Source organism: Nelumbo nucifera, chromosome 1, assembly GCF_055504915.1.
Source record: "Nelumbo nucifera cultivar China Antique chromosome 1, China Antique-T2T, whole genome shotgun sequence".
In the NCBI taxonomy this organism is placed as follows: domain Eukaryota; kingdom Viridiplantae; phylum Streptophyta; class Magnoliopsida; order Proteales; family Nelumbonaceae; genus Nelumbo; species Nelumbo nucifera.
In genome coordinates this window covers 69,936,116-70,065,656 of record NC_142649.1, presented here as the reverse complement: position 1 = coordinate 70,065,656, position 129,541 = coordinate 69,936,116, and the positions used below count along the sequence as shown (strand labels likewise).

Here is a 129,541-nt window from a genome sequence, read left to right as displayed (position 1 = left end):
GTTAGTCCCAACGGGGTCTCTCTCGTGGTCGTCCGAGGTGTGATTCGGTATGCCTAGAGGATATTGCTCAGTTCATCTGCCCATAGGCCTTTGGCTCGGTCTAGTCTAGTCTTCAGTCCATCCAGGATGGTTCTGTTGGTGACCTCGGCTAGGCCATTTGTTTGAGGATAGCCTACTGCGGTGTATTGTTGTTTGATGCCAAGGGAAGTGCACCATTCCCGGAACCTGGCATCTCTAAATTTCTTTCCGTTGTCAGTTACCAACATGTGGGAGAGGCCGATGCGGCAGATTATGTTCTTCCTAAAGAAGATCTAAATTGCTCGAGCTGTGATGGTAGCCAAGGGCTCGGCCTCTACCCACATGGTGAAGTAGTGCACGACGACGACGAGATATTTCCTACCCCTCGTTGGTTGAGGGAAGGGGCCGAGGAGGTCCATTCCACGCTTGGTGAAGGGCCAGGGGCTGCTGAGAGCTGAGAGGGTTGTGGCCGGTTGGTGGCAGAGGTTGGCGTGTCTCTGGCATTTGTCGCATTTCCACATCAACTCGGCTGCGTCGTTGTAAAGGGTCAACCAAAAGTACCCTACCTTAGTGTTTTTCGAGCCAGGTTCTATTGCCGAGGCGGCTGCCTCAAATGCCTTCATAAACTTCTCTAAGCACATACTCACCCTCTTCCAGGTGGAGGCATCGGAGGTAGGGCACGGTAAATAATCTTCTGTACAACTATCCCTCAAGCAAGGTGTAATGGGCTACCTAACGTCAGAGTCACCTAGCTTCATTCCTGTCGTCGGGCAGCTGCTTAGCCAAAAGGAAGTTGATGATGGGGTCCATCCATGACGGTTTGGCCTCTATCGGGAGGACCTGGGCCTCTTCTACAGAGTGTCGAGGTAGCTTCTCTATGTGAATAGTGCGGCCGAGTGTTGCGCCCGAGGTGTTCGCCAGTTTGGAAAGGCATCGGCTCTCGTGTTCTCAACTCGTGGGACTTGCTGTAGGGAGAAGCGTTGGAGGTGGCGAGCTAGCTCTTGAATCTTGGCGAGGTACTAGGTCTTGTTTTGTTCTCTGGATTGGTACTCACCATTGACTTGGTTCATCATCAATTGTGAGTCGTTGAAGACTTCGATGTGCTAGGAGGTGAGGTCCTTGGCGAGCTGCAAACTAGCAAGAAGGGCCTCATACTCGGCTTTGTTGTTGGAATCAGGGAAGCCGAATCTCAATGCGTACTCTATTACTACGTCGTCTAGGGTGAGAAGGATGAGGCCTGCTCCACTTTCTTTGGCGTTGGACGACCCGTCAACAAAAGGTCTCCAAACGGGATAAGCCTCCTCGACTGGGCGACCCTCTTCCAATTCATCTTCGGGGGCTCGACGGAGTGTTCGATTCGAGGTACATTCTACTATAAAATCTGCCAAGGCTTGTGCTTTGATTGCGGGCCTCGACTGGTACTGGATGTTGAACTCAGACAATTCGATGGTCCACTTAATTAGAAGTCGCGAGGTCTCAGGCTTGGTGAGGACGGCCTTGAGGGGTTGGTTCATCAGAACTACAATGGTGTGAGCTTGAAAATACGGCCTAAGCTTCCTAGCCGAGAACCTTGCTGACATAGTATATTGACTTCTACGTCTCATCCTCATTTATCAAGACCGAGCTGATTGCCTCGTCCTCGGCTAAGAGATATAAGTACAAAATTTCTCCTGGTGTAGGCCAAGCAAGGAGGGGAGGAGAGGTGAGGTATCTCTTCAGTTCATGAAAGGTGTGTTAGCACTCCTTCATCCATTGGAAGTCTTTTAGTTTCTTAAGGGAGTGGAAGAAGGGCAAACAGCGGTCGGTCAACTTCGACATGAAGCAGTTGAGGGCAGCTATTCGGCTAGTGAGCCTTTGAGTCTCATTCACTGACCGAGGGGGTGCCATGTCCAGTATGGCTTGTATCTTCTCGGGGTTGGCGTTAGTGCCTCTTTGAGTAACGATTAAGCCTAAGAACTTGCCTAAGGTGACGCCAAAGGCACATTTGCTGAGATTGAGCTTCATGTTGAACTTCCACAAGGTGTCAAAGGTCTCGGCCAAGTCCGAGGTGTGCGCTTGGGCTTTTAGGCTCTTCACCACCATATCGTCGACATAGGCTTCGATGTTCCTCCCCATCTGATTATTGAACACCTTGTAAACGAGGCGCTGGTACGTGGCCCCTGCATTCTTGAGGCCGAAAGGCATTACTCTGTAGCAATAGGTACCATGCTCGGTGATGAACAAGGTCCTTTCCTCGTCTCGGGGTGCATCTTTATTTGATTGTATTTGGAGAAGGCATCCATGAAGCTAAGCAATTTGTACCCTGCAGTGGCTTCAACGAGGTGGTCTATTCTCGACAAAGGAAAACTATCCTTAGGGCAGGCTCGGTTAAGGTCTGTGAAATTAGTACAAGTCCACAACTTCCCATTATCTTTCTTGACCAAAACCACATTTGACAACCAGTTACGGTAGTATATCTCTTGGATGAAGCCGGACTACTCAGCTTAGAAGCCCTCATTTTTTCCCTACTATCACTACTACTAGGGGTGAAAATTCCATTTCCATCGACATCAATCGCATCAGTGCTAACACTATTGTGATGCAATTGAATGTCATCCATGGTGAACATGTTGGGGAATTGGTTTTGAGAAGAACCGACCATTTTTTTTTAATTCTAAAAAGATAAAAAGTAATCTAATTCGACTTACCCAGATTGCCGGTTTAAAATCTCAACTTGATTTCAACGATTGACTCCTTTCAACGTCCAAGCCTTCCGAATTGAGATACTTGAGTTGGTTGGACAAGCCTTCTTCTTGTTGAAAGTTGAGATTTGAGAATTGGAGAATGCAGAATCAGACAATCAATTAACCAGGATTTCTCAGATTGTAGATAATTGAGAATGTACGAGTATGAGAGAGAGAGAGAGAGAGAGAAGAGATTAAGAGAATTGTTGAATTGGTATGATGAGAATGATGGAGGATAGGGCTATTTATAGGAATTGAACATAATTCAATTGCCCAAAATCCCCAAAAACCTATATGTTATTTAGTTGTTGAGAGGGGTATTTTGGTCATTGTAAAGTTACTTATAACTTTACCCAAAATGCCCCCCTAAATTAGTTGTTATATAGCTGTTGGAGGCTCATTTATATCATTTTCTCAACCCCCCATAAGCAAAATATAGAAATACCCCCTTGATATGGCTGTTTATACCTATTGGTTTGGTATTTCTGTAACCCCCCCCCCCCTTGATATGGCTGTTTATACCTGTCGGGCCACGGGCGGCACGGCACGCGTGCTGTGTCGGCCCATGGACCTCAAACCCCCAACCTAGCATGACACGGACCTCTGTGCCGAGCCTAACATGGCCTGTGGGCCTTTTGGGTAAATGATGTAACTATATATGGTTGAGGTTGAACAATAGTGAACGAGAACTCCAATGCTTGGATGGATTGGTGACGAAACCTCAAAAATGTTTTCAACATATGATCGGTTGAGGGAATTTGATGGTAAGAAGTTTGTGCCTGAAATTCACATGGGGTTAGACTTTGATATATAAGAATGTAGAGAAGAAAAAGAAGAGGGTCGAAGGGATTTTACATGACTGGAATTACTTTAGTGTACAAAACGCAACCTATTGGCCTATTGGGTGAGGCAACCTAACTATCACTATCTAGCAAGATCTTACCAATAGTTGCGAACAACATTTGGCACTCAAACACTTTTCAGTTGAATGACAGCTCGAGTTTAAGACTATTTGGTTTGATTTTGATCCCAGGGCCGACACCAAAAGTTACACGAGAATTAAGTATTTGAATTGCATGTAACGTAGGCTTAGCGGTTCTAGAACCACCAATGATTGGTGAATCAGCATATCCATTTGTAAATCTTTTAGAAATATTATCCGAATGGTATTTCTTTTTCGTATTTCTAATACTCCGTACAATACCTGCGGGTATGTTAATTAATGGTTTTAATACCTGCGGGTATGTTAATTATGGGCATGTTTGGTATGCTAATTAATGGCCTGCGGGTATACTAATTGTATATGATAATGCATTAACAATGATAAGGGTATTTTGATAATTTCATTGAAGGTATTAGTACTTTCTTTTCAAAACCAGAGGGGAGATCATTGTTAGGGTCAAAACACAAATGTGGTTTAAAGAATTGTTATTTAGATGTTTTTTTTTTTTTTTATAATTTTACCTAAAATTAATACAAGAGTAATAATAAATAAGTAAAAATTAATAATTTATTTTCAAAATAATTAATAAAAATTAGTATTAATATACAAAAAATAGAAATTCATCTAGAGTCACTTTCACTAAAGAGCAGCTTAGATTGTGATTGGATAAACTAGATGTAACCCAAAAAATAATACTTGAATTGAAATTAGATAAGCACCACTTAATTGAAAATGTCATAGATCTTCATCCTGAATTTTGCTTATAAATAAAGGAAAATTTATCTATAGTTACTTTCACTAAAAAGCAACTTAGATTGTCATAGGATAAACTATATATAACCTAAAAAGTAATACTTGAATTGAAATTAGATAAGCACCACTTAATTGAAAATGTCGTAGATCTTCACCCTGAATTTTGCTTATAAATAAGTTTGTGCATTGCCCTATTTGCATTTTAAAACAAGCCCTCAACACATTCAAATCACTAAACTTAAATCAAAGTTTTAAAAATCGACCCAAAAATGAAGCCGGTTTGATTTTCAATTTTCCAGTCAGTGGTTCAACTATCAGATTTAAATAGGTCAAATAAGTAAAATTTAAAATAATACAAAGATTTGTCTTTAACTTTTTCAACAATTTTATACAAAATAATAGTTCAAGATCAAAACAGAACCAATGACCTGAGTTCCTCGGCCAAACGGTTATATATATATATATATATATATTTTCTGTTTTACTTTGTGGAAAAGGGCATCTTTGTATCTTCACCAACTCCTTAATTATAAGACGCAAGCGTCCTTTTTAAACCATTCAACTGACGGGCACGTAATAAGGTTGGATATCAGCCTGTGAAAAAAAAAATAACGACCAAAGCATTTTCCTAAGGCGGTTAAAAATTAAAAATCATCATTAATGGCTTAATGCTGATGTTTTTATGCAATAATTTCTTCCCTAGCTAAGTGGGACCCAACCAATGGTCCAAGCTGATCCATTGATTACACAACACACGTGGCTAGTTATGCAACCCAAGAACGGCCATTAGGGTCCTGTGGCGCTTACGTGCATGGCCATATATGCAGGCCTGTACTATTAAAACCGAAAAGGCTAAAAGCCTAAAACTGGGTCAATTACACAGGCTTGGCCCGTTCCAAAGTTTTACTTAGTTCTGCCGTTGAAAGTCAATGTATGAATGCCATGCTGACCAACCAGAAACAGTCCGATATGCCGAACCGGTTCAAGATGTTGAACGTAAGATGGAATTCCATTCAATTTTTTTCGTTCTGTTTCTCTTCCTATACTCCTCCATCTTACCTTATATAAATGAAGATGAGGCTGGCCTCTTCTCCACCATCTCATCTCGCTTCTGACAACCCAATTGCAGAACAACCATAACATCGGGAGCCAAATTAAAAAAATTGGCAAACTGTGAGCATCAGGCCATCAGCATAGCATGGCGACCCTTCGAACTTCCGGTCTCCTGTGCTCTTCCTCCTCGTCATCATATTCACGACGAAGAAGAGTATCAGCTACGCTTAATACCCCAAAACTCCAACCGAGTTCTCTTTCTTTTCCAAAGATCCGGACTACGGACTTGGTTGAGGAATTGAAGTTGAGAAGTGGATACACAACAGCCACAACCATTACCCAGACAGAAACGATGCCTTTTGACGCTAAAGTCGCTACCAGAACCATGAGAGATGATCTTGATGTTAACTCCAAGTCTACGGTCATTGCGGAGCTTTATTCAATCATGGAAGCTGCTGCAGACAGGGCGGAGATGCATGCCAACATCCAGGAGCAGCGGAATAACTGGAACCACCTCCTTCTCACCTCCATTAATACAATCACCATCACCGCTGCAACGATGGTCGGGCTGGCAGCAACAGTTGGAACGGGAGCACCACTTGCCGCACTAAAGCTCTCATCTACTCTATTATATACGGCAGCTACTGGGATGTTGCTGGTGATGAACAAGATTCAGCCATCGCAACTCGTAGAAGAACAACGCAATGCGACAAGGCTATTCAAGCAACTTCACGGGCAAATCCGAACAACTCTTACACTTGGTAGTCCTAGTCCCATGGATGTTAAGGACGCCATGGACAAGGTGTTCGCTCTTGACAGGGCTTACCCATTGCCCTTGCTTGGAGTGATGCTTGACAAGTTCCCTAAAGCCGTGGAGCCTGCCGTGTGGTGGCCACAACAAAGTAAATTACGAGAACAGGACTTCGGTGGAAGAAGAGAAGGAAATGGATGGAGCAGAAAGCTGGATGAGGAGATGAAGCAGATAGTTGCGGTTTTGAAGAGGAAGGACACTGAAGAGTACTTGAGGCTGGGAAAGATAGCTTTGAAAGTTAACCGAGTTTTAGCCATTTCTGGTCCTTTACTCACAGGTCTCGCAGCTGTTGGGTCAGCTTTCGTGGGATGCTCTTCTCATGAGACATGGGCTGTGCTGTTGGGTGTCAGTGCTGGAGCTTTGGCAAGTGTTATCAACAGCTTGGAGCATGGTGGGCAAGTTGGAATGGTGTTTGAGATGTACCGGAGCACTGCTGGCTTCTTTAGATGTATGGAGGAGTCCATAGAATCCACTTTGAAGGAAAAGGACGTAGAGAAGAGAGAAAATGGGGAATTGTTTGAACTGAAGGTGGCTTTACAATTGGGAAGAAGCCTATCAGAACTTAGAGGTCTAGCTGCTTCAGCATCTTCAATAGATGGAGAGGCCAAAGAAGAGTTTGCAAGCAAGCTCTTCTGATTTCTCCATGGATCGGATCCTCTCAGATGATCAAATTTTGCAGCTCATCAGACGTTTTTTAGTATTCTTTTCTGTATCTATAACATCGCCTAGAGATGGGTCCACAAATTTCATTGTTTTCTATATACTCAATTTGTTCATTCATTGTAATTGTAAACAAACAGTACATATATATTCAATTCCTTCATTCATCTATGCTATAAGTCTTTTTTTTTTTTTATATATATGATACATGTATACCAGATTGGTCATTTAAAAAACAACTCCCTAAATGGGGAAATACTTAGCTCCTACCGAGCCACGAAGGACATTTTCAGGGTAAATTTTAGAGTACGTTTAGGGTTAGGGGCCTGGGGTTTATGGGTTAGATGTAAAAACTAAAAATCAAGAAGTGGTAGGATGCTTTAATCCGCCGATGATGGTTCGGAGCCAAATAAAGTATTTTGTCATTTTGTGTTTTTTTTTTCTTATTTCTTTTTATCAAATGTGGGCTATTTGTTGTCACTCTCGTATAATCTTCTTTTCACTCTAACCCATACGTCGCACAGGTATCTTGGTAAATTACAAAGAACCCCTGTATTATGGGGTCTGTGACAAAGACCCCCAGTACTTTGTTTTGTGACAAAGACCTCTCTGTACTATGACCATGAGACAAAGACCCCATTCGTTTAGTCTTCCATCCAAAAATGTCATTATAATATTTTTTAATCCCCATACTACCCTTGTAATAATTAGACGAGAAAAATACTGTTCAGCTTTCCCCGACCTTCAGATACTACCCTTCCTTCCTTCACATTTCTCTCTTTCCCTCTCTCTCTCTCCTCTCTCTCCCCCGATCTCTCTTCTTGCCCTTCCCCTTAACAGCGTTGGGATTGAACCCATTTAATTCAATTCTGATCTCTCTCTCTCTCTCTCCATTGAGCTGGGACGACGTTCCGATGCCTTGTGGAGCCTTTGGAAACCAATGCACATAATACATCTCTGCATTGCTTCTCTTCTGTGAAACCATTTACAGAATTACAGTTATAGAGAGGAGAGGCACTCGCTGATACAAGATCATACGATGGGAATTCTAGTGCAACCACTTGCTATTCTACTCATCTCCCTCTTCCTTGTCTTCCCTCCCAGAACTTGTGCAAAATTTGTGATTGAACCATGTAAGTCATCTGACTCCCTTGGTACTCCAAGCTCTCAGAGATTGCATCTAGGTTCCAAGTAAATGTACTCGATACCTTAGGCTCAAACTCGCTTGACCCAACAATGTCATTCCCGGAGAACCGAATCCTCCCCAAAATTTCTCTAATCAGAATACCCATTTCATGCTCCTGCATGGATGACATTTGTAGTTTCGTATTGACATCTTATACGGTTCGAGTTGCAGACACAATCGAGTCTATATCGATTGGTTATGGTGAGCTAGCCAGTGCAGAGCAGATCATGAGCGTCAATGGGGTTGATGCCCAGGGACGACTGTGGAGTGATCAGAGCCTTATAATTCCGTTGCCGTGCAAATGCTTCAACAACACTAGTAATGGCATTACGACAATTTACTTGTCGTATTTAGTGCACGCAACGGAGAGCTTAAGCAGCATCGGAGCGACCTATGGTACAACTGTAGCAGAGTTGGTGGTCATTAATGGCCTGTCACAAGCGGCAGTTGATCGAGGAAACATTGTAGAAGTTCTGATTCGAAGTTAGTTTTAATTAACCACTTAAATTCTTCATCCTTCTTCTTCTCTACAACTCACAATTGGTAGTATTGTTTCATTGTTTGGGCTTTCGCAACTTGTACCTTGCACTGGCGTCAACGAGGTGGTCTATTCTCGACAAAGGAAAACTATCCTTAGGGCAGGCTCGGTTAAGGTCTGTGAAATTAGTACAACTCCACAACTTCCCATTATCTTTCTTGACCAAAACCACATTTGACAACCAGTTACGGTAGTATATCTCTTGGATGAAGCCGGCGTCGAGTAACTTGCCAACTTACTCTCCTATGACGTTCCAATGCTCTGGTGCAAAGTTCCTCTTTTTCTACCAAAGTAGCCCAGAGATTGGGTCCATGCTCAGCTTGTGAGTGATGACCGAGCGGTCAACTCCGGGCATGTCTGCGGCAGACCAAGCAAAGACGTCAGCATTAGTTTTGAGGAAAATTACCTGTTCAAATAGGCTATCAGGGGGAAGGTTGGACCCGACACGGACTGTTTTCTCGGGCTCGGCCTGGTCTAGGGGATCCGAGGTGAGGTCTTCAGTCGGTTGGCCCTGGCTCACTGGTTCCTCCCTGAGGTCAAGGCCCTCTAGTGGCAATGCTTCCTTGTTCTTGCCCTTTAATGCTGCCACATAGCACTGATGGGCAGCTTGTTGGTCCCATTGAACGACTCCGATGTCGCACTTGGTGGAGAACTTGAGGGTGAGCCGATCTTCACGATTGTAGGGTGAGCCGATCTTCACGATTAGAAACTCGTTCATACTCGTCACCTGCTGAGGCTCGGCCCCTACCGTGACAGGTAGGGTAATTCTTCCCTCTAGTCTGACCACGTTACCAGAGAAGCTGACCAGTGGTACATCGTTTGGCTGGAGATGGTCAGGCGCTATCTTCATCTTCTCGAGGGCTTCGTAGAAGAGGATGTCAGCCGAGGAGTCACTATTGACGAGAATCCTCTTAACTACGATCTTTACAATGACGACCGAGATTACCAAAGCATCATCATGGGGGAGTGTGACCCCCTTCATGTCCTCATCCATGAAGGAGAGGGTCTCTTACTGCTTCGGCTTCTTGGGGGTAGGTCCTTGGATGTTTAGCTGCCTGGCGTAGGCCTTGCGGGCCGAGGCCGAGGCCCCACCCAAGGCTGTGCCCCCAGCAATGACGTCGATGACTCCAGCTATCTGCTGGTGCTGTTGGGAGGACATGGCACCGGGCTCACCTTTGACGAACTGCTTAAGGTGACCTCATTGGATGAGGGACTCTATCTCATTCTTTAAATCGTAGCAGTCCTCGGTGTCGTGGCCAGTGCCGTGGTGATACTTGAAATATTTTTTCGGATTCCCCCTCTTGGGGTTCCTTTTCATTTTCTCTGGCCACTTCACGTACTTCTCTTCCCCCGACCTGCATCAAGATCTGGGTTCGGGTAGAGTTAAGTGGTGTATACTAGTTGTAAGCTAGGGCCGAGGCCAGTGACTTTTTGTTGTCCTTGCTGTTGTTGTTGCAGTGGTCTCCGCTCTTCATTTTCTTCTCTAGGGGCCCATTGTTGCGCTCAGCTTCCCGTTCTTGGTGATCTTCGGCCGCAATGTACTTTTGGGCTTTTTCGAGGAACTCCATCTTGGTCTTCGACGGGGTCTTGGCGACCGAACACTTTAGGGCCAAGCCGAGGCAGAGCCCATTGATAGCAGCGTGCATAGAGACCATGGGGTTGAGGTCATGGAGCTCGAGCTCTTCTTTTTTAAAACAGTCAATATATGACCGCATGCACTCTCCTAGCTTCTGCTTGATGGACATTAGCAAGACCATGCTCTTCTAGCATCGTCTTCTGCTGATGAAGTGGGCAAGGAACAGGTTGGATAACTGCTCCCATAAGCTGATTGACCGAGATGGGGGCCTGGAGAACCAACGATGGGTAGCCCCCCTGAAAGTTGCCTGGAAATTCGACACGTCAAGGCGTCAGAATACCCATAGAGTATCATGAGCGCTCTGAAGCTTTATAGGTGATCGTCAGGGTCTAAGTTCCCATCGTACATCTCCAATGTGGAAGCTTTGAAGTGTTGGGGGTGAGGCTCGGAGATGATGTCCGGGGTGAAGGCGTCCATCCTCCCTGTCGGATTGCTCTGGCCGGCCGAGGTGTCAGCTCGGCTCTCGCAAACTTGGTGGAACTCGTCCCTAATGGTCCCGAGCTCGGCTTGTAGTTCCGTAATCCGAGTGTCGGGTGGAGCCTGCTCCCCGTCTTTGTCTTCATAGGCTTGTCAAGGGTCGGCACCAACTCTGAAGTACTCCGAGGTAGGACCGTGCGCCTCCCGTCTGGCATGGCGGTCATTCAAGACGTCACAGAGATCTGAGACTGTTAGGGGAAAGGTGTGGCGTCGGTCCTTGCCCCTCAAGTGGGCACTACAACTGCCGAGGTTCCCGCCTTCGTCCGGGGGGTTCTCCCTCTTGCGACGATGGTGCTGTTCCAAGGGCAGGCGGTTGTCTTTGGACCGCACTAGTTCTTCCTCCCTTCAGCTGGGAGGTCTCACATTCCTCTGTGGGGGTTTAGCGGGCCAGCTGCTGCTGGACTCCATGGCTCGGTCCGTTGGGGTAAGCTAGTCTAAGGGCTGGAGGTTTGGCATGCTCGCCTCAGCCTTGGTTTCGTTCCGACACCCCGGTGGGGCACCAAAGTTAGGAGATCTTAACTTTGGAGTGTTTTAGGGGATCGTCTTATCAACGATTCCCACAGACGGAACCAATTGTTGGTACTCGGATTAGCCGATGGCAACAAGGTAATTTCGGTCCCGAGCTTCGAAGGATAGCTGAAGGCTTTAAGGGTTCGGAGGAGGTGGGCCGAGGCCGAGGCGGATCACTCCTTCAGGTACGGCAGGGTCCGAAGGCTAGTACTGAGAAGGATGTTCGGGCTAGTATTGAGAGGGACGTTCTGGAAGAGCTCTCAAAAGTTGCTCTGCAAGGAAGAGAGTGTCAGAGGCCTCGGGTTGGAACGAGGCAAGGACTCTGACGGTCAAGTTAGTATCCACTCAATGTGAATAGTATGTCTGGGCCAAGTGGTCCAGACGAGGTTACTGATAGCACTACGTCCTTAGTGGAGAGAATATGAGAGGTCTCAAAAGTTCAAGATCCTTTACCTTGTGGGAGACACCTTGCCTTTATAGTTGGATCTGCCTGGGAGTGGTTGGGCTCGGATGGCCCAGATGTGAGCCGTATGAGGGCTCGCGAGATGTTCCAACGGGGACACGCAGCTCCCGCAATTGGACTTGCATAGTTCGTACCGAAGGGATCCACGCATCCTTATGGCGACCCCATGCTGTTGCCCGCCGTCCAACACGTGTCAACCCCATATTGGTAGTGCGGAATGCACCTACATCAGTATGAATTAGGATTTCGGTGTAATGCCAAAAAGACATGATACTAGGAAAACTTAAAACCAATCAACTAGTATAAAGTGACTTGGATTAGTTGATGATACGCAACAGACATGATACTAAGTCTATATTCGTAAAGTTGCAAATGGTTATAATAGTCTGCTCACAATCATAGATAATCAATATAATCATCAACGAAGATTAAATGGAACGGTTTCTCCTATATAACCATCCATACGTTCAATATTTTCGCTTGTTTGGCATCTTAGTGATTATTAAAATTAAGAGATTGAAATTGATAAAGGCAATTTTTAGGCCCTTGCTAATATCAATAAAAATAGTCTTTTTAATATAATTTTTAAAATATATAAAAAAAAGGATATTGAAAGAAATTTTCAGAGTGATTGACACGTCAAAAGCAGTATACAAACAACTTTGTAATGAAGCATGAAAAGCCGTTTTCTTAAAAAGAAAAAGGCAAAATCCCGGTGTTTCCGCTGTTGCATCCATACACCCCACCTTTTATCTTCTTCCGAGGATTCCCTGAGTCTCTCTCCCTCCATTCGCAGTCAGCCAATCACCAATATATACAGTGTGTAAATTTTCAACTTTCTGCTTTCCCCTTTCTAATGTTCTCGAAATAAATGACTTCGACTTCAAACGATCTTTGAATCAACATCTTTCTTATTATTGTTTTCTTTCCCTGCTTTTGCTTGTTGAAGCTATTGTGACTATTTTTTGAAGCAGAAAGAATATCAAAGTTTATTTGCTTTGGTTTATGGTTATTGTATTTTCAAAAATGGATTCTCAAATGGATTTCAACTTTGAGACACAATTGTATAGTAGTAAACATGTACGTGCATTTGCATGTGACAGTATCTCCAAGACAAAACTATTTATAATTCATGGGCAGTTTTTGAACAGTTATAAGTGAATAGTTTCTTAACTGTTATAAGTGGATAGTTTTTGAACAGTTATAAGTGGACAGTTTCTTATCTGTTTTAAGTGAACAATATTTGGAGTGAGAGTAAAGGACATATATGTCCTTTTTTATGCCCGTTGTATATTGCTTAGCTAAGGAGTAAAAATGTCTAATGAAAAGTCCAGAAAATGGGGCAATTTGCTCTTTTATTAGCAGTATAGATTAATGTTTCTTCGAGCACAACAGCACAAGAATAGCAGAAAGGATATATCTTTATGCTTGTGTGAAGCATGAAGCATGACGTTCAGGTTGGCCAAGATTAGTGTGGGTGGCTATGACTAGCTGAGACGACCCCTTTTACTCGGGTCATTGTCTCATTGGTGGGAACCGTTAGTGCCCATAAAATGCGATATGGGATATTTCCATGTTGATGATAAAAGATGAATATGTTTTCTTGTGTACCTCCGGTGCCTCTAATGGCCGGAGCTTTGCCAAAAGCCTAGATGGGCTTTGCAACTGGCTCTCATCCATATTACTTTCCCACTCCATCACTGATGACCTGCACCCAGATGAAGCTGACAACAATCTCCTCGTCGTCTTCAGAAAGCCTATATTTATTCTCTTCCACTCAAGCGGCGTATTCATCCCAATCCCACCATTGGTTGGTGTAGTAGAGACATGTCATCAGATTGGTGTTGCCGGAGGTGAGCGGAGGCAGCGGCAGCGGCATTGGTGGGTCGTGGTCATTGAGGTTTGCACGATTGGGGCAGAAGCAAGATTGGAAAAATATTTATTAATTTTGAGAGAGATTTATTCGATGGTTTGGAGGAGGAAGAAGATGAATAGTGTTTTTGCCCTTATTTAATATGTTTTTTAAAAAGTTAACCTATTTTAGAAATTATATTAAAAGGATTATTTTTATTGACATTAGGGCCCAAAATTGCCCTTATCATATATAATCCCTTATTAAAACCCTCTTTAAGTGGTGCTCCGGCACTACAACTCAAGCGATTGTGACTTTCCTTTGTTTTAGGTGAAAGGCACATATCATTTGGTATCAAAGTTAATGGATCCTAGGGACTCAAGAAGGGCAGTGATTGAAGTTCATCTCAGTTGCATCGAGAAGAAGCAAGAGTAGATTTGGGTTAGCTAGGAAAAGGTCAAAGACAAGCTCAACTAGATTCCACCTCAAAAGGGTAAAGCATCAACAACGAAGATCCTATCCAAGGAGTAGCCAAAACGTTTTGAGACTTCAAACCTAGAATCGAACTATTTAGGCCATGTTTGGTTCAATTCTCATTCTTCTTCATTTTTACCTGAGATGAAATTCTAAAATGGACAAGAGTGGACAAAAATGGGCAAAATGGGAAAATATTGCTATCAACCAAACACTTTTTTCCTAAAAATGAATTCTTTTCAGATTGACAAGTGTCCTATGTTGCTCATTTGCATTTTTCAAAAAATAAAAAATGTCAATATTCACTAGCAGATTTCTGCCTTCTACTTATTAAATAAAAAAGCTTTTCTCTTTTACTATTGGGCTCAAGGTCAGAAGTAGAAGAAGAAAAAGATGAACAAGTTGTAGGAATATTTTCTATAACTTCAGATTCATACAAACTGTACATTTCAAATAATAAATTATTAATTTCTTATTTTTTATTTCATATATCAATATTCATATTTTCATAATATGTTTCAACTAAAATATCTAAACCATATTTCCTAATCCTAGGGTCTAATCACTACAGAAAAAACATTTTTTGGTGACGTTTGTTTAAGGAACATCATTAAAAGATAACGTTTTCATGACGTTTCTAACAAATGTCGTAGAAAAAGATCTTTTGGCAATGGTTAAAAATAATTTTTGCCAAATGTAAGATATTGCGACATTTAATTTTAAGTTTTGATGAACGTTTATATAAACGTCGTTAAATCTCCGCTCCTGCTAAAAATAAAATTTCGTGCCAATTGGCAAAACACATTTTGCAACATTTGTTAAATGTCGTTGAAATCAGTTTTAACAACATTTAATTTATTTTTTAATGACATTTATATGAAATGTTGTTATAAATTTCTCCCGCCAATATAATTTATGGCGGGTAGATCTGTTCATCGGCCGGGTAGCTCGACAACCCGACCCGTCCCGACCCAACTAATTTATATAATTTAAAATATAATATTTCTTACAATATATATTAATAATTTAATATCTACATTCTTTTATGTTTTTTTCTTTATAATTTCTCTCTCTCTCTCTCTCTGTTCAGTGGCTTCAACGATAGCAATGGCATGAGCTTTAGATTTCAGGCTTTTTATGAGGGTCGGGCTTGGGCCCAAGTTGTAGGCCTGATGGTCGGGCCGGGCTCAGGCTTGGGCCTTAAATGATTCTGTTAATAATGAAGAGTGAAAGCTCGGCCTAACCCGACCTATCAATAGGTCTAATGGGGGAATGTAGTTTTTAACAAAATTGGACATAAACGTCAGTATAAAGGAGAGTTAAACATCGTGAGATAAATTACTTTTGTATTAATTTTAAAATGTTAAAATTAGTTTTAAAATTGATTAATTATAAAATTAACTTACAAATTTGTATTACTTAATTATAGAAATATTTTTTATTTTTATTTCACAAATGTAATTAATATTTTTATTAATTTATTCATTAATCTTACAAATTTGTATTGAACTATTAATTGTACCCTATGTTTTATTTTGAATATTGAGATGGAGTTTAAGTTTATCCATGTTCTAATTTTTTATATGTAGAATCTGTTAATGAAGAGTGAAAGCTCGGCCCGACCCGACCTATCAATAGGTCTAATGGGGGAATGTAGTTTTTAACGACATTGGACATAAACGTCAGTATAAAGGAGAGTTAAACATCGCGAAATAAATTACTTTTGTATTAATTTTAAAATGTTAAAATTAGTTTTAAAATTGATTAATTATAAAATTAACTTACAAATTTGTATTACTTAATTATAGAAATATTTTTTATTTTTATTTCACAAATGTAATTAATATTTTTATTAATTTATTCATTAATCTTACAAATTTGTATTGAACTATTAATTGTACCGTATGTTTTATTTTGAATATTGAGATGGAGTTTATGTTTATCCATGTTCTAATTTTTTATATGTAGAATTGTTATGCATTATTTATTTGTATATATTTCTTAATAAAAAATTATAGTGATGATACATAAATAAATGGTGAAAATTTTTTCACATTCCATTGGTTTGTTGCAAAAGGGAAGATATATAGTATGTAAATTAGTGCCAATGACATTATTAAGTTATTAAATATTAAATTTTGTTTTAATTAATTCATTAATGTCTAATTAATCAACAATATTTTTATCTTTTTTATATTTTATTTTACTATTAATTATTAATTAGATGACTAGTTAATTTATTATTTTTAATTAATTAACTAATTAATAAACCTTTGATGACTACTTGTTTTTAGTAGGGGTGCTCACGGTTCGGTTAACCGAACTGTGGGGCTTTTTTTGTAATTGAACCAGTAGTATTGGTTTTTGGAAAACAGGTAAACGAAATCGAGCTGAAACCAATCGGTTAATTGGTTGACCGATTCATTTAACCGTCAGTTCGGTTCGTCGGTTTTTCAATTTTTTAATTTTTACAATATATATTATAAAAATATATATAATATTATATTTTAAATAATAAATAATATAACATATATTATAAATATATATATTTATATATAATGCATATTTATTAATTTATAATATATATAATTTATAAAAATATATGTATACCGGTCGGTTCAGTTAACCGCCAGTTTTCTATATTGGTTAATCAAAATTGAAATGGTACCTTCAGTTTTTTAAAAACACCGAACCGACTGGTTCGATTAACCAATTATTCGGTTTGGTTTCAGTCAATTCGGTTTTCCAGTTCTTTTGCTCACCCCTAGTATTTAGCAAGGTTTTTAAAACTGAATCGAACAATGAACCGATTAGGGGTTCGGTTATCGGGTCGAGCAATCCGATTGTTCGAATCGAATAGACGGCCCGTTCTGACAAAAAAAATAAAAAAAAATAAAAAACGACCAAATCATTGAATGGTTCGAACGATTCAACTTCCCAGGTCAATGGTTTGTTAACCAAATCAACGGTTTTTGTCAAAATAACGGTTCTGGGGTAAAACAGAACTGGTCACCTAACTAGTTCCCGTTTTCTTCGGTCCGATTGTTCAGTCACCTAACCCAGTTGGTCGAACTGTTTGGCCCGAGAACCATCAAAGCAACCGTTCCGTTTTACCCCAAACCCGATCCCTGACCAAAAACTATTGAATTAGTCAACGACCTGTCGACTTGAAAACCGGTGGTTAGAGCGATTCCGTTTCCAGGTCATGTTTTAAAACACTCATATATACATGTTTTTCATAAAAATTAAATTATATATCAAATTTATAAAAAAATAATAAAAAAATGTATTTATAAATATATATATATGTATGAATATTGATATGTATATAATATTTATATTTAGAAATAAAAAAATATATAGTATTTATATATTATGCCTTTTTAACAAATGTTAGTGGAGGAGACACATTTTAATGTTGGTCCCATCACATTCTATCATTTCAAATTAGAGAGATTAGAGAGTGAAGATTCTAAAGAGTAAAGAAGGAAAATCAAATCAAACGAATTAACAAATCAAAAACCCTTCGTCTAGCTTCCTCTTCCTTCTTCGCGCGATAGAGAAAATTTTACTCCCAGTCTCAGAGATTCAGACGTAACAAGCTCTCTCACAAACGACGTCCGACGACCGACGTCCGACGAAGCGACGACTGACGGTCTCAGACTTTCAACAATCAGCAATCAGCTCTCTGCAAGTCTGCAACTATTTCTTCTTCTTCTTCTTCTAATATTCCTGATTTGGGGTTCTTGTTTGTCCTTTCTACAGCTATTCCTATTTGGTGCTTGGCTCATCAATTCCTCTATAACCAACAACCACAACACAAGGACCATCGTCCAACTTTCAAAGGTAACACAACACCTATAAAACCCTGCAATGAGATGCTTCAACTCTCAAGTCCGCAACTATTTCTTTTTCTTCTTCTTCTAATATTCCTGATTCGGGGTTCTTGTTTGTCCATTCTATAGCTATTCGTATTTGGTGATTAGCTCATCAACTCCTCAGTAACCAGCAACCACAACACAAGGACCATTGTCCAACATTCAAAGGTAACACAACACCCAAAAAGCCCTTTAAAAAAATGCAGTGAGATGCTTTGTTTGATTTGGTGGTATATGCTCATGCTATGTTTATTTAACCAAGTCTCAAAACTTGTTTTTGCAAACCCCAGGCAATATTACTATCATGAATGCCATGGGCCCATTCTTCTAACCTAGCATTTGGCATATGGATTTGCAAATGTTTAGTTACATTTACTTTATCTAGCCACAGAACTAGAGTTAGAGTATTTAGTATTTACTATTGCCTTATAAGTTATTCTAGTGAATAATGAACAAACTGCATACTTTAATGAAGGGAGATAATGATAGAGAAGATGGGCTATGAGGCTAAAAGAAAAAATTTAGGAACAGCTACAAGGCTAGCAATGTTGTATGGAGAAGAGTGTTGTGGCAGTCAAAAAACAAAATGTTCAAAACATGAATATAGCAATGCAAATTTTGAGATCTAGAACCTTTATTAATGAAGGGCTTTTGAGCTTTTAGACCAGTAGAACAATCTCTGGAGCTCCCTTACGTAAAGCTTCTATAGTTTTGAAAATTCATTAAAGTTTCTTGGTCCCTTAAATTCTTTATTGTATTGATAAAGATCGCTCAAGCTTCTACTGGTTGTGAACTCTGGTGAAGATTTCTGAAGCTTTCTCTTTTTTCTCTTGCTTAAAACATTCCTACCTTGAAGTATTCTTTCAGTAGTCTCTTTTCTCAAGTAAGGACATCTTCTAATTTATGGGCATTGGGTGATAAAAATTTGAAAACCTAATGGATTGCATGCTATAATAATTTTATAGCATGAATATATCTTATCCATTCAAAGATAACCAAAATGTGATTCTCTTGGGTTTGCTTAAAATTTCCCAGGATCACAACCAAAATCCGATTCTCCATGATCTCTATTATCGTTTCCTCCCCCCAGTTAGTCACCATTGAGCCATCAACTTCACCGCCATTCAATCTTATGGACCTGATAATGTCATCTAACCATCTTGCCAACCCCCTTTGCTACCACAATCTCTCTCTCTCTCTCTCTAAATTCTGTTGGGTGTCCCATGAGATATATTTACTAATTTATAGGCTTGTTAGTGTCGTTTGGATGGATTACTTCAGGTTTAAGAAAATGAAGTTTTTAGAATCATATTGCTGAATATCCAAAGCGTGCTTTCAGAACCAATGGGTCCAAAAGCACCACTAATAGTACAGCCACCTCTTGCGATGCAGAAAGAAAACCAAATGCTTCGAGGACAGGTGGGTGATCTTCAAGCAAAAATAGCATGATTGGAGTCCATGGTGGAGCTGTTAGCGCACCGTCAAGGACTGGATGCCTTGTTTCCCACTCCTCTTCCGGTTCAGGTAAAATCTTGAAAATTGATCCCTCTTCAAACTAGTATAGAAATGCTAAAAAAGAACAAGAATAATGAATCACTGAAATGTGGCAAATTTTCTCTGTTGGCATCTAAAAGTCATTTGGTGATGGAATAACATAATCTATGAACCAGCCAACAGAGTGAAAAGAAATGCAAATTAAGAATTTTTGCTAGGGTAAAAGCTTTTGGCAGTTTTACAAGTCAATTTAAAGAACTTCATATAGTTGCCTCATTTGTGATTTTGACAACAATGTTCCACTTTGATCATGCTTAGTTGAAATCTAGCACCAAGGAATCAATGACTACTAACCAGAAATTGAGTTTTGAAACCTCTTTCTTACGAATAAGTTCCATGCTTGCACCTGCATCATTTTGTTTCAGACTTAACTCTTAGATCCTCTTGATCAATTCCACAGGGCTCATAGAAGAGGCTGAAAAGCAAGATCTTTTATCTAAAAGCAAACAGAAACAAAATCTCTTCATAGAAAGAAAAAGGAAAGGAAGGATCTGATCGTCTTAGACTTAGATACTTTGATAGTGCAGTTCTTCCTTCTCTAGGCAAGTGTTATAAAACTTTGATTTGCCTCAAGTCTTTATAGTTTGATGGGCTGATTCCTTCATGGGGGCTGTCCAAATTTTGTTTCTTGAATACGTTGTATGGAGAATATTATTCTTGAATACTTTAATGTTAGTTGAAATGGCTGAATTGAATGGCTTATTGTTTTGTCTTTTCTGAGTAAATATTCAAGGCACATTACTTTGTAATTCAACCCAACTCTAGCTTCGGCCATTAAGAAGAGTTTCTTGCAACCTCCTGAATATATAATTTATTCACTAAAAAGACCAAGTTGCTGTTGTCAAATGGCCCCTTAGGTATGTGATCAGGTATAGGCTGATAGTTCATAGTGAAGAGAGGAATTAATTTCTAATATTGCCTCAATGTGTGCCAATGTATGCCAACGTTTACGTACCGTCACCAAGAAATGTTTTTTCTGTAGTGAATATTGTAGCTAAACAATGAAGGGGAGAAATGTTCTCCCAATATTTTTTAAATTTATTTTCCATAATTTCAACAATACATTGAAATTGTGGATTATTTCTATATTTAACAAAACAATCACTAATTACCATTAGTTGATATGGTAAATTACAACTACTTGGATAATAAATTCTAGATAATTCATTTCTTGCATCATAAATTTTTTTTTTTTAAAAATCTCTTATACAGATTGCAATTTTCTAGTCTTCCTCAAATATCATTTCATTAGGCATTTTTGTATTATAAAAATCAGAAAGAATTTGTTTATGATATATACAACTTTTTAACATAGGATAGGTAGAATTTCACCTATGCTTTACATCATCTAATATAAAATGTTTATATTTTAAACCATAATTTTGGCATAAATATTTAAATTCTTGTTTTTTTGCCCCTGAACTTATATATATATATATATATATAATACAATTTCTAATTTTTGAAATATGAGTAGAAATAATATTTAAGGCATTTTGAATACATAAATTTAAGATATGACATGCACATCTAATGTGAAATAATTTACCATTTAAGCATGGTTTAATTGAGATTTTAAAATATTTGTTGCAGAATCATTATTGTTGGCATTATCAAAAGTAATAGAAAAGAATGCAAAGTATTTAAAATACTTGCAGCAATAGCTGGGCCACTATGTGGCCATTCAAGCATAATAGAACTTAAAATTCTTTTATTCAAAAGCCAATTTTCATCAATGAAATGGCCGATAACACAAATATAACTAATATTAAATTTGGATGTCCGAAAATCCGAAGTAATTGCAACTTTAGAATTAAGATTTGCTAACAAGGAAATTAAATGCTTGTTTATATGAATAAAAATATTTTAAAGCATCAGTTCTTATAGTATTCCTAGAATCTTTTTTATATTGTGGGTTTACAGAACTACACAACCATTTTTTCTAGCTTTGGGTCTTCAGCTAGTATAAATGGTTGTTCTGCATGTATAATATACTTAGCAAGTTCTTGTTTCATTTTTTTCTTGTGAATATCTAAAAGTACTAAAACTACTCCCCCTCCCAATCTTTGTTTGGGTTGTTTCTCTCCCTTCATCTTCCTCTCGCTTTTGTGTGAGCAGATGTCTACTCAAATGACCCATACCACCCTTGTTACAATAACTATTTGGTTTGATTTTGATCCCAGGGCCGACACCAAAAGTTACACGAGAATTAAGTATTTGAATTGCATGTAACGTAGGCTTAGCGGTTCTAGAACCACCAATGATTGGTGAATCAGCATATCCATTTGTAAATCTTTTAGAAATATTATCCGAATGGTATTTCTTTTTCGTATTTCTAATACTCCGTACAATACCTGCGGGTATGTTAATTAATGGTTTTAATACCTGCGGGTATGTTAATTATGGGCATGTTTGGTATGCTAATTAATGGCCTGCGGGTATACTAATTGTATATGATAATGCATTAACAATGATAAGGGTATTTTGATAATTTCATTGAAGGTATTAGTACTTTCTTTTCAAAACCAGAGGGGAGATCATTGTTAGGGTCAAAACACAAATGTGGTTTAAAGAATTGTTATTTAGATGTTTTTTTTTTTTTTATAATTTTACCTAAAATTAATACAAGAGTAATAATAAATAAGTAAAAATTAATAATTTATTTTCAAAATAATTAATAAAAATTAGTATTAATATACAAAAAATAGAAATTCATCTAGAGTCACTTTCACTAAAGAGCAGCTTAGATTGTGATTGGATAAACTAGATGTAACCCAAAAAATAATACTTGAATTGAAATTAGATAAGCACCACTTAATTGAAAATGTCATAGATCTTCATCCTGAATTTTGCTTATAAATAAAGGAAAATTTATCTATAGTTACTTTCACTAAAAAGCAACTTAGATTGTCATAGGATAAACTATATATAACCTAAAAAGTAATACTTGAATTGAAATTAGATAAGCACCACTTAATTGAAAATGTCGTAGATCTTCACCCTGAATTTTGCTTATAAATAAGTTTGTGCATTGCCCTATTTGCATTTTAAAACAAGCCCTCAACACATTCAAATCACTAAACTTAAATCAAAGTTTTAAAAATCGACCCAAAAATGAAGCCGGTTTGATTTTCAATTTTCCAGTCAGTGGTTCAACTATCAGATTTAAATAGGTCAAATAAGTAAAATTTAAAATAATACAAAGATTTGTCTTTAACTTTTTCAACAATTTTATACAAAATAATAGTTCAAGATCAAAACAGAACCAATGACCTGAGTTCCTCGGCCAAACGGTTATATATATATATATATATATTTTCTGTTTTACTTTGTGGAAAAGGGCATCTTTGTATCTTCACCAACTCCTTAATTATAAGACGCAAGCGTCCTTTTTAAACCATTCAACTGACGGGCACGTAATAAGGTTGGATATCAGCCTGTGAAAAAAAAAATAACGACCAAAGCATTTTCCTAAGGCGGTTAAAAATTAAAAATCATCATTAATGGCTTAATGCTGATGTTTTTATGCAATAATTTCTTCCCTAGCTAAGTGGGACCCAACCAATGGTCCAAGCTGATCCATTGATTACACAACACACGTGGCTAGTTATGCAACCCAAGAACGGCCATTAGGGTCCTGTGGCGCTTACGTGCATGGCCATATATGCAGGCCTGTACTATTAAAACCGAAAAGGCTAAAAGCCTAAAACTGGGTCAATTACACAGGCTTGGCCCGTTCCAAAGTTTTACTTAGTTCTGCCGTTGAAAGTCAATGTATGAATGCCATGCTGACCAACCAGAAACAGTCCGATATGCCGAACCGGTTCAAGATGTTGAACGTAAGATGGAATTCCATTCAATTTTTTTCGTTCTGTTTCTCTTCCTATACTCCTCCATCTTACCTTATATAAATGAAGATGAGGCTGGCCTCTTCTCCACCATCTCATCTCGCTTCTGACAACCCAATTGCAGAACAACCATAACATCGGGAGCCAAATTAAAAAAATTGGCAAACTGTGAGCATCAGGCCATCAGCATAGCATGGCGACCCTTCGAACTTCCGGTCTCCTGTGCTCTTCCTCCTCGTCATCATATTCACGACGAAGAAGAGTATCAGCTACGCTTAATACCCCAAAACTCCAACCGAGTTCTCTTTCTTTTCCAAAGATCCGGACTACGGACTTGGTTGAGGAATTGAAGTTGAGAAGTGGATACACAACAGCCACAACCATTACCCAGACAGAAACGATGCCTTTTGACGCTAAAGTCGCTACCAGAACCATGAGAGATGATCTTGATGTTAACTCCAAGTCTACGGTCATTGCGGAGCTTTATTCAATCATGGAAGCTGCTGCAGACAGGGCGGAGATGCATGCCAACATCCAGGAGCAGCGGAATAACTGGAACCACCTCCTTCTCACCTCCATTAATACAATCACCATCACCGCTGCAACGATGGTCGGGCTGGCAGCAACAGTTGGAACGGGAGCACCACTTGCCGCACTAAAGCTCTCATCTACTCTATTATATACGGCAGCTACTGGGATGTTGCTGGTGATGAACAAGATTCAGCCATCGCAACTCGTAGAAGAACAACGCAATGCGACAAGGCTATTCAAGCAACTTCACGGGCAAATCCGAACAACTCTTACACTTGGTAGTCCTAGTCCCATGGATGTTAAGGACGCCATGGACAAGGTGTTCGCTCTTGACAGGGCTTACCCATTGCCCTTGCTTGGAGTGATGCTTGACAAGTTCCCTAAAGCCGTGGAGCCTGCCGTGTGGTGGCCACAACAAAGTAAATTACGAGAACAGGACTTCGGTGGAAGAAGAGAAGGAAATGGATGGAGCAGAAAGCTGGATGAGGAGATGAAGCAGATAGTTGCGGTTTTGAAGAGGAAGGACACTGAAGAGTACTTGAGGCTGGGAAAGATAGCTTTGAAAGTTAACCGAGTTTTAGCCATTTCTGGTCCTTTACTCACAGGTCTCGCAGCTGTTGGGTCAGCTTTCGTGGGATGCTCTTCTCATGAGACATGGGCTGTGCTGTTGGGTGTCAGTGCTGGAGCTTTGGCAAGTGTTATCAACAGCTTGGAGCATGGTGGGCAAGTTGGAATGGTGTTTGAGATGTACCGGAGCACTGCTGGCTTCTTTAGATGTATGGAGGAGTCCATAGAATCCACTTTGAAGGAAAAGGACGTAGAGAAGAGAGAAAATGGGGAATTGTTTGAACTGAAGGTGGCTTTACAATTGGGAAGAAGCCTATCAGAACTTAGAGATCTAGCTGCTTCAGCATCTTCAATAGATGGAGAGGCCAAAGAAGAGTTTGCAAGCAAGCTCTTCTGATTTCTCCATGGATCGGATCCTCTCAGATGATCAAATTTTGCAGCTCATCAGACGTTTTTTAGTATTCTTTTCTGTATCTATAACATCGCCTAGAGATGGGTCCACAAATTTCATTGTTTTCTATATACTCAATTTGTTCATTCATTGTAATTGTAAACAAACAGTACATATATATTCAATTCCTTCATTCATCTATGCTATAAGTCTTTTTTTTTTTTTATATATATGATACATGTATACCAGATTGGTCATTTAAAAAACAACTCCCTAAATGGGGAAATACTTAGCTCCTACCGAGCCACGAAGGACATTTTCAGGGTAAATTTTAGAGTACGTTTAGGGTTAGGGGCCTGGGGTTTATGGGTTAGATGTAAAAACTAAAAATCAAGAAGTGGTAGGATGCTTTAATCCGCCGATGATGGTTCGGAGCCAAATAAAGTATTTTGTCATTTTGTGTTTTTTTTTTCTTATTTCTTTTTATCAAATGTGGGCTATTTGTTGTCACTCTCGTATAATCTTCTTTTCACTCTAACCCATACGTCGCACAGGTATCTTGGTAAATTACAAAGAACCCCTGTATTATGGGGTCTGTGACAAAGACCCCCAGTACTTTGTTTTGTGACAAAGACCTCTCTGTACTATGACCATGAGACAAAGACCCCATTCGTTTAGTCTTCCATCCAAAAATGTCATTATAATATTTTTTAATCCCCATACTACCCTTGTAATAATTAGACGAGAAAAATACTGTTCAGCTTTCCCCGACCTTCAGATACTACCCTTCCTTCCTTCACATTTCTCTCTTTCCCTCTCTCTCTCTCCTCTCTCTCCCCCGATCTCTCTTCTTGCCCTTCCCCTTAACAGCGTTGGGATTGAACCCATTTAATTCAATTCTGATCTCTCTCTCTCTCTCTCCATTGAGCTGGGACGACGTTCCGATGCCTTGTGGAGCCTTTGGAAACCAATGCACATAATACATCTCTGCATTGCTTCTCTTCTGTGAAACCATTTACAGAATTACAGTTATAGAGAGGAGAGGCACTCGCTGATACAAGATCATACGATGGGAATTCTAGTGCAACCACTTGCTATTCTACTCATCTCCCTCTTCCTTGTCTTCCCTCCCAGAACTTGTGCAAAATTTGTGATTGAACCATGTAAGTCATCTGACTCCCTTGGTACTCCAAGCTCTCAGAGATTGCATCTAGGTTCCAAGTAAATGTACTCGATACCTTAGGCTCAAACTCGCTTGACCCAACAATGTCATTCCCGGAGAACCGAATCCTCCCCAAAATTTCTCTAATCAGAATACCCATTTCATGCTCCTGCATGGATGACATTTGTAGTTTCGTATTGACATCTTATACGGTTCGAGTTGCAGACACAATCGAGTCTATATCGATTGGTTATGGTGAGCTAGCCAGTGCAGAGCAGATCATGAGCGTCAATGGGGTTGATGCCCAGGGACGACTGTGGAGTGATCAGAGCCTTATAATTCCGTTGCCGTGCAAATGCTTCAACAACACTAGTAATGGCATTACGACAATTTACTTGTCGTATTTAGTGCACGCAACGGAGAGCTTAAGCAGCATCGGAGCGACCTATGGTACAACTGTAGCAGAGTTGGTGGTCATTAATGGCCTGTCACAAGCGGCAGTTGATCGAGGAGACATTGTAGAAGTTCTGATTCGAAGTTAGTTTTAATTAACCACTTAAATTCTTCATCCTTCTTCTTCTCTACAACTCACAATTGGTAGTATTGTTTCATTGTTTGGGCTTTCGCATCATTAAGCCTTGTAATTTGTCTGAGGAATTTGTTTTTCCATCTAACCCAAAACAATGAGTTGAGTTATTGAGTTGTAGCTCTTCGGAACTTCAGATGGTCATTCCACCTGGATTTCCAATTAGAAACCTAACTGATATTTGGCTAGATGCCTAGAAATTCTAGATTTCCAACTAGAATGTCGGTCGCTACCATTATTGCAGGACTTGTGGATGCAAAGGAAGGATTAGTAGTGGCGATAGGGTCTTCGGGACATCACGCTGGCTCCGGCTCCGTCTCTGCAAGTGCTGCAGGAGGAGAGTATCCAGTTCTGCCAACTACAAGTCCTTCCATCCTTTTTTTCTCCCTTTGTTGGTTGCCATGGAAGCAGAAGAAGTCGGCAATGACGATGAGGAAAAGATGGAAGATGGAGATTTGGGCAGACATCTGTTGTTGGGCTATCAAGCATTGCAGTTTCCCATGATCGTGGAATCGTCGGCGACGACTATAGAGATGAGATTGAAAACGGAAAAGAGAAGAAAGAGAAGATGAAAAACAGGTTTCCTCCGTCCTTTCATTTCGGATAGTTGGGAGAGAGAGAATGAGAGAGAGAAAAAGAAGAGAAGAAAGGGAAAACAATAGGTTAAATAGGTTTTAAGAGAAAAAGGGCAAAAAAAGAAAATAGAAAAATACCACAAAGATGCTCATAACATAGAAGTATATGCAAATTCGAAAGAACAGATGAAGACATCTTATCTACGGAGAGTCTTGACTTCGAGTCCGTATTTGCTGTTTCCATGGTTGCATCAAAATCTTCCAACCTCCCAATAAAACATGAAGATGCCGGGGTCCAACCAAAAAGTAGATCAGTTGATGTTTTGAATTTAAAACAAACAGATTGTGTCAGAATTAATTTGCTATCACCATGGTTGTAGCATGCCTTTCCTCCTTGACTTTACGGATGTGTTGTATGTATATATGACTTTTTTAATATATTTACGGTTTCTTTTTTCAAATTTAAAATATAAAATTAAATTAGTAACGAAGTATCTAATGGGATGGGACGTTGCTTGACTTTTAAGGGAAGGCAACCGATGTGTTGACCTAATGACCTTTACCCCGGGTATTAACGATATGAGCTTCCAAATGTTCTCCTTCACTCTTAGTATTCCGAGAGAGTTTATTAAACAACTGCTTCGTGAAGGCTATTTAACGGCTTCTATTTAGTTTGTTTTGTTCTTTTTTAAAGTATTATTAGTTGGGTTTTCTCCTATTCTTCTGTTTCTTCTTTTGGATAATGGTTTATAAAATTTCAGTTAGTCGTCTCTCCACTTGAAGTAAATTTAGGCTGTGTTTATTTTTAGGGTAAATTACAAAGACCCCATTGTATTATGCGGTCAGTGACAAAGTCCCCCTCTACTTTTTTCTACGACAAAGACATCCCTGAATTTTAGCCTTTAGACAAAGACCACATTTCGTTAATGTCCTGCCAGTTAACTTTGAAAAAATTTTCATGTAACTGTTTAAAGTTTTTAAAATGTCCAAACTACCCTTTTATACTGTTCATTGTCATCTCCATTGAAGTTAGGTGAAATGGCTACAATAAAAACAATGGTTTTGAAACATTCAATGGAAAACATTAACGGAATAAAGGGGACTCCTTTTATGATGAAGATGGGAAAAAGGATGAATTAGAAGACTTAACCAGAGACGAGAAAGAAGCTAAATAACCTCCGGGGTGAACCAACAAGGGCATCGGAACTCACCCTTGTAAATCTTCTTGTACATGGCCATGATGTTTTGATCATGGAAGGGAAGATAACCAGCAATCAAAACAAACAAAATCACTCTGCAGGACCAGATATCCATTTCCTAGTTTTAATAGGTTTTAAGAGAAAAAGGGTAAGAAAAAGAAAATAGAAAATGCTTAGTGGGGTATTTTGGTAATTTAACGCTTTCCATCATCTAACTTAACGGCCATGGGGGTCTTTTTCTAATGACTAAAGTTCAAGTGGGTCTTTGTTGCAAAAAAAAAGTACAAGGGGGACTTTGTCACTAACCCCATAATACAAGGGGGGTCTTTGTAATTTACCCTTATTTTTTTTATAAATGTGAAGCAACGTAAGCATTGTTGTCAGTTTGCATTTGCTCGTGTTTATTTCCAGTGTAAATACGGATTATTATAAAACTCTATTTTCGGTTTATATTTTCATGCGTTTGTTTCAGTGTAAGGTTTACATAGAAAATCAATGTAAATCTCCCCATCCTTTGTATTTTACATTGATAATTGATATACTTTTACATTGAAAATCAGTGCTTCACTATTCTTGGCTTCATTGTACACTTCGGTCCGGAGCGTCAGCTGGCTAATTTCTTCTGGGATAACTGCTTCTATGTCGTAAGTTAGTCCCAACGGGGTCTCTCTCGTGGTCGTCCGAGGTGTGATTCGGTATGCCTAGAGGATATTGCTCAGTTCATCTGCCCATAGGCCTTTGGCTCGGTCTAGTCTAGTCTTCAGTCCATCCAGGATGGTTCTGTTGGTGACCTCGGCTAGGCCATTTGTTTGAGGATAGCCTACTGCGGTGTATTGTTGTTTGATGCCAAGGGAAGTGCACCATTCCCGGAACCTGGCATCTCTAAATTTCTTTCCGTTGTCAGTTACCAACATGTGGGAGAGGCCGATGCGGCAGATTATGTTCTTCCTAAAGAAGATCTAAATTGCTCGAGCTGTGATGGTAGCCAAGGGCTCGGCCTCTACCCACTTGGTGAAGTAGTGCACGACGACGACGAGATATTTCCTACCCCTCGTTGGTTGAGGGAAGGGGCCGAGGAGGTCCATTCCACGCTTGGTGAAGGGCCAGGGGCTGCTGAGAGCTGAGAGGGTTGTGGCCGGTTGGTGGCAGAGGTTGGCGTGTCTCTGGCATTTGTCGCATTTCCACATCAACTCGGCTGCGTCGTTGTAAAGGGTCAACCAAAAGTACCCTACCTTAGTGTTTTTCGAGCCAGGTTCTATTGCCGAGGCGGCTGCCTCAAATGCCTTCATAAACTTCTCTAAGCACATACTCACCCTCTTCCAGGTGGAGGCATCGGAGGTAGGGCACGGTAAATAATCTTCTGTACAACTATCCCTCAAGCAAGGTGTAATGGGCTACCTAACGTCAGAGTCACCTAGCTTCATTCCTGTCGTCGGGCAGCTGCTTAGCCAAAAGGAAGTTGATGATGGGGTCCATCCATGACGGTTTGGCCTCTATCGGGAGGACCTGGGCCTCTTCTACAGAGTGTCGAGGTAGCTTCTCTATGTGAATAGTGCGGCCGAGTGTTGCGCCCGAGGTGTTCGCCAGTTTGGAAAGGCATCGGCTCTCGTGTTCTCAACTCGTGGGACTTGCTGTAGGGAGAAGCGTTGGAGGTGGCGAGCTAGCTCTTGAATCTTGGCGAGGTACTAGGTCTTGTTTTGTTCTCTGGATTGGTACTCACCATTGACTTGGTTCATCATCAATTGTGAGTCGTTGAAGACTTCGATGTGCTAGGAGGTGAGGTCCTTGGCGAGCTGCAAACTAGCAAGAAGGGCCTCATACTCGGCTTTGTTGTTGGATGCAGGGAAGCCGAATCTCAATGCGTACTCTATTACTACGTCGTCTAGGGTGAGAAGGATGAGGCCTGCTCCACTTTCTTTGGCGTTGGACGACCCGTCAACAAAAGGTCTCCAAACGGGATAAGCCTCCTCGACTGGGCGACCCTCTTCCAATTCATCTTCGGGGGCTCGACGGAGTGTTCGATTCGAGGTACATTCTACTATAAAATCTGCCAAGGCTTGTGCTTTGATTGCGGGCCTCGACTGGTACTGGATGTTGAACTCAGACAATTCGATGGTCCACTTAATTAGAAGTCGCGAGGTCTCAGGCTTGGTGAGGACGGCCTTGAGGGGTTGGTTCATCAGAACTACAATGGTGTGAGCTTGAAAATACGGCCTAAGCTTCCTAGCCGAGAACCTTGCTGACATAGTATATTGACTTCTACGTCTCATCCTCATTTATCAAGACCGAGCTGATTGCCTCGTCCTCGGCTAAGAGATATAAGTACAAAATTTCTCCTGGTGTAGGCCAAGCAAGGAGGGGAGGAGAGGTGAGGTATCTCTTCAGTTCATGAAAGGTGTGTTAGCACTCCTTCATCCATTGGAAGTCTTTTAGTTTCTTAAGGGAGTGGAAGAAGGGCAAACAGCGGTCGGTCAACTTCGACATGAAGCAGTTGAGGGCAGCTATTCGGCTAGTGAGCCTTTGAGTCTCATTCACTGACCGAGGGGGTGCCATGTCCAGTATGGCTTGTATCTTCTCGGGGTTGGCGTTAGTGCCTCTTTGAGTAACGATTAAGCCTAAGAACTTGCCTAAGGTGACGCCAAAGGCACATTTGCTGAGATTGAGCTTCATGTTGAACTTCCACAAGGTGTCAAAGGTCTCGGCCAAGTCCGAGGTGTGCGCTTGGGCTTTTAGGCTCTTCACCACCATATCGTCGACATAGGCTTCGATGTTCCTCCCCATCTGATTATTGAACACCTTGTAAACGAGGCGCTGGTACGTGGCCCCTGCATTCTTGAGGCCGAAAGGCATTACTCTGTAGCAATAGGTACCATGCTCGGTGATGAACAAGGTCCTTTCCTCGTCTCGGGGTGCATCTTTATTTGATTGTATTTGGAGAAGGCATCCATGAAGCTAAGCAATTTGTACCCTGCAGTGGCTTCAACGAGGTGGTCTATTCTCGACAAAGGAAAACTATCCTTAGGGCAGGCTCGGTTAAGGTCTGTGAAATTAGTACAAGTCCACAACTTCCCATTATCTTTCTTGACCAAAACCACATTTGACAACCAGTTACGGTAGTATATCTCTTGGATGAAGCCGGACTACTCAGCTTAGAAGCCCTCATTTTTTCCCTACTATCACTACTACTAGGGGTGAAAATTCCATTTCCATCGACATCAATCGCATCAGTGCTAACACTATTGTGATGCAATTGAATGTCATCCATGGTGAACATGTTGGGGAATTGGTTTTGAGAAGAACCGACCATTTTTTTTTAATTCTAAAAAGATAAAAAGTAATCTAATTCGACTTACCCAGATTGCCGGTTTAAAATCTCAACTTGATTTCAACGATTGACTCCTTTCAACGTCCAAGCCTTCCGAATTGAGATACTTGAGTTGGTTGGACAAGCCTTCTTCTTGTTGAAAGTTGAGATTTGAGAATTGGAGAATGCAGAATCAGACAATCAATTAACCAGGATTTCTCAGATTGTAGATAATTGAGAATGTACGAGTATGAGAGAGAGAGAGAGAGAGAGAAGAGATTAAGAGAATTGTTGAATTGGTATGATGAGAATGATGGAGGATAGGGCTATTTATAGGAATTGAACATAATTCAATTGCCCAAAATCCCCAAAAACCTATATGTTATTTAGTTGTTGAGAGGGGTATTTTGGTCATTGTAAAGTTACTTATAACTTTACCCAAAATGCCCCCCTAAATTAGTTGTTATATAGCTGTTGGAGGCTCATTTATATCATTTTCTCAACCCCCCATAAGCAAAATATAGAAATACCCCCTTGATATGGCTGTTTATACCTATTGGTTTGGTATTTCTGTAACCCCCCCCCCCCTTGATATGGCTGTTTATACCTGTCGGGCCACGGGCGGCACGGCACGCGTGCTGTGTCGGCCCATGGACCTCAAACCCCCAACCTAGCATGACACGGACCTCTGTGCCGAGCCTAACATGGCCTGTGGGCCTTTTGGGTAAATGATGTAACTATATATGGTTGAGGTTGAACAATAGTGAACGAGAACTCCAATGCTTGGATGGATTGGTGACGAAACCTCAAAAATGTTTTCAACATATGATCGGTTGAGGGAATTTGATGGTAAGAAGTTTGTGCCTGAAATTCACATGGGGTTAGACTTTGATATATAAGAATGTAGAGAAGAAAAAGAAGAGGGTCGAAGGGATTTTACATGACTGGAATTACTTTAGTGTACAAAACGCAACCTATTGGCCTATTGGGTGAGGCAACCTAACTATCACTATCTAGCAAGATCTTACCAATAGTTGCGAACAACATTTGGCACTCAAACACTTTTCAGTTGAATGACAGCTCGAGTTTAAGACTATTTGGTTTGATTTTGATCCCAGGGCCGACACCAAAAGTTACACGAGAATTAAGTATTTGAATTGCATGTAACGTAGGCTTAGCGGTTCTAGAACCACCAATGATTGGTGAATCAGCATATCCATTTGTAAATCTTTTAGAAATATTATCCGAATGGTATTTCTTTTTCGTATTTCTAATACTCCGTACAATACCTGCGGGTATGTTAATTAATGGTTTTAATACCTGCGGGTATGTTAATTATGGGCATGTTTGGTATGCTAATTAATGGCCTGCGGGTATACTAATTGTATATGATAATGCATTAACAATGATAAGGGTATTTTGATAATTTCATTGAAGGTATTAGTACTTTCTTTTCAAAACCAGAGGGGAGATCATTGTTAGGGTCAAAACACAAATGTGGTTTAAAGAATTGTTATTTAGATGTTTTTTTTTTTTTTATAATTTTACCTAAAATTAATACAAGAGTAATAATAAATAAGTAAAAATTAATAATTTATTTTCAAAATAATTAATAAAAATTAGTATTAATATACAAAAAATAGAAATTCATCTAGAGTCACTTTCACTAAAGAGCAGCTTAGATTGTGATTGGATAAACTAGATGTAACCCAAAAAATAATACTTGAATTGAAATTAGATAAGCACCACTTAATTGAAAATGTCATAGATCTTCATCCTGAATTTTGCTTATAAATAAAGGAAAATTTATCTATAGTTACTTTCACTAAAAAGCAACTTAGATTGTCATAGGATAAACTATATATAACCTAAAAAGTAATACTTGAATTGAAATTAGATAAGCACCACTTAATTGAAAATGTCGTAGATCTTCACCCTGAATTTTGCTTATAAATAAGTTTGTGCATTGCCCTATTTGCATTTTAAAACAAGCCCTCAACACATTCAAATCACTAAACTTAAATCAAAGTTTTAAAAATCGACCCAAAAATGAAGCCGGTTTGATTTTCAATTTTCCAGTCAGTGGTTCAACTATCAGATTTAAATAGGTCAAATAAGTAAAATTTAAAATAATACAAAGATTTGTCTTTAACTTTTTCAACAATTTTATACAAAATAATAGTTCAAGATCAAAACAGAACCAATGACCTGAGTTCCTCGGCCAAACGGTTATATATATATATATATATATATTTTCTGTTTTACTTTGTGGAAAAGGGCATCTTTGTATCTTCACCAACTCCTTAATTATAAGACGCAAGCGTCCTTTTTAAACCATTCAACTGACGGGCACGTAATAAGGTTGGATATCAGCCTGTGAAAAAAAAAATAACGACCAAAGCATTTTCCTAAGGCGGTTAAAAATTAAAAATCATCATTAATGGCTTAATGCTGATGTTTTTATGCAATAATTTCTTCCCTAGCTAAGTGGGACCCAACCAATGGTCCAAGCTGATCCATTGATTACACAACACACGTGGCTAGTTATGCAACCCAAGAACGGCCATTAGGGTCCTGTGGCGCTTACGTGCATGGCCATATATGCAGGCCTGTACTATTAAAACCGAAAAGGCTAAAAGCCTAAAACTGGGTCAATTACACAGGCTTGGCCCGTTCCAAAGTTTTACTTAGTTCTGCCGTTGAAAGTCAATGTATGAATGCCATGCTGACCAACCAGAAACAGTCCGATATGCCGAACCGGTTCAAGATGTTGAACGTAAGATGGAATTCCATTCAATTTTTTTCGTTCTGTTTCTCTTCCTATACTCCTCCATCTTACCTTATATAAATGAAGATGAGGCTGGCCTCTTCTCCACCATCTCATCTCGCTTCTGACAACCCAATTGCAGAACAACCATAACATCGGGAGCCAAATTAAAAAAATTGGCAAACTGTGAGCATCAGGCCATCAGCATAGCATGGCGACCCTTCGAACTTCCGGTCTCCTGTGCTCTTCCTCCTCGTCATCATATTCACGACGAAGAAGAGTATCAGCTACGCTTAATACCCCAAAACTCCAACCGAGTTCTCTTTCTTTTCCAAAGATCCGGACTACGGACTTGGTTGAGGAATTGAAGTTGAGAAGTGGATACACAACAGCCACAACCATTACCCAGACAGAAACGATGCCTTTTGACGCTAAAGTCGCTACCAGAACCATGAGAGATGATCTTGATGTTAACTCCAAGTCTACGGTCATTGCGGAGCTTTATTCAATCATGGAAGCTGCTGCAGACAGGGCGGAGATGCATGCCAACATCCAGGAGCAGCGGAATAACTGGAACCACCTCCTTCTCACCTCCATTAATACAATCACCATCACCGCTGCAACGATGGTCGGGCTGGCAGCAACAGTTGGAACGGGAGCACCACTTGCCGCACTAAAGCTCTCATCTACTCTATTATATACGGCAGCTACTGGGATGTTGCTGGTGATGAACAAGATTCAGCCATCGCAACTCGTAGAAGAACAACGCAATGCGACAAGGCTATTCAAGCAACTTCACGGGCAAATCCGAACAACTCTTACACTTGGTAGTCCTAGTCCCATGGATGTTAAGGACGCCATGGACAAGGTGTTCGCTCTTGACAGGGCTTACCCATTGCCCTTGCTTGGAGTGATGCTTGACAAGTTCCCTAAAGCCGTGGAGCCTGCCGTGTGGTGGCCACAACAAAGTAAATTACGAGAACAGGACTTCGGTGGAAGAAGAGAAGGAAATGGATGGAGCAGAAAGCTGGATGAGGAGATGAAGCAGATAGTTGCGGTTTTGAAGAGGAAGGACACTGAAGAGTACTTGAGGCTGGGAAAGATAGCTTTGAAAGTTAACCGAGTTTTAGCCATTTCTGGTCCTTTACTCACAGGTCTCGCAGCTGTTGGGTCAGCTTTCGTGGGATGCTCTTCTCATGAGACATGGGCTGTGCTGTTGGGTGTCAGTGCTGGAGCTTTGGCAAGTGTTATCAACAGCTTGGAGCATGGTGGGCAAGTTGGAATGGTGTTTGAGATGTACCGGAGCACTGCTGGCTTCTTTAGATGTATGGAGGAGTCCATAGAATCCACTTTGAAGGAAAAGGACGTAGAGAAGAGAGAAAATGGGGAATTGTTTGAACTGAAGGTGGCTTTACAATTGGGAAGAAGCCTATCAGAACTTAGAGATCTAGCTGCTTCAGCATCTTCAATAGATGGAGAGGCCAAAGAAGAGTTTGCAAGCAAGCTCTTCTGATTTCTCCATGGATCGGATCCTCTCAGATGATCAAATTTTGCAGCTCATCAGACGTTTTTTAGTATTCTTTTCTGTATCTATAACATCGCCTAGAGATGGGTCCACAAATTTCATTGTTTTCTATATACTCAATTTGTTCATTCATTGTAATTGTAAACAAACAGTACATATATATTCAATTCCTTCATTCATCTATGCTATAAGTCTTTTTTTTTTTTTATATATATGATACATGTATACCAGATTGGTCATTTAAAAAACAACTCCCTAAATGGGGAAATACTTAGCTCCTACCGAGCCACGAAGGACATTTTCAGGGTAAATTTTAGAGTACGTTTAGGGTTAGGGGCCTGGGGTTTATGGGTTAGATGTAAAAACTAAAAATCAAGAAGTGGTAGGATGCTTTAATCCGCCGATGATGGTTCGGAGCCAAATAAAGTATTTTGTCATTTTGTGTTTTTTTTTTCTTATTTCTTTTTATCAAATGTGGGCTATTTGTTGTCACTCTCGTATAATCTTCTTTTCACTCTAACCCATACGTCGCACAGGTATCTTGGTAAATTACAAAGAACCCCTGTATTATGGGGTCTGTGACAAAGACCCCCAGTACTTTGTTTTGTGACAAAGACCTCTCTGTACTATGACCATGAGACAAAGACCCCATTCGTTTAGTCTTCCATCCAAAAATGTCATTATAATATTTTTTAATCCCCATACTACCCTTGTAATAATTAGACGAGAAAAATACTGTTCAGCTTTCCCCGACCTTCAGATACTACCCTTCCTTCCTTCACATTTCTCTCTTTCCCTCTCTCTCTCTCCTCTCTCTCCCCCGATCTCTCTTCTTGCCCTTCCCCTTAACAGCGTTGGGATTGAACCCATTTAATTCAATTCTGATCTCTCTCTCTCTCTCTCCATTGAGCTGGGACGACGTTCCGATGCCTTGTGGAGCCTTTGGAAACCAATGCACATAATACATCTCTGCATTGCTTCTCTTCTGTGAAACCATTTACAGAATTACAGTTATAGAGAGGAGAGGCACTCGCTGATACAAGATCATACGATGGGAATTCTAGTGCAACCACTTGCTATTCTACTCATCTCCCTCTTCCTTGTCTTCCCTCCCAGAACTTGTGCAAAATTTGTGATTGAACCATGTAAGTCATCTGACTCCCTTGGTACTCCAAGCTCTCAGAGATTGCATCTAGGTTCCAAGTAAATGTACTCGATACCTTAGGCTCAAACTCGCTTGACCCAACAATGTCATTCCCGGAGAACCGAATCCTCCCCAAAATTTCTCTAATCAGAATACCCATTTCATGCTCCTGCATGGATGACATTTGTAGTTTCGTATTGACATCTTATACGGTTCGAGTTGCAGACACAATCGAGTCTATATCGATTGGTTATGGTGAGCTAGCCAGTGCAGAGCAGATCATGAGCGTCAATGGGGTTGATGCCCAGGGACGACTGTGGAGTGATCGGAGCCTTATAATTCCGTTGCCGTGCAAATGCTTCAACAACACTAGTAATGGCATTACGACAATTTACTTGTCGTATTTAGTGCACGCAACGGAGAGCTTAAGCAGCATCGGAGCGACCTATGGTACAACTGTAGCAGAGTTGGTGGTCATTAATGGCCTGTCACAAGCGGCAGTTGATCGAGGAGACATTGTAGAAGTTCTGATTCGAAGTTAGTTTTAATTAACCACTTAAATTCTTCATCCTTCTTCTTCTCTACAACTCACAATTGGTAGTATTGTTTCATTGTTTGGGCTTTCGCATCATTAAGCCTTGTAATTTGTCCGAGGAATTTGTTTTTCCATCTAACCCAAAACAATGAGTTGAGTTATTGAGTTGTAGCTCTTCGGAACTTCGGATGGTCATTCCACCTGGATTTCCAATTAGAAACCTAACTGATATTTGGCTAGATGCCTAGAAATTCTAGATTTCCAACTAGAATGTCGGTCGCTACCATTATTGCAGGACTTGTGGATGCAAAGGAAGGATTAGTAGTGGCGATAGGGTCTTCGGGACATCACGCCGGCTCCGGCTCCGTCTCTGCAAGTGCTGCAGGAGGAGAGTATCCAGTTCTGCCAACTACAAGTCCTTCCATCCTTTTTTTCTCCCTTTGTTGGTTGCCATGGAAGCAGAAGAAGTCGGCAATGACGATGAGGAAAAGATGGAAGATGGAGATTTGGGCAGACATCTGTTGTTGGGCTATCAAGCATTGCAGTTTCCCATGATCGTGGAATCGTCGGCGACGACTATAGAGATGAGATTGAAAACGGAAAAGAGAAGAAAGAGAAGATGAAAAACAGGTTTCCTCCGTCCTTTCATTTCGGATAGTTGGGAGAGAGAGAATGAGAGAGAGAAAAAGAAGAGAAGAAAGGGAAAACAATAGGTTAAATAGGTTTTAAGAGAAAAAGGGCAAAAAAAGAAAATAGAAAAATACCACAAAGATGCTCATAACATAGAAGTATATGCAAATTCGAAAGAACAGATGAAGACATCTTATCTACGGAGAGTCTTGACTTCGAGTCCGTATTTGCTGTTTCCATGGTTGCATCAAAATCTTCCAACCTCCCAATAAAACATGAAGATGCCGGGGTCCAACCAAAAAGTAGATCAGTTGATGTTTTGAATTTAAAACAAACAGATTGTGTCAGAATTAATTTGCTATCACCATGGTTGTAGCATGCCTTTCCTCCTTGACTTTACGGATGTGTTGTATGTATATATGACTTTTTTAATATATTTACGGTTTCTTTTTTCAAATTTAAAATATAAAATTAAATTAGTAACGAAGTATCTAATGGGATGGGACGTTGCTTGACTTTTAAGGGAAGGCAACCGATGTGTTGACCTAATGACCTTTACCCCGGGTATTAACGATATGAGCTTCCAAATGTTCTCCTTCACTCTTAGTATTCCGAGAGAGTTTATTAAACAACCGCTTCGTGAAGGCTATTTAACGGCTTCTATTTAGTTTGTTTTGTTCTTTTTTAAAGTATTATTAGTTGGGTTTTCTCCTATTCTTCTGTTTCTTCTTTTGGATAATGGTTTATAAAATTTCAGTTAGTCGTCTCTCCACTTGAAGTAAATTTAGGCTGTGTTTATTTTTAGGGTAAATTACAAAGACCCCATTGTATTATGCGGTCGGTGACAAAGTCCCCCTCTACTTTTTTCTACGACAAAGACATCCCTGAATTTTAGCCTTTAGACAAAGACCACATTTCGTTAATGTCCTGCCAGTTAACTTTGAAAAAATTTTCATGTAACTGTTTAAAGTTTTTAAAATGTCCAAACTACCCTTTTATACTGTTCATTGTCATCTCCATTGAAGTTAGGTGAAATGGCTACAATAAAAACAATGGTTTTGAAACATTCAATGGAAAACATTAACGGAATAAAGGGGACTCCTTTTATGATGAAGATGGGAAAAAGGATGAATTAGAAGACTTAACCAGAGACGAGAAAGAAGCTAAATAACCTCCGGGGTGAACCAACAAGGGCATCGGAACTCACCCTTGTAAATCTTCTTGTACATGGCCATGATGTTTTGATCATGGAAGGGAAGATAACCAGCAATCAAAACAAACAAAATCACTCTGCAGGACCAGATATCCATTTCCTAGTTTTAATAGGTTTTAAGAGAAAAAGGGTAAGAAAAAGAAAATAGAAAATGCTTAGTGGGGTATTTTGGTAATTTAACGCTTTCCATCATCTAACTTAACGGCCATGGGGGTCTTTTTCTAATGACTAAAGTTCAAGTGGGTCTTTGTTGCAAAAAAAAAAGTACAAGGGGGACTTTGTCACTAACCCCATAATACAAGGGGGGTCTTTGTAATTTACCCTTATTTTTTTTATAAATGTGAAGCAACGTAAGCATTGTTGTCAGTTTGCATTTGCTCGTGTTTATTTCCAGTGTAAATACGGATTATTATAAAACTCTATTTTCGGTTTATATTTTCATGCGTTTGTTTCAGTGTAAGGTTTACATAGAAAATCAATGTAAATCTCCCCATCCTTTGTATTTTACATTGATAATTGATATACTTTTACATTGAAAATCGGTGCTTCACTATTCTTGGCTTCATTGTACACTTCGGTCCGGAGCGTCAGCTGGCTAATTTCTTCCGGGATAACTGCTTCTATGTCGTAAGTTAGTCCCAACGGGGTCTCTCTCGTGGTCGTCCGAGGTGTGATTCGGTATGCCTAGAGGATATTGCTCAGTTCATCTGCCCATAGGCCTTTGGCTCGGTCTAGTCTAGTCTTCAGTCCATCCAGGATGGTTCTGTTGGTGACCTCGGCTAGGCCATTTGTTTGAGGATAGCCTACTGCGGTGTATTGTTGTTTGATGCCAAGGGAAGTGCACCATTCCCGGAACCCGGCATCTCTAAATTTCTTTCCGTTGTCGGTTACCAACATGTGGGAGAGGCCGATGCGGCAGATTATGTTCTTCCTAAAGAAGATCTAAATTGCTCGAGCTGTGATGGTAGCCAAGGGCTCGGCCTCTACCCACTTGGTGAAGTAGTGCACGACGACGACGAGATATTTCCTACCCCTCGTTGGTTGAGGGAAGGGGCCGAGGAGGTCCATTCCACGCTTGGTGAAGGGCCAGGGGCTGCTGAGAGCTGAGAGGGTTGTGGCCGGTTGGTGGCAGAGGTTGGCGTGTCTCCGGCATTTGTCGCATTTCCACATCAACTCGGCTGCGTCGTTGTAAAGGGTCAACCAAAAGTACCCTACCTTAGTGTTTTTCGAGCCAGGTTCTATTGCCGAGGCGGCTGCCTCAAATGCCTTCATAAACTTCTCTAAGCACATACTCACCCTCTTCCAGGTGGAGGCATCGGAGGTAGGGCACGGTAAATAATCTTCTGTACAACTATCCCTCAAGCAAGGTGTAATGGGCTACCTAACGTCGGAGTCACCTAGCTTCATTCCCTGTCGTCGGGCAGCTGCTTAGCCAAAAGGAAGTTGATGATGGGGTCCATCCATGACGGTTTGGCCTCTATCGGGAGGACCTGGGCCTCTTCTACGGAGTGTCGAGGTAGCTTCTCTATGTGAATAGTGCGGCCGAGTGTTGCGCCCGAGGTGTTCGCCGGTTTGGAAAGGCATCGGCTCTCGTGTTCTCAACTCGTGGGACTTGCTGTAGGGAGAAGCGTTGGAGGTGGCGAGCTAGCTCTTGAATCTTGGCGAGGTACTAGGTCTTGTTTTGTTCTCTGGATTGGTACTCACCATTGACTTGGTTCATCATCAATTGTGAGTCGTTGAAGACTTCGATGTGCTAGGAGGTGAGGTCCTTGGCGAGCTGCAAACTAGCAAGAAGGGCCTCATACTCGGCTTTGTTGTTGGATGCAGGGAAGCCGAATCTCAATGCGTACTCTATTACTACGTCGTCTAGGGTGAGAAGGATGAGGCCTGCTCCACTTTCTTTGGCGTTGGACGACCCGTCAACAAAAGGTCTCCAAACGGGATAAGCCTCCTCGACTGGGCGACCCTCTTCCAATTCATCTTCGGGGGCTCGACGGAGTGTTCGATTCGAGGTACATTCTACTATAAAATCTGCCAAGGCTTGTGCTTTGATTGCGGGCCTCGACCGGTACTGGATGTTGAACTCGGACAATTCGATGGTCCACTTAATTAGAAGTCGCGAGGTCTCGGGCTTGGTGAGGACGGCCTTGAGGGGTTGGTTCATCAGAACTACAATGGTGTGAGCTTGAAAATACGGCCTAAGCTTCCTAGCCGAGAACCTTGCTGACATAGTATATTGACTTCTACGTCTCATCCTCATTTATCAAGACCGAGCTGATTGCCTCGTCCTCGGCTAAGAGATATAAGTACAAAATTTCTCCTGGTGTAGGCCAAGCAAGGAGGGGAGGAGAGGTGAGGTATCTCTTCAGTTCATGAAAGGTGTGTTAGCACTCCTTCATCCATTGGAAGTCTTTTAGTTTCTTAAGGGAGTGGAAGAAGGGCAAACAGCGGTCGGTCAACTTCGACATGAAGCGGTTGAGGGCAGCTATTCGGCTAGTGAGCCTTTGAGTCTCATTCACCGACCGAGGGGGTGCCATGTCCAGTATGGCTTGTATCTTCTCGGGGTTGGCGTTAGTGCCTCTTTGAGTAACGATTAAGCCTAAGAACTTGCCTAAGGTGACGCCAAAGGCACATTTGCTGAGATTGAGCTTCATGTTGAACTTCCACAAGGTGTCAAAGGTCTCGGCCAAGTCCGAGGTGTGCGCTTGGGCTTTTAGGCTCTTCACCACCATATCGTCGACATAGGCTTCGATGTTCCTCCCCATCTGATTATTGAACACCTTGTAAACGAGGCGCTGGTACGTGGCCCCTGCATTCTTGAGGCCGAAAGGCATTACTCTGTAGCAATAGGTACCATGCTCGGTGATGAACAAGGTCCTTTCCTCGTCTCGGGGTGCATCTTTATTTGATTGTATTTGGAGAAGGCATCCATGAAGCTAAGCAATTTGTACCCTGCAGTGGCTTCAACGAGGTGGTCTATTCTCGACAAAGGAAAACTATCCTTAGGGCAGGCTCGGTTAAGGTCTGTGAAATTAGTACAAGTCCACAACTTCCCATTATCTTTCTTGACCAAAACCACATTTGACAACCAGTTACGGTAGTATATCTCTTGGATGAAGCCGGACTACTCAGCTTAGAAGCCCTCATTTTTTCCCTACTATCACTACTACTAGGGGTGAAAATTCCATTTCCATCGACATCAATCGCATCGGTGCTAACACTATTGTGATGCAATTGAATGTCATCCATGGTGAACATGTTGGGGAATTGGTTTTGAGAAGAACCGACCATTTTTTTTTAATTCTAAAAAGATAAAAAGTAATCTAATTCGACTTACCCAGATTGCCGGTTTAAAATCTCAACTTGATTTCAACGATTGACTCCTTTCAACGTCCAAGCCTTCCGAATTGAGATACTTGAGTTGGTTGGACAAGCCTTCTTCTTGTTGAAAGTTGAGATTTGAGAATTGGAGAATGCAGAATCGGACAATCAATTAACCAGGATTTCTCAGATTGTAGATAATTGAGAATGTACGAGTATGAGAGAGAGAGAGAGAGAGAGAAGAGATTAAGAGAATTGTTGAATTGGTATGATGAGAATGATGGAGGATAGGGCTATTTATAGGAATTGAACATAATTCAATTGCCCAAAATCCCCAAAAACCTATATGTTATTTAGTTGTTGAGAGGGGTATTTTGGTCATTGTAAAGTTACTTATAACTTTACCCAAAATGCCCCCCTAAATTAGTTGTTATATAGCTGTTGGAGGCTCATTTATATCATTTTCTCAACCCCCCATAAGCAAAATATAGAAATACCCCCTTGATATGGCTGTTTATACCTATTGGTTTGGTATTTCCGTAACCCCCCCCTTGATATGGCTGTTTATACCTGTCGGGCCACGGGCGGCACGGCACGCGTGCTGTGTCGGCCCATGGACCTCAAACCCCCAACCTAGCATGACACGGACCTCTGTGCCGAGCCTAACATGGCCTGTGGGCCTTTTGGGTAAATGATGTAACTATATATGGTTGAGGTTGAACAATAGTGAACGAGAACTCCAATGCTTGGATGGATTGGTGACGAAACCTCAAAAATGTTTTCAACATATGATCGGTTGAGGGAATTTGATGGTAAGAAGTTTGTGCCTGAAATTCACATGGGGTTAGACTTTGATATATAAGAATGTAGAGAAGAAAAAGAAGAGGGTCGAAGGGATTTTACATGACTGGAATTACTTTAGTGTACAAAACGCAACCTATTGGCCTATTGGGTGAGGCAACCTAACTATCACTATCTAGCAAGATCTTACCAATAGTTGCGAACAACATTTGGCACTCAAACACTTTTCAGTTGAAATGACAGCTCGAGTTTAAGACTATTTGGTTTGATTTTGATCCCAGGGCCGACACCAAAAGTTACACGAGAATTAAGTATTTGAATTGCATGTAACGTAGGCTTAGCGGTTCTAGAACCACCAATGATTGGTGAATCAGCATATCCATTTGTAAATCTTTTAGAAATATTATCCGAATGGTATTTCTTTTTCGTATTTCTAATACTCCGTACAATACCTGCGGGTATGTTAATTAATGGTTTTAATACCTGCGGGTATGTTAATTATGGGCATGTTTGGTATGCTAATTAATGGCCTGCGGGTATACTAATTGTATATGATAATGCATTAACAATGATAAGGGTATTTTGATAATTTCATTGAAGGTATTAGTACTTTCTTTTCAAAACCAGAGGGGAGATCATTGTTAGGGTCTAAACACAAATGTGGTTTAAAGAATTGTTATTTAGATGTTTTTTTTTTTTTTATAATTTTACCTAAAATTAATACAAGAGTAATAATAAATAAGTAAAAATTAATAATTATTAATATACAAAAAATAGAAATTCATCTAGAGTCACTTTCACTAAAGAGCAGCTTAGATTGTGATTGGATAAACTAGATGTAACCCAAAAAATAATACTTGAATTGAAATTAGATAAGCACCACTTAATTGAAAATGTCATAGATCTTCATCCTGAATTTTGCTTATAAATAAAGGAAAATTTATCTATAGTTACTTTCACTAAAAAGCAACTTAGATTGTCATAGGATAAACTATATATAACCTAAAAAGTAATACTTGAATTGAAATTAGATAAGCACCACTTAATTGAAAATGTCGTAGATCTTCACCCTGAATTTTGCTTATAAATAAGTTTGTGCATTGCCCTATTTGCATTTTAAAACAAGCCCTCAACACATTCAAATCACTAAACTTAAATCAAAGTTTTAAAAATCGACCCAAAAATGAAGCCGGTTTGATTTTCAATTTTCCAGTCAGTGGTTCAACTATCAGATTTAAATAGGTCAAATAAGTAAAATTTAAAATAATACAAAGATTTGTCTTTAACTTTTTCAACAATTTTATACAAAATAATAGTTCAAGATCAAAACAGAACCAATGACCTGAGTTCCTCGGCCAAACGGTTATATATATATATATATATATTTTCTGTTTTACTTTGTGGAAAAGGGCATCTTTGTATCTTCACCAACTCCTTAATTATAAGACGCAAGCGTCCTTTTTAAACCATTCAACTGACGGGCACGTAATAAGGTTGGATATCAGCCTGTGAAAAAAAAAATAACGACCAAAGCATTTTCCTAAGGCGGTTAAAAATTAAAAATCATCATTAATGGCTTAATGCTGATGTTTTTATGCAATAATTTCTTCCCTAGCTAAGTGGGACCCAACCAATGGTCCAAGCTGATCCATTGATTACACAACACACGTGGCTAGTTATGCAACCCAAGAACGGCCATTAGGGTCCTGTGGCGCTTACGTGCATGGCCATATATGCAGGCCTGTACTATTAAAACCGAAAAGGCTAAAAGCCTAAAACTGGGTCAATTACACAGGCTTGGCCCGTTCCAAAGTTTTACTTAGTTCTGCCGTTGAAAGTCAATGTATGAATGCCATGCTGACCAACCAGAAACAGTCCGATATGCCGAACCGGTTCAAGATGTTGAACGTAAGATGGAATTCCATTCAATTTTTTTCGTTCTGTTTCTCTTCCTATACTCCTCCATCTTACCTTATATAAATGAAGATGAGGCTGGCCTCTTCTCCACCATCTCATCTCGCTTCTGACAACCCAATTGCAGAACAACCATAACATCGGGAGCCAAATTAAAAAAATTGGCAAACTGTGAGCATCAGGCCATCAGCATAGCATGGCGACCCTTCGAACTTCCGGTCTCCTGTGCTCTTCCTCCTCGTCATCATATTCACGACGAAGAAGAGTATCAGCTACGCTTAATACCCCAAAACTCCAACCGAGTTCTCTTTCTTTTCCAAAGATCCGGACTACGGACTTGGTTGAGGAATTGAAGTTGAGAAGTGGATACACAACAGCCACAACCATTACCCAGACAGAAACGATGCCTTTTGACGCTAAAGTCGCTACCAGAACCATGAGAGATGATCTTGATGTTAACTCCAAGTCTACGGTCATTGCGGAGCTTTATTCAATCATGGAAGCTGCTGCAGACAGGGCGGAGATGCATGCCAACATCCAGGAGCAGCGGAATAACTGGAACCACCTCCTTCTCACCTCCATTAATACAATCACCATCACCGCTGCAACGATGGTCGGGCTGGCAGCAACAGTTGGAACGGGAGCACCACTTGCCGCACTAAAGCTCTCATCTACTCTATTATATACGGCAGCTACTGGGATGTTGCTGGTGATGAACAAGATTCAGCCATCGCAACTCGTAGAAGAACAACGCAATGCGACAAGGCTATTCAAGCAACTTCACGGGCAAATCCGAACAACTCTTACACTTGGTAGTCCTAGTCCCATGGATGTTAAGGACGCCATGGACAAGGTGTTCGCTCTTGACAGGGCTTACCCATTGCCCTTGCTTGGAGTGATGCTTGACAAGTTCCCTAAAGCCGTGGAGCCTGCCGTGTGGTGGCCACAACAAAGTAAATTACGAGAACAGGACTTCGGTGGAAGAAGAGAAGGAAATGGATGGAGCAGAAAGCTGGATGAGGAGATGAAGCAGATAGTTGCGGTTTTGAAGAGGAAGGACACTGAAGAGTACTTGAGGCTGGGAAAGATAGCTTTGAAAGTTAACCGAGTTTTAGCCATTTCTGGTCCTTTACTCACAGGTCTCGCAGCTGTTGGGTCAGCTTTCGTGGGATGCTCTTCTCATGAGACATGGGCTGTGCTGTTGGGTGTCAGTGCTGGAGCTTTGGCAAGTGTTATCAACAGCTTGGAGCATGGTGGGCAAGTTGGAATGGTGTTTGAGATGTACCGGAGCACTGCTGGCTTCTTTAGATGTATGGAGGAGTCCATAGAATCCACTTTGAAGGAAAAGGACGTAGAGAAGAGAGAAAATGGGGAATTGTTTGAACTGAAGGTGGCTTTACAATTGGGAAGAAGCCTATCAGAACTTAGAGATCTAGCTGCTTCAGCATCTTCAATAGATGGAGAGGCCAAAGAAGAGTTTGCAAGCAAGCTCTTCTGATTTCTCCATGGATCGGATCCTCTCAGATGATCAAATTTTGCAGCTCATCAGACGTTTTTTAGTATTCTTTTCTGTATCTATAACATCGCCTAGAGATGGGTCCACAAATTTCATTGTTTTCTATATACTCAATTTGTTCATTCATTGTAATTGTAAACAAACAGTACATATATATTCAATTCCTTCATTCATCTATGCTATAAGTCTTTTTTTTTTTTTATATATATGATACATGTATACCAGATTGGTCATTTAAAAAACAACTCCCTAAATGGGGAAATACTTAGCTCCTACCGAGCCACGAAGGACATTTTCAGGGTAAATTTTAGAGTACGTTTAGGGTTAGGGGCCTGGGGTTTATGGGTTAGATGTAAAAACTAAAAATCAAGAAGTGGTAGGATGCTTTAATCCGCCGATGATGGTTCGGAGCCAAATAAAGTATTTTGTCATTTTGTGTTTTTTTTTTCTTATTTCTTTTTATCAAATGTGGGCTATTTGTTGTCACTCTCGTATAATCTTCTTTTCACTCTAACCCATACGTCGCACAGGTATCTTGGTAAATTACAAAGAACCCCTGTATTATGGGGTCTGTGACAAAGACCCCCAGTACTTTGTTTTGTGACAAAGACCTCTCTGTACTATGACCATGAGACAAAGACCCCATTCGTTTAGTCTTCCATCCAAAAATGTCATTATAATATTTTTTAATCCCCATACTACCCTTGTAATAATTAGACGAGAAAAATACTGTTCAGCTTTCCCCGACCTTCAGATACTACCCTTCCTTCCTTCACATTTCTCTCTTTCCCTCTCTCTCTCTCCTCTCTCTCCCCCGATCTCTCTTCTTGCCCTTCCCCTTAACAGCGTTGGGATTGAACCCATTTAATTCAATTCTGATCTCTCTCTCTCTCTCTCCATTGAGCTGGGACGACGTTCCGATGCCTTGTGGAGCCTTTGGAAACCAATGCACATAATACATCTCTGCATTGCTTCTCTTCTGTGAAACCATTTACAGAATTACAGTTATAGAGAGGAGAGGCACTCGCTGATACAAGATCATACGATGGGAATTCTAGTGCAACCACTTGCTATTCTACTCATCTCCCTCTTCCTTGTCTTCCCTCCCAGAACTTGTGCAAAATTTGTGATTGAACCATGTAAGTCATCTGACTCCCTTGGTACTCCAAGCTCTCAGAGATTGCATCTAGGTTCCAAGTAAATGTACTCGATACCTTAGGCTCAAACTCGCTTGACCCAACAATGTCATTCCCGGAGAACCGAATCCTCCCCAAAATTTCTCTAATCAGAATACCCATTTCATGCTCCTGCATGGATGACATTTGTAGTTTCGTATTGACATCTTATACGGTTCGAGTTGCAGACACAATCGAGTCTATATCGATTGGTTATGGTGAGCTAGCCAGTGCAGAGCAGATCATGAGCGTCAATGGGGTTGATGCCCAGGGACGACTGTGGAGTGATCAGAGCCTTATAATTCCGTTGCCGTGCAAATGCTTCAACAACACTAGTAATGGCATTACGACAATTTACTTGTCGTATTTAGTGCACGCAACGGAGAGCTTAAGCAGCATCGGAGCGACCTATGGTACAACTGTAGCAGAGTTGGTGGTCATTAATGGCCTGTCACAAGCGGCAGTTGATCGAGGAGACATTGTAGAAGTTCTGATTCGAAGTTAGTTTTAATTAACCACTTAAATTCTTCATCCTTCTTCTTCTCTACAACTCACAATTGGTAGTATTGTTTCATTGTTTGGGCTTTCGCATCATTAAGCCTTGTAATTTGTCTGAGGAATTTGTTTTTCCATCTAACCCAAAACAATGAGTTGAGTTATTGAGTTGTAGCTCTTCGGAACTTCAGATGGTCATTCCACCTGGATTTCCAATTAGAAACCTAACTGATATTTGGCTAGATGCCTAGAAATTCTAGATTTCCAACTAGAATGTCGGTCGCTACCATTATTGCAGGACTTGTGGATGCAAAGGAAGGATTAGTAGTGGCGATAGGGTCTTCGGGACATCACGCTGGCTCCGGCTCCGTCTCTGCAAGTGCTGCAGGAGGAGAGTATCCAGTTCTGCCAACTACAAGTCCTTCCATCCTTTTTTTCTCCCTTTGTTGGTTGCCATGGAAGCAGAAGAAGTCGGCAATGACGATGAGGAAAAGATGGAAGATGGAGATTTGGGCAGACATCTGTTGTTGGGCTATCAAGCATTGCAGTTTCCCATGATCGTGGAATCGTCGGCGACGACTATAGAGATGAGATTGAAAACGGAAAAGAGAAGAAAGAGAAGATGAAAAACAGGTTTCCTCCGTCCTTTCATTTCGGATAGTTGGGAGAGAGAGAATGAGAGAGAGAAAAAGAAGAGAAGAAAGGGAAAACAATAGGTTAAATAGGTTTTAAGAGAAAAAGGGCAAAAAAAGAAAATAGAAAAATACCACAAAGATGCTCATAACATAGAAGTATATGCAAATTCGAAAGAACAGATGAAGACATCTTATCTACGGAGAGTCTTGACTTCGAGTCCGTATTTGCTGTTTCCATGGTTGCATCAAAATCTTCCAACCTCCCAATAAAACATGAAGATGCCGGGGTCCAACCAAAAAGTAGATCAGTTGATGTTTTGAATTTAAAACAAACAGATTGTGTCAGAATTAATTTGCTATCACCATGGTTGTAGCATGCCTTTCCTCCTTGACTTTACGGATGTGTTGTATGTATATATGACTTTTTTAATATATTTACGGTTTCTTTTTTCAAATTTAAAATATAAAATTAAATTAGTAACGAAGTATCTAATGGGATGGGACGTTGCTTGACTTTTAAGGGAAGGCAACCGATGTGTTGACCTAATGACCTTTACCCCGGGTATTAACGATATGAGCTTCCAAATGTTCTCCTTCACTCTTAGTATTCCGAGAGAGTTTATTAAACAACTGCTTCGTGAAGGCTATTTAACGGCTTCTATTTAGTTTGTTTTGTTCTTTTTTAAAGTATTATTAGTTGGGTTTTCTCCTATTCTTCTGTTTCTTCTTTTGGATAATGGTTTATAAAATTTCAGTTAGTCGTCTCTCCACTTGAAGTAAATTTAGGCTGTGTTTATTTTTAGGGTAAATTACAAAGACCCCATTGTATTATGCGGTCAGTGACAAAGTCCCCCTCTACTTTTTTCTACGACAAAGACATCCCTGAATTTTAGCCTTTAGACAAAGACCACATTTCGTTAATGTCCTGCCAGTTAACTTTGAAAAAATTTTCATGTAACTGTTTAAAGTTTTTAAAATGTCCAAACTACCCTTTTATACTGTTCATTGTCATCTCCATTGAAGTTAGGTGAAATGGCTACAATAAAAACAATGGTTTTGAAACATTCAATGGAAAACATTAACGGAATAAAGGGGACTCCTTTTATGATGAAGATGGGAAAAAGGATGAATTAGAAGACTTAACCAGAGACGAGAAAGAAGCTAAATAACCTCCGGGGTGAACCAACAAGGGCATCGGAACTCACCCTTGTAAATCTTCTTGTACATGGCCATGATGTTTTGATCATGGAAGGGAAGATAACCAGCAATCAAAACAAACAAAATCACTCTGCAGGACCAGATATCCATTTCCTAGTTTTAATAGGTTTTAAGAGAAAAAGGGTAAGAAAAAGAAAATAGAAAATGCTTAGTGGGGTATTTTGGTAATTTAACGCTTTCCATCATCTAACTTAACGGCCATGGGGGTCTTTTTCTAATGACTAAAGTTCAAGTGGGTCTTTGTTGCAAAAAAAAAGTACAAGGGGGACTTTGTCACTAACCCCATAATACAAGGGGGGTCTTTGTAATTTACCCTTATTTTTTTTATAAATGTGAAGCAACGTAAGCATTGTTGTCAGTTTGCATTTGCTCGTGTTTATTTCCAGTGTAAATACGGATTATTATAAAACTCTATTTTCGGTTTATATTTTCATGCGTTTGTTTCAGTGTAAGGTTTACATAGAAAATCAATGTAAATCTCCCCATCCTTTGTATTTTACATTGATAATTGATATACTTTTACATTGAAAATCAGTGCTTCACTATTCTTGGCTTCATTGTACACTTCGGTCCGGAGCGTCAGCTGGCTAATTTCTTCTGGGATAACTGCTTCTATGTCGTAAGTTAGTCCCAACGGGGTCTCTCTCGTGGTCGTCCGAGGTGTGATTCGGTATGCCTAGAGGATATTGCTCAGTTCATCTGCCCATAGGCCTTTGGCTCGGTCTAGTCTAGTCTTCAGTCCATCCAGGATGGTTCTGTTGGTGACCTCGGCTAGGCCATTTGTTTGAGGATAGCCTACTGCGGTGTATTGTTGTTTGATGCCAAGGGAAGTGCACCATTCCCGGAACCTGGCATCTCTAAATTTCTTTCCGTTGTCAGTTACCAACATGTGGGAGAGGCCGATGCGGCAGATTATGTTCTTCCTAAAGAAGATCTAAATTGCTCGAGCTGTGATGGTAGCCAAGGGCTCGGCCTCTACCCACTTGGTGAAGTAGTGCACGACGACGACGAGATATTTCCTACCCCTCGTTGGTTGAGGGAAGGGGCCGAGGAGGTCCATTCCACGCTTGGTGAAGGGCCAGGGGCTGCTGAGAGCTGAGAGGGTTGTGGCCGGTTGGTGGCAGAGGTTGGCGTGTCTCTGGCATTTGTCGCATTTCCACATCAACTCGGCTGCGTCGTTGTAAAGGGTCAACCAAAAGTACCCTACCTTAGTGTTTTTCGAGCCAGGTTCTATTGCCGAGGCGGCTGCCTCAAATGCCTTCATAAACTTCTCTAAGCACATACTCACCCTCTTCCAGGTGGAGGCATCGGAGGTAGGGCACGGTAAATAATCTTCTGTACAACTATCCCTCAAGCAAGGTGTAATGGGCTACCTAACGTCAGAGTCACCTAGCTTCATTCCTGTCGTCGGGCAGCTGCTTAGCCAAAAGGAAGTTGATGATGGGGTCCATCCATGACGGTTTGGCCTCTATCGGGAGGACCTGGGCCTCTTCTACAGAGTGTCGAGGTAGCTTCTCTATGTGAATAGTGCGGCCGAGTGTTGCGCCCGAGGTGTTCGCCAGTTTGGAAAGGCATCGGCTCTCGTGTTCTCAACTCGTGGGACTTGCTGTAGGGAGAAGCGTTGGAGGTGGCGAGCTAGCTCTTGAATCTTGGCGAGGTACTAGGTCTTGTTTTGTTCTCTGGATTGGTACTCACCATTGACTTGGTTCATCATCAATTGTGAGTCGTTGAAGACTTCGATGTGCTAGGAGGTGAGGTCCTTGGCGAGCTGCAAACTAGCAAGAAGGGCCTCATACTCGGCTTTGTTGTTGGATGCAGGGAAGCCGAATCTCAATGCGTACTCTATTACTACGTCGTCTAGGGTGAGAAGGATGAGGCCTGCTCCACTTTCTTTGGCGTTGGACGACCCGTCAACAAAAGGTCTCCAAACGGGATAAGCCTCCTCGACTGGGCGACCCTCTTCCAATTCATCTTCGGGGGCTCGACGGAGTGTTCGATTCGAGGTACATTCTACTATAAAATCTGCCAAGGCTTGTGCTTTGATTGCGGGCCTCGACTGGTACTGGATGTTGAACTCAGACAATTCGATGGTCCACTTAATTAGAAGTCGCGAGGTCTCAGGCTTGGTGAGGACGGCCTTGAGGGGTTGGTTCATCAGAACTACAATGGTGTGAGCTTGAAAATACGGCCTAAGCTTCCTAGCCGAGAACCTTGCTGACATAGTATATTGACTTCTACGTCTCATCCTCATTTATCAAGACCGAGCTGATTGCCTCGTCCTCGGCTAAGAGATATAAGTACAAAATTTCTCCTGGTGTAGGCCAAGCAAGGAGGGGAGGAGAGGTGAGGTATCTCTTCAGTTCATGAAAGGTGTGTTAGCACTCCTTCATCCATTGGAAGTCTTTTAGTTTCTTAAGGGAGTGGAAGAAGGGCAAACAGCGGTCGGTCAACTTCGACATGAAGCAGTTGAGGGCAGCTATTCGGCTAGTGAGCCTTTGAGTCTCATTCACTGACCGAGGGGGTGCCATGTCCAGTATGGCTTGTATCTTCTCGGGGTTGGCGTTAGTGCCTCTTTGAGTAACGATTAAGCCTAAGAACTTGCCTAAGGTGACGCCAAAGGCACATTTGCTGAGATTGAGCTTCATGTTGAACTTCCACAAGGTGTCAAAGGTCTCGGCCAAGTCCGAGGTGTGCGCTTGGGCTTTTAGGCTCTTCACCACCATATCGTCGACATAGGCTTCGATGTTCCTCCCCATCTGATTATTGAACACCTTGTAAACGAGGCGCTGGTACGTGGCCCCTGCATTCTTGAGGCCGAAAGGCATTACTCTGTAGCAATAGGTACCATGCTCGGTGATGAACAAGGTCCTTTCCTCGTCTCGGGGTGCATCTTTATTTGATTGTATTTGGAGAAGGCATCCATGAAGCTAAGCAATTTGTACCCTGCAGTGGCTTCAACGAGGTGGTCTATTCTCGACAAAGGAAAACTATCCTTAGGGCAGGCTCGGTTAAGGTCTGTGAAATTAGTACAAGTCCACAACTTCCCATTATCTTTCTTGACCAAAACCACATTTGACAACCAGTTACGGTAGTATATCTCTTGGATGAAGCCGGACTACTCAGCTTAGAAGCCCTCATTTTTTCCCTACTATCACTACTACTAGGGGTGAAAATTCCATTTCCATCGACATCAATCGCATCAGTGCTAACACTATTGTGATGCAATTGAATGTCATCCATGGTGAACATGTTGGGGAATTGGTTTTGAGAAGAACCGACCATTTTTTTTTAATTCTAAAAAGATAAAAAGTAATCTAATTCGACTTACCCAGATTGCCGGTTTAAAATCTCAACTTGATTTCAACGATTGACTCCTTTCAACGTCCAAGCCTTCCGAATTGAGATACTTGAGTTGGTTGGACAAGCCTTCTTCTTGTTGAAAGTTGAGATTTGAGAATTGGAGAATGCAGAATCAGACAATCAATTAACCAGGATTTCTCAGATTGTAGATAATTGAGAATGTACGAGTATGAGAGAGAGAGAGAGAGAGAGAAGAGATTAAGAGAATTGTTGAATTGGTATGATGAGAATGATGGAGGATAGGGCTATTTATAGGAATTGAACATAATTCAATTGCCCAAAATCCCCAAAAACCTATATGTTATTTAGTTGTTGAGAGGGGTATTTTGGTCATTGTAAAGTTACTTATAACTTTACCCAAAATGCCCCCCTAAATTAGTTGTTATATAGCTGTTGGAGGCTCATTTATATCATTTTCTCAACCCCCCATAAGCAAAATATAGAAATACCCCCTTGATATGGCTGTTTATACCTATTGGTTTGGTATTTCTGTAACCCCCCCCCCCCTTGATATGGCTGTTTATACCTGTCGGGCCACGGGCGGCACGGCACGCGTGCTGTGTCGGCCCATGGACCTCAAACCCCCAACCTAGCATGACACGGACCTCTGTGCCGAGCCTAACATGGCCTGTGGGCCTTTTGGGTAAATGATGTAACTATATATGGTTGAGGTTGAACAATAGTGAACGAGAACTCCAATGCTTGGATGGATTGGTGACGAAACCTCAAAAATGTTTTCAACATATGATCGGTTGAGGGAATTTGATGGTAAGAAGTTTGTGCCTGAAATTCACATGGGGTTAGACTTTGATATATAAGAATGTAGAGAAGAAAAAGAAGAGGGTCGAAGGGATTTTACATGACTGGAATTACTTTAGTGTACAAAACGCAACCTATTGGCCTATTGGGTGAGGCAACCTAACTATCACTATCTAGCAAGATCTTACCAATAGTTGCGAACAACATTTGGCACTCAAACACTTTTCAGTTGAATGACAGCTCGAGTTTAAGACTATTTGGTTTGATTTTGATCCCAGGGCCGACACCAAAAGTTACACGAGAATTAAGTATTTGAATTGCATGTAACGTAGGCTTAGCGGTTCTAGAACCACCAATGATTGGTGAATCAGCATATCCATTTGTAAATCTTTTAGAAATATTATCCGAATGGTATTTCTTTTTCGTATTTCTAATACTCCGTACAATACCTGCGGGTATGTTAATTAATGGTTTTAATACCTGCGGGTATGTTAATTATGGGCATGTTTGGTATGCTAATTAATGGCCTGCGGGTATACTAATTGTATATGATAATGCATTAACAATGATAAGGGTATTTTGATAATTTCATTGAAGGTATTAGTACTTTCTTTTCAAAACCAGAGGGGAGATCATTGTTAGGGTCAAAACACAAATGTGGTTTAAAGAATTGTTATTTAGATGTTTTTTTTTTTTTTTATAATTTTACCTAAAATTAATACAAGAGTAATAATAAATAAGTAAAAATTAATAATTTATTTTCAAAATAATTAATAAAAATTAGTATTAATATACAAAAAATAGAAATTCATCTAGAGTCACTTTCACTAAAGAGCAGCTTAGATTGTGATTGGATAAACTAGATGTAACCCAAAAAATAATACTTGAATTGAAATTAGATAAGCACCACTTAATTGAAAATGTCATAGATCTTCATCCTGAATTTTGCTTATAAATAAAGGAAAATTTATCTATAGTTACTTTCACTAAAAAGCAACTTAGATTGTCATAGGATAAACTATATATAACCTAAAAAGTAATACTTGAATTGAAATTAGATAAGCACCACTTAATTGAAAATGTCGTAGATCTTCACCCTGAATTTTGCTTATAAATAAGTTTGTGCATTGCCCTATTTGCATTTTAAAACAAGCCCTCAACACATTCAAATCACTAAACTTAAATCAAAGTTTTAAAAATCGACCCAAAAATGAAGCCGGTTTGATTTTCAATTTTCCAGTCAGTGGTTCAACTATCAGATTTAAATAGGTCAAATAAGTAAAATTTAAAATAATACAAAGATTTGTCTTTAACTTTTTCAACAATTTTATACAAAATAATAGTTCAAGATCAAAACAGAACCAATGACCTGAGTTCCTCGGCCAAACGGTTATATATATATATATATATATATTTTCTGTTTTACTTTGTGGAAAAGGGCATCTTTGTATCTTCACCAACTCCTTAATTATAAGACGCAAGCGTCCTTTTTAAACCATTCAACTGACGGGCACGTAATAAGGTTGGATATCAGCCTGTGAAAAAAAAAATAACGACCAAAGCATTTTCCTAAGGCGGTTAAAAATTAAAAATCATCATTAATGGCTTAATGCTGATGTTTTTATGCAATAATTTCTTCCCTAGCTAAGTGGGACCCAACCAATGGTCCAAGCTGATCCATTGATTACACAACACACGTGGCTAGTTATGCAACCCAAGAACGGCCATTAGGGTCCTGTGGCGCTTACGTGCATGGCCATATATGCAGGCCTGTACTATTAAAACCGAAAAGGCTAAAAGCCTAAAACTGGGTCAATTACACAGGCTTGGCCCGTTCCAAAGTTTTACTTAGTTCTGCCGTTGAAAGTCAATGTATGAATGCCATGCTGACCAACCAGAAACAGTCCGATATGCCGAACCGGTTCAAGATGTTGAACGTAAGATGGAATTCCATTCAATTTTTTTCGTTCTGTTTCTCTTCCTATACTCCTCCATCTTACCTTATATAAATGAAGATGAGGCTGGCCTCTTCTCCACCATCTCATCTCGCTTCTGACAACCCAATTGCAGAACAACCATAACATCGGGAGCCAAATTAAAAAAATTGGCAAACTGTGAGCATCAGGCCATCAGCATAGCATGGCGACCCTTCGAACTTCCGGTCTCCTGTGCTCTTCCTCCTCGTCATCATATTCACGACGAAGAAGAGTATCAGCTACGCTTAATACCCCAAAACTCCAACCGAGTTCTCTTTCTTTTCCAAAGATCCGGACTACGGACTTGGTTGAGGAATTGAAGTTGAGAAGTGGATACACAACAGCCACAACCATTACCCAGACAGAAACGATGCCTTTTGACGCTAAAGTCGCTACCAGAACCATGAGAGATGATCTTGATGTTAACTCCAAGTCTACGGTCATTGCGGAGCTTTATTCAATCATGGAAGCTGCTGCAGACAGGGCGGAGATGCATGCCAACATCCAGGAGCAGCGGAATAACTGGAACCACCTCCTTCTCACCTCCATTAATACAATCACCATCACCGCTGCAACGATGGTCGGGCTGGCAGCAACAGTTGGAACGGGAGCACCACTTGCCGCACTAAAGCTCTCATCTACTCTATTATATACGGCAGCTACTGGGATGTTGCTGGTGATGAACAAGATTCAGCCATCGCAACTCGTAGAAGAACAACGCAATGCGACAAGGCTATTCAAGCAACTTCACGGGCAAATCCGAACAACTCTTACACTTGGTAGTCCTAGTCCCATGGATGTTAAGGACGCCATGGACAAGGTGTTCGCTCTTGACAGGGCTTACCCATTGCCCTTGCTTGGAGTGATGCTTGACAAGTTCCCTAAAGCCGTGGAGCCTGCCGTGTGGTGGCCACAACAAAGTAAATTACGAGAACAGGACTTCGGTGGAAGAAGAGAAGGAAATGGATGGAGCAGAAAGCTGGATGAGGAGATGAAGCAGATAGTTGCGGTTTTGAAGAGGAAGGACACTGAAGAGTACTTGAGGCTGGGAAAGATAGCTTTGAAAGTTAACCGAGTTTTAGCCATTTCTGGTCCTTTACTCACAGGTCTCGCAGCTGTTGGGTCAGCTTTCGTGGGATGCTCTTCTCATGAGACATGGGCTGTGCTGTTGGGTGTCAGTGCTGGAGCTTTGGCAAGTGTTATCAACAGCTTGGAGCATGGTGGGCAAGTTGGAATGGTGTTTGAGATGTACCGGAGCACTGCTGGCTTCTTTAGATGTATGGAGGAGTCCATAGAATCCACTTTGAAGGAAAAGGACGTAGAGAAGAGAGAAAATGGGGAATTGTTTGAACTGAAGGTGGCTTTACAATTGGGAAGAAGCCTATCAGAACTTAGAGATCTAGCTGCTTCAGCATCTTCAATAGATGGAGAGGCCAAAGAAGAGTTTGCAAGCAAGCTCTTCTGATTTCTCCATGGATCGGATCCTCTCAGATGATCAAATTTTGCAGCTCATCAGACGTTTTTTAGTATTCTTTTCTGTATCTATAACATCGCCTAGAGATGGGTCCACAAATTTCATTGTTTTCTATATACTCAATTTGTTCATTCATTGTAATTGTAAACAAACAGTACATATATATTCAATTCCTTCATTCATCTATGCTATAAGTCTTTTTTTTTTTTTATATATATGATACATGTATACCAGATTGGTCATTTAAAAAACAACTCCCTAAATGGGGAAATACTTAGCTCCTACCGAGCCACGAAGGACATTTTCAGGGTAAATTTTAGAGTACGTTTAGGGTTAGGGGCCTGGGGTTTATGGGTTAGATGTAAAAACTAAAAATCAAGAAGTGGTAGGATGCTTTAATCCGCCGATGATGGTTCGGAGCCAAATAAAGTATTTTGTCATTTTGTGTTTTTTTTTTCTTATTTCTTTTTATCAAATGTGGGCTATTTGTTGTCACTCTCGTATAATCTTCTTTTCACTCTAACCCATACGTCGCACAGGTATCTTGGTAAATTACAAAGAACCCCTGTATTATGGGGTCTGTGACAAAGACCCCCAGTACTTTGTTTTGTGACAAAGACCTCTCTGTACTATGACCATGAGACAAAGACCCCATTCGTTTAGTCTTCCATCCAAAAATGTCATTATAATATTTTTTAATCCCCATACTACCCTTGTAATAATTAGACGAGAAAAATACTGTTCAGCTTTCCCCGACCTTCAGATACTACCCTTCCTTCCTTCACATTTCTCTCTTTCCCTCTCTCTCTCTCCTCTCTCTCCCCCGATCTCTCTTCTTGCCCTTCCCCTTAACAGCGTTGGGATTGAACCCATTTAATTCAATTCTGATCTCTCTCTCTCTCTCTCCATTGAGCTGGGACGACGTTCCGATGCCTTGTGGAGCCTTTGGAAACCAATGCACATAATACATCTCTGCATTGCTTCTCTTCTGTGAAACCATTTACAGAATTACAGTTATAGAGAGGAGAGGCACTCGCTGATACAAGATCATACGATGGGAATTCTAGTGCAACCACTTGCTATTCTACTCATCTCCCTCTTCCTTGTCTTCCCTCCCAGAACTTGTGCAAAATTTGTGATTGAACCATGTAAGTCATCTGACTCCCTTGGTACTCCAAGCTCTCAGAGATTGCATCTAGGTTCCAAGTAAATGTACTCGATACCTTAGGCTCAAACTCGCTTGACCCAACAATGTCATTCCCGGAGAACCGAATCCTCCCCAAAATTTCTCTAATCAGAATACCCATTTCATGCTCCTGCATGGATGACATTTGTAGTTTCGTATTGACATCTTATACGGTTCGAGTTGCAGACACAATCGAGTCTATATCGATTGGTTATGGTGAGCTAGCCAGTGCAGAGCAGATCATGAGCGTCAATGGGGTTGATGCCCAGGGACGACTGTGGAGTGATCAGAGCCTTATAATTCCGTTGCCGTGCAAATGCTTCAACAACACTAGTAATGGCATTACGACAATTTACTTGTCGTATTTAGTGCACGCAACGGAGAGCTTAAGCAGCATCGGAGCGACCTATGGTACAACTGTAGCAGAGTTGGTGGTCATTAATGGCCTGTCACAAGCGGCAGTTGATCGAGGAGACATTGTAGAAGTTCTGATTCGAAGTTAGTTTTAATTAACCACTTAAATTCTTCATCCTTCTTCTTCTCTACAACTCACAATTGGTAGTATTGTTTCATTGTTTGGGCTTTCGCATCATTAAGCCTTGTAATTTGTCTGAGGAATTTGTTTTTCCATCTAACCCAAAACAATGAGTTGAGTTATTGAGTTGTAGCTCTTCGGAACTTCAGATGGTCATTCCACCTGGATTTCCAATTAGAAACCTAACTGATATTTGGCTAGATGCCTAGAAATTCTAGATTTCCAACTAGAATGTCGGTCGCTACCATTATTGCAGGACTTGTGGATGCAAAGGAAGGATTAGTAGTGGCGATAGGGTCTTCGGGACATCACGCTGGCTCCGGCTCCGTCTCTGCAAGTGCTGCAGGAGGAGAGTATCCAGTTCTGCCAACTACAAGTCCTTCCATCCTTTTTTTCTCCCTTTGTTGGTTGCCATGGAAGCAGAAGAAGTCGGCAATGACGATGAGGAAAAGATGGAAGATGGAGATTTGGGCAGACATCTGTTGTTGGGCTATCAAGCATTGCAGTTTCCCATGATCGTGGAATCGTCGGCGACGACTATAGAGATGAGATTGAAAACGGAAAAGAGAAGAAAGAGAAGATGAAAAACAGGTTTCCTCCGTCCTTTCATTTCGGATAGTTGGGAGAGAGAGAATGAGAGAGAGAAAAAGAAGAGAAGAAAGGGAAAACAATAGGTTAAATAGGTTTTAAGAGAAAAAGGGCAAAAAAAGAAAATAGAAAAATACCACAAAGATGCTCATAACATAGAAGTATATGCAAATTCGAAAGAACAGATGAAGACATCTTATCTACGGAGAGTCTTGACTTCGAGTCCGTATTTGCTGTTTCCATGGTTGCATCAAAATCTTCCAACCTCCCAATAAAACATGAAGATGCCGGGGTCCAACCAAAAAGTAGATCAGTTGATGTTTTGAATTTAAAACAAACAGATTGTGTCAGAATTAATTTGCTATCACCATGGTTGTAGCATGCCTTTCCTCCTTGACTTTACGGATGTGTTGTATGTATATATGACTTTTTTAATATATTTACGGTTTCTTTTTTCAAATTTAAAATATAAAATTAAATTAGTAACGAAGTATCTAATGGGATGGGACGTTGCTTGACTTTTAAGGGAAGGCAACCGATGTGTTGACCTAATGACCTTTACCCCGGGTATTAACGATATGAGCTTCCAAATGTTCTCCTTCACTCTTAGTATTCCGAGAGAGTTTATTAAACAACTGCTTCGTGAAGGCTATTTAACGGCTTCTATTTAGTTTGTTTTGTTCTTTTTTAAAGTATTATTAGTTGGGTTTTCTCCTATTCTTCTGTTTCTTCTTTTGGATAATGGTTTATAAAATTTCAGTTAGTCGTCTCTCCACTTGAAGTAAATTTAGGCTGTGTTTATTTTTAGGGTAAATTACAAAGACCCCATTGTATTATGCGGTCAGTGACAAAGTCCCCCTCTACTTTTTTCTACGACAAAGACATCCCTGAATTTTAGCCTTTAGACAAAGACCACATTTCGTTAATGTCCTGCCAGTTAACTTTGAAAAAATTTTCATGTAACTGTTTAAAGTTTTTAAAATGTCCAAACTACCCTTTTATACTGTTCATTGTCATCTCCATTGAAGTTAGGTGAAATGGCTACAATAAAAACAATGGTTTTGAAACATTCAATGGAAAACATTAACGGAATAAAGGGGACTCCTTTTATGATGAAGATGGGAAAAAGGATGAATTAGAAGACTTAACCAGAGACGAGAAAGAAGCTAAATAACCTCCGGGGTGAACCAACAAGGGCATCGGAACTCACCCTTGTAAATCTTCTTGTACATGGCCATGATGTTTTGATCATGGAAGGGAAGATAACCAGCAATCAAAACAAACAAAATCACTCTGCAGGACCAGATATCCATTTCCTAGTTTTAATAGGTTTTAAGAGAAAAAGGGTAAGAAAAAGAAAATAGAAAATGCTTAGTGGGGTATTTTGGTAATTTAACGCTTTCCATCATCTAACTTAACGGCCATGGGGGTCTTTTTCTAATGACTAAAGTTCAAGTGGGTCTTTGTTGCAAAAAAAAAGTACAAGGGGGACTTTGTCACTAACCCCATAATACAAGGGGGGTCTTTGTAATTTACCCTTATTTTTTTTATAAATGTGAAGCAACGTAAGCATTGTTGTCAGTTTGCATTTGCTCGTGTTTATTTCCAGTGTAAATACGGATTATTATAAAACTCTATTTTCGGTTTATATTTTCATGCGTTTGTTTCAGTGTAAGGTTTACATAGAAAATCAATGTAAATCTCCCCATCCTTTGTATTTTACATTGATAATTGATATACTTTTACATTGAAAATCAGTGCTTCACTATTCTTGGCTTCATTGTACACTTCGGTCCGGAGCGTCAGCTGGCTAATTTCTTCTGGGATAACTGCTTCTATGTCGTAAGTTAGTCCCAACGGGGTCTCTCTCGTGGTCGTCCGAGGTGTGATTCGGTATGCCTAGAGGATATTGCTCAGTTCATCTGCCCATAGGCCTTTGGCTCGGTCTAGTCTAGTCTTCAGTCCATCCAGGATGGTTCTGTTGGTGACCTCGGCTAGGCCATTTGTTTGAGGATAGCCTACTGCGGTGTATTGTTGTTTGATGCCAAGGGAAGTGCACCATTCCCGGAACCTGGCATCTCTAAATTTCTTTCCGTTGTCAGTTACCAACATGTGGGAGAGGCCGATGCGGCAGATTATGTTCTTCCTAAAGAAGATCTAAATTGCTCGAGCTGTGATGGTAGCCAAGGGCTCGGCCTCTACCCACTTGGTGAAGTAGTGCACGACGACGACGAGATATTTCCTACCCCTCGTTGGTTGAGGGAAGGGGCCGAGGAGGTCCATTCCACGCTTGGTGAAGGGCCAGGGGCTGCTGAGAGCTGAGAGGGTTGTGGCCGGTTGGTGGCAGAGGTTGGCGTGTCTCTGGCATTTGTCGCATTTCCACATCAACTCGGCTGCGTCGTTGTAAAGGGTCAACCAAAAGTACCCTACCTTAGTGTTTTTCGAGCCAGGTTCTATTGCCGAGGCGGCTGCCTCAAATGCCTTCATAAACTTCTCTAAGCACATACTCACCCTCTTCCAGGTGGAGGCATCGGAGGTAGGGCACGGTAAATAATCTTCTGTACAACTATCCCTCAAGCAAGGTGTAATGGGCTACCTAACGTCAGAGTCACCTAGCTTCATTCCTGTCGTCGGGCAGCTGCTTAGCCAAAAGGAAGTTGATGATGGGGTCCATCCATGACGGTTTGGCCTCTATCGGGAGGACCTGGGCCTCTTCTACAGAGTGTCGAGGTAGCTTCTCTATGTGAATAGTGCGGCCGAGTGTTGCGCCCGAGGTGTTCGCCAGTTTGGAAAGGCATCGGCTCTCGTGTTCTCAACTCGTGGGACTTGCTGTAGGGAGAAGCGTTGGAGGTGGCGAGCTAGCTCTTGAATCTTGGCGAGGTACTAGGTCTTGTTTTGTTCTCTGGATTGGTACTCACCATTGACTTGGTTCATCATCAATTGTGAGTCGTTGAAGACTTCGATGTGCTAGGAGGTGAGGTCCTTGGCGAGCTGCAAACTAGCAAGAAGGGCCTCATACTCGGCTTTGTTGTTGGATGCAGGGAAGCCGAATCTCAATGCGTACTCTATTACTACGTCGTCTAGGGTGAGAAGGATGAGGCCTGCTCCACTTTCTTTGGCGTTGGACGACCCGTCAACAAAAGGTCTCCAAACGGGATAAGCCTCCTCGACTGGGCGACCCTCTTCCAATTCATCTTCGGGGGCTCGACGGAGTGTTCGATTCGAGGTACATTCTACTATAAAATCTGCCAAGGCTTGTGCTTTGATTGCGGGCCTCGACTGGTACTGGATGTTGAACTCAGACAATTCGATGGTCCACTTAATTAGAAGTCGCGAGGTCTCAGGCTTGGTGAGGACGGCCTTGAGGGGTTGGTTCATCAGAACTACAATGGTGTGAGCTTGAAAATACGGCCTAAGCTTCCTAGCCGAGAACCTTGCTGACATAGTATATTGACTTCTACGTCTCATCCTCATTTATCAAGACCGAGCTGATTGCCTCGTCCTCGGCTAAGAGATATAAGTACAAAATTTCTCCTGGTGTAGGCCAAGCAAGGAGGGGAGGAGAGGTGAGGTATCTCTTCAGTTCATGAAAGGTGTGTTAGCACTCCTTCATCCATTGGAAGTCTTTTAGTTTCTTAAGGGAGTGGAAGAAGGGCAAACAGCGGTCGGTCAACTTCGACATGAAGCAGTTGAGGGCAGCTATTCGGCTAGTGAGCCTTTGAGTCTCATTCACTGACCGAGGGGGTGCCATGTCCAGTATGGCTTGTATCTTCTCGGGGTTGGCGTTAGTGCCTCTTTGAGTAACGATTAAGCCTAAGAACTTGCCTAAGGTGACGCCAAAGGCACATTTGCTGAGATTGAGCTTCATGTTGAACTTCCACAAGGTGTCAAAGGTCTCGGCCAAGTCCGAGGTGTGCGCTTGGGCTTTTAGGCTCTTCACCACCATATCGTCGACATAGGCTTCGATGTTCCTCCCCATCTGATTATTGAACACCTTGTAAACGAGGCGCTGGTACGTGGCCCCTGCATTCTTGAGGCCGAAAGGCATTACTCTGTAGCAATAGGTACCATGCTCGGTGATGAACAAGGTCCTTTCCTCGTCTCGGGGTGCATCTTTATTTGATTGTATTTGGAGAAGGCATCCATGAAGCTAAGCAATTTGTACCCTGCAGTGGCTTCAACGAGGTGGTCTATTCTCGACAAAGGAAAACTATCCTTAGGGCAGGCTCGGTTAAGGTCTGTGAAATTAGTACAAGTCCACAACTTCCCATTATCTTTCTTGACCAAAACCACATTTGACAACCAGTTACGGTAGTATATCTCTTGGATGAAGCCGGACTACTCAGCTTAGAAGCCCTCATTTTTTCCCTACTATCACTACTACTAGGGGTGAAAATTCCATTTCCATCGACATCAATCGCATCAGTGCTAACACTATTGTGATGCAATTGAATGTCATCCATGGTGAACATGTTGGGGAATTGGTTTTGAGAAGAACCGACCATTTTTTTTTAATTCTAAAAAGATAAAAAGTAATCTAATTCGACTTACCCAGATTGCCGGTTTAAAATCTCAACTTGATTTCAACGATTGACTCCTTTCAACGTCCAAGCCTTCCGAATTGAGATACTTGAGTTGGTTGGACAAGCCTTCTTCTTGTTGAAAGTTGAGATTTGAGAATTGGAGAATGCAGAATCAGACAATCAATTAACCAGGATTTCTCAGATTGTAGATAATTGAGAATGTACGAGTATGAGAGAGAGAGAGAGAGAGAGAAGAGATTAAGAGAATTGTTGAATTGGTATGATGAGAATGATGGAGGATAGGGCTATTTATAGGAATTGAACATAATTCAATTGCCCAAAATCCCCAAAAACCTATATGTTATTTAGTTGTTGAGAGGGGTATTTTGGTCATTGTAAAGTTACTTATAACTTTACCCAAAATGCCCCCCTAAATTAGTTGTTATATAGCTGTTGGAGGCTCATTTATATCATTTTCTCAACCCCCCATAAGCAAAATATAGAAATACCCCCTTGATATGGCTGTTTATACCTATTGGTTTGGTATTTCTGTAACCCCCCCCCCCCTTGATATGGCTGTTTATACCTGTCGGGCCACGGGCGGCACGGCACGCGTGCTGTGTCGGCCCATGGACCTCAAACCCCCAACCTAGCATGACACGGACCTCTGTGCCGAGCCTAACATGGCCTGTGGGCCTTTTGGGTAAATGATGTAACTATATATGGTTGAGGTTGAACAATAGTGAACGAGAACTCCAATGCTTGGATGGATTGGTGACGAAACCTCAAAAATGTTTTCAACATATGATCGGTTGAGGGAATTTGATGGTAAGAAGTTTGTGCCTGAAATTCACATGGGGTTAGACTTTGATATATAAGAATGTAGAGAAGAAAAAGAAGAGGGTCGAAGGGATTTTACATGACTGGAATTACTTTAGTGTACAAAACGCAACCTATTGGCCTATTGGGTGAGGCAACCTAACTATCACTATCTAGCAAGATCTTACCAATAGTTGCGAACAACATTTGGCACTCAAACACTTTTCAGTTGAATGACAGCTCGAGTTTAAGACTATTTGGTTTGATTTTGATCCCAGGGCCGACACCAAAAGTTACACGAGAATTAAGTATTTGAATTGCATGTAACGTAGGCTTAGCGGTTCTAGAACCACCAATGATTGGTGAATCAGCATATCCATTTGTAAATCTTTTAGAAATATTATCCGAATGGTATTTCTTTTTCGTATTTCTAATACTCCGTACAATACCTGCGGGTATGTTAATTAATGGTTTTAATACCTGCGGGTATGTTAATTATGGGCATGTTTGGTATGCTAATTAATGGCCTGCGGGTATACTAATTGTATATGATAATGCATTAACAATGATAAGGGTATTTTGATAATTTCATTGAAGGTATTAGTACTTTCTTTTCAAAACCAGAGGGGAGATCATTGTTAGGGTCAAAACACAAATGTGGTTTAAAGAATTGTTATTTAGATGTTTTTTTTTTTTTTTATAATTTTACCTAAAATTAATACAAGAGTAATAATAAATAAGTAAAAATTAATAATTTATTTTCAAAATAATTAATAAAAATTAGTATTAATATACAAAAAATAGAAATTCATCTAGAGTCACTTTCACTAAAGAGCAGCTTAGATTGTGATTGGATAAACTAGATGTAACCCAAAAAATAATACTTGAATTGAAATTAGATAAGCACCACTTAATTGAAAATGTCATAGATCTTCATCCTGAATTTTGCTTATAAATAAAGGAAAATTTATCTATAGTTACTTTCACTAAAAAGCAACTTAGATTGTCATAGGATAAACTATATATAACCTAAAAAGTAATACTTGAATTGAAATTAGATAAGCACCACTTAATTGAAAATGTCGTAGATCTTCACCCTGAATTTTGCTTATAAATAAGTTTGTGCATTGCCCTATTTGCATTTTAAAACAAGCCCTCAACACATTCAAATCACTAAACTTAAATCAAAGTTTTAAAAATCGACCCAAAAATGAAGCCGGTTTGATTTTCAATTTTCCAGTCAGTGGTTCAACTATCAGATTTAAATAGGTCAAATAAGTAAAATTTAAAATAATACAAAGATTTGTCTTTAACTTTTTCAACAATTTTATACAAAATAATAGTTCAAGATCAAAACAGAACCAATGACCTGAGTTCCTCGGCCAAACGGTTATATATATATATATATATATTTTCTGTTTTACTTTGTGGAAAAGGGCATCTTTGTATCTTCACCAACTCCTTAATTATAAGACGCAAGCGTCCTTTTTAAACCATTCAACTGACGGGCACGTAATAAGGTTGGATATCAGCCTGTGAAAAAAAAAATAACGACCAAAGCATTTTCCTAAGGCGGTTAAAAATTAAAAATCATCATTAATGGCTTAATGCTGATGTTTTTATGCAATAATTTCTTCCCTAGCTAAGTGGGACCCAACCAATGGTCCAAGCTGATCCATTGATTACACAACACACGTGGCTAGTTATGCAACCCAAGAACGGCCATTAGGGTCCTGTGGCGCTTACGTGCATGGCCATATATGCAGGCCTGTACTATTAAAACCGAAAAGGCTAAAAGCCTAAAACTGGGTCAATTACACAGGCTTGGCCCGTTCCAAAGTTTTACTTAGTTCTGCCGTTGAAAGTCAATGTATGAATGCCATGCTGACCAACCAGAAACAGTCCGATATGCCGAACCGGTTCAAGATGTTGAACGTAAGATGGAATTCCATTCAATTTTTTTCGTTCTGTTTCTCTTCCTATACTCCTCCATCTTACCTTATATAAATGAAGATGAGGCTGGCCTCTTCTCCACCATCTCATCTCGCTTCTGACAACCCAATTGCAGAACAACCATAACATCGGGAGCCAAATTAAAAAAATTGGCAAACTGTGAGCATCAGGCCATCAGCATAGCATGGCGACCCTTCGAACTTCCGGTCTCCTGTGCTCTTCCTCCTCGTCATCATATTCACGACGAAGAAGAGTATCAGCTACGCTTAATACCCCAAAACTCCAACCGAGTTCTCTTTCTTTTCCAAAGATCCGGACTACGGACTTGGTTGAGGAATTGAAGTTGAGAAGTGGATACACAACAGCCACAACCATTACCCAGACAGAAACGATGCCTTTTGACGCTAAAGTCGCTACCAGAACCATGAGAGATGATCTTGATGTTAACTCCAAGTCTACGGTCATTGCGGAGCTTTATTCAATCATGGAAGCTGCTGCAGACAGGGCGGAGATGCATGCCAACATCCAGGAGCAGCGGAATAACTGGAACCACCTCCTTCTCACCTCCATTAATACAATCACCATCACCGCTGCAACGATGGTCGGGCTGGCAGCAACAGTTGGAACGGGAGCACCACTTGCCGCACTAAAGCTCTCATCTACTCTATTATATACGGCAGCTACTGGGATGTTGCTGGTGATGAACAAGATTCAGCCATCGCAACTCGTAGAAGAACAACGCAATGCGACAAGGCTATTCAAGCAACTTCACGGGCAAATCCGAACAACTCTTACACTTGGTAGTCCTAGTCCCATGGATGTTAAGGACGCCATGGACAAGGTGTTCGCTCTTGACAGGGCTTACCCATTGCCCTTGCTTGGAGTGATGCTTGACAAGTTCCCTAAAGCCGTGGAGCCTGCCGTGTGGTGGCCACAACAAAGTAAATTACGAGAACAGGACTTCGGTGGAAGAAGAGAAGGAAATGGATGGAGCAGAAAGCTGGATGAGGAGATGAAGCAGATAGTTGCGGTTTTGAAGAGGAAGGACACTGAAGAGTACTTGAGGCTGGGAAAGATAGCTTTGAAAGTTAACCGAGTTTTAGCCATTTCTGGTCCTTTACTCACAGGTCTCGCAGCTGTTGGGTCAGCTTTCGTGGGATGCTCTTCTCATGAGACATGGGCTGTGCTGTTGGGTGTCAGTGCTGGAGCTTTGGCAAGTGTTATCAACAGCTTGGAGCATGGTGGGCAAGTTGGAATGGTGTTTGAGATGTACCGGAGCACTGCTGGCTTCTTTAGATGTATGGAGGAGTCCATAGAATCCACTTTGAAGGAAAAGGACGTAGAGAAGAGAGAAAATGGGGAATTGTTTGAACTGAAGGTGGCTTTACAATTGGGAAGAAGCCTATCAGAACTTAGAGATCTAGCTGCTTCAGCATCTTCAATAGATGGAGAGGCCAAAGAAGAGTTTGCAAGCAAGCTCTTCTGATTTCTCCATGGATCGGATCCTCTCAGATGATCAAATTTTGCAGCTCATCAGACGTTTTTTAGTATTCTTTTCTGTATCTATAACATCGCCTAGAGATGGGTCCACAAATTTCATTGTTTTCTATATACTCAATTTGTTCATTCATTGTAATTGTAAACAAACAGTACATATATATTCAATTCCTTCATTCATCTATGCTATAAGTCTTTTTTTTTTTTTATATATATGATACATGTATACCAGATTGGTCATTTAAAAAACAACTCCCTAAATGGGGAAATACTTAGCTCCTACCGAGCCACGAGGACATTTTCAGGGTAAATTTTAGAGTACGTTTAGGGTTAGGGGCCTGGGGTTTATGGGTTAGATGTAAAAACTAAAAATCAAGAAGTGGTAGGATGCTTTAATCCGCCCATGATGGTTCGGAGCCAAATAAAGTATTTTGTCATTTTGTGTTTTTTTTTTCTTATTTCTTTTTATCAAATGTGGGCTATTTGTTGTCACTCTCGTATAATCTTCTTTTCACTCTAACCCATACGATCGCACAGGTATCTTGGTAAATTACAAAGAACCCCTGTATTATGGGGTCTGTGACAAAGACCCCCAGTACTTTGTTTTGTGACAAAGACCTCTCTGTACTATGACCATGAGACAAAGACCCCATTCGTTTAGTCTTCCATCCAAAAATGTCATTATAATATTTTTTAATCCCCATACTACCCTTGTAATAATTAGACGAGAAAAATACTGTTCAGCTTTCCCCGACCTTCAGATACTACCCTTCCTTCCTTCACATTTCTCTCTTTCCCTCTCTCTCTCTCCTCTCTCTCCCCCGATCTCTCTTCTTGCCCTTCCCCTTAACAGCGTTGGGATTGAACCCATTTAATTCAATTCTGATCTCTCTCTCTCTCTCTCCATTGAGCTGGGACGACGTTCCGATGCCTTGTGGAGCCTTTGGAAACCAATGCACATAATACATCTCTGCATTGCTTCTCTTCTGTGAAACCATTTACAGAATTACAGTTATAGAGAGGAGAGGCACTCGCTGATACAAGATCATACGATGGGAATTCTAGTGCAACCACTTGCTATTCTACTCATCTCCCTCTTCCTTGTCTTCCCTCCCAGGCACTCGCTGATACAGTTTGGGCTTTCGCATCTTTAAGCCTTGTAATTTGTCTGAGGAATTTGTTTTTCCATCTAACCCAAAACAATGAGTTGAGTTATTGAGTTGTAGCTCTTCGGAACTTCAGATGGTCATTCCACCTGGATTTCCAATTAGAAACCTAACTGATATTTGGCTAGATGCCTAGAAATTCTAGATTTCCAACTAGAATGTCGGTCGCTACCATTATTGCAAGACTTGTGGATGCAAAGGAAGGATTAGTAGTGGCGATAGGGTCTTCGGGTTGGGACGTGACGCCGGCTCCGGCTTCGTCTCTGCAAGTGCTGCCGGAGGAGAGTCTCTAGTTCCGCCAACTACAAGTCCTTCCATCCTTTTTTTCTCCCTCTGTTGGTTTCCATGGAAGCAGAAGAAGTCGGCGATGACGATGAGAAAAAGATGGAAGACGGAGATTTGGGCAGACATCTGTTGTTGGGCTATCAAGCATTGCAATTTCCCACGATCGTTGAATCGTCGGCGACGACTATAGAGATGAGATTGAAAACAGAAAAGAGAAGAAAGAGAAGATGAAAAACAGGTTTCCTCCGTCCTTTCATTTCGGATAATTGGGAGAGAGAGAATGAGAGAAAGGAAAAGAAGAGAAGAAAGGGAAAACAATAGGTTAAATAGGTTTTAAGAGAAAAAGCGCAGAAAAAGAAAATAGAAAAATACCACAAAGATGCTCATAGCATAGAAGTATATGCAAATTCGAAAGAACAGATGAGGACATCTTATCTACGGAAAGCCTTGACTTCGAGTCCGTATTTGCTGTTTCCATGGTTGCATCAAAATCTTCCAACCTCCCAATAAAACATGAAGATGCCGGGGTCCAACCAAAAAGCAGATCGGTTGATGTTTTGAATTTAAAACAAACAGATTGTGTCAGAATTAATTTGCTATCACCATGGTTGTAGCATGCCTTTCCTCCTTGACTTTACGGATGTGTTGTATGTATATATGACTTTTTTAATATATTTATGGTTTCTTTTTTCAAATTTAAAATATGAAATTAAATTACTAACGAAGTATCTAATGGGATGGGACGTTGCTTGACTTTTAAGGGAAGGCAACCGATGTGTTGACGTAATGATCTTTGCCCCGGGTATTAACGATAAGAGCTTCCAAATGTTCTCCTTCACTCTTAATCGCGCTAAGTATGTAAGACTAGTAGACCATCCACCACCAAGGTGGGTAGTGAGGCGTACGATGCCTCGACTATCCTGATGTATTTCCGTTTGGCGAGGTGTTGTGTTTGGGTGTTCGCCATCGGCTTTGTGCCCTAGCGATGGTCTGGCACGAGCACACGGTCCTCGGGAAAGGCTGCATGCTTCGGCTAGTCGCGAACCCAAGGCGTCCTAGGGACTTAGTGAGATCACACGCTAAACATTGAGCCGAAGAGGAACTTTGCTTTATTCATTCATCATTTATCTGTCAAAATTTACATTTACTGGTAGTACATCCGGAGGTTCTCCGAATTCCACGTCCGAGGGACGAGTCTTCCATCTAAGTGTTCCAGATGAAAGGTGTCGGGGCCAACGACTTGCTAGATCTTGTAGGGACTAACCCAGTTGGGGCCTAGCTTTCCTACTCCGAGCTCGGGGACCATGACCTTCCTGAGTACGAGGTCTCCCTCTCGGTAGTGTCTTTCTTTCACCTTCGAGTTGTTGTAGCGGGCCATTCATTGTTGGTAGGCGGCTACCCTAATTTGTGCCTGCTCCCGAGCTTCTTCTAGCAAATCTAGGTTTGCTCTCAGTTCTTCACTATTCTCGGCTTCATTGTACGCTTCAATCCCCGAGCTTCTTCTAGCAAATCTAGGTTTGCTCTCAGTTCTTCACTATTCTCGGCTTCATTGTACGCTTCAATCCGGAGCGTCGGCTGGCTAATTTCTTCTGGGATAACTGCTTCTGTGCCGTAAGTTAGTCCCAACGGGGTCTCTCCGGTGGTCATCCGAGGTGTGATTCGGTATGCCCAGAGGATACTGATCAGTTCATCAGCCCATAGGCCTTTGGCTTGGTCTAGTCTAGTATTCAGTCCATCCAGGATGGTTCTGTTGATGACCTCGGCTAGGCCATTTGTCTGAGGATAGCCGACTGTGGTGTATTGTTGTTTGATGCCAAGGGAAGTGCACCATTCGCGGAACCTAACATCTTTAAAGTCATTTCCATTGTTAGTTACCAACATGTGGGGGAGGCCGATGCGACAAATTATGTTCTTCCAAAAGAAGATCTAAATTGCTCGAGCTGTGATAGTAGCCAAGTGCTTGGCCTCTACCCACTTGGTGAAGTAGTCCACGATGACGACAAGGTATTTCTTGCCCCCCGTTGATTGAGGGAAGGGGCCGAGGAGGTCCATTCCACACTTGGTGAAGGGCCAGGGGCTGCTGAGAGCTGAGAGGGTTGTGGCCGGTTGGTGGCAGAGGTTGGCATGTCTCTGGCATTTGACGCATCTCCACACCAGCTCGGTTGCGTCCTTGTAAACGGTCAACCAAAAGTACCCTGCCTTAGTGTTTTTCAGGCCAGGTTCTATTGCCAAGGTGGCTGCCGCAAATGCCTTCATAAACTTCTCTAAGCACATACCTACCCTCATCCGGATAGAGGCATCGGAGTGAGGGCAAGGTGAACAGTCTTCTATACAACTATCCCTCAAGCAAGGTGTAATGGTCTTCCTAACGTCAGAGTCACCTAGCTTCATTCCTGTCGTTGGGCAGCTGCTTAGTCAAAAGGAAGTTGATGATGGGGTCCATCCATGACGGTTTGGCCTCTACTGGGAGGACCTCGGCCTCTCCTACGGAGTGTCGAGGTAACTTCTCTATGTGAATAGTGCGGCTGAGCATTGCGTCCGAGGTGCTCGCCAGTTTGGAAAGGGCATCAACTCTCGTGTTCTCAACTCGCAGGACTTGCTGCAAGGAGAAGCGTTGGAAGTGGTGAGCTAGCTCTTGAATCGTGCCGAGGTACTTGGTCTTGTTTTGTTCTCTGGCTTCGTACTCACCATTGACTTGGTTCACCACCAACTGTGAGTCACTAAAGACTTTGATGTGCTAGGAGCTGAGGTTCTTTGCAAGCTGCAAACTAGAAAGAAGGGCCTCATACTCGGCTTTGTTGATGGATGCAGGGAAGCCGAATCTCAGTGCGTACTCTATTACTGCGTCGTCTAGGGTGAGAAGGATGAGGCCTGCTCCACTTCCTTTGGCGTTGGATGACCTGTCAACAAAAGGTCTCCACACGGGATAAGCCTCCTCGACTTAGCGACCCTCTTCCAATTCATCTTAGGGGTCTCGACGGAGGGTTCGACTGAAGGTACATTCTACTACAAAATCTGCCAAGGCTTGTGCTTTGATTGCAGGCCTCGGCTGGTACAGGATGTCGAAATCAGACAGTTCGATGGCCCACTTAATCAGACGTCTCGAGGTCTCAGGCTTGGTGAGGATGGCCTTAAGGGTTGCTTCGTCAGAACTACAATGGTGTGAGCTTGAAAATACGGCCTGAGCTTCCTGGCCGAGAACCTTGCTGACATAGTATATTGGCTTCTACGTCTCGTCCTCATTTATCAAGACCGAGCTGATTGCCTCCTCCCCAACTATGAGATATAAGTACAAAATTTCTCCTGTAGTAGGCCGGGCAAGGAGGAGAGGAGAGGCGAGGTATTTCTTCAGTTCATCAAAGGTGTGTTAGTACTCCTCCGTCCATTGGAAGTCTTTTAGTTTCTTAATGGCGTGGAAGAAGGGCAAACAGCGGTCGGTCGACTTCGAGACGAAGCAGTTGAGGGCAGCTATTCGGCTAGTGAGCCTTTGAGTTTCATTCATCGACCGAGGGGGTGCCATGTCTAGTATGGCTTGTATCTTCTCAGGGTTAGCGTTAGTGCCTCTTTGAGTAACGATTAAGCCTAAGAACTTGCCTAAGGTGACGCCGAAGGCACACTTGCTGGGATTGAGCTTCATGTTGAACTTCCGCAAGGTGTCAAAGGTCTCGGCCAAGTCCGAGGTGTGCGCTTCGGCTTTTAGGCTCTTCACCACCATATCGTCGACATAGGCTTCGATGTTTCTCCCCATCTTATTTTTGAAAACCTTGTTAACGAGGCGTTGGTAGGTGGCCCCTGCATTCTTGAGGCTGAAAGGCTTTACTCTATAGCAGTAGGTACCATGCTCGGTGATGAACGAGGTCTTTTCCTCGTCTCGGGCTGCATCTTTATTTGATTGTATTTGGAGAAGGTATCCGTGAATCTAAGCAACTCGTACCGCGCAGTGGCGTCAACGGGGTGGTCTATTCTCGAAAAAGGAAACCTATCCTTAGGGCAGGCTCGATTAAGGTCTATGAAATCAATACAAATCCACCACTTCCCATTAGCTTTCATTACTAAAACCACATTTGACCACCAGTTACGGTAGTATACCTCTTGGATGGAGCCGGTGTCGAGTAGCTTGCCAACTTCCTCTCCTATGGCGTTCCAATGTTCTGGTGCAAAGTTCATCTTTTTCTACCAATCTAGCCCAGAACTTGGGTCCATGAACAGCTTGTGAGTGCTGACCGAGGGGTCAATTCTGGGCATGTCTGCGGTAGACCAAGCAAAGATGTCAGCATTAGTCTTGAGGAAACTTACCTGTTCAAATAGGCTATCAGGGGGAAGGTTGGACCCGACACGAACTGTTTTCTCGGGCTCAACCTCGTTTAGGGGATCCAAGGTGAGGTCTTCAGTTGGTAGGCCTTGGCTCGCTAGTGTCCATCCATGACGGTTTGGCCTCTACCGGGAGGACCTCGGCCTCTCCTACGGAGTGTCGAGGTAACTTCTCTATGTGAATAGTGCGGCCGAGCATTGTGTCCGAGGTGCTCGCCAGTTTGGAAAGGGCATCGACTCTCGTGTTCTCAACTCGTAGGACTTGCTGCAAGTTGAAGCGTTGGAAGTGGCGAGCTAGCTCTTGAATCTTGGCGAGGTACTTGGTCTTGTTTTGTTCTCTGGCTTCGTACTCACCATTGACATGGTTCACCACCAACTGCGAGTCACTAAAGACTTCGATGTGCTAGGAGCTGAGGTCCTTTGCAAGCTGCAAACTAGAAAGAAGGGCCTCATACTCGGCTTTGTTGTTGGATGCAGGGAAGCAGAATCTCAGTGCGTACTCTGTTACTGCGTCATCTAGGGTGAGAAGGATGAGGCCTGCTCCACTTCCTTTGGCGTTGGATGACCCGTCAACAAAAGGTCTCCATACGGGATAAGCCTCCTCAACTTGGCGACCCTCTTCCAATTCATCTTCGGGGTCTCGACGGAGGGTTCGACTGAAGGTACATTCTACTACAAAATCTGCCAAGGCTTGTGCTATGATTGCGGGCCTCGGCTGGTACTGGATGTCGAAATCAGACAGTTCGATCGCCCACTTAATCAAACGTCTCGTGGTCTCAGGCTTGGTGAGGACGGCCTTAAGGGTTTCTTCGTCAGAACTATAATGGTGTGAGCTTGAAAATACGGCCTGAGCTTCCTGGCCGAGAACCTTGCTGACATAGTATATTGGCTTCTATGTCTCATCCTCATTTATCAAGACCGAGCTGATTGCCTCCTCCCCAGCTAAGAGATATAATTACAAAATTTCTCCTGCAGTAGGCCGGGCAAGGAGGAGAGGAGAGGCGAGGTATCTCTTCAGTTCATCAAAGGTGTGCTAGTACTCCTCCGTCCATTGGAAGTCTTTTAGTTTCTTGTTGGCGTGGAGGAAGGGCAAACAGCGGTCGGTCGACTTCGAGACGAAGCAGTTGAGGGCAGCTATTCGGCTAGTGAGCCTTTGAGTTTCCTTCATCGACCGAGGGGGTGCCATGGCACATTTGCTGGGATTGAGCTTCATGTTGAACTTCCGCAAGGTGTCAAAGGTCTCGGCCAAGTCCGAGGTGTGCGCTTCGGCTTTTAGGCTCTTCACCACCATATCATCGACATAGGCTTCGATGTTTCTCCCCATCTGATTTTTGAAAGCCTTGTTAACGAGGTGTTGGTAGGTGGCCCCTGCATTCTTGAGGCTAAAAGGCTTTACTCTACAGCAGTAGGTACCATGCTCGGTGATGAACGAGGTCTTTTCCTCGTCTCGGGCTGCATCTTTATTTGATTGTATTTGGAGAAGGTATCCGTGAATCTAAGCAACTCGTACCGTGCAGTGGCGTCAACGAGGTGGTCTATTCTCGAAAAAGGAAACCTATCCTTAGGGCAGGCTCGGTTAATGTCTATGAAATCAATACAAATCCACCACTTCCCATTAGCTTTCATTACTAAAACCACATTTGACAACCAGTTACGGTAGTATACCTCTTGGATGAAGCCTGTGTCGAGTAGCTTGCCAACTTCCTCTCCTATGACGTTCCAATGTTCTGGTGCAAAGTTCATCTTTTTTCTACGGAACTAGCCCAGAACTTGGGTCCATGCTCAGCTTGTGAGGGATGACCGAGGGGTCAATTCCGGGCATGTCTGCGGTAGACCAAGCAAAGATGTCAGCATTAGTTTTGAGGAAACTTACCTGTTCAAATAGGCTATCAGGGGGAAGGTTGGACCCGACACGAACTATTTTCTCGGGCTCAACCTCGTTTAGGGGATCCAAGGTGAGGTCTTCAGTTGGTAGGCCTTGGCTCACTGGTGTCCATCCATGACGGTTTGGCCTCTACCGGGAGGACCTTGGCCTCTCCTACGGAGTGTCGAGGTAACTTCTCTATGTGAATAGTGCGGCCGAGCATTGCGTCCGAGGTGCTCGCCAGTTTGGAAAGGGCATCGACTCTCGTGTTCTCAACTCGCAGGACTTGCTGCAAGTTGAAGCGTTGGAAATGGCGAGCTAGCTCTTGAATCTTGGCGAGGTACTTGGTCTTGTTTTGTTCTCTGGCTTCGTACTCACCAGTGACTTGGTTCACCACCAACTGTGAGTCACTAAAGACTTCGATGTGCTAGGAGCTGAGGTCCTTTGCGAGCGGCAAACTAGCAAGAAGGGCCTCATACTCGGCTTTGTTGTTGGATGCAGGGAAGCCGAATCTCAGTGCGTACTCTATTACTGTGTCGTCTAGGGTGAGAAGGATGAGGCTTGCTCCACTTCCTTTGGCGTTGGATGATCCGTCAACAAAAGGTCTCCACACGGGATAAGCCTCCTCGACTTGGCGACCCTCTTCCAATTCATCTTCGGGGTCTCGACGGAGGGTTCGACTGAAGGTACATTCTACTACAAAATCTGCCAAGGCTTGTGCTTTGATTGCGGGCCTTGGCTGGGACTGGATGTCGAAATCAGACAATTCGATGGCCCACTTAATCAGATGTCCCGAGGTCTCAGGCTTGGTGAGGACGATCTTAAGGGTTGCTTCGTCAGAACTACAATGCTGTGAGCTTGAAAATACGGCATGAGCTTCCTAGCCGAGAACCTTCCTGACATAGTATATTGGCTTCTACGTCTCATCCTCATTTATCCAGACCGAGCTGATTGCCTCGTCCCCATCTAATAGATATAAGTACAAAATTTCTCCTAGAGTAGGCCGAGCAAGGAGGGGAGGAGAGGAGAGGTATCTCTTCAGTTCATGAAAGGTGTGCTAGCACTCCTCCATCCATTGGAAGTCTTTTAGTTTCTTGATGGTGTGGAAGAAGGGCAAACAGCGGTCGGTCAACTTCGACAGGAAGCAGTTGAGGGCAGCTATTCGGCTAGTGAGCCTTTGATTCTTCTTCACCGACCGAGGGGGTGCCATGTCCAGTATGGCTTGTATCTTCTCAGGGTTGGCGTCGGTGCCTCTTTGAGTAACGATTAAGCCTAAGAACTTGCCTAAGGTGACGCCAAAGGCACATTTGCTGAGATTGAGCTTCATGTTGAACTTCCACAAGGTGTCAAAGGTCTCGGCCAAGTCCGGGGTGTGCGCTTGGGCTTTTAGGCTCTTCACCACCATATCGTCGACATAGGCTTCAATGTTCCTCCCCATCTAATTTTTGAACACCTTATAAACGAGGCGCTGGTACGTCGCCCTTGCATTCTTGAGGCCGAAAGGCATTACTCTGTAGCAGTAGGTACCATGCTTGGTGATGAACGAGGTCTTTTCCTTGTCTCGGGGTGCATCTTAATTTGATTGTATTTGGAGAAGGCATCCATGAAGCTAAGCAACTTGTACCCTGCAGTGGCATCAACGAGGTGGTCTATTCTCGACAAAGGAAAACTATCCTTAAGGCAGGCTCGGTTGAGGTCTGTGAATTTAGTACAAATCCATCACTTCGCATTATCTTTCTTGACCAAAACCACATTTGACAACCAGTTACGGTAGTATACCTCTTGGATGAAGCCGGCGTCGAGTAACTTGCCAACTTCCTCTCCTATGACATTCCAATGCTCTGGTGCAAAGTTCATCTTTTTCTACCGAAGTAGCCCAGAGATTGGGTCCATGCTCAGCTTGTGAGTGATGACCGAGCGGTCAATTCCGGGCATGTCTGCGGTAGACCAAGCAAACACGTCAGCATTAGTTTTGAGGATAATTACCTGTTCAAATAGGCTATCAGGGGGAAGGTTGGACCCGACACGGACTGTTTTCTCGGGCTCGGCCTGGTCTAGGGGATCCGAAGTGAGGTCTTCAGTCGGTTGGCCTCAGCTCGCTGGTTCCTCCCTGAGGTCAAGGCCCTCTAGTGGCAATGCTTCCTTGTTCTTGCCCTTTAATGCTGCCACATAGCACTGATGGGCAGCTTGTTGGTCCCATTGAACGACTCCGATGTCGTACGTGGTGGAGAACTTGAAAGTTGCCTGGAAAGTCTGGCACGTCAAGGTGTCGGAATACCCATAGAGTATCATGAGCGCTCTGAAGCTTTATAGTTGATCGTCAGGGTCTAAGTTTCCATCATACATCTCCAACGTGGAAGCTTTGAAGTGATGGGGGCGAGGCTCAGAGATGATGTCCGGGGTGAAGGCGTCCATCCTCCCTGTCGGATTGCTCTGGCCGGCCGAGGCGTTAGCTCGACTCTCTCGAACTTGGTGGAACTCGTCCCTAATGGTCTCGAGCTCGGCTTGTAGTTCCGTAATCCGAGTGTTGGGTGGAGCCTGCTCCCCGTCTTTGTCTTCATAGGCTTGGCAAGGGTCGGCACCAACTCTGAAGTACTTCGAGATAGGACTGTGCGCCTCCCGTCTGGCATGGCGGTCATTCAAGACGTCACGGAGATCTGAGACTGTTAGGGGAAAGGTGTGGTGTCGGTGCTTGCCCCTCAAGTGGGCACTACAATGGCCGAGGTGCCCGCCTTCGTTCGGGGGGTTCTCCCTCTTGCGGCGATGGTGCTGTTCCAAGGGCAGGCGGTTGTCTTTGGACCGCACTAGTTCTTCCTCCCTTCAGCTGGGAGGTCTCACATTCCTCTATGGGGGTTTGGCGGGCCAGCTGCTGCTGGACTCTACGGGCTCGGTCCGTTGGGGTCAACTAGGCTAAGGGTTGGAGGTTTGGCATGCTCGCCTTAGCCTTGGTTTTTTTCCGACACCCCGGCGGGTCACCAAAGTTAGGAGATCTTAACTTTGGAGTGTTTTAGGGGATCGTCTTATCAACGCTTCCCACATACGGCACCAATTGTTGGTACTCGGATTAGCCGATGGCAACAAGGTAATTTTGGTCCCGAGCTTTGAAGGATAGCTGAAGGCTTTAAGGGTTCGGAGGAGGTGGGCCGAGGCCGAGGCGGATCACTCCTTCAGGTACGGCACGGTCCGAGGGCTAGTACTGAGAAGGATGTTCGAGCTAGTACTGAGAAGGACGTTCTGGAAGAGCTCTCGAAAGTTTCTCTGCAAGGAAGAGAGTGTCAGAGGCCTCGGGTTGGAACGAGGCAAGGACTCTGACGGTCAAGTTAGTATCCACTCGAGGTGAACAATACGTTTGGGCCAAGGGGTCCAGACGAGGTTACTGATAGCACTACATCCTTAGTGGAGAGAATATGAGAGGTCTCAAAAGTTCCAGATCCTTTACATTATGGGAGACGCCTTGCCTTTATAGTTGGATCTGCCTGGGAGTGGTTGGGCTCGGATGGCCCAGATGTGAGCCGTATGAGGGCTTGCGAGATGTTCCAGCGGGGACATGCAGCGTCCCGCAATTGGACTTGCCTAGTTCGTACCAAAGGGGTCCACGCATCCTTATGGCGACCCCTTGCTGTTGCCCGCCGTCCAACACATGTCATCCCCATATTGGTAGAGCAGAATGCACCTACATCAGTATGAATTAGGGTTTCGGTGTAATGCCAAAAAGACATGATACTAGGAAAACTTAAAACCAATCAACTAGTATAAAGTGACTTGGATTAGTTGATGATACGCAACAGACATGATACTAAGTCTATATTTGTAAAGTTGCAAATGGTTATAATAGTCTGCTCACAATCATAGATAATCAATATGATCATCAACCAAGATTAAATGTAACGGTCTCTCCTATATAACCATCCATACGTTCAATATTTTCTGTTGTTTGGCATCTTAGTGATTATTAAAATTAAGAGATTGTAATTGATAAAGGCAATTTTTAGGCCCTTGCTAATATCAATAAAAATAGTCTTTTTAATATAATTTTTGAAATATATTAATTTTTTTTAAAATATATAAAAAAAAGGATATTGAAAGGAATTTTCAGAATGATTGACACATCAAAAGCAGTATACAAACAACTTTGTAATGAAGCATGAAAAGTCGTTTTCTTAAAAAGAAAAAGGCAAAATCCCGGTGGTTCCGCTGTTGCATCCATACATCCCACCTTTTATCTTCTTTCGAGGCTTCCCTGAGTCTCTCTCCCTCCATTAGCAGTCAGCCAATCACCAATATATACAGTGTGTAAATTTTCAACCTTCTGCTTTCCCCTTTCTAATGTTCTCGAAATAAATGACTTCGACTTCAAATGATGTTTGAATCAACATCTTTCTTATTATTGTTTTCTTTCCCTGCTTCTGCTTGTTGAAGCTATTGTGACTATTTTTTGAAGTAGAAAGAATATCAAAGTTTATTTGCTTTGGTTTATGGTTATTGTATTTTCAAAAATGGATTCTCAAATGGATTTCAACTTTGAGACACAATTGTATACTAGTAAACATGTACGTGCATTTGCATGTGACAGTATCTCCAAGACAAAACTATTTATAATTCATGGGCAGTTTTTGAATAGTTATAAGTGGATAGTTTCTTAACTGTTATAAGTGGATAGTTTTTGAACAGTTATAAGTGAATAGTTTCTTAACTGTTATAAGTGGGCAATATTTTACTCGGGTCATTGTCTCATTGGTGGGAACCGTTAGTGCCCATAAAATGTGATATGGGATATTTCCATGTTGATGATAAAAGATGAATATGTTTTCTTGTGTACCTCCGGTGCCTCTGGTGGTCGGAGCTTTGCCAAAAACTTAGATGGGCTTTGCAACTGGCTCTCATCCATATTACTTTCCCACTCCATCACTGATGAGCTGCACCCAGATGAAGCTGACGACAATCTCCTCGTCGTCTTCAGAAAGCCTATATTTATTCTCTTCCACTCAAGCGGCGTATTCATCCCAATCCCACCATTGGTTGGCGTAGTAGAGGCATGTCATCAGATTGGTGTTGCCGGAGGTGAGCGGAGGCAGCGGTAGCAGCATTGGTGGGTTGTGGTCATTGAGGTTTGCACGATTAGGGCAGAAGCAAGATTGGAAAAATATTTATTAATCTTGAGAGATTTATTCGGTGGTTTGGAGGAGGAAGAAGATGAATAGTGTTTTTGCCCTTATTTAATATGCTTTTTAAAAAGTTAACCTATTTTAGAAATTATATTAAAAGGATTATTTTTATTGACATTAGGGCCCAAAAATTGCCCTTATCATATATAATCCCTTATCGAAACCCTCTTTAAGCGGTGCTCCAGCACTACAACTCAAGCGATTGTGACTTTCCTTTGTTTTAGGAGAAAGGCACATATCATTTGGTATCAAAGTTAATGGATCCTAGGGACTCAAGAAGGGCAGTGATTGAAGTTCATCTCAGCTGCATCGAGAAGAAGCAAGAGTAGATTTGGGTTAGCCTGGAAAAGGTCAAAGACAAGCTCAACTAGATTCCACCTCAAAAGGGTAAAGCATCAACAACGAAGATCCTATCCAAGGAGTAGTCAAAATGTTTTGAGACTTCAAACCTAGAATCGAACTATTTAGGCAATGTTTGGTTCAATTCTCATTCTTCTTCATTTTTACCTGAGATGAAATTCTAAAATGGACAAGAGTGGACAAAAATAGGCAAAATGAGAAAATATTGCTATCAACCAAACACTTTTTTCCTAAAAATGAATTCTTTTCAGATTGACAAGTGTCCTATGTTGCTCATTTGCATTCTTCAAAAAATAAAAAATGTCAATATTCACTAGCAGATTTCTGCCTTCTACTTATTAAATAAAAAAGCTTTTCTCTTTTACTATTGGGCTCAAGGTCAGAAGTAGAAGAAGAAAAAGATGAACAAGTTGTAGGAATATTTTCTATAACTTCAGATTCATACAAACTGTACATTTCAAATAATAAATTATTAATTTCTTATTTTTTATTTCATATATCAATATTCATATTTTCATAATATGTTTCAACTAAAATATCTAAACCATATTTCCTAATCCTAGGGTCTAATCACTACAGAAAAAACATTTTTTGGTGATGTTTGTTTAAGGAACATCATTAAAAGATAACGTTTTCATGACGTTTCTAACAAATGTCGTAGAAAAAGATCTTTTGGCAATGGTTAAAAATAATTGTTGCCAAATGTAAGATATTGCGACATTTAATTTTAAGTTTTGACGAACGTTTATATAAACGTCGTTAAATCTCCGCTCCTGCTAAAAATAAAATTTCGTGCCAATTGCCAAAACACATTTTGCAACATTTGTTAAACATCGTTGAAATCAGTTTTAACGACGTTTAATTTATTTTTTAATGACATTTATATGAAATGTTGTTATAAATTTCTCCCGCCAATATAATTTATGGCGGGTAGACCTGTTCATCGGCCGGGTAGCTCGACAACCCGACCCGTCCCAACCCAACTAATTTATATAATCTAAAATATAATATTTCTTACAATATATATTAATAATTTAATATCTACATTTTTTTATGTTTTTTTCTTTATAATTTCTCCCTCTCCCTCTCTGTTCAGTCGCTTCAATGATAGCAGTGGCATGAGCTTTAGATTTCTGGCTTTTTATGAGGGTCGGGCTTGGGCCCAAGTTGTAGGCCCGATGGTCGGGCCGGGCTCAGGCTCGGGCCTTAAAAGAATCTGTTAATGAAGAGTGAAAACTCGGCCTAACCCGACCTATCAATAGGTCTAATGGGGAAATGTAGTTTTTAACGAAATTGGACATAAACGTCAGTATAAAGGAGAGTTAAACATCGTGAAATAAATTACTTTTGTATTAATTTTAAAATTTTAAAATTAGTTTTAAACTTGATTAATTATAAAATTAACTTACAAATTTGTATTACTTAATTATAGAAATATTTTTTATTTTTATTTCACAAATGTAATTAATATTTTTATTAATTTATTCATTAATCTTACAAATTTGTATTGAACTATTAATTGTAACCTATGTTTTATTTTGAATATTGAGATGGAGTTTAAGTTTATCCATGTTCTAATTTTTTATATGTAGAATCTGTAAATGAAGAGTGAAAGCTCGGCCCGACCCGACCTATCAATAGGTCTAATGGGGGAATGTAGTTTTTAACGACATTGGACATAAACGTCACTATAAAGGAGAGTTAAACATCGTGAAATAAATTACTTTTGTATTAATTTTAAAATGTTAAAAATAGTTTTAAAATTGATTAATTATAAAATTAACTTACAAATTTGTATTACTTAATTATAGAAATATTTTTTATTTTTATTTCACAAATGTAATTAATATTTTTATTAATTTATTCATTAATCTTACAAATTTGTATTGAACTATTAATTGTACCTTATGTTTTATTTTGAATATTGAGATGGAGTTTAAGTTTATCCATGTTCTAAATTTTTATATGTAGAATTGTTATGCATTATTGATTTGTTTATATTTCTTAATAAAAAATTATAGTGATGATACATAAATAAATGGTGAAAATTTTTTCACATTCCATTGGTTTGTTGCAAAAGGGAAGATATATAGTATGTAAATTAGTGCCAATGACATTATTAAGTTATTAAATATTAAATTATGTTTTAATTAATTCATTAATGTCTAATTAATCAACAATATTTTATCTTTTTTATATTTTATTTTACTATTAATTATTAATTAGATGACTAGTTAATTTATTATTTTTAATTAATTAACTAATTAAAAAACCTTCGATGACTACTTGTTTTTAGTAGGGGTGCTCATGGTTCGGTTAACCGAACTGTGGGGCTTTTTTTGTAATTGTACCAGTAGTATTGGTTTTTGGAAAACAGGTAAACGAAATCGAGCTGAAACCAATCGGTTAATTGGTTGAACGATTCATTTAACTATCAGTTCGGTTCATCGGTTTTTCAATTTTTTAATTTTTACAATATATATTATAAAAATATATATAATATTATATTTTAAATAATAAATAATATACCATATATTATAAATATATATATTTATATATAATGCATAATTTTTAATTTGTAATATATATAATTTATAAAAATATATGTATACCGGTCGGTTCAGTTAACCACCAGTTTTCTATATTGGTTAATCAAAATTGAACTGGTACCTTCAGTTTTTTAAAAACACCGAACCGATTGGTTCGATTAACCAATTATTCGGTTTGGTTTCAGTCAATTCGGTTTTCTGGTTCTTTTGCTCACCCCTAGTATTTAGCAAGGTTTTTAAAACTGAATCGAACAATGAACCGATTAGGGGTCCGGTTATCGGGTCGAGCAATCCGATTGTTCGAATCGAACAGATGGCCCGTTCTGACAAAAAAAATAAAAAAAAATAAAAAACGACCAAATCATTGAATGGTTCGAACGATTCAACTTCCCGGGTCAATGGTTTGTTAACCAAATCAACGGTTTTTGTCAAAATAACGGTTCTTGGGTAAAACGGAACTGGTCACCTGACTAGTTCCCGTTTTCTTCGGTCCGATTGTTTAGTCACCTAACCCAGTTGGTCGAACTGTTTGGCCCGAGAACCATCAAAGCAACCATTCCGTTTTACCCCAAACCCGATCCCTGACCAAAAACTATTGAATTAGTCAACGACCCATCGACCTGAAAACCAGTTGGACAAGCCTTTCAACGTCCAAGCCTCCCGAATTGAGATACTTGAATTGGTTGGACAAGCCTTCTTCTTGTTGAAAGTTGAAATTTGAGAATTGGAGAATGTAGAATCAAACAATCAATTAACCAGAATTTCTCAGATTGTAGATAATTGAGAATGTATGAATATGAGAGAGAGAGAGAGAGAGAGAGAGTAGAGAGACAGAGAAGAGATTAAGAGAATTGTTGAATTGGTATGATGAGAATGATGGAGGATAGGGCTATTTATAGGAATTGAACATAATTCAATTGCCCAAAATACCCAAAAAACTATATGTTATTTAGTTGTTGTGAGGGGTATTTTGGTCATTGTAAAGTTACTTATAACTTTACCCAAAATGCCCCCCTAAATTAGTTGTTATATAACTGTTGGGGGCTCATTTATATCATCTTCTCAACCCCCCATAAGCAAAATACAGAAATACCCCCTTGATATGGCTGTTTATACCTGTTGGTTTGGTATTTCTGTAACCCCCCCCCCAAAAGCTGAAACTAGCCGTTGGGCCCCTTTGGAGGGGGGGGGTGCAAGGGCTATATATTCCTAGGCTGGCCGAGCACGTCCCGCTACGGGCTTGGTGGTCCGTGTTGGCACGTGGGCCACAGGCAGCACAACACGTGCTGTCGTGCCGTGCTGTGTCGGCCCATGGACCTCAAACCCCCAACCTAGCATGACACAGATCTCTGTGCCGAGCCTAACATGGCCTGTGGATCTTCATGCTATGTCGGGCCTGGCCAGTCCAAAATCATGCTGCGCCGCGGATGGCCCAGCCCGATTTATACCTCTAATCCTACTCAAAATTAACATAGGATACTCATATTATATAAAAGCCTTTTGGGTAAATGATGTAACTATATATGGTTGAGGTTGAACAATAGTGAACGAGAACTCTAATGCTTGGATGGATTGGTGACGAAACCTCAAAAATGTTTCCAACATATGATCGGTTGAGGGAATTTGATGGTAAGAAGTTTGAGCCTGAAATTCACATGGGGTTAGACATAGATATATAAGAATGTAGAGAAGAAAAAGAAGAGGGTCGAAGGGATTTTACATGACTGGAATTACTTTAGTCAACAAAACGCAACCTATTGGCCTATTGGGTGAGGCAACCTAACTTCCAATAGTTGGGAACAACATTTGGCACTCAAACACTTTTCAGTTGAATGCCAGCTCAAGTTTAAGACTATTTGGGTTGATTTTGATCCCAGGGCCGACACCAAAAGTTACACGAGAATTAAGTATTTGAATTGCATGAAACTTAGGCTTAGCGGTTCTAGAACCACCAATGATTGGTGAACCAGCATATCCATTTCTTTTTCGTATTTCTAATACTCCGTATAATACCTAATAAGTTATTGGGTGTTTTTTAATGGTTTTAGTACCTGCGGGTCTTTTAATTAAGGGCATATTTGGTATGCTAATTAAGGGCCTGACAAATTGGAGGTATATGTACTTTCTTTTCAAAACCAGAGGGGAGATCATTGTTAGGGTCAAAACACAAATGTGGTTTAAAGAATTGTTATTTAGATGTTTTTTTTTTATAATTTTACCTAAAATTAATACAAGAGTAATAATAAATCAGTAAAAATTAATAACTTATTTTCAAAATAATTAATAAAAATTAGTATTAATATACAAAAAATAGAAATTCATCTAGAGTCACTTTCACTAAAGAGCAGCTTAGATTGTGATTGGATAAACTAGATGTAACCCAAAAAATAATACTTGAATTGAAATTAGATAAGCACCACTTAATTGAAAATGTCATAGATCTTCACCCTGAATTTTGCTTATAAATAAGTTTGTGCATTGCCCTATTTGCATTTTAAAACAAGCCCTCAACACATTCAAATCACTAAACTTAAATCAAAGTTTTAAAAATCGACCCAAAAACGAAGCCGGTTTGATTTTCAGTTTTCGGGTCAGTGGTTCAACTATCAGATTTAAATGGGTCAAATAAGTAAAATTTAAAATAATACAAAGATTTGTTGTGAATACGCGCAGGCCATTAGGGTCCTGTGGCGCTTACGCGCATGGCCATATATCCAGGCCTGTACTATTAAAACCGAAAAGGCTAAAAGCCTAAAACTGGGTCAATTGCACAGGCTTGGCCCGTTCCAAAGTTTTACTTGGTTATGCCGTTGAAAGTCAATGTATGAATGCCATGCTGACCAACCAGAAACAGTCCGATATGCCGAACCGGTTCAAGATGTTGAACGTAAGATGGAATTCCATTCAATTTTTTCGTTCTGTTTCTCTTCCTATACTCCTCCATCTTACTTTATATAAATGAAGATGAGGCTGGTCTCTTCTCCACCATCTCATCTCGCTTCTGACAACCCAATTGCAGAACAACCATAACATCGGGAACCAAATTAAAAAAATTGGCAAACTGTGAGCATCAGGCCATCAGCATATAGCATGGCGACCCTTCGAACTTCCGGTCTCCTGTGCTCTTCCTCCTCGTCATCATATTCACGACAAAGAAGAGTATCAGCTACGCTTAATACCCCAAAACTCCAACCGAGTTCTCTTTTTTTTCCAAAGATCCCAACTACGGACTTGGTTGAAGAATTGAAGTTGAGAAGTGCATACACAACAGCCACAACCATTACCCAGACAGAAACGAAGCCTTTTGACACTAAAGTTGCTACCAATACCACGAGAGATGATCATCAGGAGGTTAACTCCAAGTCTACGGTCATTGCAGAGCTTTATGCAATCATGGAAGCTGCTGCAGACAGGGCGGAGATGCATGCCAACATCCAGAAGCAGCGGAATAACTGGAACCACCTCCTTCTCACCTCCATTAATACATTCACCATCACCGCTGCAACGATGGTCGGGCTGGCAGCAACAGCTGGAACGGGAGCACCACTTGCCGCACTAAAGCTCTCATCTACTCTATTATATACGGCAGCTACTGGGATGTTGCTGGTGATGAACAAGATTCAGCCATCGCAACTCGTAGAAGAACAACGCAATGCGACAAGGCTATTCAAGCAACTTCACGGGCAAATCCGAACAACTCTTACACTTGGTAGTCCTAGTCCCATGGATGTTAAGGACGCCATGGACAAGGTGTTTGCTCTTGACAGGGCTTACCCATTGCCCTTGCTTGGAGTGATGCTTGACAAGTTCCCTAAAGCCGTGGAGCCTGCTGTGTGGTGGCCACAACAAAGTAAATTACGAGAACAGGACTTCGGTGGAAGAAGAGAAGGAAATGGATGGAGCAGAAAGCTGGATGAGGAGATGAAGCAGATAGTTGCGGTTTTGAAGAGGAAGGACACTGAAGAGTACTTGAGGCTGGGAAAGATAGCTTTGAAAGTTAACCGAGTTTTAGCCATTTCTGGTCCTTTACTCACAGGTCTCGCAGCTGTTGGGTCAGCTTTTGTGGGATGCTCTTCTCATGAGACATGGGCTGTGCTGTTGGGTGTCAGTGCTGGAGGTTTGGCAAGTGTTATCAACAGCTTGGAGCATGGTGGGCAAGTTGGAATGGTGTTTGAGATGTACCGGAGCAGTGCTGTCTTCTTTAGATGTATGGAGGAGTCCATAGAATCCACTTTGAAGGAAAAGGACGTAGAGAAGAGAGAAAATGGGGAATTGTTTGAACTGAAGGTGGCTTTGCAATTGGGAAGAAGCCTATCAGAACTTAGAGATCTAGCTGCTTCAGCATCTTCAATAGATGAGGAGGCCAAAGAAGAGTTTGCAAGCAAGCTCTTCTGATTTCTCCATGGATCGGATCCTCTCTGATGATCAAATTTTGCAGCTCATCAGACGTTTTCTAGTATTCTTTTCTGTATCTATAACATCGCCTAGAGATGGGTCCACAAATTTCATTGTTTTCTATATACTCAATTTGTTCATTCATTGTAATTGTAAACAAACAGTACATATAATTTGTTCATTCCTTATATATGATACATGTATACCAGATTGGTCATTTAAAATAGAAAAAGAAAAAAGAAAAACTTTAGTGGGGTATTTTGGTAATTTAACGCTTTCCATCATCTAACTTAACGGCCAAGGGGGTCTTTGTCTAATGACTAAAGTTCAAGTGGGTCTTTGTTGCAAAAAAAAGTATAAGGGGGACTTTGTCACTGACCTCATAATATAAGGGGGGTCTTTGTAATTTACCCTTATTTTTATTATAAATATGAATCAACGTAAACTCTCTTGTCAGTTTGCATTTGCTCGTGTTTATTTCCAGTGTAAATACGGATTGTTATAAAACTCTATTTTCGGTTTATATTTTCATGCGTTTGTTTTCAGTGTAAGGTTTACATTGAAAATCAATGTAAATCTCCCCATCCTTTGTATTTTACATTGATAATTGATATACTTTTACATCGATTATCACATATAAAAAATGTTCCAACAATAGTTAACTAAAATTTTAATCTCATCGGCATTGAACTCCACTAGTTGAGTTTTACGTCGATGGAATTTATACTGAAAAAAAAACTCAGCGCCTTAGGCTGAATTTGGAAAGAGTACAAATGCAAATATGTAGAGTGAAAAACCTTATATTTTGTATTGTTTTGTATGTATTTACATTGTAAATATTTGCATTTGTACTTTTTCCAAACTGAGCGTTAGGAGTTAAAAGAAAATTTCTATATATCTTTTTAAGATCACACGATGAACCTTGTGCTGATAACCAATAAAAGCTGGTCGCTCAATGTTACAATTTAGAAAGGAACCTTGATTTCTTAAACTTGGTATGGTGTGGGACGTGGTACACTTCCAATGAGATTCAGCCACATCCCACTCTACATGCATTCCCAATTCACATGTGCAGATGTGGTGTAACTGTAATGTTTGGGGTGTTAGTCTCCAATTTCCTTTTTTGATATATTAAAAATAAGAAAAAAGTGGAGAAAAAAATAGGAAAGTTGACTGCCCAGTCGAACTAGGAAAGAGGCTAAACGAGAAAAAGGAAACTTAAGCTTTTTCAAATCCAGACGCCATTAACAACCAATTTTTAGAAAAGTGAAAGGTATTTCTTTCTTTGAGCGGCATCGAGAGAAGAGATTTGCTAAGAAACGGTGGAGAGTGGTTCTTTGGGTGGCATTGATAAGAAATTTGCAGAAGTCTTGTTTGAACAATACACAGTGACGGATCAGAGGTAACTTCCCACCAAAATTGTGACATCTCACTCCTTTTTATAGAATGATTCTATATACATCTCTACTTTAAACCCACCGAAACACTGCTATTATGTTTGGATTATATTAACCGCACTAAATCTCTGTGACTGTGATAAACAGTTCAGAGAGTTGAAATTTCAGCCCCTATCTTAATCATTTGATAGGACATGTTTTGAATCAATTTTGTATTAAATAGTTACAACTTTATGGCTACTGTCACTTGTAAGTCATTAAAAAAATTTTCAATAGTAATGTTTTAAAAAATAACTCGGAAGTGGAACTGTTTTAGCCACTGGTTTCGAGGTCGACGGTCCAACCGTCTAGTTTGAACGAATGGCCCGTTTTAACAAATAAAATAAAAAAATAATTAAAATTAAAGGACAGTCAAAAACCATTGAATAGGTTGATGGGTTGACGGTTGGATCGCTTGGGTCAACAAATTGTTGACTTTTTTAACGGTTTTTGACCAAAAACCGTGTTTGAGATAAAACGAAATCGGTTGTTTGGACAATTCCTGGGCCGAACAGTTCGACTGTCGGGGTCAACAATGGTTCGAAAACCTTGGTCAATACTAACTATGTTGCAAAGCATCCATGCTCTGAATTGTCAAAGAAATCTTTGTTTGTTCCATGCATGTCTCTCTATCACTGTTAAAACATCAAATGCTCTTTAGTTGTGCATTGAAAAATTATGCTTTGTAACGATCATTTAATGGATGGTAAAATGGGTCATCATGAATCATATAATAGTTCACTCAAGCAGATTAACTTATATGCCAATCAACCATTTAGCCTTCAAAAATCAATAGTATTCGTAAAACAAAAGAAAAAGAAAAGAAAAATCGAAGTTGGTAATCAAAATTGTTGCTAACAAGACAAATACTCTTGCAAGTTGAATAAAGGAAAGATTAGAGCAAGGGAAGACAGCTTACCTAAAAGGAAGGAGATTGACCTCAAGAACAGACGACCGACCTGGAGACACTGAAGTTAGCGCGCAACCTCCAAAACGCGAGAGTTCAAAATAGGACAAAATAAATAGGACTCCAAAGCCGATCATAGACGACTTAGATCAACCAGATCAGATAGTTCCCGTGAGAATAGTCACTCGACTTTTGAGGTTGAAATTAGTTGAGTGCGTGTTTGACGTCCGCAGAATTTATAATCTGAGTGACATCTACGCATTCTCGAGGTGCGATCTAGCTCCACGGTTGAGCCAGTTGGGTCATTTAGGTCTGACCTGTAGATCGGACCTCGACCAAATTGAAGATTGGGCCAAATTCACCTAGACTTGTCATGAACTTTCGCACTAGGTCAAGTACTCTTGGCATGGGTGGGGGGGGGGGGCAATTGATGAGGAGTAATTTGGCTCGACCTATCAACACTCGGACACGTGGAAGCGACCTGCTGACTAGATGATGACTTGACATTCCCTGCTACCTCAACGAGCCAGGCCAGCTCGGGTACCTCGGCCAAGACTGAGGACTGAACAACTCATGATGGCCCGACCTATCGAGGTAACACATAGCCACTACTAGAAGCTATCCAGTTATCTCCGACCTCTCCGGGATTACGTCACACGTCCGCAAGCCTTATCCTTATCCCGCCTGAATCAGACGGACTCGATAAGCCTTATCAGCTCACACAAAGTCCACCTCCGAGTGCGGAATGAATTCCGAGTAGTGCAGGCTAAGGATCTTGGAGGTGTTTCGTAAGACCTACGGTAGATCGCCTATACAAGGGCTTCAACCCCAACGTTATAAGGTATGTGCGACTATTTGCTCACTAGCCTTCAGCTCACATACAATTACTGACTTAAGCATCGGAGCACCCAAACTGTGTAAGCCACTGTGGGTCCTAAGCATTCTTTTCTTGTAGTTCGACCGACCAACTAAGCGGACCGATGTCTGAACTGTCCTCCAGCTAGGAGCATTCAGATCGTGCACCATCAATTACCTTAGCTCCCATTATTGACTATGAGAGGCTGAGATTTTCCCTTACCATTCACAACAAAAGATGACAACGGTACTGAACCCAGTAATGATTGTCGAATGGAGGTTACGACAAATAAGGGGCACAGGGCGAGGTACATTCAAACATTGGAAAGCAACAGGATTAACTCAAGTAATTAATCTCCTACACATCAGTTAATGCAACTACTCTCGTCGCTTCAACAATGAAAGAAGCTATAACAATCAGAAATGGATTGTGAGCACCGTTAATGGTAGTAGAGTCATATCATTTCAGTTGCTTTTGGGATGTTGTTGGCTATGAACAAGTATGAGAGTAATAAGAGAGAGAGAGAGAGAGAGAGAGACAATTGATAATGATGGTTGAATATCTATTCTCCTTTCTTTGATGATATATAGAGTACAAGAAGTTCTATCTGAAATATGATAGGTTAGATGAAATCCTAATTAGAATAATCCTATCTTACTAGGACAGGTTTATCCTTTACAAAGATAATCTACAAGTGTATAGGATAGGGGTTATCTGCAAGAAGGAGAAGTATAGTGGGAAAGGTATTTACAGGATAAGAGGGAAGAGGAGTTTATAGGATGAAGTAGGAGTCTTGGGTGCATGTGCCACTGGATATGTGCATATGCCATGCACGTTAGTATGTTATCGCTTACACCCCCCCGCAAGCACAGCTGGGGAGAAACAGTGAGCTTGTGATGAAGGACCTCAAATTGTGAAAGACCGAGAGGCTTGGTAAGGATGTCTGTGATTTGATCAACCAAGGGTATGTACCGAACATCAAGAAGCTTTGCTGCAACCTTTTCCCGTATGAAGTGAATATCCAACTCAATGTGTTCAAAACGAGAATGAAGTGTAGGATTATTAGCAATAAATTTAGCACCCATGTTGTCACACCATATCAAAAGAGTGGCAGAGAGAGAGATACCCAATTCTTGGAGTAGAATATGAAGCCACAAAACCTCAATAGCCGTGGAGGCTAAACTGCAATATTTTGACTCAATACTAGAATGAGCCACTATGGATTGCTTTTTGGAGATCCCAGAAATTAAATTAGAACCAAGAAATACACAATAACCACTCTGAAAGTGACGATCCACGAGACAACTACCCCAATCAGCATCAGAGTAAGCAACAAGAGAGAATGTACGGCATGGTCGAAGACGCAAAGCATATGTGATCGTCCCTTTGAGGTATTGAAGAATCCTCTTTGTAGTAGCCCAGTGAACAGTGACAAACCTTATTCACAACAAAGGCGATTTCTGGACGTGTAATAGTTATGTACAGGAGAGCACCAACAATACTAGTAAAAAAGGTTGGATCAACAAGAGATTACCCTTCCGATTTGGTGAGCCGAGTGGAGGCAAACATGGGAGTGGAGAGGGGTTTGGCATCGTGAAGCTGTGCTCGACGCAGAAGGTTATCAATATACTTATGCTAAGAGAGATGAAAACTAGTGGACGATCTGTGAAGTTCAACACCAAGAAAATAATGTGTCGATCCCAAATCTCGAAGAGAAAACTAAAAGGCAAGATGCTAAATGAGAGTGTTAGTGGCAGATGAGGAAGATCCTATAATGATGATGTCGTCAACATAAACAAGAACTAAAATAATATCAGATCCAGAATGAGAAATAAATAGAGAGGCATCTACTCGAGATTCGAGAAACCCTAGAGAAAGAAGAAAATCATGCAGCTATGTAAACCATGCACGAGGTGTCTGTTTCAAACCATAGATAGAGCGATGGAGCCGGAAAACATGTGTTGGGAATCTGGGGTCAACAAACCCAACTGGTTGCTTCATATATATCTCCTCTAAAATGTTTCCATGTAAGAAGGCATTGCTAGCATCCAATTGGTGAACATCCCAGTTAAAAGAAACTACAAGATATAATATTATGCGAATCGTAGCCGGTTTGACCATAGGGTTGAATGTTTCATCATAATCAAGACCAGCTTTCTGAGAGTAGCCCTTGGCAATGAGGCAGGCTTTGAAACATTCAACCGAACCATCAGGCTTACGCTTGATTTTAAAAAACCATTTGTTGCCAATAACATTTTTACCAGGGGTTGCCAGGACAAGAGTCCAAGTGTTATTTTAAATTAAAGCCCTATATTCATCAGTCATAGCAAGGACCTAGCGAGGATCTTTGTGAGCTTGGGAATAACAAGTAGGTTTGGATTCTGGAAGAGGACTAGCAAGAAGGGCATACCTCGGATTAGGCTTGAATATACCATGTCTAGCCCGAGTTGTCATGGGATGAAAGGAAAGGTAGGCGGCAGGGCAGAATTAGTAGATAATGTAGTTGAAGGGAGCACAACATCCTGACGTGTAGATGAAGAAGATGAAACCTCAACTGGCAATGTAGTGTCTGAAGTAGCAATAAGGGTAGGAGCCCCAACTAGAGGCGGTGAAGCCAATGATGGAGAAAATGTAGCAGTAATCGCAGTAAGGAAGGGAAGGAATCCTCATTAAAAATGACATCCCGAGTGATAAAAATCCATCCCGTAGATTGATGCAGGAAAACATATCCTTTGTGAGAATTAGAATAGCCAAGAAATACACATGAAAGAGAGTGAGGCTGTAACTTGTGCTTATTATACCGTCGAACATGTGGAAAGCACTCACATCCAAAGGCACGGAGTTCGAGGAAGTCCGGAGGATGACCAAATAAGTTCTCAAAGGGAGAACACGATCCAAGAACCAAAATAGGAAGCTGATTAATAAGATAGACTGCTGTAGAGAATGAGTCAAACCAATATTTTTGAGGAATCCTGGCATGAGTCATAAGAGCAAGACCAGTTTCAACAATATGGTGATGTTTGCGTTCAGCTTGCCCATTTTGTGCCTGTGTGTGGACATGATATATGACGAGAAATACCCACATGATGAAAATAGTTCTCAAAGGTCTTAAATTCATAAACACCATCACTTTGAAAATATTTAATTTTAGTGTCAAACAATAATTCAACATTGGCTTTGAATTTTAAGAACACACTAAATGCCCAAATTTGCAAGTAAGAGGAAAAATCCAACTATAATGATTAAAATCATCAACAAACAGAATATAGTTACAATAGTCAGAAGCAGATGTCACTGGAGAGAGTCCCCATAAATCACAATGAATTAATTCTAAGGGAGAATTACTAATGTTATGATTTCTAAAAAAGGGAGTACATGACTTTTGGCCATAGAGCAAGCTAAACAAAAAGTTAAATCACTACTAAGTACTATTGGTAAGTGTTGAGAAGAAATAAGTTGTTGAGTCACTCTAATAGCAGGGTGACCCAATCGATGGTGCCAAATTGCAGGGCTGGCATGAGTACCTACAAATGCAGAAGGGGACAAAGCTGATATCTTGAGTGGGAGATGAAGTTGATACAAATCACCCCTATTCGGCCTTTGAAGAACTATCATCCCGATGCATCGATCCTTTACAAAAAATTCATGAGGGTGAAATTCAAAGTATACATCATTATTAGTAGAAAACCGAGCCACAGATAATAGATTAAAGGAGATTCGAGGAACATGTAGAATATTATTCATAATCAGTGATCGAGAAGATAAAGCAAAAACTATAGAAGAGCAAGAATGAGCAATCAGCAAACCTGAACCGTCGCCAATAGATACACGATTAGATCCATCATAATCAGAATGTATTTGCAGTTTATTCAAATCTGAAGTGAGGTGATGTGTCGCACCAGAATCAGGGAACAAAACATTTGTATTCTGCTTGTTACATCCTGATGTAGCCTTAAACGCTAAGGGTTATGGTCGTTTAGGGTTCTTTAAACTCTCAATGTGTGCAATGAGTTTCCGACATTACTTGGCAGAATGATTTCGTCCTCCACAAATTTGACAAAGATTATTGCTATATTTGGAGGGCTTAGTAGAACCATTACCCGTTTGGGAGGAATCGAATTCATTATATTTCTTGGAATCCTTCCCCTTAGAGGCAAGATTTGTGGAAGGAGAGCTAGCCTGTGTAGACGCAACTATTGAATGAAGTAAACGACTTTCATGGGTGAGAAGCATACCTTGCAAGCTAGGAAATGATAATTCATCTATCCGGGTAATGATTGTTGTAGAGAAGACATCATAGTCTGGACCGAGACCATTAAGGGCATGATGAATTAACTGTGAATTTGTCAGGGGCTCACCAATTGCAGCTAGTTTGTCACCAAGTACCTTGAGTTTTTGCAAATAGTCTGACATGGTCAGATCATTCTTGTGCAGAGCTCCGAGTTTGTTTCTGAGACCAACTGCACTGGTTGTTCCTCGAGGAGAATAAAGACTCTCAAGTGTTTCCCAAACATCCTTTCTGGTTTTGCTTCCCACGACTTGTGCTAATGTTGTTTCTGTTAAAGAAGACAACGACCAACTGAAAATATAACAGTCCTGTTTAACCCATTGTGTATAGGGTTCAATCAACGAGCAAGATGGACAAGGGTTTTTCCCATCAACATATCCGAGGAGTTCATGGCTCAAAAGGGCATTATCAACCCGAAAGCACCAGACAATATAGTTGGAACCATCCAATCGAACCGAAATCAACTGAGGAATGTGATTCCCCAATACTCCGAAGGTTATTTGATTGATCGAACTAGTAGACATGCTAGAAGACATGACGAAAACTTGAAGAAGAAACTGCTCGAAAAGAAGAAAAGAAAGGAACTGTCTATGGCTCTGATTCCATATGAGAGTAATAAGAGAGAGAGACAATTGATAATGATGGTTGAATATCTATTCTCCTTTCTTTGATGATATATATAGAATACAAGAAGTTCTTTCTAAACTAGGATAGGTTATATGCAATCCTAATTAGGATAATCCTTATCTTACTAGGATAGGCTTATCCTTTACAAAGATAATCCACAAGTGTATAAGATAGGGGTTATCTACAAGAAGGAGAAATATAGTGGGAAAGGTATTTATAGGATAAGAGGGAAGAGGAGTTTACAGGATGAAGTAGGAGTCTTGGGTGCATGTGCCATGCCCCGGATACGTGCACGTGCCATGCATGTTAGTATGTTATCGCTTACAACAAGGCCATTCAACTTGCCGAGGAACAAGTTAAGCAACGCAAGAAAAAGCTATTCAAGCAACTTCAGGGCAGTTTTGAACAATCTTTGTATTTGTCCGTCCTATTCTCTAGATGTAAAGGACACCATAGAGAAGGTGCTGGCGCTAGACAAGGTGTATCTGCTTCCCTTGCTTGGGGTGATCAGAAACGGACGGAGTTGACTGTTCATGGATGGACGGACGATTATCGGTCGGACGAACGGTGGACTGTTTCAGTGTTCAACCCTGCCTTTTTCCAGTTTCCTGTTGTGTTTTCCAATTTGTGTCTCTAGTCTCTTTGAGTCTTTCAAATGAGAAGAAAGTCGGAAACGAAGAGGGTGAGGGGGGAAAGGGCATTTCGGTAGGATTTTGAATGAAACCCTACCGAAATAACACTTTTTAGTCATCTTTTATTTGAATTTCAATATTTTAAAAATCCACTTGGAGGCCGAACCATTTTGCCTCCTGGTTGCAGGTCATCTGTTTGACTATTCAGGTCAAACTGGTCAAACCGCCCCATACATTATTTATTGATAAAATATATATTTATATATACACATATACAAAAATATTAAAAATTGCAATTTAAGGCTAAAAAAAGGGTTTTTCGTGAAAATAGCGGGGCAAGGCACCCACGGCTCCTAGGGATGCACGAATCATGAAAAGTTATCAAAAAAAAAAATAAAAAGATCAACCCAATTGGACATCAGAGTGCAAAGTTATGGCCTCCGAAAGTTTGTATGCATTGAATGTGCAACCCACGACCTAGTGATCGGGTCGAACGGACCATCAATTGAACCGGATGGATAGGATGGTTCTTGACCAAATTAACAATTTTTTACCAACTGACAGGTTTTGACTAAATCAGACCTAGAATCCAAGTCGGATAAAGGTTTGAACGGTTCAACTAGCTGGATCAACAACGAATTGAAAACACTGATTTGAATATTATAATATTACATGTATCTATATATATTCCAAATTAGTTTGGGACAAGATGGACCTAATTCCAACCCAATAATAATCAGAAAGATTTAGTAGGAGCTGGGAACCGACCCATCAGGGCAATTTCTAAAACCAGAACCGGTCCAATCAATCCGGGTCCATCGGGTCAGACCCGACCCTTTGACAATCCTAACGGAGCCAGATAAACCTCAAAAGTTAGTAGGATCTTAGCAATTACTGGTCCTTTGCTTACTAGCTTAGCTGTCGTTGGGAGATTTCCCTCCCATGGGTCATGGGTTGTGTTTTGGTGTAACTACAGAGCTTTGGCAAGCGTCGTGAGCACTTTGTACTTGGAGTACAGTGGGCAAGTTATATAATGGTGATGTTATTCTTTGCAAACAAAAACTTTATAAATAAAAGAATTAAAATTCTATCATATATTAAGAATATCTTTCAATGAATTTAATATAAATGTATGGGAGATATTCCCAAGGTGAGGCTGTATGCTATATTGCTATGTGAGAAAACTTTTTTTTGCAGGAGATCCAGATCCCATGGGAAGGGAGGGTTTAAAACATGGTTTTAAAAGCTGGACTGGAGACGGAACCATTTTGTCCATTGGTTCCCAGGTCAAATGGTCAGACTTGCTTGTCCAACCCCGGGTCGGATGGTTTTGGGGTCCAAAATCTGACTCGATCCTTGATCAATTGCCTGGTCAACCGGTCTGACTATATATTCCGGTTTTCAAAACCATGGTTTGAAAAGAGAAGGAAGAATTGTTTAAAATTAAGTAGCTTTACAACTAAGCAGAAGCACACCAGAGCTTAGGGAACTAGCTGCAATGCATGGCATCTGAAGAAATGGGGGGTCCATAGAAGAGTTTGCAAGCCAAGGCAATTCCATTCAAACAGACGATACTTTATAGGGATATATCTTGATAGTTAACCCCATTTAAGGTTTGAGTTAAGAAATCGAGAGTTAACCTTGGTTTACAAGGTTTGAGTTAAGAAGAGTTTACAAGATCTCAACGTTGGCAAAAGATGGAAAGAGTGCTCTGCAATCCCCTTTCCCCAACACCAACAATGTGCGATTGCTCAAGAATGAATCACGTTCCACACTTGGAATGCTTTCACAGAATTAACTTTGATGCAAAAAAATTCATTATAAGAATTGGTTCTTTCATGCTAAAAATCCAAGTGTGTCTTTTTCTTTCTTAACATAATATCAATTAGGGTTTGGCTGTGATGCCAGAAAGACATGCCAGAAAGTATTGGTGTAGGAGGAGAAAGATCCAAATCGTTTAGCAATGATAAAAAACCACGAAGTGTTCATACTCTGACCACACTAAATGGTTGTTCGGTGAATAGCTAAGGCTTAGTTTGGAAAGAGTACAAATACAAATACGAATATGTAGAGGATAAAATATTGTATTTTGTATTGCTTTGTATATATTTGTATTTATAGAATGCAAATACAAATAAATAAAATGCAAAACTTTGTATTTTATATATATCATTTTGGATGTATTTGTACTGTATATATTTGTATTTATAGTCCTTTCAAATTAAGCCTAAAGCTCAATTTGGAAGGAGTACAAATGCAAGTTTATAGAGTGTAAATACATACAAAATACAAGGTTTTACACTCTCTAAATTTGCATTTATACTCCTTCGGAACTGAGCCTAAAGTCCAACTCTAGTGACCACAATGGCATCATAAAGGGTGTAGCTCTAGTGATTTCCAAGAGTGGTGGAGGTACAAAAGACTTTTTCAAGTTGTTACAGGATACTCATATTATACAAGGAAGCCTTTGGGTAAATGATGTTAACTATGGTAGTTGAACAACAGTCAACGAGAACTCTAATGTTTGGCTGAATTAATTGGAGTGACGAAACCTCAAAAATGTTTCCAACTGATGATCGGTTGAGGTTTTACATGACTGGAAGGAATTTAGTGTACAAATTAAACGCAACCTATTGGCCTGTTGGGTGAGGCAACCTAAAAGCATCTCCTGTGACGAAACAACTGCTATCTAACAAGATCTAACCAATAGTTGGCAACAACATTTGGCACTCAAACACTTTGATCAGTTGAATGCGAGCTCAAGTTTAAGACTATTTGGTTTGAGTTTAATCCCGGCCAGGGCCGACACCAAAAGTTACACGAATTAAGTATTTGAATTGGACCATGACTATGTCAAGCTGGTCAGTCATGCTAATCAACGGCCCATTTAGTCTGTCTTTTCATGCAGTTTTTTGGCTGTTTATAAGTCGTGAAGATCAATTTTTAGTCTATTTTCATTTGGCATACTAAAGATTTAGCCGTCAAAAGACGGAACGTTGAAAAGATGTGAGAAGCCCATTTTGGGTTGATTTCGGAAAGCTCCAAAAAAAGCTTCTTGTATCTTTTGTATTTTAATCTCGTGCAAAAAGACGTGTGAAAAAACTCACGTCTACTAAACGTACTTCGGACTACTAAGATCTTCATGCAAAAGCTCAATGCATCTTTTACATATCAGAACTACCAAAAGGTCTTTTCAAAAAGGCATACCAAACGGGCCCTAATATTAGCATCAACAACATCTAGTTGTCAATTATCATTAAGCTCGAGTTGTTGTGATTAATGCTACCACCACTCATATTGTTGCTGTTGTCGACCACGAAATTGCTCTCATTACTACTATTTCTTGTAAAATCACTCAAGGTCATGCATTTTACAAAGATGACACGTGGCAACATAATAGGTATGTTGGTGTCTCATTTGTCAAAAGGACATTTGCTATGATGGGAATTAGAACTGATGGGCCAAAAGTTACTAGGTCTGTCAAGAGACTAGGCGTCTGTTTGGCATCGATGCCATTGCTCCATAAAACAATGACACATCAGCACCACATTGGAAAAAATGGTGTTTTAGGAAACGCTTGTTTGTTGGAACGATTTTTTCCTAAAAAGCGGTTCTTGAAGTCATACCTTGGAAATTGGGAAGGTGTGGCTTGGAGCAATGCCAAATTTGGCGTTTCTTGGAGCTGCAACTCATTGCTGTCAATAGGGAAATGAGGTGGCAATGACAGGGACATGATGTGGCACTGGATAATAGGTACTAGTGCTGAATTTGTTTCCTGGAGCATTGGTACCAAACATAACATGTTGTTGTTGCTCTAGAAAACGTTCTACCTGGAAGCAATGTTTTCAAAACAAAAAGGCATTGTTTTCTAAAAAAACGGTGCTGTATCTATAGCATTGATGCCAAACATACACTAGCTAGGCATAATTTGTCTGACCCATATGCCCCTCTTCAAACGAAGCCTATGAAAGGGAAGAGCTGGTATGTTTTAATAAAGTCTTATTATCGATCTGCATATTTGATCATGCCTCTTAATCCTGTAACATAAAAAATTCTTAATGATGAGGTTTATGTAAAGATGAGAAAAAGAATTTGCATTGTCAAGGTTGTTGGTAATGGTGCTCAGTTTATTTGTAGACCATGTTTGAAACAACATTGTATTTATATCTATATATTAAAATGGAATGTGCCAATCTGGCACTTTTCTTCTTTATGGTTTTTTCAACGTCACTTTTTTATTTTTTTTGTTTTTTTCTCAAAAGTACTTATTTTTTAGTTTTTTTTTCTGAATTTTAATTTTAAAATTAAAAAAATACTTAAGTATTGACCAATCACTTTTAAGACTTTTAACACTCATTAAGAACTCAGCCATTACCTCTCTCATTGACTCTTTTAGTAACCTATCCTCACCATTAACTTTCTACTCATTAATAATAATTCTCTTTCATCTCCACTACTCCATTAATTAAATATCACGAAATTCATTAACTTTTATGTATATCTATATCCATTTTAGTTTAACTACAATTTTATAATATATATATATACATTAAATAATAATTATTAGTAAAGATTAATTATATTGAAATTGAGATATTCAATTATATATTATTACGCTAAATAATCTACTTCCATTTAAAATTATAATCCATTTAAAATAAAAATAATTATTAATTATTATTACATGTGGCATTTCTGAACAACTAGACAACATCTTAGCACCAAGTAAGCTGATCACCTTGATAGAACAACTAGTAGTAGTTCGCCTAGGGCTGACTTGTAGTACCTCGGCCTTGCTGGTCTAAGAGTCCTCGATGTGAGAAGCGACCTCCTCAAGGACTTGCCGAGAAGACTAGGGTCCATGTAGCAACTTGCGAGACGTGCTTATCAACCTATTCCTTAACCCTCCTATCAAGACTGACTTCTCTAGGGTAACGACGCTCAACTGTTAAGCCCGCCTACCTGCATAATCCGCATCAGAGTTGATCGAACGAACCTTACCCCTCTGCATGGATCACGTAATTGATTGAGATATCCTCTCCAAACCTAGCAGGAGCGATTTTCTGGGAATCTTAAACTTGTTACAAGGAGCCTCTAGATCGTTACACCTATATAAAGGCATCACTTCCCTGATTATCCACAATTTAGCTCTCGCAACTCTCTAGATCTCTCAATTTTAGCTCTCTCAAAAATCTCCAATTTGCTGACTTAAGCATTGGAGTGCCCATCCCTAGTAAAGCAACTTGGGCACTCTAATACTGTCTCCTTGTAGGTTGCCCTAGTAAACTGTACAGCTCGACATTCAAATCGCCTTCCAACTTGGCATTATTTAGCTAGGCATCCAAGTCACCTTCCAACTAGGAATGTCCAGCTCAACATCCGAGTCACCTGCCACTAAAGGATCTGTCAGATTGCACACCATCAATTTTTGATAAAAATATTTTTATTAATATAGTAAAAAGAATTTAATTAATAAAAGGAATAAGATAAATTAAAAACTAATAACAATTTAAAATTATTATAAAACTAATGCGAAATTATCTAACAATTATTAGTTTTATGATTAATTATTAATAATTTAAAACCAACTTAAGTTCTACCAAAAATAAAAGAAAAATTAATATAGTTAAATAAGGAATTTAAATTTAATAATAACTTATAATAATTAATTAAATTTATTTTTTACTAATTTCAAAAACTTATATAAAATTTTACTTTTAAATATGGTTTAATTATTTTAAAATCAATTTAAATTCCATTAAAAATAAAAAAAAAATTACAAATACTTGCTTGGGTTTTCTAACAATCCTATGAAATTCCCCAATGTTTGGACCTTAACAAAACCTCCTCTATTGTTTTGAAAAAAAAGTGGCAATACTTTCCCTTTGTCATCATTCCAAATTAAAAATGTTGGTTAATTTTGCTTCACTTCAGCCTTTTTGCCTTACTTTGTCCAAGAAGAGTAAGGAGAACTATTCTTTGAAAGTAGTTTTGCAAGATAAATTAGTGGAAGGTAAAGTTAAAACTTTTAATTGTATATGATAATGCATTAACATTGATAAGGGTATTTTGGTAACTTCAATGTCTTTGTTAATGAAAATTCAAGGGAAAGGAGGTATTTGTACTTTTTTTTTCAAAACCAAAGGGGAGATCATTGTTAGGGTCAAAACACAAATGTGGTTTGAAGAATTGTTATTTGGATGTTTTTTTTTATAATTTTACCTAAAATTAATACAAGAATAATAATAAATCAGTAAAAATTAATAACTTGTTTTCAAAATAATTAATAAAAATTAGTATTAATATACAAAAAATAGATATTTATCTAGAGCCACTTTCACTAAAGAGCAACTTAGATTGTGATTGGATAAACTAGATATAACCCAAAAAATAATACTTGAATTGAAATTAGATGAACACCACTTAATTGAAAATGTCATAGATCTTCATCCTGAATTTTGCTTATAAATAAAGCAAAATTTATCTAGAGTCACTTTCACTAAAGAGCAACTTAGATTGTGATTGGATAAACTAGATATAACCCAAAAATAATACTTGAATTGAAATTGGATGAGCACCACTTAATTGAAAACAAGCCCTCAACACATTCAAGTCACTAAGCTTAAATCAAGGTTTTAAAAATTGACCCAAAAACGAAACTGGTTTGATTTCCAGTTTTTGGGATAGTAGTTCAGCCATGTGGTTTGAGTGGGTCAAATCGGTAAAATTTAAAATAATACAAAGATTTGTCTTTAACCATTTCGACATTTTATTACAAAATAATAATTCAAGGCCAAAACAGAGCGGTTCAATCATCCAATACGGTCCGATTTTCAAAATAGTGGCTTAAATCACCCTTGACACAAAGAAAGGGCATCTTTGTATCTTCACGGACTCCTTAATTATAAGACGCAAGCGTCCTTTTTAAACCATTCAACTGACGGGCAGGTAATTAGGTTGAATATCAGCCTGAGAAAAAAAAATATATCGACCAAAGCCTTTTCCTAAGGCGGTTAAAAATTAAAAGTCATCATTAATGGCTTAATGCTGATGTTTCTATGCAATAATTTCTTCCCTAGCTAAGTGGGACCCAACCAATGGTCCAAGCTGATCCATTGATTATACAACACACGTGGCTAGTTATGCAACCCAAGAACGGCCATTAGGGTCCTGTGGCGCTTACGTGCATGGCCATATATCCAGGCCTGTACTATTAAAACCGAAAAGAGTTTCAAAGTTTAGAGAGGCTAAAAGCCTTAAAACTGGGTCAATTACACAGGCTTGGCCCGTTCCAAAGTTTTACTTGGTTTATGCCGTTGAAAGTCAATGTATGAATGCCATGCTGACCAACCAGAAACAGTCCGATATGCCGAACCGGTTCAAGATGTTGAAAGTAAGATGGAATTCCATTCAATTTCTTCGTTCTCTCTCTTCTTATACTCCTCTCCATCTTACCAAGTATAAATGAAGATGAGGCTGGTCTCTTCTCCACCATCTTATCTCGCTGCTGACAACCAAAATCCCACTCAAACCCAATTGCAGAACAACAACCATAACATCGGGAGCCAAATTAAAAAAATTGGCAAACTGTGAGCATCAGGCCATCAGCATAGCATGGCGGTCCTTCGAACTTCCGGTCTCCTGTGCTCTTTCTCCTCGTCATCATCTTCACGACGAAGAAGAGTATTGGCTACTCTTAATACCCCAAAACTCCAACCGAGTTCTCTTTTTTTTCCAAAGATCCCAACTACGGACTTGGTTGAAGAATTGAAGTTGAGAAGTGGATACACAACAGCCACAACCATTACCCAGACAGAAACGAAGCCTTTTGACACTAAAGTTGCTACCAATACCACGAGAGATGATCATCAGGAGGTTAACTCCAAGTCTACGGTCATTGCAGAGCTTTATGCAATCATGGAAGCTGCTGCAGACAGGGCGGAGATGCATGCCAACATCCAGAAGCAGCGGAATAACTGGAACCACCTCCTTCTCACCTCCATTAATACATTCACCATCACCGCTGCAACGATGGTCGGGCTGGCAGCAACAGCTGGAACGGGAGCACCACTTGCCGCACTAAAGCTCTCATCTACTCTATTATATACGGCAGCTACTGGGATGTTGCTGGTGATGAACAAGATTCAGCCATCGCAACTCGTAGAAGAACAACGCAATGCGACAAGGCTATTCAAGCAACTTCACGGGCAAATCCGAACAACTCTTACACTTGGTAGTCCTAGTCCCATGGATGTTAAGGACGCCATGGACAAGGTGTTTGCTCTTGACAGGGCTTACCCATTGCCCTTGCTTGGAGTGATGCTTGACAAGTTCCCTAAAGCCTTGGAGCCTGCCGTGTGGTGGCCACAACAAAGTAAATTACGAGAACAGGACTTCGATGGAAGAAGAGAAGGAAATGGATGGAGCAGAAAGCTGGATGAGGAGATGAAGCAGATAGTTGCGGTTTTGAAGAGGAAGGACACTGAAGAGTACTTGAGGCTGGGAAAGATAGCTTTGAAAGTTAACCGAGTTTTAGCCATTTCTGGTCCTTTACTCACAGGTCTCGCAGCTGTTGGGTCAGCTTTCGTGGGATGCTCTTCTCATGAGACATGGGCTGTGCTGTTGGGTGTCAGTGCTGGAGCTTTGGCAAGTGTTATCAACAGCTTGGAGCATGGTGGGCAAGTTGGAATGGTGTTTGAGATGTACCGGAGCACTGCTGGCTTCTTTAGATGTATGGAGGAGTCCATAGAATCCACTTTGAAGGAAAAGGACGTAGAGAAGAGAGAAAATGGGGAATTGTTTGAACTGAAGGTGGCTTTACAATTGGGAAGAAGCCTATCGGAACTTAGAGATCTAGCTGCTTCAGCATCTTCAATAGATGGGGAGGCCAAAGAAGAGTTTGCAAGCAAGCTCTTCTGATTTCTCCATGGATCGGATCCTCTCTGATAATCAAATTTTGCAGCTCACCAGACGTTTTCTAGTATTCTTTTCTGTATCTATAACATCGCCTAGAGATGGGTCCACAAATTTCATTGTTTTCTATATACTCAATTTGTTCATTCATTGTAATTGTAAACAAACAGTATATGTTTAATTCCTTCATTCATCTATGCTATATGTCTCTCTCTCTCTTTTTGTTTTTTTTTGATCCGTGGTACATGTATATATATATACCTGCAGATTGGTCATTTATAAAGCAACTCCCTAAATTGGGGCAATACTTAGCTCCTACCCGGTCACGAGGACATTTTCAAGGTAAATTTTAGAGTACCTTTAGGGTTAGGGGCCTTGGGTTTATGGGTTAGATGTAAAACCTAAAAATCAAGAGGTGGTATGCTTTAATCCGCCCATGATGGCTCGGAGCCAAATAAAGAATTTTGCCATTTTGTGGGGTATTTTATTTCTTTTTATCAAATGTGGGCTATTTATTCTCACTCTCCTAGCTATAATCTTCTTTTCACTCGAACTCGTACATCGCATAGGTATTATAAATATGTATTAAAATTTTGAGAAGGTCATTGTCCCACTTGTTATTGTACTATTGATGATTTGATTGCTAACCTATTCATGCATGTTTTATGGGGCAATTGCAAGAAAATACCACAAAGATGAAGACAGAGAGGTATTGACTTCGAGTTCGTATTTGCTGTTTCCATGGTTGCATCAAAATGTTCCAACTTCCCAATAAAATATGAAGATGCTGGGGTCCAACCAAAAAGCAGATCAGCTAATGTTTTGAATTTAAAACAAACAGATTGTGTCAGAATTTTGTTGGGTGATGACAAAATTTGCTGTCACCATGGTTGTAGCATACCTTTCCTCATTGACTTTACGGATGCTGAATATATATGACTTTTTTAATATATCTAAGGTTTCTATTTTCGATTTTAAAATATAAAATTAAATTAGTAACGAAGAATCTAATGGGATGGGACGTTGCTTGACTTTAAAGGGAAGGCAACCCATATGTTGACCTAATGACCTTTACCCCGGGTATTAATGATAAGAGCTTCCAAATGTTCTCCTCCACTCTTAGTATTCCGAGAGAGTTTATTAAACAACTGCTTCGTGAAGGCTATTTAACGTCTTCTATTTAGTTTGTTTTGTTCTTTTTTTAAGTATTACTGGTTGGGCTTTCTCCTATTCTTCTGTTTCTTCTTTTTTATAATGATTTATAAAATTTCAGGTAATCATCTCTCCAATTCAACTAAATTTAGGCTGTGTTTGTTTTTATTATAACGTTATTGGCATGGTTTTCAAAACTGGACTGGATCAAATGGTCGGATCAGAAAAACCAGGAACTGGTCAGGCGATCGGTTCCATTTTTCCCCAAAACAGGATTTTCTCAAAAAATCATTGATTTTGGTTAGTAAATCGCTGACTCGGGCGGTTAACAGTTAATTTTGGTCTGCAAACCGCTGACCATTTTTTAAATTTTTGTTAGAACGGGCCAACTGTTCGGTTCAAAAGGTTGGAACGTTCGACCCAATAATCAGACCCTTGACCGGTTTGGTCTCTGGGTCGTTTTAAACATGGTTTTAAAAGCCGACCTAGAAACGGAACCGCTCTAGCTACCGGTTTTCGGGTTAGCAGTTCTATTGTCTGGGTCGAACGGTTCGGACGATTTGTATATTAAGGCAAATATTTTATACGAGTTATGAGATTTGAGAAAGGTTATCGGCTAAGAAAGAAAAAAAAAAAAAAAAAAAAGAAAAGAAAGAAAGAAAGGAAAAAGGAAAAAATAAAAGAAAATAAAGGAAAGAAGGCCATGTTTGTTTGAGGTGGAAAATCGAACTGGAGTAAATTTTACACCCCGGTTTGTTAATATTGCCTATGTAAAAGTCCATTCTCACCAATATTTACATTGAAAATCAATGAAAATTTTACATTGATAAAATCGATGTAAACTTTTCCTTCTTCTCCGTCAAATGGTCTCCTCTATACGAAGAGTCGAAGAGAGAGTGAGAAGACCTCCTCTCCTCTGATCGTGAGAATCCCCCTCTATCTAATGGTCTTCGTCCAAAGAAGAGCTCGTCGGCCATTAACATTCTATCACCATCCATTAACATACTCAAAGCGCGGGCTTATCGAGATGAAATCATTGTCGTCAATGGAGAAAGAGATCCGCAGGCTCAATGTCAACTCCATGGAGTTTTAGAGTAGATCTCCTTCCAAACCGAGCCTAAGGCAAAGGGTTTGGGTTTCCTGCACTAAGGTCGGCTCTAGCCTTTAGGTTTATTTATTTAACAGACTGAACTGCCTCACCTACAAACCTTCATTTCTAATCGTTGGAAAATATTTTCCAATTTTCCAACTCTACTAGCTCCTCCTCAATCCCTCTCTACCGCTCATTGCATTCTGCGACTAGGTGTTGGAAATACTGAATCCTCTTGAGGCTGCCTGAAACTGCCAACACATCTCTGCCATCCTTCCTTGCATTTGAGTATCCTATGATTCTTTTAGCTTCATCATCAAGAATCGATACCCATCTAAGGATCTGAGGAGATTCTCTGAGAGAAGCTTGTTATGCTCTTGCAGCGCAGCAGCGTTCCTTTCCTCGTCTCCTCTTCTACAGTTGCAGTATTTTTTCTGGCAGTGCAAGCTTGGACCTTGGCCAATAACATCTTGTTCTGTGCTTTATCATCATTGAGGAACTCCTCTGTGTCTTTTAGTTGTGAACCTTTCGAGCAAGCTCCCTTGCTATTATCTCCTCCTTCCCCAAGCCTGAGAACATCCGTTCCAGGTTCTTCTATGCCGCCATGCTCGCACTGAGTTTCAAAGCAGAGCAGAGTTTCACTTTTACATCGAAACAACCAAACAACATGAGAGAAGAATTCCAAAACACCCTAGTTCAATTTTCGATTGATCACTAAACCGGGATCAAATTTTCCATCCGTGTAAATTTAAATTTACACCTCTACCAAACACAGCCGAAGGAGGAGGGAAGGAGGGAATAAAAAAGAAGAAGATGGTGGTTCGACGCTCACCGGCAATGATAATGGCGACGGTGACGGCGAAGCGGTGGCAACAAACATAGATCTGAGATCCAAGTTCTCAGATCTTCTTCTTCATCATCATCATCATCTTCTTCTTCTTCTTCAGATCTGAGATATGAATTCAGATCTGATTTCATGTGTTTCTCTCTTGCAGCTTTATACTGCAAACGGCTGTCTGGGTCAAATGAGTCAATAGTTTGACCATCCGGATCTGGTCAGCGATGGTTCAAAAACATTGGTTTTAAAAACCATGGTTATCAGTTTGCATGTTCTCGTGTTTATTTCCAGTGTAAATATGGATTGTTATAAAACTCTTTTTCCGATTTATATTTTCATGCGTTTGTTTTCAATGTAAGGTTTACAATGAAAATCAATGTAAATCTCCCCATCCTTTGTATTTTACATTGACAATTGATATACTTTTACATCGATTATCACATAAAAATTGTTCCAACAACAGTTAACTAAAATTTTAATCCCATCGGAATTGAACTCCACTAGTTGAGTTTTACCTCGATGGAATTTATACTGAAAACAAACTCAGCGTTAGGGGTTAAAAGAAAATTTCTATTTGTCTTTTAAGATCACATGATGAACCTTGTGCTGATAACCAACAGAAACTGACCGCTCAATGTTACAATTTAGAAAGACAGTAATGGTTGGATTCTTGGGTAATAAACTATTAGGAGAATAATAACAATAAACGAGTAGCCATTTCGGTGGGTCTTTACGTCAATACATCTATGAAAAAGACAACAAAGCTGGGTAATTAATTAAAAAGGTGTAGTATTCCTGATTAGAGGTGCAAATGGGGTACCCAATTTGAAACATTTACGTCAGGCCAAGGCTTCCTGGGGTATTGGAAATTTAACAAAATCCCAACTCAAAGTCTGCTCAAATTGTACTTTTATTCTTCATGATTTAATATATTTGATGAATCTGGATTAGTTGAACGCTTTAGCTGTGTGGCGGGCTGTGGAATTAATGATAATGTTTTCACCCCATTGATAAAAGTAGATCAGATAAATACAATATTGTAAGTACGTTCGATGAACATTTAGAAAATATTTTGACATTTATATTTTAAAATATTCACAATTTATCCTTGAAAAAGATTAAAATCCACTTTTAATAGTTGTCAAAATATTTATCAAATATTTACTATATTATGCCTACTACATCCAGTCCCTGATAAACGAACCCACATTGAGGGGTTAAATGTTTGTGGGTCTCATGTATTTTATAACTGATGTGGAACATTATTCTTGATTAATAGCGCATATTGAATTGCTATTACTTTCAGCTAAACCTATCTCATATTTGATAGGTGTTGGATAAAAAAATGAATTAATCATTTATGGTGAACAGAAAACAAATGATCATATGTAATTGGATGAGGATGTGATATGTAACTTGGACGGGACCTACAAGTAGAACCATGCATGGGAAAACAAGTAGGATGTGTTATATACTCTAATATTTATTCTTTTAAGTTTATATTGATAATACCTATGAAAGATTATAAAAAATTAAAAACTATGTTAATTTTATTTTAAATTTTAAATTTTTATTTTCATTTGAACAAATTGAACGATTGAATTGGCCATTGGATTAATTGGGATATCGAACTGTTTGACCCATGACCCAGTCACTAAAATGATTCCATGTGTGATCAAAGTCTGAGTCTGACAACATGTATTGATTTCTTCAATAAATATTACCAGTTGGTGTGATGGTCCTATTGATTCTTCCGGCCAACAAACATTATGTAAAAAATAAACTGAAAACACTACTTTCCAGCATTGTAAAAATTTTACGTATCTACTCTCAAGGTTTAACTATTTCAACTATTTGGAACATGCACACCGGATACCCCCTCTCCCTCTACCCAATTTTGGGGCCACGAAATGATATAAACAATCTGACCACTTGTCCGGTCCAGGTCTCACGGTTGCTTGGGTTATGAGTCTCGCAAAATAAAAACGGAAAAATACAGATAGGTCTATTGCATATTTTTGATTTCCACTTCAGATCTATAAATTAAATACTTTGAGTTGGTATTAATTTTGAGCCCGCATCTACCCTAGATGTATTTTGAGCCTAAAAATTCTGATTCTCCCAAATAAAAATCCATATAATGGTCTAATCAGAACTAGAAAGACCAATTCAAAGTGTTAAATGGCCTATCGAGATTGAAGTGACAGCCTCATTTGGTAAGTCTTTTCGGTAACTTAATCATTCAAATTTGTTCTTATTGTATTCATTTTGAAATTATGAGAAGTGAACGTTGAGACTAGTAGACTTCCGAGTACAGAACGTTAAACTACGAAGATAGAAAAGAAAAGGTTGGGATCCTGGTCTTGTCTACGACATCACCGTTGATGATCCTGGTCTTATTGTATTCACGTGTGACGCCACCAAGAAAGTAGCGTCATTGATCTCAACTACCCTTCCTTTGCCGTCCCGTTCGACACCGCAGAGTGGAGGAACTACCGCTGCGACTTGAATCCACGGAGACGGAGTTGAAGACGAAGAATAGTGATTTCGATTGACATTTCAGTTCGATGGAGATGAGGAAGAGAAAGGGAGAGAGAGAAAAACTGAGAAAAAAAATGAGGAACAGTAGATGTTTTGGTCATAAATGGAGGCGACTTGAATCCATCGCCGCCGCTGTTCGGGACGATGAACAGTATTCGCCATTTAGGGGTATTTTGATCATAAAAATTATATTTGTGCTGACGTAGACAATTTTCGCCGATGAATATTAACGATACTTTGACGGATGGTGAATTTTGAAAAATGAAAACTTAGTGAATTTTGAAAAGTTATGGTCATAAAAAATGGATGATGAATTTTGAACAATTTCCCAAAAATAATAAAAAGGCTCCATTTGAAACTTTCTCAAAATAGGCTAAAACGGGTTTTTTGCATCTTTTTGACACCTTATTAGCTTTTAACAACTAAATCTACTACAAACCAAACGGATAAAAAAACGCAAAGACGATCAGCAGACTGAACGCACAGAAAGACGTGCCAAACGGGGGCAAGAGTACAGAGTCTGCCCGTTTCAACGTTTTACTGTTTATTTTCTGTTGAAAGTCAAACATAAGAATGCAGACAGCAGATCCCGTCTCACAGCAAGAGAAGGGGAGACCAACCAAAACAAAGAAACAGTCCAACCTCTGATCCATTCAAAATGTTGACAAGGACTGAATTATTATCTTTTCATTTCTCTAGATCTCTTCTCTCCTTCGTTATATAAATGAGATCAGGAAAGTCAGCTGCTCCATCGTCTCACACATCTTCAAGCCAATTAATCCAAAAGCCTCCCAATACCCACCACCAAACAACAGCAATAAAAGGCGAAGACAAGTAGCAGATTATTAAACATGGAAGCCCTTGGATCTTCTAGCCTCGTGTGTTCGTCGTTCCGGTCATCGTCACGTCGCCAAAGAAGAATACAAGCTACTCTCCAGATCCCAAAAACCCCATCCAATTTCCTCTCTCTTCCCACGCTTCCTGCCGGGGACTTGGTGGAGGAACCGAATTTGAGAACTGGTTATACGGCTAGAACTAGTACTCAGATAGAAGCATGCCCTTTCATACCAATTGTTCCTACTACTACTATTACTAGTACTACAGCCACGAGAGACGATGAGGGAATCTCCAGCGCCAATTCCGTTGCGATTTCCGAGCTATACGCTATAATGGAGGCTGTGGCTGACAGAGCCGAGATGCACGCAAACATTGAAGAGCAGAGGAATAACTGGAACCACCTCCTTCTAACATCCATCAACACAATGACCATGGCTGCTGCCACCATGACCGGACTTGCATCAACTTCTGGAATGGGAGCCCCTCTTGTGGGACTCAAGCTTTCATCCACTCTGTTATATTTGGGCGCTACTGGATTGTTGTTGGTGATGAACAAGATCCAACCATCTCAGCTCGCCGAAGAACAACGCAACGCAGCAAGGCTGTTCAAGCAGCTTCACGGGCAGATCCGAACAACCCTTGCTCTTGGCACTCCTACTCCAATGGATGTAAAGGACGCGATGGAGAAGGTGTTATCGCTTGACAAGGCCTATCCACTTCCCTTGCTTGGAGCGATGCTTGACAAGTTCCCTGAATCTGTAGAACCCGCTGTATGGTGGCCGCAACAACGACAACGTGGCCCTGGTGGCAATGTAGAGAGAAATGGCTGGACTAAGAAGCTTGAAGAGGAAATGAAGCAGATCGTTGGGGTTTTGAAGAGAATGGATAGTGCAGAGTACCTGAGGCTAGCCAACGTAGCTCTGAAAATGAACAGGATCTTGGCGATTACTGGTCCTTTACTAACTGCCCTTGGCGCCATTGGATCAGCTTTCGTGGGATCTCCTAATGCCACATGGGCAGTGTTGTTAGGTGTCATTGCCGGAGCTCTGGCAAGCGTGGTGAACACCTTGGAGCACGGTGGACAAGTTGGAATGGTTTTCGAGATGTACAGGAGCTCTGCCGGCTTCTTTAGACTTATGCAAGAGTCTGTTGAAGCCACTCTAAAAGAAAAGGTTGAGAAGAGAGAAAATGGAGAACTGTTTGAAATTAAGGTCGCTTTACAGCTTGGGAGGAGCCTATCGGAGCTTAGGGATCTTGCATCGTTGTCATCGTCTAGAGGAAACAAGAAGACAACAGAAGAATTCGCCAGCAAACTCTTCTGAATTCTCAAACAAAAATTCTTAACTTTGAGCTGATTTTTTGTCGAGGATTCAAGACTGTTGTATAGCATTAATTGTTCATAGATGCTTCCCCAAAACTAACTGCATCCTATTAATTTGTTCATTTTTTCTTTAATAATATGTCCAATGTTTTCTATTACACATTTTTATTTTTAAGTTTTATTATTATTTAATTATGACATTTAGGGTTGATACATTTGACCAAGGTTTTAAAAACTGACCCGAAAATGGAACTGTTCTAGCTACCAGTTTCTGAGTCAGTAGTTCAACCATCCAGGTCCAATAGTTCGGACAGTTTGCATATTAGGGCATATTTATATGATATTTCAGATTTGAGAAAGGAGAAAGAAAAAAGAGATGTCGGCTGAGAAATAAAGAAAGAAAGAAGAAGGAAGGAGAAAAGGAGGGAAGAAGAAGGAAGAGGAGGAGGAAGAGAGCGGCAACAACGATGACGGCGAGGCGGTGGCAACAGATGTAGATCTGAGATCGATTTCTCTAAAACACATGTAGTCTTCTTCTTCTTCTTCTTCTTCTCTTTGTGCTAGATCCCAGATGTGAGTTTGTGTCTCAAACTGGATCTCAGATCTGAGTTCTCCTCTCTGCAACTTTATAATGCGAACCACTGGCCGGGTCAAATGAGTTGACAGTTCGACTACCTAGGTCAGCGTTTTTCTGACGAAGTCAATGGTTTTTGACCCAAGAACGGGTTAGGGGTGAAATGGAACCAATTGCTTGGATGGTTTCTCGGCCGAACGGTCCAACCGTCTGGGTTAATGACGGTTCAAAAACGTTGCATTTGACACAAAAGGCTGAATTGTTGACTCATCACCAAAGAGGAAAACAATGCCATTTTTGTTTTGGTTTTAAATTTGTATATTTTTATATAATCAATAAATATTATTGTTTGTCACACTTATTTTTCTTTAATATAGTTAATTAATATATGAAAGAATGAAAGTTAAAATCCTCAACATAAAACATAATGAGAGGGAATTGATCGAACAGAAATGTAGTAGTTCAAATTACATTTTGTGCCCTCACAAGAAATTGATCATATTAAAAAATAGGGTGTTCTAGTCAAGAATAGGATTCAATGACTATTAATAGGAATTAATATCTTAAATATAATACATTATGATAAAGATTTGAACAAGGAGAAATGTTGTTCAACTTATATTTCTTTCTTACAACTAGAGAGTAGAGAGTATCAAATTCAAAAATTGGGGTACATTAGTCAAACAAAAGTTTCACATTATCTATCATACTTTTAATGGTACTAGTAATCGTGCACGTGCTTTGCATGTGACAATTCTAGATGATGATAATAATAGTAATAACATATTCAAAATTTTCTATAAATGTTATATATTTTTTTATTCTTATATATATATATATATATTTTGTTGTTTTGTACTATTAATCGGATGCAAATTGCAAAATCCAAGTGTGAATGCATAAACACCTCGTTCAAATATATGATAATAGGATCAAGTGACAAGCCTATTTGCTTGGCTAGAGTCTTATTTTTGTAATGTTTTATCTTTTTGGTGTATCATTTTTTTATTCATTTATCAAAAAAAAAATGTAAGATTTAAATAGAGATGATTGAATGAGGTGAAAAGTAGTAGTTCAATTTACAATTTAAAACTCATAATTAAATAGAGTCTAAATTCAAAAATGAATATTTTAGTCAAAAGAAAGTTTCACAATTTTATTCATATTTTTAATAGTAATGTAAATGTAGAATTATAGATGTGTTCAAATTTTTCTATAGTTTCTTTTGCAAAATTTATGTATCTTTTTCATTTTTATATCTTTATATTTTATTATTTTTTGTTATTTATTTATGGCATTAAAGGTTAACACATTTAACCCAAAAGTTGAATTACTTATTATTAACTTTTATATTTTATTTTTTCTAATTTTAAATTATGTATTTCATTTTCATTATTAATAGAAATAATTATTGTTTATGATACTTATTTTTTTAATTAGATTAATAAAAATACCATAAATGTGTCTAATTTTTTTTTTACATTTGTATAATTTTATATACTAATTTATATTTTAAAAAATTTATTACCTAACTATAACTTCATAGATTGATCAATTTGATTCAGATGATTGAATTGATTGGTCACCACTTGAATAAACAATGATTTTGTGTTTTGGTCAATTTTAAAATATATGGGGTTAGATCTATACTATATATAAAAGTGTAGATGTAATGTGAAACTTTTTTTGGACTAAAATTACCATCTACTTCTTTGTTTAAAAATGGGTATAAATGTCATTTTATTATAACTTTAATGTCAACGTTAATGGTTACTAAAATGCCCATAATTGTGTATTTAGTCCATCTCTAATGGCAAATTTAAAATTGTAACTTCAATTATTATTTCCCACATCATTTAATCCCCTTTCATTAAGTCTTACACTTAAATTATTAACTTCTACTTTCTCTTATTAAATTAGATTTGTGTCAATATTTTTAACAATATAAACCCATATATTTTAAAACTGACTCAAATACCAAATCATTTTTAATTCAAATAGTGACTAAGCAACTCAACCACTCAAATCAAATTGATCAACCTACCAACAAGGTTCACTATATCGATACATATGGTATTAAGAGTTTCTCAATATGCCCTTATACAGGGTGTATTGGGGTTTTGACCTATTCAGAGGGTGGACGAACCTTAAACCGGACCCTCTGAATCGGTTTCAAGGGGCAAGACGCAAGAGGACAGAGTATGCCCGTTTCAAGGTTTTACTGGTTATTTTCTGTTGAAAGTCAACATAGGATGAACGTAGGAGAGAAGGGGAGACCAATCAAATCCAAAGAGAGGAAAAAGTCCAATATCTGATTCATGATCCGTTCAAAAAGTTGACGAAGACTAAATCATCATTCATTCATTTCTCTCTCCATTCTGACTTCTATAAATGAGATGGAGCAAGTCTGCTGCTCCATCGTCTCACACATCTTCAGGCCAATTAATCCAAAAGCCTCCCAGCAATACCCACCATCAAACAACAGAAGCAAGAGTATTAAACATGGAAGCCCTTGGAACATCTAGTTTCGTGTGTTCATCGTTTCGGTCATCGTCACGTCCCCAAAGAAGAATACAAGTTAGTCTCCAGGCCACAAAAACCCGGTCCAGTTTCCTCTTTCTTCCCAAACTTCCGGCCAGGGTCTTGGTGGAGGAATTGAATATGAAAACTGGTTATACAGCCAGAACTAGTACTCAGATAGAAGGAATCTCCAGCTCCAATTCCGTTGCAATTTCCGAGCTATATGCTATAAAGGAGGCTGATGTAGGCGCTTTAGGCAAGCCTTTGGCGCCTTGACAAGTGGCCAAGCTCAGAGCCGGTTAGCCTCAGCTTTACCCATAGGCCGAACCATGTAATAACAAGAGCTTGGCTTCGGCCGATCATGTACACCCCATTTTGTAATAAAGCGAGTCTCTCTTACCTCGCCTCAAATTCTCAGCGTATACATTCTCGTCTCGATCGAGCACCCTCCCGCAGCACACAACCTTCACCAAGGTTACACACTCAGATTGGACCTCAGTCCAAGGCACACGACCTTTGGAGGTCATACGCCTACTCGCCAAGTCCCAGTCATTGGCCGGCTGGCCATGGCATACGACCTTCGCCAAGGTTACACGCCTAAATCAGATGTCAGCCCAAGGTTTATGACCCTTTGGCGGTCATGCCTCGACCTCAACGGTCCTCGGACTTCACAGGTTCTCTGCCTTAACAGCCCTTAGGCTTCACAGGTCCTCGGCCTCAACAGCCCTCGGACTTCACAGGTCCTCGGCCTCAACAGCCCTTAGGCTTCACAGGTCCTCGACCTCAACATTGTTTGGACTTTACAGGTCTTCGGCCTCAATAGCCCTCGGACCCCACTGGTCATCGACCTCGAAGGTCGCACCTTGGTGGCCACGCCTCAGCGGTCACTCCCTAATGGTCGCACCTCAGCAGTCACAACCCCAAAGGTCGCACCTCGGCGGTCACACCCCGACGGTCGCACCTTGACGGTCGCACCTTGGAGATTACACCCCAATGGTCACACCTCGGCGGTCACACCCCGACGGTTACACCTCAACGGTCAAACCTCGGCCCCTCAGCGGCCACGCCTCGACGGCCACACCCCGACGATCACACCTCGGCGGTTACACCCCAATGGTCACACCTCGATGGTCACACCTCGGTGGTCACACCTCGGTGGTCACACCCCGTTGGTCGCACCTTGACGGTCACACCTCGGCCCCTCAGCGGCCCTTCAACTCTGAGCACCACCACCGTCTCACGTACGGCTGTGACCCGATGCCCACCTCGGGACGATCCAAACCTTCAATGCCGAGACCCATCTCGTGCGTGGCCATGACACACCCACTCGTCGTCTACATCTCACACAGTGGTGTCCGATGTCGGGTCCGCTCACGGGCTCATTAGTTCATCTGAAGCACACGATTGGGGGGCACACACATCTTGTACCCGTGGATAACATAGAACCAAGCTCTTTGGAGCAGAGGCCAATGCCTCCATGCTCTTTGGCCCTCCACAACCTCTTGAAGGAGCAGAATCGACACAATAGCTAACAGAAGCCCACCGAAGCCGTGGACGACGTCTACGCAAGCCCGACCGGCTCTAATGAGGCCTCAGCCACTGCAAACGACTCCACGTTCTCAAGTCGGGCTATCCTTAGCGACTGCAAAAACAGGACCAGCACTTCCTCGCCCAAAGACCGTTCTCTCTAGCTCGGCTTCAGCCGAGGTCCTCACCATGGAAGGCCACTCAGCGCCTCCCAGCAACTAAGACATCCACCACGGCCTCGAGAGTGGGGGGAAAATGATGTAGGCGCATTAGGCAGGCCTTTGGCGCATTGACACGTGGTCGAGCTCGGAGCCGGTCAACGCGTCATATGGGGCAGAGGTCAGTGTCCAGCCGGTCAACACGTCATATGAATTGGTTTCAATCCATACCTGATTTATTGACACCTTAGACCAAATATTGGCTTAATCCAACCCAATCTAATATAAATTTATTATGGACGATATAGATCCCTTCCAATCTAATAAATATTTTGGACTGGATTGGTCTAATTCAATATGTCTTGTTGGTCCATCCAATCTATCTAAATTGATTTGGACTGAATGGGTCCAATCCAAAACAGGTTCATTGACACCCTTACTTCATTAAGACCCAAATTCATTACATAGTTAAAAATATATCATGGTCTACTGATCTTGGAATTTTTGTAATACTTTATGTGTAAGGAAAAATTTCATACATAGCATATAAGATAATTTTGATTAAAAACTTGTTTTATTGATTAATTTACTATTTACTGTCATTTTTATTAAAATTATATTGTCAGAAATGAAGTAAATACTGATGTAAAGAATACTCGATCCAATTATCCCAATTAATAATTTTTTTTTGTTTTTTAATTCATCTTTCTTTCATTCTTTATTCAAAAAAAAAATCTTCCTTCATTCAATTGATGAATTGATAATCCGGAGCTAGGACTGGCCTCCCTATCCCTAATCAGATCCGACCCATGACAAGTCTCACTATAACTAGAAAATCCCCATCAAAGCATTTCTTAAATGGTCCGTCAGAACTATAGGGTTTTTTTTATCATAATAGTGAACCACGTTTTAGGGGGGAGAAAAAGTTGGCTGCGAACAGGCAAAGCTGTTTTGAAGCTTTTTGCACATGACCAAGGTTCAAAGTATCGATCATACGTATCATTCCGGGAGCTCCCCGATATGTCCCTACAGAGGGTGTATCGGGGTTCTAACTGGTTCAGGGGTGGAGGAGCCTTAAACCAGCCTCCCTGAACCTCCACCCCCTGAACCGGTTTTGAAAAAATTAAAAAAGAGTAAAAAAAGCAATAACGATATCGCTCGATATGCCCCTACCGACGTATCGGGTGTATCGATATTTTGAACCTTGCACACAACACGTTACTCACTTAGTTGTTTATTGTCTTTTTCAATTAAAAATAGGGTAAAATACAAAAACCTCCCCTGAAGTTTTTGACAATCATAAAAACCTCCCCTATAGTTACATTTTAGCAAAACCCTCCCCTCTATTTTTGGCAAAATCAACAAATATCTCCCTTCCATCAATGACGAAGACGAAAAACGTTAAAGAGATGACCATTTTTTTAAAATACCTATTTTACCCTTTCTCGAACTCTATTCATCTTCCTCACACGCACAACGGCAGAATGGCGGTGCACTCCCCCCTCCAACCTTCCCACTTTTTTGATTTCCCTCTGATTCTCTCTCCCCAACAACCACAGAATGGTTGTGCACTGTTCATCTTTGTGTCTCCTATTGTTTATTAATGTTTCTATCTCTGTTGATGAAACTATCTTTACCTTTCATCTCCCCAGATTACGTTGACTTGCAAGATTGGAACAACCAAAGTAGCACCAAGAATCCAAGCAATCACAATGACATCAAGTATCTGATTCCTCTACTGATTCATCCCAGTAGATACTTTCTCTGGCCCTTCACAATCACTTCGCTCGACCTCCGATACCGCTGAAATCTAAGCTGGTCGATAACCCAAACCATCTGGCTACTTCCAAAACTCCGTTTCCTCACCGTCCTCCTCTTCTTGGCGAACGCCCCCATCATTTGATTCTAGACCCATATGCTTAACTGAATCCTTCCTCGAGATTAGCGTCTATGGCTGACCAACAAAGAATGGGTTAGGCAAGAAAGGCAATAGTGGGTCGAGATTGAAGCCCAACCTCAACATTCTGACGAAAGCAAAGAGAATGTTGAGGTTAGGTGTTCCAATCTCGGTGCTGCTCTGGTCATTCCAATCTTGCAAAGATGAACAATGATTTTTTGCAGAAATAAGTAGTGCAAAGAATTGAAAGATGAAACTGTAAAATAGATATATTTACAAAAATCCCCTTTTACCAATGATTTTTTAAGGAACGTCTTTGTGGCTGTTCTGTTCTATTTTCTTGATTTAAATCAAACAAAGTGAAGAAGAAGAAAGGGAGAAAAGGAGGAGACGCAGAGATGAGCAGTGCACTGCCATTCTACCGTTGTTGGGGAGAGAGAGAGAATCAGAGGAAAATTGAAGAAGAGGGAAGGTTGGAGGGGGGAGTGCACCGCCATTCTGCCGTTGTGCGTGTGAGGAAGAAGATGAACAGTGTTCAAGAAAGGGGAAAATAGATATTTTGAAAAAAATGGTCATCTCATTAACATTTTTCATCTTCGTCATTGATGGAAGTGAGGTATTTGTTGATTTTGTCAAAAATAAAGGGGAGGTTTTTGCTAAAATGAAACTATAGGGGAGGTTTTATGATTGTCAGAAATTTCAGGGGAGATTTTTGTATTTTACCCTTAAAATATAGATTACAATTACTATTTTACCCCACCCCTTGCTAACGTGTCATGCACAAATCTTCACCCCAGTTGTTTTAGGGCCCATTTGGCGTGTCTTTCCGAGCGGTCTTTTGGCTATTTATAGGCTAGGAAGATTGATTTTCGATCTATTCCCATTTGACTCGTGGAAGATCTAGCTGCCAAAACACGATGCACTGAAAAGACGCAAGAAGCCCATTTCGGGTAGATTTCGGGAAGCTTCAAATGAAATTTCCTGTGTCTTTTGCATTTTAATCTCGCGCGGAAAGACGTAGACAAGCACACAGAAAGACGCACATCTGCCAAACTGTCTTCAGGCTACCCAAATCTTATGTCAAAAAAGCTAAGTGCGTCTTTTAACTATCAGAGCTACAAGAGCATCTTCTAAAAAAGACACGCCAACCGGCCCTTAATTTTTCATATTTTTTTTCAAAAAGCCCAACCCAACCAAGATGGGGGACGCTAAACGGGGGCAAGAGGACAGAGTATGCCCGTTTCAAGATTTTACTGGTTATTTTCTGTTGAAAGTCAACAAAAGATGAACGCAGAAGAGAAAGGGAGACCAATCACCAATCAAAGCGAAAGAGAGAGAGAAGAGAAGAAAAAGTCCAATATTTGATCCGTTCAAAATGTTGACAAAGACTGATTTACCATTTATTCATTTCTCTCTCCACTCTCTCTTCTATAAATGAGATGGAGCAACTCTCATCTCAGCCATCTTCAACTTCGAGCCAATTAATCCAAAAGCCTCCCAATACCCACCATCAAACAACAGCAATAAAAGGCGAAGACAAGTAGCAGATTATTAAACATGGAAGCCCTTGGATCTTCTAGTCTCGTGCGTTCGTCGTTCCGGTCATCGCCACGTCGCCAAAGAAGAATACAAGCTACTCTCCAGGCCCCAAAAACTCCGTCCAACTTCCTCTCTCTTCCCAAGCATCCAGCCGGGGACTTAGTGGAGGAACTGAATATGAGAACTGGTTATACGGCCAGAACTAGTACTCAGATAGAAACATGGCCTTTCATACCAATTGTTCATACTACTACTACTAGTACTACAGCCACGAGAGACGATGAGGGAATCTCCAGCTCCAATTCCGCTTTGATTTCCGAGCTATACGCTATAATGGAGGCTGTTGCTGACAGAGCCGAGATGCACGCAAACATTGAAGAGCAGAGGAATAACTGGAACCACCTCCTTCTAACATCCATCAACACAATGACCATGGCTGCTGCCACCATGACCAGACTTGCAGCAACTTCTGGAATGGGAGCCCCTCTTGTGGGACTCAAGCTTTCATCCACTCTGTTATATTTGGGCGCTACTGGGTTGTTGTTGGTGATGAACAAGATCCAACCATCTCAGCTCGCCGAAGAACAACGCAACGCAGCAAGGTTATTCAAGCAGCTTCACGGGCAGATCCGAACAACCCTTGCTCTTGGCACTCCTACTCCAATGGATGTAAGGGACGCGATGGAGAAGGTGTTAGCGCTTGACAAGGCCTACCCACTTCCCTTGCTTGGAGCGATGCTTGACAAGTTCCCTGAATCTGTAGAACCCGCTGTATGGTGGCCGCAACAACGACAACGTGGCCCTGGTGGCAATGTAGAGAGAAATGGCTGGACTAAGAAGCTTGAAGAGGAAATGAAGCAGATCGTTGGGGTTTTGAAAAGAAAGGATAGTGCAGAGTACCTGAGGCTAGCCAACGTAGCTCTGAAAATGAACTGGATCTTGGCGATTACTGGTCCTTTACTAACTGCCCTTGGCGCCATTGGATCAGCTTTCGTGGGATCTCCTAATGCCACATGGGCAGTGTTGTTAGGTGTCACTGCCGGAGCTCTGGCAAGCGTGGTGAACACCTTGGAGCACGGTGGACAAGTTGGAATGGTTTTCGAGATGTACAGGAGCTCTGCCGGCTTCTTTAGACTTATGGAAGAGTCTGTTGAAGCCACTCTAAGAGAAAGGGTTGAGAAGAGAGAAAATGGAGAACTGTTTGAAATTAAGGTTGCTTTACAGCTTGGGAGGAGCCTATCTGAGCTTAGGGGTCTTGCATCATTGTCATCATCTAGAGGAAACAAGGAGACCACAGAAGAATTTGCAAGCAAACTCTTCTGAATTCTAAAACAAAAATTCTTAACTTTGAGCTGATTTTTGTCCAGGATTCAAGACTGTTGTATAGCATTAATTGTTCATAGAGAACACCTTGGAGCTCTGGCGATTACAGGAGCTTTGCCGGCTTCTTTAGACTTATGGAAGAGTCTGTTGAAGCCACTCTAAAAGAAAAGGTTGAGAACAGAGAAAATGGAGAACTTTTTGAAATTAAGGTCGCTTTACAGCTTGGGAGGAGCCTATCGGAGCTTAGGGATCTTGAAACTAGCATTTATCAGGTATGGGAGGAGCCTATCGGTGGACAAGTTGAAAATGGATAACTTCTGTACAGCATTAATTGTTCATATATAGATGCTTCCACAAAACTAACTGAATTCTTTTTTTTTTTTTTTTCGAAGCCTGATTAGGCAACAAAACTAACTGCATTCTATTCATTCGTCTGGACACAGTGATCACTGATCACTGAAATCCATAGCCTTTTCTTTTTTTTTTTTTTTCAAAGCCTCGATTTGTTGTTTTGTACTCCTTCCAAACTGAGCTTTATCGAACATTGCAGATTAGCAGTGCACTTTGGTGTAACGACACTTAGCACTCCTTAGTTTCAATTTGGCTACCTTGGATCAATTTGAGAAGGGTAATTTGCAAATATTAATATGTATAACGCAAATATAAGCTTTGGCAATATTACATACAAGGTTTTGCACCCTAAAGCTGTGGAGAGTTCACCTGAATTACTTTTTCTCTACCTAATAACGTGCGTGTCATTTGGGATAGCCCCTCCCCCAGCCGGGCCGGCCCATAAGCCCCCAACCCTGGTGTGTGGTCACGTTAGGATCTGATCCCAAGCATCCACTACAATCAGACAGAAAAGAATTGTCAGACTAGATTTGGTCCAATCCGATTTAATTCAATATAAGTCTATTATAAATTGATCAGGTCCAATTCAATCTGATAAATAATTTGGACCATTTAGACTGGCCCAATTCATTGTCTTAACTATCCAATCTGTTTAAATTGGTTTATTAATTTAGACAGTTATATTCTTATCTTTTATTAATGAACTGAATATTGGTTCAATTTCACCAATGAACTAAATATTGATTCAGCTTCACCCAATATATTCAATATAAATTCATTACAGATGAAACAAATTCAATCCAATCCAATAAATACTTTGGACCATTAACTTTTACTAATCCAATTCAATGTCTTATTGATCTGTCCAATCTCCCCAAATATATATTGGTCCAACACAAACCAGTACATTGACACCCTAGCAAGAAACCTTATCAACTGACAGTCTTAGTAGGGGTCCAAATTGGGTACCCAATTTTAGGAATTTAAAATCTATGGAGCTTAGGCTTCCGGTAGGATGGACCCATTTAAATTTTAAAAAATTTCAATCAGAGCCAAACCTAAGTTGCGCCCTTATCAATAATGGGGATTCATTCGTACTCCTAATGAGTCTACTAGATTAAGCAGGCAGTAGGCACATTTGCTTAGCACACTAAGTGAGAACTGTAAATTTTCTAGCACTTGTCCATAAGTAGTTGAAATGATTTATAACAAATTTATATTTTATAAGACAGTTGTGAGAATATTTAGAAACAAAAAACAAACCTGGTGTTTGATATGAAACAAAAAACAGACCTGAAGCCATTATTCATTGAGATGGCCATGGATCAGATAAAGATCAAGATCGATATTCGAATTATAATTCTTCGAGGGTGTAATTTAGAGCAGCTCTTCCCATGTCTGGCGATTAGTCAGAGCACCATAGCTTTGATGTGATGAAGAGATGCTTTCTGTCCACGGTTGCTTGTATGGCTTTATTGAATACAATACTTGGATGGGATAAAATTGTCTCTTTTAATAATGGCTTTTTATGATTAAAATAGTTATTTTTTATTTACTTGCGAAATAAAAGAACATAGGTAAATGCACTTACTTGGATAAGTATTTCCAAGAAAACACTTACCCAGGTAAGTGCGTTTATCTAGGTAACCATTTATATAAAGAACGTATGATCCGATAGGATTTGAATCAGGGCATATTCGAATCCAATCCGATAACACATATTCAAGATCTGATCTGATCTGATCTTTGTGTGTGTGTGTGTGTCTTTTTATAAAAAAAAAAATTATAAAAATGCAATATAAACATGTTTGTAAATAAATATGTTAATAAATATATTAATATATACATGTATTTTTATAAATAGATAGATAGATAGATGACTTTTTATAAATAAATATGTTTATGTAGAAAGACAGATAGATAGATCGGATCGAATTGGATCCTTTCCAACATCTCAACTTGTTATAAATTTACTCATCCAATTATGTTCATTAATATATAGTGTTATTTGCTCAAATATTGGTTGATTGTTTTTAGCTATATATTTTGGTATAGTTATAAAAATAATATAAAAGCATTTTTCTTTTCCCTTTTAAGCAGTATTTAATTTTAAAGAAAATGAAAGATAGGGTTCGGAAACCTATAACCTTTTCCTTCCTTTCTCAATCTTTTCTTTTAAACCAATTGAACGATTGAATTGGGTTGGTCTATGGAATTGTTTGATCCATGACCCAGTCATGAAAACTATTTTATGTTCGATCCAAGTCTGACAACATTGTTATCTTCGATAAATATTACCTGTTTGTATCAACAGCCCGATTCTTCTTCTCAACTATCCAGCTCACACCAATATAGAAAATGAAAATAAAGTAAAAAAGTAGTTTATGCAAAAGTAAAGCTAGCAAGCAAACATTACAAAGCTGTATCATGGAAAAGATAAGCCGAGCATGCTAAATCCACCACTCAAGGTTTGACTAATTCAAGTATATCGCACCCCACGCACTCGGATTCTGTAATCCGGTCCATGTCTCACCGCTGCATTTGGTTAATCTGAACCTGGTCTAAGTGGGGCAGCTGGTTAGAGTCAGGCACTTCCAAGTACCAACCCGTCGGATTTGACTCCTGCATTCACATCAGTAACCGTGTAAAATCACTAGGATGTATTTTAAAATAGACTATTTTTTTTTTCAGAACCGTATGGCTTTTATCAGGGCAAATAGAAGATATTTTCAATGTAAGTCTGTAAAAGCTGCCCGGATGGGCTTTGCCCCGACTGAAGCCGAACTCCATTTCGGGTCCATTTCGAGCGTATTTTGTTCGTGGGCTGTTATCAAAAAGTTGCAGCTGCCACATTTGTTCTAGTTTGGTGTGGGCGTTTGTTAAGGGTAGAACCATTGTTTGATTTGTGTGCTCAGAGTCGTTGGAGGTAGCGACAATTTCTTGCTTCTTCCAATGGCATGGCGTTTCCCAAAACCTCTTGATGATATGGCGTCAACGTGGATGCCGACATGGTGGTTCGAGTAAGATGATCCCATGCATTGCAGATCATGAAGAAGAAATGTTTTTCACCCTAATGCAAAGAGAACCCATTCTTTTCGTCTGTAGAGAACTGCCACCATTATTTACGACCATCTGAAGAGAACCGTCGCCATCATTTGTCGCCGGTAAGAGCCACCGTCAACCTGAAACCTTGTATTGTTTCGTTGTCAGTCTCCACATTTTCTTCTTATTTTTCCAGATCTATACCTTGACGCAAGTTCTCCCATGCACCGACTTTCTGGGCGTTTCTTCCCGTCATCCACGGCCCTCAATGTTTGTTGGAAGGTACATTCACCCGTCGGAGGTTACCTACCGGTTGTGATTATTTACCACAAAAATTCATTTTCGGCGAGAACTATTCGATTCATTTACTCTTTTTTTCCAAATCTCTGTTTAGACCATTGGATCGATCCGACGGCACCCAAATATCAAGAAAAGGTGCCACACCGAATCACCTAGATGCCCATTTCTTGAAATGCCCTTCCAAACAGCAAAAGCACATGAAGCGTTTATCTTTGCTGAGTTGGCAGGTGCCTTTAACTGTTGTTTCTTGAAATGCCCACTTTAAGTCCAACCAAACAACGAAAATAAAAAACGTTTAAATAAACGCACCCCCTCCCCCTCAAAAAAAAAAAAAAAACCCATCGGAACCAAACGTATATTTAATCTTTTACGTTCATCCTAATTGCTCCCACAGGCTGTTTGAGATTATTAATTAATGCAATCGGTTGATCAGTATTTCAAGTGGACTTTGTCCCTAGTAATAGAGCAAATGGAACAAACAATGGGAATGCGACACTATTTTTAACACAAATAAGGATAAAATAAAAATGTTAAATTTCCGCATTTTTTTTTTATTTTTTGGCGATACGCCATAATCCTCATAGAGGCTGTTTAAATAGCACAGCATCGAGGGGTGTCAATTGGACTAGATTTGATCAAATTCGATTCAGTCCAATGTGAGTCCAATATAAATAGATCAGATTCAGTTCAATCAAATGAATATTTTGGACTATTTTGGATTGGTCCAATTTAATGTCTAGACCATTCAATCCAATCTGATCAAATTTGTTTTAATTTAGATTAATTCTAATCCAAGCTATGTCCATTAACAATTATATTCTTATCTTCTATCAATGGACCAGATATTGTCTCAATCCAACCAAATCCAATATGAATTCATTATGGACGGATCAGACTCAATTCAATCCAATAAATACTTTGGACCATTAAATCTAGACTGGTCCAATTTAATATGTCTTGTTGATCCATTCAACTTGTCCAAATAGATTTTGGTTTGGATAGGATTCAATCCAAAACCGGTCCATTGACACTCCTAACAGCATCACTCTAATAACTCCCTCCCCTAAAATGGTTGTAAGGATCAAATCTACTTCTAACACACCATCTGAACGGCTTGAATTTGAGCAAATAAGAGGGAATATCATGTGATAATAGACAATAACATTTTATCTATCTTTCCATTGTTAAATTCAGTTTCATCTAGAAATCCTTTGAGATGTCTCAATTTAGCTCGGACAGGCCTTTTATAGTGTTACCCACAAACTCTTTCCACATCCCTACCAGTCTACACACTAGGCATGCATTGAAGTTAGGGTATATTTTCTCAATACACGACTGTAATGTCATATGTGTAGGGATGTAGAAAATGTGTTTATAAGGGATGACCGTGAATTTAAAGAATATCGTTTGATTGGTTATTAGCATAATCCTCTTGCCTAAAAATAAAAAACAAAATCCTTTTAACTAATACCAGTGCTGTCAAATGTCAATGGATCGTGTCTACTGATAGAATTGATTTGGTCGAA

At 40.5% G+C, this 129,541-nt stretch overlaps 2 protein-coding genes, 1 long non-coding RNA gene and 12 pseudogenes across 3 annotated transcripts; all 15 read left to right on the top strand.

Moving 5' to 3' along the window:
* The first annotated feature begins 5,551 nt into the window (after positions 1-5,551).
* On the top strand, positions 5,552-7,096 carry LOC148803399 (putative F-box protein At4g22030 pseudogene; annotated as a pseudogene).
* Positions 7,097-17,590: 10,494 nt separating this feature from the next.
* LOC104612754 (uncharacterized) lies at positions 17,591-20,173 on the top strand. The gene is made up of 4 exons (XR_737842.3): positions 17,591-17,943; positions 18,063-18,143; positions 19,368-19,499; positions 19,930-20,173. It is a non-coding gene; the product is annotated as an uncharacterized LOC104612754 (long non-coding RNA).
* Positions 20,174-23,486: 3,313 nt separating this feature from the next.
* On the top strand, positions 23,487-25,059 carry LOC148803398 (putative F-box protein At4g22030 pseudogene; annotated as a pseudogene).
* A 1,142-nt stretch (positions 25,060-26,201) lies between these two features.
* LOC148803397 (lysM domain-containing GPI-anchored protein 1 pseudogene) lies at positions 26,202-26,570 on the top strand (annotated as a pseudogene).
* An 8,016-nt stretch (positions 26,571-34,586) lies between these two features.
* Positions 34,587-36,159, top strand: LOC148803396 (putative F-box protein At4g22030 pseudogene; annotated as a pseudogene).
* A 1,142-nt stretch (positions 36,160-37,301) lies between these two features.
* LOC148803395 (lysM domain-containing GPI-anchored protein 1 pseudogene) lies at positions 37,302-37,670 on the top strand (annotated as a pseudogene).
* A 7,984-nt stretch (positions 37,671-45,654) lies between these two features.
* On the top strand, positions 45,655-47,227 carry LOC148803394 (putative F-box protein At4g22030 pseudogene; annotated as a pseudogene).
* Positions 47,228-48,369: 1,142 nt separating this feature from the next.
* Positions 48,370-48,738, top strand: LOC148803393 (lysM domain-containing GPI-anchored protein 1 pseudogene; annotated as a pseudogene).
* Positions 48,739-56,755: 8,017 nt separating this feature from the next.
* On the top strand, positions 56,756-58,328 carry LOC148803392 (putative F-box protein At4g22030 pseudogene; annotated as a pseudogene).
* An 876-nt stretch (positions 58,329-59,204) lies between these two features.
* Positions 59,205-59,839, top strand: LOC148803391 (lysM domain-containing GPI-anchored protein LYP6-like). Its single transcript, XM_088895568.1, has 2 exons — positions 59,205-59,356; positions 59,488-59,839. The coding sequence occupies exons 1-2, from the start codon at positions 59,205-59,207 to the stop codon at positions 59,837-59,839; spliced, it is 504 nt and encodes a 167-aa protein (XP_088751694.1).
* Positions 59,840-67,854: 8,015 nt separating this feature from the next.
* On the top strand, positions 67,855-69,427 carry LOC148803390 (putative F-box protein At4g22030 pseudogene; annotated as a pseudogene).
* An 18,518-nt stretch (positions 69,428-87,945) lies between these two features.
* LOC148803389 (putative F-box protein At4g22030 pseudogene) lies at positions 87,946-89,512 on the top strand (annotated as a pseudogene).
* A 16,093-nt stretch (positions 89,513-105,605) lies between these two features.
* On the top strand, positions 105,606-107,169 carry LOC148803388 (putative F-box protein At4g22030 pseudogene; annotated as a pseudogene).
* A 5,973-nt stretch (positions 107,170-113,142) lies between these two features.
* Positions 113,143-115,602, top strand: LOC148803387 (putative F-box protein At4g22030 pseudogene; annotated as a pseudogene).
* Positions 115,603-122,923: 7,321 nt separating this feature from the next.
* LOC104594396 (putative F-box protein At4g22030) lies at positions 122,924-124,877 on the top strand. The gene has a single exon (XM_010254687.2). It carries the CDS (start codon positions 123,018-123,020, stop codon positions 124,320-124,322), a length of 1,305 nt encoding a protein of 434 aa, XP_010252989.2. The 5' UTR covers positions 122,924-123,017; the 3' UTR covers positions 124,323-124,877.
* The last annotated feature ends 4,664 nt before the right edge of the window (positions 124,878-129,541 follow it).

Excerpts from the sequence above, each read along its gene's own strand:
- LOC104594396 (XM_010254687.2), top strand. The coding sequence starts at position 123,018 with ATGGAAGCCCTTGGATCTTCTAGTCTCGTGCGTTCGTCGTTCCGGTCA.
- LOC148803391 (XM_088895568.1), top strand. The coding sequence starts at position 59,205 with ATGGGAATTCTAGTGCAACCACTTGCTATTCTACTCATCTCCCTCTTC. Across the intron at positions 59,357-59,487 it reads AGATTGCATCTAGGTTCCAA|TTTCGTATTGACATCTTATA; the intron begins GTAAATGTACTC and ends TGACATTTGTAG.